The sequence below is a fragment of the Chiloscyllium plagiosum genome, unplaced genomic scaffold (genome assembly GCF_037043375.1).
Source record: "Chiloscyllium plagiosum isolate Xiang-an unplaced genomic scaffold, Cpla_swu_hap1 HiC_scaffold_32, whole genome shotgun sequence".
In the NCBI taxonomy this organism is placed as follows: domain Eukaryota; kingdom Metazoa; phylum Chordata; class Chondrichthyes; order Orectolobiformes; family Hemiscylliidae; genus Chiloscyllium; species Chiloscyllium plagiosum.
The window spans coordinates 17,352,000-17,496,178 of NW_028270170.1; the positions used below are offsets into that span (position 1 = coordinate 17,352,000).

At 40.5% G+C, this 144,179-nt stretch overlaps 1 protein-coding gene and 1 long non-coding RNA gene across 6 annotated transcripts; both read left to right on the plus strand.

Annotated features, from left to right (window-relative positions):
- The first annotated feature begins 23,801 nt into the window (after positions 1–23,801).
- Positions 23,802–90,793, plus strand: LOC122539857 (V-type proton ATPase 116 kDa subunit a 1). Of its 5 annotated transcripts, none has more exons than XM_043674980.2 (22): positions 23,802–23,925; positions 27,690–27,860; positions 28,975–29,053; positions 29,983–30,080; positions 31,003–31,131; positions 42,934–43,037; positions 44,819–44,945; positions 48,395–48,477; positions 48,849–48,942; positions 50,804–51,016; positions 51,716–51,866; positions 51,993–52,132; positions 53,954–54,114; positions 54,827–54,917; positions 55,478–55,596; positions 62,384–62,600; positions 62,894–63,001; positions 64,283–64,390; positions 65,433–65,450; positions 66,441–66,558; positions 67,914–68,085; positions 88,259–90,793. In XM_043674980.2, exons 2-22 carry the CDS (start codon positions 27,744–27,746, stop codon positions 88,350–88,352), a joined length of 2,541 nt encoding a protein of 846 aa, XP_043530915.1. In that variant the 5' UTR covers positions 23,802–23,925; positions 27,690–27,743; the 3' UTR covers positions 88,353–90,793. The 5 variants fall into 5 exon arrangements, with proteins under 5 accessions (XP_043530915.1, XP_043530916.1, XP_087833954.1 ...); XM_043674981.2 differs by lacking the exon at positions 23,802–23,925 and adding an exon at positions 23,952–24,315; XM_087977829.1 differs by lacking the exon at positions 23,802–23,925 and adding an exon at positions 23,953–24,315 and having other exon boundaries at positions 42,955–43,037.
- A 13,470-nt stretch (positions 90,794–104,263) lies between these two features.
- On the plus strand, positions 104,264–112,399 carry LOC148141772 (uncharacterized). The gene is made up of 3 exons (XR_015752438.1): positions 104,264–104,359; positions 104,950–105,284; positions 111,718–112,399. It is a non-coding gene; the product is annotated as an uncharacterized LOC148141772 (long non-coding RNA).
- The last annotated feature ends 31,780 nt before the right edge of the window (positions 112,400–144,179 follow it).

The following is a 144,179-nucleotide window of genomic DNA, read 5'->3' on the forward strand; positions in this document are numbered from 1 at the left end:
AACCCATTATTTGAAGAAAAATGCATGGGCTACTGTTTCACTTACTGGTCTGTTGAAAATATTAATTTAAAGTGAACTTGAATTGTTTGGAACTTTGATTGAATAATTAATTTTTAGAAAGTTACACACAGGTTGTTGACAACAAAAGTGAAGCTGTATTTATATCCTTCCTGGCTCCCATTAGGAATTAACAATGGCCCTCCTTGAATTTTTGGGTACTTTGTGCTCGTGATGCTCTAATAGTGGTATAAAGCAGAGAATTCCAGGATCTTCAGCCAGTCTCAACAGAAACTTATGTCCAAGTCAGGTTAGTTTATTGCTTGGAGCAGAATGTGGAAGTGATCCTGAAATGTTGCCTTTTTTTGGCTCCATTCATAGTTAGCATTGTGAGGCCAAGAGGTGGTATTAATATAAGCATGGTGAGTTGCAGCAATGAATTTCATAGTTGATACATATTTCAATCACACTATACTGGAGTGCTGGAGGATTGATGCTGACTCCAGTGGCAGAGGCACCTATCAAACAGACGGTTTTGTCCATAATATCGTTTAGTTCCTTCAATGTTGTATATCCAAGGTACTGATTTTCTTTTAAATAGATGTGAACACTGCAGGTTAGGCCAAAATTTATTGTCCATCTTTAATATCCTTCAAAATGTGGTAGGTGTGCCTGCTTAACCGCTGTGATGTAGGCATACCAACAGTGGTGTTAGACAGAAAATTCCAGGATTTTGATTCAGCAACAGAATGGCAGTTCAGGGTGATATGTAACTTCAAAGGGAACTTGCAGAGAGTGGTATTCCCATGTGTCTGCTGCTAGATAACAGAGGGCAAGGGTTCAAAAGGTGCCAAATGGAGTCATGAGATTAAATTTTGTATCATGAGCTCCACAGCAGCGATGTTTACATTTCTGCATCCTACCTCTCACCCAACTCTCATAGGTGTTCTAATCCCTATACTATCTCTCACTGACTGGTTGCATCAATTTTGGAGTCATGATAGGAGAAGGGTTGGGAAACATTATTTTGGGTAATACACATTGACACTATTGTGTGTCATTTGTGAGTAGATTTGAAATTTCAGGTGTTGGCTTTGTGCCAACTGCTTTATCCTAACATTTATGCTGATGAGTTTCTTGATGTTGTTGAAGCTACCCTCATTAGCAAGGTATAGAACATTCCACCACATTCCTGACTTGTGCTTTGCAGATATAGACAGGCTTTGGCAAGTCAGAGAGTTAGTTACTCACTGCAGAATTCCTACTCTCTAACCTGGGCTTATAGCTGTAGAATTTTCAGAACTCATTTAGATATATTTCTGGTCATTGCAAATCCTTGGATGCTCATTGTGAGTGAGTCAGCAATGGTAACGTTGTTGAATATCAAAAGGAGACCTTTTGGTAATGACCATGGCCTGGTATTTTTGGCGTTAATATTAATTCCCAGTTAGTAATCTGTTAGAAACGAAAATCGCTTCTCAATAATCGCTCTAGACAAATTCAGGAAAACAAAGTTTTATTAACAAGTCAAGTCTGCAGAGTCGGGCACCCTTAAAGAAAAGGCGCGCTGAGGCTTACAAAGTCTCCCATTATATACAGCACAAGTCCCTCCTCTCCTTGGCTCCAACAAGCCATGAGGTTCACATTCTTAAAAACATCATTATTTTTATCACAAAATCTGCAACAAATGTCTTCAGAGTCTCTAAAGTTGTTGTTTTTCTCACCCTGTAGTCTTATCAGTCAAAGACTTATTCTTCTCTGCCTGTGCTAGCAGTCTTATCAGTCAAGGACTTATCCTTCCCTGCTGTGTGAATGGCTTCATCAATCAAGAGCCTGCTTGTTTTTACTATCGCTCACAAATTGTCAGCATTCTGCACAATTTAAACTATTCTACTTTTGAGTATATAAAATGGTTGTTAGAAAAGAAACAAAAGTTTTGTCTTTTATTATAGATCAGTCTGTGGTCCAGGCACATCTTAAAGTTTAAACCGAAATTACCTCTCACAATTCCACCCTTTTCTTTCTTTAAGATGTGCCTGACCAAGATAAGCCCCCCCCTTCCCTCAAGGGCCCGGGAAATCCTTGGTCTATCGCAGCAACATCACTTTAAGTTCCTGTGTCCCATGTTGTGGAACCACCACTGCCTGGAGTCGGGAAATATTTTTCTGAATTAAAAACTGAATACAGGGAGTTAGGCAGGGTGTTACGAGAAGAAGAATCATGCCTCCCCCAACCACCAGCAACTGCTAACATTTAAAATAGTGGCTATTCTAGAGGTGAGATCAATAAACAGGTTTTGTGTAACATCAGGGAGTTCAATCTGTCCTTCTACCTCTTCATATACAGATGGCACTTTAGGGAGCACGACCGTTCCCTGACGGTCTTGCTCTTTCCCCAACCCCCGATCAGGGATCTGTATCTTGGTCTCCTTGACTCTGTCAACCTGCTCCCTGAGCAACACGGAGGATAGGTCCCACCTCCCAGTTTTGCTAATACACACCCAGCGGTCATTTATAGGGCAGCCATGGATTTTGCCACCGTATCCTTTATTATATATCTGATAATAGGGTCTCCCATCCTCCCAACATTCATGGTGTGCACTCACATCGTAACACCTATCGTCCACATAGGAATGGGACACAAATGATCCCGAATAGATTCGAATCCCAAGTCTTACTGTAGTTCGACATTTGTCACATCTCCCCTCACCCTCCCCCACATACAGGAGTAAACTGATCAATATCCCCACCAATACAGTCCAAGTAGAGTTCATTATTGCTGTCTTTTCAGTTTTACCGACAACGGCTTGTCCCCTTGCTCGCATGTCCAGGTGCTTTCTTCTTCAGGCGGAACAGGCCCCTTTATCCTTGATGCGTGGACCCACCCTTTTTCTTTCGTCCGAACAGCTGCTTCAGTTGTTAGCAGAACCAGGAACGGTCCTTCCCACCGCGGCTGGAGCTTTTCGGCCTTCCAGGTTTTAACAAGTATCCAATCTCCGGGCTCCACCTTATGCAGGAGGAAGTCGAGTGGCGGAGTCTGAGCCAGGAGACCTTTCCTCCGGAGTTCTGCAAAAGAACGGGATAAGGCCAGTAAATAGGTTCGGATAAATACATCCCCCCCTTGTAGAGTGGGACATCCATCAACCTTACTCCAATACGGTAGTCCGAAGAGCATTTCATAGGGGGAAACCCCGACATCTCGGCGAGGTGCCGTACGTATCCTCATTAGGGCAATGGGCAGGCACTTTGGCCAGGGTAACTTAGTTTCTAACATCAGCTTAGTCAATTGGGTCTTGAGCGTGCCATTCATTCTCTCAACTCGACCCGAACTCTGAGGATGCCAGGGTGTGTGGAATTTCCATTGGATACCCAGGGCATTACAGATCAAATGGTGTAGCTTAGAAATAAAATGCGTCCCGCAGTCGGAGTCAATAGATTCCATTATGCCATATCTCGGGATTATGTTCTCTAACAACAGTCGGGCCACGGTTGGTGCATCGTCTTTGGCAGTTGGGAAGGCCTCTACCCAGTGAGTGAAATGGTCTACTATTACTAGCAGATATTTCCATCTCTGTACTGGGGGTAATTCTGTAAAGTCGACTTGGATCCTCTGAAATGGCCTAATCGCTAGGGGCTGACCACCAGCTGGCATAGAACGCATGGCTTTCTGATTAATACGCCGGCAAGTGGGGCATCCGACTACCTCTTGTTGGGCTAATGTGTATATCCCCCTGCATACATAGTCTCTCAGGATTATGTCACACATGGCTTGCACCCCCCAGTGGGTCTGATGGTGTAATCGGTGCAGAATACCCTGGGTGATCTGTTTGTTCAGTACTTGTCTCCCATCAGGAACCGTCCACTTCCCGTTAGTATCTAGCCGGGCACCCAATTGATCCATTTTATCAATCTCCCCCTGGGTGAAGACGGGTTGTTTAGCGAGCCCTTCCCTCAACGGTATTAACGTTAACAATTGGACGGATTTTTCGACCGCTGCCCGCTTGGCTTCCTCGTCTGCCAGCCGGTTTCCCACCGCTTCCGGTGTCGACCCCTTCTGGTGACCGGGTACATGGACTACTGCAAGTTCCGTAGGTAACGCCAGGGCTTCCAACGTTAGGCTGATCATTTGTTCGTGAGCTAATTCTTTTCCCCGGGAAGTTATCAATCCTCGCTCTTTCCAGATTTTCCCGAAAGTATGAACGACTCCGTATGCATACTTTGAGTCAGTATATATGGTCCCCACTTTCCCTTCCAACAACTTCAGGGCCCTCTGGAGGGCGTACAACTCACAGGATTGGGCCGGCCACTTCCCGGGCAGTCGTCCGGACTCAATCGTCCGTTTCGTTGCACCATCTATAACAGCATAGCCACTGTATCGTACTCCACTGATGCACCGGGAGGACCCGTCGATATACAGTTCCTGTCCCTCACCCAGCGGGGCTTCCTGCAGGTCCTCTCGGCTTTTGGTCTGCAAGTCCACAAATTCCACACAATCATGCTCCTGTTCCCCGTCTGCAGGACGTCCGTATAGAAACTGGGCAGGGTTGCAACTGAGATCTTTTGCAAAATTGAGATAGTCTCCGGTCATCAAAATCGCCTCATACTTCAGGATGCGAGAGTCTGTTAACCAGCGGTGAGCCTTTTGAGCCAGTATGGTACTAACCGAATGTGGGGAGTATACTGTGATCCTTCCTCCAAAGGTAAGTTTCCGGGCCTCTTCTACTAACATTGCCATAGCTGCCACTGCCTGGATACAGGTCGGCCATCCACGTGACACAGGGTCTAACATTTTTGACAAAAATGCAACCGGCTGACGTTTCCCTGCCCGCAGCTGAGTAAGCACACCCTGGGCAATTCCACCGGCGCTATTGACATATAACTGGAACGGTTCCTTCAGGGTGGGTAAAGCCAATACCGGAGCTCGAATCAGTTTATTTTTAATAATATCAAATCGCTGCTCCTCCTCATCTGACCAGTCCACCTTTTGTCCTTCTTGTCCCAGTTTGTCGTACAAAAATTTTACTAAAGTGGTGTAACTTTCAATCCATATCCGGCAATACCCTACTAGTCCCAGGAATTGTCTGACTTCCTTCTTCGTCCTGGGTATTGGCATACCCGTAATCCCTGATATTCGTTCTGGCGTGATACGGCGGTGCCCCTTACTGACTTGATGGCCCAGATATCTTACTTCTCGCTCCACAAACTGGAGTTTTGTCCTGGAGACGCGCAGACCCTGTTTCCCCAGGAAGTTCAACAGGGCAACGGTGTCTGCTCGTACCTCCTCTTCTCTTGGTCCTGAGAGTAAGAGATCATCGACATATTGGAGCAATTGATTCTCCGCGTTACACTGAAATCCTAAGATCTGCTCCACTATTTGTCCAAATAAATTGGGTGACTCCGTGAATCCCTGCGGCAAGACCGTCCATCTTAACTGTCGCTTTCGTCCTGAGAAGGGATTCTCCCATTCAAAGGCAAAAAGGTTCCGACTTTCTTCGTTAAGGGGGCAACTCCAGAAAGCATCCTTCAGATCTATTACGCTGAACCATTCATGTTCGGGGGGAATTTTACTCATTAACGTGTAGGGATTAGGTACCACCGGGTATCTAGCCTGGACTACTTCATTCAACCCCCGCAAGTCTTGCACCAGCCTATATGTCCCGTCCGGCTTCCTCACAGGGAGTATTGGAGTATTGAAAGGGGACATGCATTCCTCCAGTAGTCCATCTGTGATTAATCTTTCTATCACAGGTTGTAACCCCTCCCGTCCTTCCATAGCAATCGGGTATTGTTTCCTTCTTACCGGGCCTCTTCCTGGTAACATGGTGATTTGGAGAGGTTTGATGTTTAGACCCCCTCTGTTCCCCTCTCGGTACCATACTTCTGGGTCTATTTGTTGATCATCTTCTTCTGTGAGGGCGAACAACCTTACCACCATTTCCCCGTTATTTGGTACCGTTCCGATCCCTAGTTTGATCTGCAAGTCTCTTCCTAACAAATTAAACCCCGCCGATGGCAGTAGAAGGAGGTCTCGTTTAGTAGTTCTGTTTTCATACCCAATTTCCACGTCCTCCACCACTGGGACTTATAATTTCTATCCTCCAATTCCAGATACCCCCATAACTTTTCCTCCTGCTCGGGTGCCGGGGGGTATTTGGATTATACTTGATCTTTCGGCTCCCGAGTCCACCATAAATGTGATCTCCGATCCTTGGGGCCCTACTTTCAAGTTTACCAGGGGTTCCTGTCGATAGTCCTTTTGCCCCAAGGGTAGGAACCCCCGACCTCCCTAATCTTCCTCCATCAGGGCGTACGACCTCACCTCCTGCTTGTAGCGGGAGCACTCCCGTTTAAAATGTCCCTCTTCATTACAATAGTAACATCTGAGTGTCCTCTTCGTTTCCCTGTCGCGGTCTCGCGTTCCTCCACTCTTCCTTTGTTCCGGCCATGGTTCTCTTTTCCTCTGCTCTTGCCACGACTCTCCCCTTTCCTGTTTCTGCCACGGCTCTCCCTTTTCCCTTCTTCCAGCTGTCATTTGTTGCACCGTTTGCATCATTATCTTTGTCGCCTTCTTTTGCTTCTCATCGTCCCTTCTCACAAACACCTTTTGCGCCTCCCGTAGTAATTCACTTAAAGATTTACTATCCCAATCATCCATTTTCTCTAACTTCTTTCGTATGTCCGGCCAGGCTTTTGATACAAACTCTACCCGTATGAGTTGTTGCCCCACGTCCGTCTCAGGGTCCACCCCAGCAAACTGCTGCAAATTCTTCCTAATCCTGTCTAGGAAGTCCATAGGGGTTTCCTCCGGGTTTTGATGATTACCAAAGGCCTTGGTAAAATTGTGCCCCTTCGGGGCTGCATGTCTTATTCCTTTTATCCAATATTCCCGCATGTCTCTCATGTTGCGCCGTCCTTCCTCCGTGTTCTTATCCCACTCGGGGTCGGTGAGGGGAAACTTCTGCTCCCCTCCTTCTCCCCCCTCTCTCTCCCAGACCAAGAGCGCAGCTTGTCGTATCATCTGACGCTCCTGGCTAGAGAACAATGTTTTCATGATGGAACACATCTCTTCCCACGTGTAAGTATTCGGACCCAGGAACTGATCCAATTGTTCAGCAAGTCCCATGGGGTCCTCTAGTAGACCCTTCATCTCCCTCCTGAAATTCCGTACTTCAGTACTCGTCAAGGGAACGTTCACATATCCCGTCCTTCCCTCCTCGCCCCCCATGGGCACTTCCCGGAGTGGATTCATTCTTGCAATCAAGACAGGGTTTTGTCTGTGACCCTTTCCAGCTTGAGATCTGGTCTGTACCCCTGAGGTAGTTTGTGGTTCCTCCCCATTTTCTTCCCCTTCCCTGAATCGTCGTCACCCGAAGGAACATTCTGTGGGGCAGACGGGGTCACGTAGGGCGGCGGTAAGTGATCTAAAGGGTCCCATTCTTTCTGCCCTTTCGAGTCTTTATTAGTTACCTGCATTTGGCAAGATATCGTAACCGGTAGCCAACAAAGGGCATAATCACTTTCTTCCAGATTAACATCAGGTTTTGAATTGACATATAAAATGAGGGCTTGCCGGACCCAGTCTTCGTCAGTTTACAGCAGCCAAATTACACAAATATCTGCCTCCTTGGTTTGAGTTTTAGAGTTGCCTGTTTCTTATATTCAGACTTAGTTTAGCCATTTGTTGGCTGTAGAATAAGGAAAACATATTGCTGCATCTTCTGTAAAAGATTTAAAAGAAACAAACATTGTGGTCCATCTTAAACATTGATTGGGCTGAAGGTGATTTCTATAAACTAGAATGAATAATTGGCATGTCAAATTATTGACACTTTTCAGCTTGTTACTGTGTATATAAACTAGAATGAAGTTGTCTGAAATTTCTAGTTTAAATCTAGTGTGCTGTCAAAAAAAGTGCATGTTTGCTTCCATGATAAGCGAGTTAGGATAAAATAGTGGGCATGCAATGGATAGGGACAGGCTAAAGTTTCAGTGGATTGTCTGAGGCAGTGAATGAGTGTGGACTGGTGTTTGGATCCAGAAAGAACTGGAGCCCAGGATCTGGACTGGAATATACTTTTCCCTGGGTTAGGTTGTTTTGCTGCATCCTGAACTGCGGTCTAGTATAATGTTCAGAAACTATTGCAACATTCATTGGTGAGAGGGCACATCATAGCTGTCAATTAAATGCATATTTGCAGCTCCCATTGTGTTTCAAATGCTTGTGGAATATTAAAAATTAAGGATCAATCCAATCATCCATTTCCTGATATAACTTGACCTGCAACCTGGTGAAATAGTTTGAAATTTGGTCTTGATCTTATTTGGAAAATTTTACTTGGCCTTTATAGGGGTGGAGCCTAAGGGCTAGGGACTTTCCTCAGCTGAGAGTTCCTGTTACATATATTAGAAGGGCTTATGCCCGAAACGTCGATTCTCCTGTTCCCTGGATGCTGCCTGACCTGCTGCGCCTTTCCAGCAACACATTTCCAGCATATATTAGTCATAAACAACCTAAAATCACATTAGAGGCTGGTAAGCCCAGAGAATAAGGCACATCACTTCATAAGGAGTGCACATAAACTCTACAGCAGTAGAATTCAGCCTGCAAAAGTAGCCGGAATCTTCAAAGATAGTGGGACACATTTTGGGCAGATGAGTGAGCTCTCTAATGGTAGGAATGCTTTCCCTTGCTTCGGATGGCAACCATTTTTTTGAAGTTTCCTGAAGTGTTGGGCAGGTTAAGTACCTGAAATGACTGCTGCACTCAATTGTCATCCAACTAATTGAGGTCAGGGAAAGGTCAGGATCAGGCTGCTGAAGGTTTGTGTGTGTGTGTGTGTGAAGTTTCAGCACAGTGACTATGCATTATGAGAGCAATTAATCAATCCACTGATATGATTGCACAAGAGTTGAAATAAATCCCAAATATGCAGATTGCTATAATATTCAATACAATTTCAATTGTTTTGAAAATCTATTTTCTTTCTGTTGTGAAATGCAGTAATGAGCCACAACAACAATTGTAGAGGTTGCAAACACACAGTACTATACAAAATTTAAGTATAAACAAACATGCTGGTCTATGTGATTTGTCCTTTTGGAGCTTGATTTGTAATTGCCTGGCATCAGTGCTTTTGGCAGTATATCCCCTGATCTGACCATGTACATATGGTCTTATTAAAAACTACACCCTGTGGTTACTGAGCGATAGGATAGGTTTTTTAAAAGCACTGCTTAGGATGTAGCAGCAGGCGGAAAGAGATAAAACTGCACAGCTAATGCATGTGTATCTTGTAAAGTTGAAAGGTTCAGAGAACGAGCTTCACAACCTCGCAGAATTTTCACTCCATCATCACTTAAGAGCTTTTTTTGTCCTCACTTTTCATAGAGAAGGTCAATTCCAGATTGACAAGTTTTGAATGAACATTTCAGATGCAACATGTTTAGGGTAAAGTGATGGTGTTTCAAATTGCAAAACGCATTAGGTTATCTTAGAGCGTGACACATCACAATGAAGCCATGCCAAACCACTAAGGAAACTTGCAAAAAAAATTTGCTGGCTCAGAAACAAAACCGAAAATTTTTCCATTGTAGGTTAAGACATCAAAGGGACAGCCTAAATATTAAGTTTCTACAAGACCAAAAATGTATCAAGGTATTGTTATTTACAATTAAATTTTTAAGCAATCTTGGTCAGTGTACTGATTTGAGCCCAAGTATCCTTTTTATCATCCAGCAATGGATCTTTTGATGAAATGGACAAAGACAGAAATGAAAATTTATTAGGAGATAGGAATATATCTTAGCCAATATTATGATGGTATAAAATACAGGTTATTAATTGTTAAATATTCATCAGTTGAAAACTTGGACTGTGAGGTTCAGAGAAAACAGTTAAGAATTAGCTGAGGAAACTCTAAAATGACCACCCAAGTCACCTAGATGTTTTTAATCAATGAGGTTGGACATGATATGAGGCATGTCTGGAGCAGGTAGGACTTGAACCTGAACTTGCTAGCCCAGAGGTAGGGACACTAAAGTAATCTAACATGAAAGTAGCTAAAGTAAAGAATGTCTAATGGTTAGGACTGATTACCACACAGGGAAAAGCTTGCCCACAGGGTAATTACCCGCACATGAAAATTCATCTGGAATAGACAGCTCACAATGAAACCTTATCAGACTTTTTGATTGCACGTAATGCAAGGAGAGACACTTAAACTGAAAATCATTTTACAAAAAGGAAGATTGAAACCTCTATCTATCTGTATCAAAACATAACAGGTAATCTCTCACAATGGACGACCAAAACTCTTTATAAGAAAATGAATTATTCCTGTTCTGAGCCAACAGCCAGGTTTTCATATATTGAAAACACTTTGAGTGTATATAAACTGTATTTTTTTTTGCTATAGAAAAGACAAATACCAAGAAAGAGGAAGTAACATAGGAACACTGATAACAAAGATACTTTTTTTGAAAGTGGTGTTCAGTTCTGCAAAAAGTAATCAGCCCTGACAGCATACTAATAATGACCCAAGATCTTTTAAGAACATGGAAATCTATCATACAGTGACTCCAGTTCAATATATAGTTCCTTCATCAAAGAATTGTAAATGCATTTTCAATTCCACCACCCCTCATTGTGTCCATTATTCTGTTCACTTGCGTGAGAGTGTGTGCTTGTCAGGATAGCAAGGGTTCAGCTGCTGACTGGGGTTAATTGATTTGTTAAGTGATTAAATACATATAAAAGGGCTCAGAAGCTTTTTTGACAATGATAATGTCGCTACCTCTAGGAAAGAGGTTCCAAGTTCAAATCCCACCAATCCCAGAAGTGTATCGTAACATGTCTGATTAAGTTCATTAAAAAAGGGGAGAACAGCTAGTATTGTGAATTGTGAGAGACTGAGTAGTCAATGAACTTTGTTTACACCGAAAAGGTGTCTTGAGCATTTCACCAATAGGCTTACATCTGAATTGACAGTGCTCAACTGATTGTATGAAGCCTCTATGCTTGACATGGCATTCCTTTAAATTATTTATAGCATGAAATTAAACACAGGTTGATCCAAGGACCATGAAGCAAGGATTCTTCATTCCGCAGCACCAGCTTTTACAAATTTGGGACTTTTAAGTGACTGCTGGACAAGCACATGGACGGCAGTAAATTGAGGGGTGTGTATGTTAGGTTGATCTTAGATTAAGATAAATGCTCGGCACAACTTTGTCGGCCGAAGGGGCTGTACTGTTCCATGTTCTATGAAATTAAGGATAAATGAGGAATTATTTACACAATGTACATGGAAAACCAGTGTGGAATATATTGTGCTGATGAAATCTTTTATCTCACTATTCCTTTCCATCAGGCCTTTCCCCACCAAAGTCACCTTTCTTTCCATTCCATTCCTCACAGTCACCGCTGGTCAGTGGAAGTCCTATAGAGAACTGCTCAGTTCCTTTACTGAGTACCTTCCATCACCATTGCCACCTTTTAGCACTTTCTTCCTTAAAAAGTGCCATTCCAGCAACTACACCGAGCACACAAAAACTCTGCGCTGAGCAGTTGCGTGATCTGGTTCAACTGCACCACATTTGAGTCCACATTAATGTCAGTGTTCTCTTCTCGCAACACCAATCAAGCAAATGATACCGGCGTGGAATCCAGCATTTGCTCAAGAACGTCTCAGCCTCCTATCTGTACGGATAACTTGCTCTGGATCCAACCAGGAATACTCATGTTGAGGTCTAAGTTACTCAGGGCTCCAGGAGTCATATGATCGGTGGCACTTGTTGCTTCATGTTCTTCCTCCTGGCAGATCCCCTTGCCAATTTTCAGGGTGAGAGTGTGGGCCTTGTTGCACAGAATGCAGCCTCTGGATTCTGCATCACTCTGTGACTAGATTTCACTTAAGCCATTATGCACTGATACCTCAGGTTCTGTTCAAAGAGCTGCACGTCTCCACATCATCCACCAGTCTCTTGGCTTCACGCAATATCCTGCTGTGATCCAGTTTCTGAGGTTACTACCCAGTTATTTGCTTAACAACAGAGCTGAGCCCCACTCACCCACATATTCAGCCGCTTCATGACTCTAGGGTTCAGGATCCAATACTTTCTGTATCTTATTCCAGCATCCCCATCTGAATTTGGAGGAATATCTGTGTACTGATTGGAAACTCAGTTCTCAAAATTAGAATCCCTACTCAGAATTAGAATCCCTACTGTGTGCAAACAGGCCCTTCGGCCCAACAAGTCCACACTGACCCTCTGAAGAGTATTTCACCCACACCCATTCCCCCGTGACTCATGCACCTAACCGATACATCTTTAAACATAGGGACAATTAAGTCCAATTCACTTAACCTGCACCTCTTGGGATTGTGGTTGGAAACAGGAGCACCCGGAGGAAACTCACGCCTGTCAGTCTTGTAACTGGTCAGTGTTTTTTTTCCTCAGCATTCTGTCTCAGTCCTCTTGCACACCCTTTTGGGATTGCCTGGTTTGGCCTCGTAGAATGCTCGGCTATCTGGTCATTGACCTGACCATCCACATCAAAAGGTGTAGTGAGCACAAGAAGATGGTCCACAGAAAAGACTGAGTCTTGCTCAAACAAGAGGTTGTGCAGATCAGCCTGTGGATGAGTATGCAGTGCCATTATAAGCTCTGTTACTGATTAAGTTGTAACTTAAGGAGGTAGATGCCACCCACTCCCTTCCCTGCCATTCTAACCATTCATACATACTCCCCACATGTCAGTCTGTTGTATGCAAGCCAGAACATTTCCAGTCATTGTCTGTATTTATAAAGCACATTTCATCCTTTCACAACGTGGATGGTACGGTGGTTAGCACTGCTGCCTCACAGCGCCAGAGATCCGGGTTCAATTCCCACCTCTGGCAACCATCTGTATCACATTTTCCCCGTGTCTGCGTGGGTTTCCTCCGGGTGCTCCAATTTTCTCCCACAATCCGAAAATGTGCAGGTTAGGTAAATTGGCCATGCTAAATTGCCCGTAGTGTTAGGTGCAGGGGTAAATGTAGGGGAATGGGTCAGGGTGGGTTGCTGTTCGGAGGGTCGGTGTGGACTTGTTGGGCCGAAGGGCCTGTTTCCACACTGTAAGTAATCTATAATCTATCTAATCTAAACATCCCAAAGTGTTTTAAAGCCCATGAATCACCTCTGAACTGTTATAATTAATGGGATCTCTGATGTGTAGAGATCCCAGCCAAGCAGCAGTGATGAAGCCACCGTGCAGATCACTCAAAACCGTATCCTTTCAGATACCAAAAAGAAAAATGGCAAGATATTTCATATTGAAATGCACATGTCTTTCAAAACAATGAAAACTTAGATGATTTGTTGCATCATCAAAGGAATAATAATGAGTTGACTTCTGGAAGGTCTTTCTCCCTTTTCCTCTAAATAATGACATGGGTCAGAAGGTTAAGCTCCCCCCCCCCCCCCCACCTTGGGAATAGGCTTGCAGACATTGTGGAGGGGTTTGTAGAGCTGGGTGGTATGGCTAGGATTGGGTCATGGTGCCTGTTGCCTACCTGCCTCCATTGTGGTCTTACATACTTTGAATCAACGTGTTAAGACATGTTATGGCACATCACTGGTTCAGGTGGGGCTTGAATATAGGCGTGCACTCAAAGATAGGGATACTACCTGAAGCCACAACAGCCTTACAACATAGAACATTATAGCGCAGTACAAGCCCTTTGGCCCTCGATGTTGTGCCAAGCTGTGAAACCAATCTGAAGTGGAAATGTGTTGCTGGAAAAGCACAGCAGGTCAGGCAGCATCCAGGGAACAGGAGAATCGACGTTTCGGGCATAAGCCCTTCTTCACATTTTCGGATTGTGGCAGAAAATTGGAGCACCCGGAGGAAACCCACGCTTATGCCCGAAACGTCGATTCTCTTGTTCCCTGGATGCTGCCTGACCTGCTGCGCTTTTCCAGCAACACATTTCCAGCTCTGATCTCCAGCATCTGCAGACCTCACTTTCTCCTCAAACCAATCTGAAGCCCATCTAACCTACACTACTCCATTTTCATCCATATGTATATCCAATGACCATTTAAACACCCTTAAAGATGGCGAGTCTACTACTGTTGTAGGCAGGCCATTCAACGCCTCTTCTACTCTCGGAGTAAAGTAACTACTTCTGACATCTGTCCTATATCTATCACCCTTCAGCTTAAAGCTATGTCCCCTCATTCTAGCCATCACCATCCAAGGAAAAAGGCTCTCACTGTCCACCCTATCTAACCTTCTGATTAACTTATATGTCTCATTTAAGTCATCTCACAACCTTCTTCTAACGAAAACAGCCTCAAGTCCCTCAGTCTTTCCTCGCAAGACCTTCCCTCCATACCAGGCAACATCCTAGTATATCTCCTCTGAACTCTTTCCGAAGTTTCCACATCCTTCCTATAATGCGGTCACCTGAACTGTACGCATTACTCCAAGTGTGGTTGCACCAGAGTTTTGTACAGCTGCTGCATGACCTCATGGCTCCGAAACTCAATCCCTCTACTAATAAAAGGTAACACACTGTGTGCCTTCTTAACAACCCCGTCAACCTGGGTGTCAACTTTCAAGGATTATGTACACCGACACTGAGATCTCTCTGTTCATCTACACTACCAAGAACCTTACCATTAGCCCAGTACTCTGCATTCCTGTTGCTCCTTCCAAAGTGAATCACCTCACACTTTTCCACATTAAACTCTATTTGCCACCTCTCAGCCCAGCTCTGCAGCTTATCTAAGTCCCTCCGTAACTCACAACATCCTTTGGTACTGTCCACAACTCTACTGACCTTAGTGTCATCCATAAATTTACTAACGCATCTTTCTGCGCCGTCATCCATGTCATTTATAAAAATGACAAACAGCAGTCAACCCAAAACAGATCCTTGCAGTACACCATTACAAACGGAACTCCAGGATGAACATTTCATATCAACCACCACCTTCTGTCTTCTTTCAGCTAGCCAATTTCTGATCCAAACTGCTAAATCACCATCAATCCCATGCCAGCATTTTTTGTACAATAGCCTACCATGGGTAACCTTTTCAAATGCCTTGCTGAAATCCATATGTACCACATCAACCGTCTTTACCCTCATCCACCTGTTTGGTCACCTTCTCAAAGAACTCAGTAAGGTTTGTAAGGCATGACCTACCCTTCACAAAACCGTGTTGACTATCCCTAATCAACTTATTCCTTTCTAGATGATTATAAATCTTATCTTTTATAACCTTTTCCAACACTTTACCCACAACCAAAGTGAGGCACACGGGTCTATAATTACCAGGGTAGTCTCTATTCCCATTCTTGAACAAGGGAGTGAACATTTGCTATCCTTCAGTCTTCTGGCACTATTCCTGTAGACAATGATGACATAAAGATCAAAGCCAAAGGCTCCGCAACCTCCTCCCTGGCTTCCCAGAGAATCCTAGGATAAATCCCATCCAGCCCAGGGGACTTATCTATTTTCACACTTTCCAGAATTGCTAAAATCTCCTCCTTGTGCACCTCAATCTCATCTATTCTAGTAGCCTGTATCTCAGTATCCTTGACTTCTTTTTCCAGTGTGAATACTGATGAAAAATATTCATTTAGCACTTCCCCTATTTCCTCTGACTCCATGCACAACTTCCCACTACTATCCTTGATTGGCCCTAATTTTACTTGGATGCTGCCTGACCTGCTGCGCTTTTCCAGCAACACATTTTCAGCTCTGATCTCCAGCATCTGCAGTCATCACTTTCTCCTCATCTTACTCTAGTCATTCTTTATTCCTGATATATTTCTAGAAAGCCTGAGGGTTTTCTTTGATCCTATCTGCCATTGACTTATCATGTCCCCTCCTGGTTCTTCTTAGCTCTCTCTGTTTAGGTCTCTCCTGGCTCACTTGTAACTCCCAAGCGCCCTTACTGATCCTTCACATCTCAGCCTAATATAAGCCTTCTGTTTCCTCTTGGCAAGAGCTTCAACTTCTTTACTAAACCATGGCTCCCTTGCTCACCAACTTCCTTCCTGCCTGACAGGTACATACTTATAAAGGACACATAGTAGCTGACATCACCTTCATCGGTGTCTCACCATATGTGGGACAATGTCAGGTGTCTTTCTGCCATGGGGTCAGTTCAGACCCTTAAATATCCAACAAATGTCCCCTTTAAGGGCTTTTTTCCCCACAGTCACTGGTATTTCATCAGCAGTAGAATGTGGCAAGGTAGCCAAGTCTACTGTGCCAGCCAGACTGAGGGCTCAGGAGATGGGTGACCCTCACGTCTACATACGAATAGGATCGCCTCCACTTGATCAACTTCACCATCACTGCCTCTTGCCAGAGTGTGTCTGACTGGACTTGGCAATTCTGCCTCTATGTGCTGAATTCCAAGACTCCATCACTGATCCTGTTCCAGGACTTGTTACAGCCCATTGCTGGTGGTGGTATTGGGAGTGAAGAGCTGTGAGCTTTCTTGTTAGCTGACAAATCTTTGAGAAAGATATTCAACCAATGACATGCAAAATAACATTGTGGCTTCCAAGACTAGCACTGCTTCCGTATGAACACCAACCAATCTTTTATATCCACCTGATGAGAATTGGGACCTCAGTTTAAATTCAAATGAAAGCAAATATTGTAGCTGCTGGACATATGAAACGAGTACAGAAAATGCTGGAGAAATGCTGGTCTGGCAACAGAAGTGGAGAGAGAATCAGAGTCAACTCTTTGAGTCCAAGAATCATGCTTGAAATGTTAATTCCGTTTCAAAACCCTTAATCTCAATTATAACTGGAACAAGGAATTCCTTTATACAGTATTTAATATAATAAGGCTTCCAAATGCAATTCAGAGAAATGTTATTGAAAAAGGTTTGGCACCGAACCACATTACATACGGTGGTTTTGGAACTGATGACCAAACCTTTGCTCGAAGGGGTGTGATTTTAGAAGGGTCGGGGGAAAAAATGGTACAGTTGAATGACAAAAGGAGTTATTTCATAACATTTCAGAATTGGCATCTGAGCCACAAATGATGGCGTAATTAAAATTAGAAGGATGAGTCCAGATTTTGTTTGAGCGTTTTTGACCTGGATGACAAAGAGCAAAGAGACAGCAGAGTAGAAACAGGCAGCGAAGTGAAACACTTCATGGTGGAACATGTGGGAAGAAGAATGCTGCCACTGTTTGTCTTTCCTTAACTGCATCAATTTAATTTATAGTGGTAGAAGAACGACCACTAGTGAATCTTAACAAGTTGTAATTAGACATCATTCTTCATTGCTGAAAATGTGTTGCTGGAAAAGCGCAGCAGGTCAGGTAGCATCCAAGGAACAGGAGAATCGACGTTTTGGGCATAAGCCCTTCTTCAGGAAGAAGGGCTTATGCCCGAAACGCGATCCTCCTGTTCCTTGGATGCTGCCTGACCTGCTGCGCTTTTCCAGCAACACATTTTTCAGCTCTGATCTCCAGCATCTGCAGCCCTCACTTTTTCTCAATCATTCTTCATTGGGAGACATATATGACACACATATCCCCTATGAAATCCAAAGCCAATCTCCTGTTTGACTGCAGGGCATCATCGTCAATTGACTGGAGCTCCAAACTTATTTCAAGAGTTTTGGTATTTAAGAACAGGGAGGTCTTACTGCCACTATACAAGGTGGTGCAGCCCTCTTTGAAGTACTGTGAGCAATTTTGGACCCCTTATTTAAGGAAATTTCAGTTGAGAAGATTCAAGAGCACTTGCCTGAAGAACAATGCTAAACAGGTTGGGATTGTAATCACTGGAATTTAGCTGAAGTAAAGGCGATCTCATTCAGACATATAGGATTCTTAAAGCACTTGATTGGGTAAATTCTGAGAGCTTGTTTGCCTTCATGGGAGAGTTCAGGGCCAAGGAGCATTGTCTCAGAAATAAGGGCATGACTTTAAGACTGAGTTGAGGAGAAGCATCGGTTCAGCCATGATCCAATTGAATAGCACAGTGGACTTGAGGGAATGGATGGCCTACTCCTGTTTCCATTTCTTCTGGTATTTCTATTATTTTAAGCAACATTTCATATTGCAAGAACATACATGAAAATGTTTTAAGCACAACAATTTCCTTGGGATGCATCCTTTCCTTTTTAGAAAGGAAGCTTTGCACAATTAGAACTGATTTCCCTGTCAAAATATATATAGTTGTAAACATTGTACTTTTTATTCCTTATCATACAATTGGGTGGCTCAGGTTTAACTATAGCTGAGGTCCATGCCCACTGCACTATAATTAATTCTTAGCAATGTAACATGTCAAGTCACTGGGTTCCAGTGCTGGAATCCTATAAAAGCTTTAACTTGTTCACTTGCCTTGGAGCAACAGCCTTATTGCTTTGATTATTGACTATCTTAAGGGCTGTATTACAACTGCTCATTGTTTGACATGTTGATTTTTTTTCCCATGAGGGTGCAAGCTTTCATTGTTTTTTCCCTCAATTCTTTACTGAGCATTGTGCTGGTCAGTCTGTGTGCTTGCTAAACTTTATGTGCTTCAACTATTTTAGAACTTTGTTTTACTTTACAGTTCTTCATGGAATGACCAGAAAAGATCAATAATAAGCACTTTACAAAATAATCTATATTGTGTCTGCAAAGATTACCTAATGTTTCTTGATTCCGACCAGTTCAACACAACACCATGTTCCCTGGCTAACATCTGTCTCAGGGTTGCTGCCATGCTTTAGCAAAGCACAGTGTAAGCTAGAGAACAGCACCACATTTTCCATGTGGGGTCTCTGCAATCTTGACACTTCAATATCAAGTTCAATAGTTTTAGGACCTCAGTACCTTCGCCCTTGTGCTTACCCAGAGCACCACACAACTGCAGACCTCACTTTCTCCACCACACAACTGGCCTTGTCATCACAAAGGAGCTGAAAATGTGTTGCTGGTAAAGCACAGCAGGTCAGGCAGCATCCAGGGAACAGGAGAATCGACGTTTCGGGCATAAGCCCTTCTTCAGGAATGAGGAAAGTGTGTTCAGCAGGCTAAGATAAAAGGTAGGGAGGAGGGACCTGGGGAGGGGCGTCGGAAATATGATAGGTGGAAAGAGGTCAAGGTGAGGGTGATAGGTCAGAGTGGGATGGGGCAGAGAGGTCAGGAAGAAGATTGTAGGTTAGGAGGGCAGTGCTGAGTTCGAGGGATTGAACTGAGACAAGGTGGGGGGAGGGGAAATCAGGAACTTCAAGGAAGGCATCCTTGTAAGAGGATTCGCAGTAGGTTGAAATCTTTGAGCTGTGCTTTACCAGCAACACATTTTCAGCTCTGATCTCCAGCATCTGCAGACCTCACTTTCTCCTCAAAGATTTCAACCTACTGTGAATCCTCTTACAAGGATGCCTTCCTTGAAGAAGCTCTCTTCCTCCCTCTACAAGGATTTCAGTGAGTCCCTCTCTCACTGCACCCCCCAGGTCATCTCCTCTGCACAGAAGCTCTTCAGCCACATTCTCAAACAAACTCGCTACCACAGCCACATCGCCTTCCTCAGCACCTGCCTACGGAACCAACTGATTCCACACGGACTCCGGACTACGTTCCAACCAACAAAATTTGGACCCACCAGGACACCCAGTACCTGCAACAAATCCGAAGCCTTCAGCAACGGACCTCCCTCTGGATCCTCCGCTCCACGCTTGCAGCCATGCGCCGCTACCTACATTCCCTGCAACTGGACCTACCCCAGCTCAGGACAACACTCTCACAGACCTGCAAAGGACCTCTACTGTTCTTCATTCACAGAAGAATCCATACACTAAACAAACAGTTCTTCCTAGCCATATCGGAAATTAAAGACAGTAAGTACCAAAAACTTTCATGTACTTACCCCCACACTCCGGATTCCTCAACTATTCCAGAATCTTCCATCGGCCTCCGAAATCAGTCCGGCGCCATTACACACGTGGCCACTCCATCGCCCGCGGCAATAGCCTCCGCCGCCGACGTTGACGTCACTTCCGCCCCCACCGACCCCGCAGCCTCCGCGATCGCCGCTCAGACAACCGCCTCCGCGGTCGCCGCTCAGACAACCGCCTCCGCGGTCGCCGCTCAGACAACCGCCTCCGCGATCGCCATGAAGACCATCGCCGACAGATTCGCGACCCCCGCGGCTATCAGGAATAACTCTACCTCTGTGGTCGCCGCAGCCACTTCTGCCCCCAGTGACGTAACTAACCTACATGACCACAACGCTGCATGTATCTCCGCCCCCACGCCTAACCCCGTCACCACGCCTAACCCCACCCCTCCAAGTACCGTCACCACGCCTAACCCCGCCCCCACGGCGATCTCCGTCACCATGCCTAACCCCGCCCTTTCACCGATCTCCGACTGCATGGCTAACCCCGCCCCCACGCCGATCTCCGTCACCACGTCTAACACCGCCCCTTCGCCGATCTCCATCACCACGCCCAACCCCAACCCCACGCCGATCTCCGTCCCCGCCCCCAGGCCTAACCCCACCCCCACACCCAGCTCCAGCCCCACACCAGGTCCTAGCTCCCAGCCCTGCCGTGTTTTCACCATCCCTCCAGACCTACCCCTCTCTGAGGATGAAAGATCAGTCCTCAGCAGAGGCCTCACCTTCATTCCCCTATGCTCTCGATTAATGGGTTCAACACACGGCATGACATCAAACAATTCTTCCGCCGCCTTCGCCTCCGCGCCTACTTCTTCAACCAAGACTCTCGCCCACCCTCTGACGACCCCTTCTCACGCCTCCAACACACCCCATCCACCTGGACACCCTGTGCTGGCCTCTTACCTGCCCTCGACCTCTTCATAGCCAACTGCCGCCGCGATATTAACCGTCACCTGAACTCCCCCACCCTTCTCACCCACTCCAACCTCTCACCCTCAGAACGCGCAGCCCTCCACTCCCTCCGTTCCAACCCCAACCTCACTATCAAACCAGCAGACAAGGGAGGTGCGGTAGTAGTTTGGCGCACCGACCTTTACACCGCTGAGGCCAAACGCCAACTTGCAGATACCTCCTCCTACTGCCCCCTTGACCATGACCCCACCTCCCACCACCAAACCATCATCTCCCAGACCATCCATGACCTCATCACCTCAGGGGATCTCCCATCCACCGCCTCTAACCTCATTGTCCCAGAACCCCGCACCGCCCGTTTCTACCTCCTGCCCAAAATCCACAAACCTGACTACCCCGGCCGACCCATTGTCTCCGCCTGCTCCTGCCCCACCGAACTCATCTCTGCATATCTCGACATGGTCCTGTCCCCCTTAGTCCAAGAACTCCCCACCTACGTCCGGGACACCACTCATGCCCTCCACCTCCTCCATGATTTTCGCTTCCCCGATCCCCAACGCCTTATCTTCACCATGGACATCCAGTCCTTTTACACCTCCATCCCCCATCACGAAGGACTCAAAGCCCTCCGCTTCTTCCTTTCCCGCCGTACCAACCAGTACCCTTCCACTGACACCCTCCTCCGACTGACGGAACTGGTCCTCACCCTGATCAACTTCTCTTTCCAATCCTCCCACTTCCTCCAAACGAAAGGAGTAGCCATGGGCACCCGCATGGGCCCCAGCTATGCCTGCCTCTTCGTAGGATATGTGGAACAATCCATCTTCCGCAACTACACTGGCCCCACCCCCCATCTTTTCCTCCGCTACATCGATGACTGTATCGGCGCCACCTCGTGCTCCCACGAGGAGGTTGAACAGTTCATCCACTTCACCAATACCTTCCACCCCGACTTCAAATTCACCTGGACAGTCTCAGATTCCTCCCGCTCCTTTCTAGACCTCTCTATCTCTATCTCGGGTGACCAAATCAACACCGACGAGGAGAAAGTGAGGTCTGCAGACGCTGGAGATCAAAGCTGAAACTTTATTGCTGGAACAGCACAGCAGGTCAGGCAGCATCTAGGGAACAGAAGATTCGACGTTTCGGGCACATGCCCTTCTTCAGGAATGAGCAGAGAGCAGAGAGAGAGAAATCAACACCGACATCTACTTAAACCGACCGACTCCCACAGCTACCTTGACTAGACCTCCTCCCACCCTGCCCCCTGTAAAAACGCCATCCCATTCTCCCAATTCCTTCAGCTCCGCCGCATCTGCTCCCAGGAGGACCAGTTCCAAAACCATACAACCCAGATGGCCTCCTTCTTCAAGGACCGCAATTTCCCCCCCAACGTGGTCGACGATGCCCTCCACCGTATCTCTTCCACTTCCCGCTCCTCCGCCCTTGAGCCCCGCCCCTCCAACCACCACCAGGACAGAACCCCATTGGTCCTCACCTACCACCCCACCAATCTCCACATACAGAGTATCATCCGCCGTCATTTCCGCCACCTCCAAACGGACCCCACCACCAGGGATATATTTCCCTCCCCTCCCCTATCAGAGTTCCGTAAAGACCATTCCCTCCGTGACTCCCTCGTCAGATCCACACCCCCCACCAACCCAACCTCCACTCCCGGCACCTTCCCCTGCAAATGCAGGAGCTGTAAGACTTGCGCCCACACCTCCCCCCTCACTTCCCTCCAAGGCCCCAAAGGAAACTTCCATATCCGCCAGAAATTCACCTGCACCTCCACACACATTATCTATTGCATCCACTGCACCCGATGTGGCCTCCTCTATATTGGGGAGACAGGCCACCTACCTGCAGAGCGCTTCAGAGAGCACCTCTGGGACACCCGGACCAACCAACCCAACCACCCTGTGGCCCAACACTTCAACTCCCCCTCCCACTCCACCAAGGATATGCAGGTCTTTGGACTCCTCCACCGCCAGACCACAACAACACGACGGTTGGAGGAAGAGCGCCTCATCTTCCGCCTAGGAACCCTCCAACCACAAGGAATGAACTCGGATTTCACCAGTTTCCTCATTTCCCCTCCCCCCACCTTGTCTCAGTTCAATCCCTCAAACTCAGCACCGCCCTCCTAACCTACAATCTTCTTCCTGACCTCTCTGCCCCATCCCACTCTGACCTATCACCCTCACCTTGACCTCTTTCCACCTATCACATTTCCGACACCCCTCCCCCAGGTCCCTCCTCCCTACCTTTTATCTTAGCCTGCTGAATACACTTTCCTCATTCCTGATGAAGGGCTTATGCCCGAAACGTCGATTCTCCTGTTCCCTGGATGCTGCCTGACCTGCTGTGCTTTACCAGCAACACATTTTCAGCGCTTGTCATCACATAGCCTGCTACCAGACCCACTGGCAGCCATCGATGACCCCTATTAGCAGATATTGGTTTTCCCAAGCTGACCTTCACTCATTCCTCTCTGTCCAATTGTTTTTCTTTCTCTCTCTGGGCTCCATCCCCACTTATTGTTTACTCTTTCCCCATTCCCCCACCTCATCTTCAGAATATATACTTAGTTACAATTAGTCCTGCAGAAAGGTCACATGATTCGAAATGCTAATTCTCCACAAGTGCTGCCAGACCTACTGAATTTTTCCAGAAATTTCTGTTTTTGTATCAATAGTGAGCACTTCAGAGAATCTTAACTCCCAAACATTAGTGCACGACATGCTACAACATCAGTTAGAGAAATAGGAACACGCACGCGCACTGCAGTGGGCGGGTGAGACGAAAACGCGCATGAGCACATTCCCCTCTGCGGGTTTGAGGGAAAGACGCAGACCGACACAAAGCGCATGCTCACATTCCCCTCTGCGGGTTGGAGAGAAAGATGCAGACCGACAGAAAGCGCATGCGCACATCCCACTCCTTGTTGTGGGCTGGAGCGGACGCGCACATCATCGCCAGCTGGTTAATCGAGCGCATGCGCAATCGCCTCGAGCAGGTGGGCTAGTGGTGTCACGTGATCGCGTTGCTGTCACGGAGCCGACTGATGTGGTGGGAGACAGAGGCCGGTGGTAAATGATCTCTCTCTTTGTTGGAAATGGCTGTCGAATTCATCGGGAACGATGATGAGGCACAGCCTTTGCTGGCTTTGGTTGTCTGATTGTGGCGCAGTGGAATACTTTCGATGGGTTGACATCCCCGGGGAGGGGGAGATGGACAGGGACATGGAGGGGAAGGGTCTTTGGCCTGTATAGGGTGGTGAGGGGTGACATCTACCTGGGCGCTGTCTCCCTCCTGGGCTTCATCTTGATGCCGTTTTGGTATTGTGCCTCTGCGTTCTTCCTGCTTCCATAGCGCCGAGTCACCTGCATTATTGGACGAGAGAGGAGGTTTTCAAAATGCTTTTTAAATTGAGGTGGTGAAATGGACGTGAAGGGAGGTGTTTAAAATTTGCTTAAATGGTAGGGTGGATTTTAATTATAAAATAAAGCCTTCCCTCTGTATAATTACCTGAATTATAGATGCGCTATTGATCTGGGTATTGTCAGCACGGTAATGTTAAACCAGAGCTATGTCCTTTTAATTTAGAAATCCAATTTGATGCTGATTTAAACCTGTAAACAGCCAACTCCTAATTTGTTGTATGTGCTGTAAAAATGTCAAATGTAGATAATTTTTTAAATTAATGAATTGAATGGGTGTTTTTATTAGATTGGAAAAATAGTGGTTGATACTATAATCTTTGGCATTGCAAGTGTATTTGATATTGTTTTTAACATACATTTTCACAGAATAAGTCAAAATATTTGTAGCTTGGTTTATAACTTCTGTTCTTTTAGACCAGAATCTGTTCTATCATTAAATCTGTCTCCTTTCAGCATTATAATGTTGTTAACTCCAGCTCAGCTGTAGAAATTATCCATGTATTTTTTTCTTACTGAGCTGAATGAATTCACTTGGTTTGCATTCCATTGTATATTCTTCAGCAACTTAACTAATTCAGGCCTCTATGCTAACTTGCACCAAATCCCCTTCATTCATCACTATGCTCTTGGGCTTATGTTGACCCTTGGCAGTGATACCTTGACCAAAATAAAAAAGTCATTTTTATTTTCGATCTCTCCTTGTTACTCCTTTTGTCTGTAATTTCCTACAACTCTGAAATCACATACAATTCTGTCATACTGGCCTTCTGCCTGTTTGCTTTTGATTGCACTACCATTGACAGTAGTATTTTCAGCTCCCACAGTTCTGTGCTCTGGAATTGCCACTGTACTTCTCTCTCTTCCTTCAAGACAGTCCATAAAACATCCCCCTTTGACCAAGATCTCCGTATATGGCTTGATACTTGTTTAAAAATGCATCTTTAAACTGCCTTGAGCTGCTTTATTATATCAAAGGTTCTAGATATATACAAGTTATTTGCTCCATTGCAGTGAATGATGTTTTGAATTGGAGGATGCTTTAATTTATGTTGAATAGTTTCAGATTCTTCTAATTGTATTCACATCTACAGGACGAATGTCAATTATATTAATGGTCCTATAGTTTGTGAAAGTATTACCAAATTATTAATACTGTTTCTTGGATGTGACCCAGAAAGTGTTATTTGGAGATGATCTACTGTTGTAGTTTTGAGAGAATAGTACTGTTAGATTGTTCCATAATTGAAGAAATATTCATGATTAGAGCAAAATAACACCGGAACATTTTAAAACATGTTTCTGTATGTGACTTCAGGATAAACCAGAAATATTGTTGAGAAGAAATGTTTTGAGATGTGGAGCAAAGGTATTGAATTTGTATTAAAAAGATCAAAACTGTCACGGCAAGAAAAATGCAGGATCTTTCAATGTTACAGCATAATTAACTCCTGTTTATACAGACATACCGCAGAGGAACAAACCTTTCAGTCCAACCAGTTCATGCTGACCATAATTGCAAACTAAACTAGTCCCACTTGCCTGCACTTGGCCTATATCTTTCCAAACATTTCTTGTTCATGTACTTATTCTAAGAATCAGATGACAAATGTACGTTACTTGCTAGTTATTAGACTGAGTCTGAAAATTGTGCATGACAGTGGTGGTATTTGAAATCTATGGATATTGTTTTCTGTTATAGTAATTGATTCTGAAAGTAAAACTACTATTATATATGCATCGTATGTCCAGCTTTCATTGACATATGAGAACTGTGCTGTCTCTTTACTGGGGACCTAGAAACATCCATAATAATCTTAAAAAGTGACTTTCCGATCAGTTAAGACTGATAGCAGGGGAAATAAGTATCTCAAATTGGTGAAGATCTATTTATTATATTTGTTTACAAATAGTCGATTATTTCCTGACACTATGCTGAGTGGTGGAATTTGAATTACTAAACATTTTTTCAAAAAGTCAGATGATTTAGGGCAGTCCTTCCCAAACATGTTTTGGTTGAAGGACCTCATTTTAACTGGACTGATAACACACGCTTTTTGTAAATTGTATTTAACTGTCCTGGTAATGGGAAGGTGTTGCTTGTTTAATGTGTTTTGGCTGAAATTCTCATTCATGCCTTTGTTACTTCCATACTTTTCCTATTTAAATACCCTATTGGCTGATCTCCCACAATCTACCCTGTGTAATCTTATCATCCAAACCTTAATGACGATCCATTCTGCGTTCACTTATCTCATCTGTGTTTGTCGATTTGTATTGATTGCTAGTTGAATAATGCTTGGATTATAAAATTTTTATTCTTCTTTTCAAATCCCTGCTTGCCTCGCCCTCCCTATTTTTGTAATCTCAGCTAGCCTTACAACTCTGATGTAATAATTCTCATTCAATTCTGGCCATGCACCATCCCCCAACTTTAATCAATTTCCCATTTAATAGTTGTACCTTCAATTGCCAAAGCCCAAAGCATGGAATATCCTCTGCATCTTCCTGCTGTTTTATTTCTTTTGTCTTTCAAGATTTTAAAATGTGACCGAAAGCATTATCAAGCAGTTATCTGGTTTAATATCTCCATAAACGGCTGTCATGTTTAGTGTTATACTTTGTGAAGTTTCTTGAGATACTTTCTTAAAGATCGTATATGAGTGTAACAAGACAGATGTTTCCTTGCAGTTATTAGTATGATGAGTCTGCTGCATTTTATGGCTAATTCTGTTGATCCTGAGCAGGATCTGAAGGGAGAAGGTGGCAAGCAGGAACTTTTGGAATGTTGAGCTGCTGCTCAATTGGTGACTGTTGACCACCACATTCATCCTTGGGACTGTGGTTCTGCATTTCCAACTCTTCGGAATGTCTCTGTAAACTTCAGGAAGACTACAGCTTTCATTTTAAGAGACTGAATTGTGCATTTTGTACTTGTGTGCATAGTATCTTATTTGTAATAAGTCTGTGTTATTTTAGGAATTTTGATGCTTTATTGAAACGTGCAAATAGATATAGACATCAAGTGCCAAGCTTTTCCTTTGCAAATAGCAATTCAGAAAAACTTTTTTTGTGCAATGTCACATTGATAACACTGCATGTTTCTCAGCACTGTGATGTTTGTGTGGTTGATCTTATTTGCATTGGTTTTCCTGTCCATCAACCTCCACCACAACTACTTCCACCTTCAGTGCGTATCAGTTTTTTTCCTTTGAGAAGGGGCTGTTTGTTTATAACTATATAAACTAGTATTTGGCAAATTTGAGTGTGCAATGGTTCCCTCTTTCATAATCAAATATTTTGAAATTAAACATTCTTGATCTTTTGAGTTTTGGTAGACTGTTCCTTTCATAACATTGAAACAGAAATTTTTCTTTTGTACATTGTAAATTTTTTTTCTTCATTGCTTATAGATCAAACGAAACGTTACTTATTGAAAACAGTTTATACCACTGCAGTGATCCATCATGGGGGAACTATTCAGGAGTGAGGAGATGACACTTGCACAGCTTTTCTTGCAGTCAGAAGCTGCATACTGTTGTGTCAGTGAACTAGGAGAGCTTGGGATGGTCCAATTTCGAGATGTAAGTTGATGTTTTTTGCTGACTTGCCTAGTTCTGTGAAATTAACATGAGAACTGCCTTTACTTTACTGCTAATTCATGATTCTGTCCTATTTACACTCAGTGATTTCACAAACAGCCAAGTTTTTAAGTTTCAAATTAGAGAATGGGTGACCATTTCCAAATCCTTAGCTGCCTTGCCTTCTGCTTCAATAACTGGATATTATAGTTGCCACTGGGAGACCATCACATTAAAGTTGCAGTGTAATCTGTTAACTTGCTAAATATAATGCTAAGGTCTTGGCATTATTGGCAAAAGTTATCCCTCGCTCTTGGTTCTCTCCAATGTTTAGCTTTGTCCTGTGTGGTGAGGATGATGTATCTGATGTTAGGATTGCTCAGTCTTTCCGGCTTGCCCGTCATCCTTGGCTCACTGCATTCTTTGCTGTTGTAAGGAAACAATGCCACCACTTGAGTTTGCTTCCCTGTTAGTTCATTCTGAAACAGTTTTCTACCAATCTATTTTGACATACTATATTTCCTGTCATTTGCCTTCAAGTATTCCTGGAATCTTGATCTTCGTCTACCTCGTAGGCAGTATTCAAAGTTGGAGTTGTTAATGTGTCACTGCCTTAGGGATTTTATCATTAGTCGTTCATTGAGTGTCCACTCTGATCAAGCAATAATAAATTCCTTAGTTTATTATTGTGTCCATTAGTTGGATGCTAGTTATTACTTTTAGGCTGGGTGTTATAACATAAATTTGCAATAACTAATGTCATTTTATCTTCACACGACTTTCTTCCTCAGAATGTTCAGAACTTTACTTCGTGTGTGCCTAATGGCTGAGTTGAGTACTGCTGCCATGGGGATTTGTGAATATTTTATTGAATTTAATACATGTTGATTTTTGTCCACATTTTGATATGCTATCACTATATCACTATACATGCACCAACAATTTTATTTCTGTAATATGTCAGAAATTCAAAATGCAAGATTCAATCTCCTGGGCATTATTGGTCAGAAGGGCCTGTAACTAACAGTTTATTGCAATTAGTATTATATTTTAATGAAACATCACAGAAATTCCTCTTTTTCTATGCAGTTACTCAATTTCATCCTTTTTTGTGCAGCTAAATCCAGATGTGAATGTATTTCAGCGCAAATTTGTAAATGAGGTTCGGCGTTGTGAAGAAATGGATCGTAAGCTACGTAAGTATCATGCAAGCCTAATGAGTATCTGTACCACGTTTGTGTAAGGTACTTGACACAAAGTTATGATTTGTCGAGCAGAATATTAGGGAAGCTGCATGCAGTTCTTTTTAAAGCAGTTTCACATGTTTTTTTCTTCTAAGTGAAATGATAGCTTTTGCAAATTATAAAACAAAACAAATTAAAACACTGTCCTGTTGAGTACTTTATACTGTTTCAGTTGCCTTGTATTTAAAGAATATTATCTAACAAGATATTTGGAAAACCAAGCAAAGGCACGGATGTGAGAAATAAATTCACAGCATTTCCTCTGATTACAAATACAATAATTTGTTTTAAATGTCACCTTATAAACCGGCAAAAATCATACAGCTCAAATACTGTGAAGTTCAATGTATTATTTTGTTCAGTTATTGCAGTTTTTAATTTATTTGCCTCGATGTAAATGTACTTATTCAATTGAATGGCCACACAAGCTATCAACAGTTGTTTCAATTTTGAGCCAATTTTTCCTGAAGTACCATGATCCACTGCATTGTACGAGTAGTCAGTTGAAGGTTGAGTTAGAAGACTGTCTGTTTTGTTTAAGGCAAAGTTGCATTTTTATTTAAGTGATTTGTGCTGTAAGTAAAGTATAACAATGATGTGTATAGCGCCTGCATTATGTTTCTATCTCTTCATTTGTTTTTTTACATAATGCGAACCTCTTGATTATCTGGAATATTTGATCAACCAAGCACACTCCTGGACCTATAGGTGCCAGTTAGGAAAAAGTTTGTTGAACTAAATTTTAACAGCCAGAAGTGAATATATTTTTTAAAAAAATAATATTTCTTTCGTGGTGAATAGTGCTGTTTTGGGTTGAATACAAATTTATTTTAAATTCATAATGGTTTAAAATTTTTTATTGCTTTTTTAACTGTTTTCAGGATTTGTTGAAAAGGAAATCAGAAAAGCAAATCTTGTCATTTTGGACACTGGAGAAAATCCTGAAGTTCCTTTTCCTCGAGACATGATTGACTTGGAGGTAAGCATTATAAGTTATAAATTTGGCTTTTGAAACTTTCTGCCAAAGGGCAGTCATTCTGTAAATGTGGTGGATTATTTATTTATGACTGTGTGTACCACAAGCATGAACTTCATTTCTATGATATGTGACCTTTGCTCAGTTAACCAATCTTAAATCAAGCATGGTTAGGGCTTCTGCAGGTTACATGCTTGCATGCTAGGCTTTGGGAAAAGTAGCAATGACTGTTCGAGTCTCATTTCTGCCTAGTGTGTGATCCATTGTCCAGTTAGACAAGCTGAATGATGTGAGTTACAGGAACATTAGTCTCTGTGTTTAACGTGAATTGGCAGCAAATTCTTTTTAATTTATGCACAAATTTAGTTGAGTAATGGTATTACCCTTGACACAAATTTCTTCTTCTTTCTCTGGAATACAGTACTTCAGATGTGTGCTTCACCAGGTGAATCCTGTCTTGCAGAACAGAACCTGACAAGTTATTGAGATTATTATTTCTAGCTCATTGATCACAATAAGAGAATTTTCATTTCTGTATTGCATGAGGCAAAATTTACATCCTTGCTTTACTAATGTCTTTCTTGTAACTTGGTGAATTGAAGTTCTTGTTAATGCAGCTGATGATTCTGGAGCAGTGATGTTATAGTTTTATACGTTGATGTAATGGATGACTTTGAAGAATCTAATCACTGTGTACAGTTTTTGCAGTTAGTCATCCTCTCTCTTTAATCTTGCGTTTAAGCGCAAGAATACTTCGGGTGACATTAACAGCAGCAATGGAGCTTGACTTGAACAGTTGATTATTTGAGTACCTTGGGTGACATACATCATAATCCAGTATAAACATACCATCTACAATTGAAATAGTGGAAGTGAAAATTCGCAGTTACACACTGAATTTTAACTAAAATGCTTTTTTTTTTAGGCAACTTTTGAGAAACTTGAAAATGAACTGAAAGAAATCAATACTAACCAGGAGGCATTAAAACGCAACTTCTTAGAGCTGACTGAACTGAAATATATTCTACGCAGAACTCAGCAGTTCTTTGATGAGGTCGGATTATTGTAAATTTCTCATTTTAAATTCATTTTAACATGTCTCATTGAGGATTAGTTGAAGCTTGCCATGCATGTGTGCAGCTCTACCCATATTTCTGGTATGCCAGCTTACTTCGTGATTGTACACTGCAAGAAGTAATAATTTATAGTTACATCAAATATTTTCTAAAGCTCATATGTCTGATAATTACATTGCACTTGTGATAAACTGCATGATTTTGAATTTTGCTTACTTTGCTATTCTACTTCAATCTTAATAATCGGGGTGCCTTGTAATTATATATTTGTAATCGGGTGTGATGTCTCTAGAAAATTAGATGAATTAAGAGTCTGTACTGTTTAAAAGCTCTTCAAATGTTAAATGTCGTTAAATTCGGCCACACTGTTATACTGATGCTGAATGGGCAAGTGTATCATTCTTGGCTTCCTAGAAAATCTGGTGCAAATTTACACTGAATATTCTTGTGTAGCTCTAAGAAACTTAAAAAAAAAAACACCTCTGAGATGTAGGGGGAAAAGAAACCTCACAGGAACTGAATGATGGTAATTGGTACTGTTCTTCTGTATTAACTTAAAAGTGAGGGACTAGATCTGCTCACCTGATTATTCTTTATGGTCAACGTAAATATTGTCCAAAAGCATAACAGGTTTTAAGCAACAATTGAAATTGTTGATTTTAACTAGAGGAACAAATTATAAATGGTGATTTATTTCAAATCATACAGTCATGCAGCATGGAAATAAATACTTCAGTCCAACCTGTCTTACTGACCAGGTTTCCCAAACTAAACTTGTCCCATTTGCCTGTATTTGGTCCATACACCTCTAAACCTTTTCCTATTTATGTACCTGTCCAAATATATTTGAAATGCTGGAACTGTTCCTGCACCTACCACTTTCTTTGGCAGTTCATTCAACATACAAACCACTCTCTGTGAAAAAGATGCCCTCCAGTCCCTTTTAAATCTTTCTCCTCTCACTTTGCCCTCTAATTTTGAACTTCCACACATTAGGGAAAAGATCTTTGCTATTCACCTTATCTATGCCCTTTATGATTTTATAAGCCTGTATAAGATCACCCCTCAACCTCCTACACTCCAGTGAAAGAAGTCCCTAGCCTATTCAGACTCTCCTTATAACTCAAACTCTGAGAAACTTCTGGATGAAGCCTAAAATGTTAAAGGAGGAGGATACAGCGGTGGGAAGTTGTTTCAAGGTGGTTAATATGCTGCTAATCAAGCAGGCTACTTTGTTCTGCATGGTATCAAGCTGTTTGTCTTGTTAGAACTGTGCTTATCCAGGGAAGTTGCATGTATTTTGTCACTTGCCTGACTTCTGCCTTGTAAGTGCTGAACAGGTTTTGAGTTAATTGCTACAGAATTCCTAATATCTAATCTGTTCTTGTAGCCAGAGTGTTTATGTGGCTAGACCATTTAGTTTCTGGCCAAATGAAATCCCCAGAATGTTGAGTGATGGTGGGTGGGGTAGGGAGGTTTCAGCAATACTAACGCAGTTGAATGTCAAGTGATGATGTTTGGGTTCTCTCTTATTGGAGATGGTCATTTCTTGGCACTGTGAAATGAACATTACTCACCACTTATCAGCCCATGCCTGGACATTGTTCAAGTCTTTCTGTATGTGGTAGCAAACTGATTCAATGTCTGAGTCATTGTGAATATATGCAAGCATTAGTGAACATGCTCATGTTGACCTTCATGATGGAGGGGGTATAATTGAAGCAGCTGAAGTTAGTTGGTTCCAGGACAATTATCCTGAAAAACACCTGCATTGATTCCTTATTACTGAGAATTTATCTCCAGCAACCAGTGGCAGCACCTTTGCTTAAATAAAATGCACTGCAACAACTCACCTAGCCTGTTTTGACATCATCTTTCCTTGTGCTAGCTATGACTTCAGTGGAGACTTTTCCCCTAATTTTCATTGACTCAAGTTTCGCTTGGACTCTGCCATTCTTTGAACATTAAGTTAGTATATACCAAAGTAATTTCTCTCCCCTCATCTCCTGTAGTTCAGCTCTTTTACTCATGCTTGTACCAAAGCTGCAATGTCAGTAGGACAGGGCATATCCGAGGCTGCTCATAGAATCAGAGTTTTTACAGAATGGGGGGGGGGGGGGGGGGGGGGGGAGGTGGGGGTGGAGAAAGTCTTTTGGCCCATTGTGACCATGGTCATCAAGCATCCATCTGTTCAAATCCAGCTTTGGCCCAAGGCCTTGTACACTGTGGTACATAAGAATCCATCTAAATATTGCTCAAGTATTTTGAGAGTTTTTACACCCTTTTTGTGCAAGTTCCAGATACCCACTGCCCTCATTCCCCTTTATACCTCCTGTTCTTTCCTTCTAAAACTTGGCCCCCAGTTATTGATCTATTTACTAAGAGGTTTCTTCCTATCTTTGCCCATTGGTGATGGTGCTGCCTGGGATCTCACCTGTATGGTCCAATTCCCTGAGTATAACTCTACCTGTTGCTTAACTGTGAAGACAACTCATGATGATCTGGATTGACAATCTGAGACCAGGTTAAGGTAGAGAGCATTCTCCACAGTTACTCCTAGTCACTGATTTGAATGCTGCAATGCAGGTCTGGAAAAGTAAGCAATAGAGGTTTTTGGTTTTGAGCTCAGTGGTAAATGTACTCCATATTGAACCCAATGTTCAACTTCTGCAACTAGTAACTGTCCTAAATACTGTGTGTGTAAATATTGGAAATCATTAGATAACCATTAACTGGTTTTCAATATTTAAAAGGTGACTGCAGATGTGAGGTAGAATTTGTGTCTGGGTATGGTAGATCTTGCAACCCACTCAACAGGAATATAAGCTGGATGAAGTCAGATATCTATAATGGAACATCTTTCATTTTGCATCTTTTTAAATTAATTGACAGGAAAATGTTACACTCCTTTGTTAACCCTCAATCCTCAATCGATTTTCTTTGTGATCAAGTGATTCATTATGCCTGGTGCAAATGGCAATACTTTGACTGTTCAAAAAATATAGAACTGTATTTCACAATTAAATTTTAAATTCTGCATTGCAAGCAGTAAATAATTTTGCAGCTGGTTTGCTTGATGTAGCATGCTAATGTGAGAAATTCAGATAAAGTATGAAAGGAACTAGCAGATGCATACTATTTGTAAATAGTCCAGGGTCAAATAAAAAGAACATCTACACTTTGTCTCCCACTCAGCTTTGGTATCTTGGACATTGCTTTTGGTCCTTCTTGTTTATATTTGATTTGATGGAATCACTGAGAATGTTGACATGCACATTTGAAGAGTTTAATATCTATCCTCTTATCAAAGGGAGTCTACCTCTAAGGCTAATGTAAATACTGACATAGATATGCACAGTAACTTGCAGCTGCTAACTTTAAAATGGTTAACATTTGTAATTAAGTCAGTAATGGTTTAATTCGGGCATCTAAAATTGGATTACAAAGCAGTAATATTTAAAAAAATTAAACATTTCAAGAAATTGCCCAAAAGAAAAACAGGTATTTTTCCTTGGTGCACGTGTTATCAGTTTGGTTTCAGTTTTTGGAGATTTATTACATTGCAAACAGCCATTTGAACTGCAGCTCCCCAGTGTTTATTTCTGGCTGTGGCTGCTGCTGGATTTGACTAAATTAGCTATTTCTGAGAGCAAAATTATCACTAGGAAATTAAGTTTCATTATGCAGTGCTCCATTTAATGTGCCTGATTCCAAACTGATTGGACAAGTCAGGACAGTTGAATAGGAGTCTTGATTAGGTTTGATTATTTCACACTGTATAGCATTGTGTCTAGAAGTAGATCATGTCAACTGTCTAAGTCGAAGGGAAATAAACAAACTCTTACTCTGTCAAAGTAATAGATTTTAGTATACGTCCAAGCCATTTTTGGGTACCATTTTTATGAGCTGCAATTGTTGCTGTAGATCTGTTAGCTTCTGGACACAGTTTAATTTTATTATAATATTAGGGGTGGCACAGTGGCTGAATGGTTAGCACTGCTGCCTCAGAGCACCGGGGACCTGGGTTTGATTCTAGCTTTGGGTGGCTGTGTGAGTTTGTAAATTCTGCCCCCATCTGCATGGATTTCCTCCCACAGTTCAAAGGTTAGGTGGATTGGCCATGCTAAATTGCCTACAATGTTCAGGGATGTGCAGGCTAGGTGGATTAGCCATGGGAAATGCAGGGTTACAGGGATAGGGTCAGAAGTTGGGATGCTCTTTGGAGAGTTGGTGTGGACTCGAAGGACCAAATGGCCTGCTGCCAGACCGGAAGGATCTATGATTCTATATAATATACACAGAACCAGAATTTTTATGGTGCAGAAGGATGCTCTTTGACCAATTGTCTGTCCTGGCACTGAGTATTTTAACTTAGTCCCATTTTCTAGTCCCAATTTCTTTCTCTTACATTCAGTGCTCTCTTGAATGCCTCAGTTGAACCTGTCTTCCCCCACACGTCCAGGCAATGCATTCGGTGGCCTCACTACTCGCTGTGTATCAAAGAATTTTCTTGCCTCGCATTTGATGCTTTTGCAAAATACTTTAAACCTGTGCTCTCTTGTTCTTAATCCTTTTGTTTGGGAATCATTCTCCCTATCCACTATGTTCCAGACCCCTCCTGATTTTGAAAACTTGTATCCAATCTCCTCTTCGCCTTCTCCTTTCCAAAGAACAGTTTTTCTTCATTTATAGGATGAGGGTGTTGCTGGCTAGGCAGGCATTTATTATCAATGCTTAATTGCACAGAGGATAGTTTAGAGGTAACCACATTGCTGTGGGTTGGGAGTCACATGTAGGCCAGCCAGGTAAGCATGGCAGCCTCCTTCCTTCAAAAGACATTACTGAACCAGATGGGTTTTCTGGCTATCAATTTGAGGTCATCATTGATTTTAGATTTTTACAGAATTCAAATTCCACCCTCTGCCATGGCGGGACTCCAACCAGTGTTTCCAGAACATTCCCTGGGTCTCTGGATTAACTGTCTAGCAATAATGCCACTCGGCCATCATCTCTCCTAACTTTTGCCTGGAACCATTCTCATATATGTTATAATCTTGCATTGTTTAAGCTACAGTAACCACGTGCTGTGTGCTTTTTTTTTTATTGTTTTCATATTGTATGAATAACTGAGGCCTTGAAAATATTGTGATTTTAACATTTAATGTAGAATTAGGAATGAAAAATACCAACAATTCTCAAACTTGTCAACATCCAAAATTGAATTTCTCCCTAAGAATATTTATGGTTCATTTGTATGTTTTGACTTTTACATCTATCGTAGCATACAGTCAATGTTTCTATATTCTGAAAGAAATGACCCACTGTATTTTAGTGTTACATTTAATTTGATCAGAACAAAAACCAAAAGATCAGCAGATGCTGTAAATCAGAAACAAAAAATGAAATTGCTTAAAAAGCTCAGCAGGTCTGGCAGCATCTATGGAGATAAATCAGAATTAGTGTTTTGGGTCGAGTGACCCGTCCTCATGATTTGATGTTCAGTTTCCAATCTTAATTTTGTAAAATAGGCAGTCCAGTAAAGTACTCTTCATCTGTTTAAAACTTTGTAGTAAATTTGAGCTGCCGAAGAGAGACATGAGGAAAAATACCTGTTAAAAATGTTGTCACTGGTCATGAAAGTCTAATGTATTTCTATCAGCTGTATTTATTTATTTTTATCTTAATACTTCCTTCAGCAAAACAATGAGATTGTAGCAAACTAAAGCCATTTTAGTTGGCAGCTGAAGGATCAAGGATGTTAATCATGTTTCTCCTTTTCCCAGTCTTCTGTTTTTTTTAAACATAGGCAGAACAATAACAAGAGAAATAAGTTTTGAATCTTGCAGCGTAAACAACCATAAGTGCAGGAATCTAACGAAGACTGGAAAAGTAACAGTTAATGGCATGCAGATCTCCATCCCCTCCCTTCCACCTCTTCTGGTTTCTTGTGAATGTTTTTTGGTTTTTTTTCCTCATTTGCTTATCATTTTGAGTAAAGTATTGCAAATCTGATTTTTTTTCTGCATTACCTTTGAAAAATTCAGGTGTAATTTTATGGTTTGGTTTCCAATAAAGAGCCACATGTTGAATATTTCTTATTTGTTATGCAAATTTGAGTCAAATTTTCCCTTTGTTCCACCATTTAAATCTAAAATTCTCCAGGGAAAAAAAAAGCAATTACTTGCTGTTTTGGTATCTATTGGAATTGGAGACTGTGGCTTCATAGTGGAGATCAATCTTTATTCAGGATGGGGCTTGTGATGTACTCTCTGCAAAGCACTTTTTTTTTTAGCCTTGCGCTTTGTGGAATAACTTACTGTGTCATTTAATTTGATTGTTTATAGGAGCTATGCCCTTTACCTGCCCAGGAAAATTTCTTAGGAATTACTTTGACTAAATTCTTTTTGCAAATGTACATGTTTAAATCTCTAATTGTAATTATTCACTAAACCTCTATCTTCCTCTTCTGTCAAAGTTATGTGGACCCCTGATCTTTTTCCATGCACCCTTGTGAAAGGGCCAAAATAATTTGCTAAAAATCTTGTTGCACAGGTCTAACAATCTCTGGTATTTTACCTATATAGTTCCAGTGTCAGGTATTTAATCTACTGTCGATTTTTGGTTATGCCATTGCAATTGATTCAAGATTCTCTGGGTAATCTCATAAAGAACAAAACTCAAGTTTAAATCTTCATGAAGTTCACAATGTTCAGATGCATTTCAGTTTCATATGTTAGAGATTTTATAGATGATTTCTTCACTTGTGTGGCAAATGTGCTTGCAAAGGTATGCATTGAATGCAAAGTCAAAATTTGCATGTGCAATTTGCAAATACTGCCCAACTTTGACAGTCTACTCCCAGTGTGTTTTGTTTCTTGTGTCCTGTATGTGAATTCTTCATTTATCTGCTTAGCCTGCTCAAACAGCAAGACTGTTCTGGGTACTGGCGATCTTCTGTAGTTGGTGTGGGGAAAAATGAGATGTGCTCCAGTTATCACTAGACATTTTTTAAATTAAGCTTTCCTCAGTGTTGGAGCAATTTACTATTATTTTGCTGCTGACTGCAAAATCTACACCTATGAAGCATTACAGCAAAAATTGACTTTCCTATTTATAAGAAGTTTATTCAGATAAATATCTTTATTCCAAACTTGTAACTGTTTGAAAAGACCTAGTTCTTTTTAAGTGATTTTACCCCCATAAAACCCCCATGTCAGTGCACAAATGTTAAAGCTCTGAACATTTACACCAATATGGAAGCACCTTTATATCACTGCAGTATTGCTTTTGGTAAGTAGGTGCTACTTATTGAGTAGATGTGGAAGTGCTGTGCATGCATGCTTGTACCACAAAAGCAAATGGTTCACCAGGGCAGCTCAGTACTTATTTTACATCCTGGATTTATTTTAAGTTGCATGCATTCATAAGAATATCCTATCCATTGCTTATGTCCTCCATTAGGCACATTGGAAAAGACCAAAGACCTGGCATTTTGCACATATAGTCAAAACTGCCTTGGCCTCTGGTACTGTGGGACAACATATAAACCTGGATGACTAAATACTGAAATTTGGTATTGCTCTTTCAAAACATGAAATAAATATAAATAGATTTATGAACGTTGTGTAGATTCAATGCAGGTAAGGTTTGATGTTTAATATAGACTCCAATCTAGATCACTTCACTTATGGAAATGATATATTTTCATTAGGAGCTTGCTCTAATGTAAAGTTTACTTTGTTTAATTTTGTAACATAATACAACTGATTTCAATGTGCAAGACAAGCCCTTTTCTTGGTCACAACAGATTTGCTTTGAAGATTTTTTAACTGTAAATTTAGAAGTTGCACTTCATGCCTTCATTTTTAACCATGTTACATGTTTCAGTGATATGATGGCACATCTGGCATTAAATACCTTTCTACATACCTGTGTTATTTGAATAGCTCGTACACAAAATTGATAGGCATTGAATTCCTAACACTACATTGTTTCCTAAGTTTTATTTATACCTCATTTCAGTTTTCCATAAAAACTATAATCTACCCTGTCGGCTTAAGGACTTGGGTTTTCATCCAGCTAGAAGTGGTCAACTTTCTTCAACTGCAAAGGATCAAAATAAGTACGTGAACAAAAGCATGATTGATTTGACTCCAGGAGGATTCTGGTTCCAGGCGCAACTTGACATAGAACTGGAAAATCTTGCACTTACCTGTTGTGGTAGTGTGTTCTATTTTCTGTCTCTGGACCTAGTTAGTACCCAACTTCAAGCTCAGTTCAAAATTTGGCTTGTGTATCGCCTACTTGTTAGAGAAATGGCTAATTTTGTTTAAATTGTTAACAAGCTTTGTTCCTAACATAGACCCCTCATTGTTTTTTTTTTAATGCAAAGTGATATTAATTTTATCAAGTGAGATCTAAGAGTATTCTTTTCCAATTAAATTGATTGAACAACTGAAATACACAGTTAAGTATATTCTATGTGAAAAGATACTTTCAGAAAGTTACAGGCAATGAAATGGTCAAATCTAAACATGGAAAAATTATCAACCTCCAAAATGAATCAATGAATTTCGATAACTACTTTCAGACTGTGAAACATTGCCATATTGCTCCATCGCAGGGTACATAAAGGCATAGGTCTTACCCTCTGTCAAAGGTTTGAGGCAAAAGTTATTTACGTACTGGTTAGATAGGACGTTTTGTTGAAATGGTTGGGTCTTACTCATCACACATATGTGGCAGTTGCTGTATCAGAATAGAATCCCTACAGTGGAAAAGCAGACAATTCAGCTCATCGAGTCTTCGCATCCCCTCTGAAGAGCATCCCACTCAGACCCATCCCCCTACCTTATCCCTGAATTTCCTATAGCTAATCCATGTAGTCTGCACAGCCTGGACACTACAGGCAATTTAGCATGGCCAATCTACCTAACCTGCATATTCTCGGATGCTTTTTGAGTTGTTTTTATTATAATATGATAGTAATGGATATAGGTTTGCTCGCTGAGTTGGAAGGTGCATTTTCAGACATTTCATCACCATAATAGGTAACATCTTCAGTGAGCCTCCAGAAGATGTTCCCTATTATGGTGACAAAACGACTAAAAATGAACCTTCCAGCTCAACGAGCAAACCTGTATCTAGAACCTCCACCCAAGCTACAAATCTTCTCAAAACTCGATAATATAATAGTAATGTTCCATTCCCATAGGTTAGTAAAGCTTGGCTGGGATTTCATTCCTCCCCATCTAAAATATCAGTGATAATGTCGTGACTTTGTTTTTAACGATTACAAATCAAAGGATTGTGCTAACTAATTATAGAAAATGCATCATAAATTATGTTTTCCACATGATAATTGACTTAAAATAGGTATAAATTGCAAAGCTACTGCCTCTAATTTGAATGGCTTGTGTGTTTCTTTTAATCCACAAGGGGAAATGGATATTTAGTCACACGTAGACCTTTGGGAGAACTGAGCAGAGGGTATTTTCTTGAGCTAATGCTCTGCTTATTCAGATGTTAAAAGTGACCACTATGGGATAACACTTTTGCTTGCTGTCCAGGAAAATAGCTTGTCTGAACTTAGACGTTCTTCATTTACACTAGCTGATTCAACTTGTTCTTATTATAAGTTTTTAGCAAAATAATTTGAACAGTAATCCAATTATATTTGGCAGGTAATAATTATCATATTTGATAAAGAACAACAGCCTTTAAAGATGTGCATTTAATAAATATGGTATGGCAGCCAACTTCTAAATTATGCACTCTTAAAATAATTTTTATCCCATGTGTGAATTTTTGTCATTTGTGATTTTTTTTTTGCAGTGGTGGAAATTTAGAGAAAGAAGAACTTAGTCAATCCTTTAACAAATTGTACCTGTCTAAAAGCAGAACTGTAGTACTGGTCTGCAAGTTCAGACCAGAAGATTTTGGTGGAAGAAGAAAATCCAAGCAAACAGCTTCATGCTGTTTCCATGCACACATTTTATGAAAGAAATCCAATTAGGAATGAGTTTCTTAATTTTCAGTATTCTACTCTGGCACCTTCTCATGCCTTACATCTGTGATTAGTTCATCAGGGAACCCTTGATATAATTTGTTAATATGACTGACTGCTACTACATTAAGGATGCACACTTTAGGATGATTTTTCAGGGCTGGAATAAAGATTGTCATAATTATTAAAATTGTATGCATTGCGTTCCCCACCCAAAAACAAAACATGCATACTCTCTCTGGATTCTTCAAATCTTATGTGAATTCATCATTAATTTTTTGGAAGTAGTTATGAAATATTGAGTAATCCTCATACTGTTTCAGGATTTGTAAGTTATGGTTTCCATTTGACAAGCTTTTCAAATGATTCAGTAGTGCTTTGATAGTGCTAACATCAAATTGTAGCAATGCTTCGGCAGAGGCCATTATCCTGATTCAAGGGAGATCTTGACCAACAGCAACCTTGAAATTGATCTTAATAGCAAATAAAATGTGCTCTAATTCCTGTAAAATCTAATGTATAAATTGTTTTTGACTTTCATCTGTATGTAGAATGTTGAAATTGGGTTAAAGATATATGCTAAATGTAGCCAGTGTTTGGACTATCCCAACATCAGATACAAGTTCATTGTATAAAACTGCTAATTCCACATTAGCTGTATATTGGTAATTTTTAAAAAGGTGTTTTAATATAGTAAATTAGAATATCTACCAGTGAGCGTCAAAGCGTGCTGTTAAACCGAGTAAGGAGAACTTTACATTGTATTTGTATACGGTAGATCTGAACTGGAATTCCTCTTTAGAAAACATTAATGTAAAACACATTAATCTTCCAGTACACTCATGATACAAAATGCATTTCTAATTTGAATATTGCTGGAAAGAGAGACGTTGTCCAAGCTTTTTGTTTTGCAATCATCAGAGCAAACATAATGCAACATTTCAAATGATCACAATTTATACTACAGGAGGAAGGGCTGCTGATTTTCAACAAATCACCTGTTGTGGAGTAGATTCTCTTTCTCTCTAGAAACGTGTGCAGAATTGGGACTAATTTTAAAATTTATTGAAGCACATGTATTTATCAATGACTTCCAACTGGATTTTTACATTTATTATGGTGATCCTTTTTGTGAACAAATATTACTTCAGCGTTGTGACTGACCTTCAGGTTTTCAGAGAAATAAGCTTGTAGAATGTACTGTTTGAACTATACTAGTTGTAGGTAAATGGAAATTGCTAGTAAAAAGGCGCAACTTTTGCAATAAATCTATCGCCCTGTTACCTTGGGTTCCAACTAATGGAACACTTTCTACACCAATTTGCAAAAGCAAGTATTTATCAAAATAGTTTCTATAAAATTCAGCACAAAATGCCAAAGAAATTGGTTTAGTAACTTGTTGATACCATGTCAGTATCCTACTGATTTACCTGAAAACAAATTTCCACTTCTGTGATTGTCGTGTCAATGGCACATACGTTTTGGAAACTTCATATCAGTTTTCTGATCTATTTCTCATTCAAGTCTTTCAGACATATCCAAGAACCCGCTTGAATGATGCTATTATTCACTTTTTAAATTTATTTTCCTGTGCATCTTTGCTTGCATCTCTCTATTTAAAGTCCATTATTTTCAATGTTCACTGTGGTTTGTCGTCCCATTTTTTTTGGCCACTTTACTTTGCAGTTTTAGTTTTATCTTTTCTCCTGGTTCCTGATTCCCCTGCATGCCACTAACTGGTTTAAATAGTGTGTTAATTGATTTGTGAATTCAGGCTGAATTGCATCATCAGCAGATGTCTGATCCGGACCTACTGGAGGAATCGTCTTCCCTGCTGGATCCAAGTGAGCTTGGACGCGGTGCACCCTTGAGACTTGGGTAACTTAATTTTTAAATTAGTTTTAATCTGAAACCTACTTCCTGTGGAAACAGAAATATAATTCCTTTACCAGAATTGCTCAATTTGTGACGATCTGATTGCATGCTTGAGTTTCAGGTGACTTTGGAAATCAGGGACAATCTTTGATTTTTAAAAGTAGACTCTTTATAAAACATTTTAGTACAATTTCTTTGTGAATAAGTATTTATGATTTTCTTTTCATACATTCTCTTTGATTGGCTGTGGAAGTTGCATTCCTTTCTCTCCCTATTTGCCTATGTTTCCTCAGCAAGTTAAGATTCAGTGGCTTGGGAGACTTTAAATTGGGAAAATTACCTGAATATTTCTGAGTGCATCTATCATAAGAGTTGCATTTTATGATAGTGGATAGTAAACTATCTGTAATAGTTTACTTGATGTTATGGCAGGTGAGCAGTGATAGTATAATTCTTCAGTTGACCTGCCTGACTGTAACTGGTGCTTTTATAAGTATTTATTTGCCAGTTCAGTGTGTATTCAACTGTCTTGCATGCTGAGACTGTTCATTTTGTTTTAAATCCACAGGTTTTCTTGTGAATGTAAAATATATATTTAATACCAGATATATTTTTTTAAAAATGCTCCAACACTCACTCGTGCATATTAAAGAGTTATATAGCCAAAACTGCAAAGATGGCAAGCAGTTTTCTCAAAAAAAAATTAGTTGCATATGGATCTTGTAGATTGACTTGGATAATTTCAGGCTGGGTTTGGTCATCTTTCTGGATGGTTTGAAATGTTGATTAAACAATCAGTGCCTTTTACTTTGATTCATCAACTGCTTGGCAGACATTGAGGAAGCTGTCTGTGGTGGTTGGCTGGTTAGAGGCAGGCAGGACATAGGTTTGCAGAGTGAATGGAGAAAGAGAGCCATTGCCAATCCTCCTCTTGCGATTTACCCGTTCAAGGGCTTTCTGGTTGCTGATTGGGCCTCTAAAAGCAACTCCTTGAAAAACAAGTGGTTAGCTTCCTGTTGCCTGACCTTCTTTCACAAACTAACTAGTTACCAAGCATGGTTGTCATAAACGCATTCCAGGGCCACTATTTAAAGTGATGAAATTAAAATTTGATAATTGTGGCCCTTCTCTCAGCTGGATGCTGCTGTTGAAAATGACTGAGTTTAACGGCTTAGTCTTTACTTGTCTGAGTCATCAGAAGGTAGAAATCCACACTCATTTACGCTTGTCCTGTGACCAGACACAGGCCCGATTCTAAGTTGATATTTTTAAAGTTGCAAGATGAAGCTATGTAAATGAGGTGCCATTTTGAAACCTGCTGTTTAGGTCACTTGAGTCTTTATGAAACTTTTTTCTGTGGTTTTTCCATGCTTTAAAATAATTCAGTTTTTGAGACTATTTATAATATTGTCCATTGGGTTTAATGTGTATATTTTGGGAATGCATAGTATGTACTTTTTAAGAATGTGATTTTAAGAAGAAAAACTGACCAATAAGCATGCATTTCTGAAAATCATAAGAACAGTATGTTTAAAAAAAATAAAATCCACAAGTTTGCTTTCGGTAGCTGAGTACTTTATGCATAAACCTTATCAGAATTCATTCAAAATAAAATCAAAGTGAACAACGCTAATTGTGTGCATTAGAGAAATTCAAATGTATATCTTAATAAAAACATTAGTCTATTTGATCTGTTTTAGTCTTTGCATCACCCTGGGATGCATTCTGTATTTTGCCTATATATTTATACAGCTTTATGACAGTGCATATACTTTTATATACAGCTTTGTAGCTGGAGTGATAAACCGAGAGAGGATTCCTACGTTTGAACGAATGTTGTGGCGAGTATGCAGAGGAAATGTCTTTCTACGCCAAGCTGAAATTGAAAATCCCTTGGAGGACCCTGTAGCTGTAAGTACCTGGCATGAAATCTTAATAAACAGTTAAATGAAGATTGAAACCATAACAGCAAAAAAAGTCCGCTACTGCTGTGGTTTAATTCTTTTGCAACACTGGTTATAGAATAACTTTGAAATCCAGTGATTTTACACCCACAGATGAACCAGTATTGCAGGCACTTTTTAGAAGTTGTAACCCCACCGCTGTTGAAGAGCTTATGCTCGAAACGTCAACTCTCTTGCTCCTCAGATGCCACCTGACTGACTATGCTTTTCCAGCATCTCACTTTTTGACTCTGAGGAGTAAAAATAGGCAGGTTTTCTAGGAGCTAAAAGCAGTTCCTTTTTGAGTACAGGACGAATTTGTGCAGGCTTTCAAGATTGTAGAATCTCCAACCTGTATGTAGACAGACCAACGAGGGGAGAGGCCATGTTGGATTTGGTTCTCTGCAACGAGCCAGGGCAGGTGTCAGATCTCGGGGTGGGAGAGCACTTTGGTGAAAGTGATCACAACTGCCTCACATTTAGCATAGCCTTGGAGAGTGAAAGGAGCAGTTACCGAGGGAAGGTATTTAATTGGGGAAAAGGAAATTATGACTCTATCAGACAGGAGTTGGGAAGTACAGACTGGGAGCAATTGTTCCATAGAAAGGGCACAGCAGACATGTGGAGAATATTTAAGGAGCAGTTGTTGTGAGTGATGCACAAATTTGTTCCTCTGAGATAGGTAAGAAGGGGGAAGATTAAGGAACCTTGGATAACGAGAACAGAGGAACGTCTTGTCAAAAGGAAGAAGGCAGCTTACGTAAGGTGGAGGAAGCAAGAACTAGCACAGCTTTAGAGGATTACAGGCTAGTTAGAAAGGAGCTCAGAATTGGACTGAGGAGAGCCAGGTGGTGGCACGAAAAAGGCTTGACAATAAAGATTAAGGAGAGCCCAGAGGCATTTTACTTATACGTGAGGAATAAGATAATGATCAGGGAGAAGGTTGGACTGATCAGGGATAGCATAGGGAACTTGTGCGTGGAGTCTGCGCTGATAGAGGAAGCCCCAAATGAGGTTTTTTCTTGGTGAAAACCGAAGCAAAGGGAACTTGTTGTAAATGAAAACTTAGAGGAGCTGGGATACAGTCTTGACGAGATGAAGATTGATGAAGTTGATGTGCTGGAAATTTTGGAAAATATTAAGATTGATAAGTCTCCAGGGCCAGACCAGATTTATCCTAGGCTGCTCTGGGAAGCGAGAAAGGAGGTTGCTAAGCTGCTGGCGAGGATATTTGCCTCCTCACTTTCCACAGGAGTCATACCGGAGGATTGGAAGGAGGCGAATGTTGTTCTTCTTTTCAAGAAGGGTAATGGGGAAGTCCCTGGCAATTACAGACCAGTCAGCAAAGTTTGGAAAGAATTCTGAGGGATAGGATTTATGACTTTGGCAAAGCATGGTATGATTAAAGGCAGTCAGCATGGCTTTGAGAGGGGCAGGTCATGCCTCACAAATCTTATTGAGTTCTTTGAGGCGGTGTCAAGACCGGTCGACAACGGTCGAGCAGTGGATGTGGTGTATATGGACTTCAGCAAGGCATTTGATAGGGTTCTCCATGGTAGGCTGATTCATAAAGTCAGGAAGTATGGGATACAGGAGATTTGGCTATCTGGATTCAGAATTGGCTGGCTGACAGAAGGCAGAGAGTGGTTGTAGATGGGAAGTATTCTGCCTGGACGTCACAGTTGAGTGGGGTCCTGCAGGGCTCTGTTCTTGGGCCTCTGCTCTTTGTAGTTTTCAAAAATGACTTGGATGAGGAGGTTGAGGGGTGGGTTTGTAAATTTGCAGATGACACAAAGGTTGGAGGTGCCGTTGATAGAGGGCTGCTGCAGCACGCTGCAGCACGACATAGACAGGATGTAGAGCTGGACTGAGAAATGGCAGATGGAGTTCAACCTGGATAAATGCAAAGTGATGCATTTTGGAAGGTCGAACTCGAATGCTGAATATAGGATTAAAGACAGGATTCTTGGCAGTTTGGAGGAACAGAGGGATCTGGGTGTGCAAGTACATAGATCCTTCAAAGTTGCCACCCAAGTGGATAGGGTTGTTAAGAAAGCATATGGTGTTTTGGGTTTCATTAACAGGGGATCGAGTTTAAGAGCCGTGAGGTTTTGCTGCAGCTCTACAAGACCCTGGTGAGACCACACTTGGAATATTGTGTCCAGTTCTGGTCGCCCTACTATAGGAAAGATACAGAGACTTTGGACAGGGTGCAAAGAATGTTTACCAGGATGCTGCCTGGACTGGAAGGCTTCCCTTATAAACTCGGACTTTTCTCTCTGGAGAGAAGGTGAAAGAGAGGAGACCTGATCGAGGTGTACAAAATAATGAAAGGAATAGATAGAGTCAATAGCCAGAGACTTTTCCCCCAGGGCAGGATTGACTCCTACGAGAAATCATAGTTGGAAGATATTAGGAGAAAGCTATAAAGGAGACATCAGAGGTAGGTTCTTTATGCAGAGAATTGTGAATGCATTGCCAGCTGTGGTGGTGGAAGCAGAGATGTTGGGGACATTTAAGTGACTGCTGGACATGCACATGGATAGCAATGAGTTGAGGGCTGCATAGGTTAAGTTACTATATTTGACATTAGGATTAAATCTCGGCACAACATCGCGGGCCAAAGGGCCTGTACTTTTCTATGTTCTATGTTCTGCCTGAATTTTAGGTTGAATCTACTGATCCTGTATTAAATACATGCAGTAGTTTGTTTTTTCCACTGACTTCACCAAGTAATGCAGATTTTTAAGATGCTGAATGTTAAACATATGTTTGTGTTATATAGTGGATATGCAAATATTTTTGAGGTGTAGACTGAGTTCAGTGTCCCCAGTGTATGGAAGGCACACAGTGATTTGGATACTGGTTGAATTACATTTGGCTGATTTTGTCTTTTAAGCAAGCAAGTGAATGCTAGGAGGTGAATTAGTCGAGGTGGAGCCATAGACAATGTAATAATAAATTATTGCTAATTGTGACATTTCTTCCTTTTTTTGTTTTGGATGCTGCAAATGAGAGTTTCTGGCAGCAATTAAATGGCTGCACACAAAGTAATGTAGCTACTTGAAAATGATGCCAACGCATGGCATAAGTTGAATTACTGTTTATCTCCAATGGAATTTGTGGTTTTAATGATATTGTAATTTTTAACAGCCAGGGATAAGCATACAAATTTTGCCTCAGCAGTCTTCTCCACCAGTAAAGTGGGGGCTGGGGGGAAAGAAATCTGTAGATACCATCTACTGATACAGATAGTGACTATCTTCAGATCGAGCGGAACAGGCATTATTCCCTTTGTTTGTCCTTTCACATTGGCGTCAATATGTTTGTTTCCACTCAAATTTCAGCATGGTCTAATTTTTAATTTTGCTATCCTGGTAAAACTGGGAATTCAGATTAATGTTTGTTTTCTTTCAGGGAGGTCAGGTAGACAAATCCGTCTTCATTATTTTCTTTCAAGGTGACCAGTTGAAAAATCGAGTGAAGAAAATTTGTGAAGGGTGAGATTGCATATTTGTTTCTTGTTGGTTATGCATTAATTCCCATTAACTGAACAGTTAAACCTTTATCCATCATGCCCATGTCATCAGAGTATTTGATGAGCTACTAGATTATTAGTCCCGTGACCTTACCACTCTGCTATTGCCTCTAGGGAGAACTGATCATTTTACTTGATGAATTTGATTATTTGTGAATATTATTTTTTTTATTTACTTCAGCTAGCTTTCAAAATAAAAATAACCTGGGATTGCAGTTCAAAGATAATCTGGTGTTTACTGGTAATCTGATAGCGCTACTAGTGTGCAGTAAGTAAAAACATTTACTTCAGAACACTGGCAATAACAATTTACTGAGAACTGCCTTCTTACAGGTTTCGAGCCTCCCTCTATCCCTGCCCAGAAACTCCTAATGAAAGAAAGGAAATGTTAGCTGGTGTCAACACACGAATTGATGATCTTCAAATGGTATGGTATTCATCAGTATTTTTGTACTTCATAATTGACTTGCGATTTTTCTGTAAAGTTTAGAGACATGTTTTTTAAGATATTAACGCAAACAGTATTTGTCTTTCCCTTTTAAGGTTAATTATTTTTATGAAATAGAAACAGAAGTAAATCATTCAGTCCCTCAAACCTACTCCGTCTCCGTCGTTCTATAAGAATGTGTCTGATCTTCTGTTTTTTTGAGTTTGACATTCCCATCTACCTCCTAATAATTTTTAATTCTCTTGCCTATTGTGAGTCTATCCACTTCTGTCTTTAAACTATTTAATGACCCTGCTTCCACAGCCTTCTGAGGAAGAGAGTTGCAAAATTGTTCAGCTCTCTGAGAGAAGTTTCTGCTTGAGAAGGTGACCCATAATTTTAAAGCTGTGCCTCCAAGTTCTCGACTGGTTGTCAAGTGGAAACAATCTTTTCACGTTCACCTTGTTCAGGACTTTAGACATTTAGTCGTTAGCCCTCACTAAACTCCATTTGAAGCAAATGCAGCCTGTCTAACTGATTCCTTATGAAACAATTTTCTATATCAATCTTGTAAACCTTCTCTGGACTGCCTCCAAAGCACTTACAACCTCCTTTTGAAATAAAGAGACCAAAGTTGCACTCCGTATTTGAGATGTGGTCTCAGCAACAATGTTATTAATTGTATTGTACTTATTTTCAATCGGTCCAACATGGTTGGACATTAATGGATTTCCCTTTACGTTGTAATCCTGTTTCTTCTAATATAACCTGGTTACAAACTATTTTAATTTAAATATTAGCATTATTTTACTGTTGTAGTGACTTACATTTTTGTTATTATACACATGGAATATTTGAAGAAGGTGCAGTGCTGACGTTAAAATCTAACTCTTTATGCCACTCCAATTCTCAGTCCATTAGTGAGACATTTGTGTGCTTTAATAGTCACTCCTCGAATTCACTCACCAATTATATGTATGGGAATTTTCAGCCAATATATTTCACAGATTACATTCAGCTCCCTAATTTAGTAGACACTGGGCTGTTTGCCCGTTGAAAGTTTGTTTGGGTACAATAGCTGCATATCTGCGCACATCATCATCATGCTACCTTAGAACTAAGCATTCAAACATTAAATGTAAGTGTAACATCTAAGGTTCCTGTCATCAGTTATGCAAGTTAACAATACCTTTTATTCTATCGGGCGGGGCAGTGTCAATCTTTTAATCATATTAGAAGAGCTTTGAGAGCATCAAGACGATTTCTGTGACTTTGGAGTATAAAAATTGTTAGTTTATGATCAGAAATAAAACAGGAAATGCTGTAGAAACTCAGCAGATGTAGCAGTGTCCCTGGAGAGAGAAACCGAGTTAACATTCCAAATACCAAGACATTTCTTTGGAACTGAAAAAGATTCATTGGACTTGAAATGTTAAGTGTTTGTCCCCCCATGGTTGTTGCCACACTTGCTGAGTTTCTCCAGGACTTCCTGGTTTTTTTTTTAGCAATCTCCTGCATCTGTGGAATTTTGCTTTTGTCTCAGGTTATGGCCAGTATGTATAAAGGTGTTTTTGTTTTATCCAGGAGAAAGTTTGCCTAGTTAATACTCTTTGCTGTTTTCAAAAGTCAGCTTAGACTGGATTGTTGGAGATGTGTGAAATAGAAATGCTCAGTTTTGTTCAATTTTTTTTTCCCTCTTCCAATACTTTTGGTTTCTTTGCTCGTTTACCCTCTTCCTGTGTGCTACTGATTTGGGCTGAGCTCTGCAACGTATTGGAGCAAACTCATGTCCATTATTGAGGTGTAATGCAGAAATCCAGTAGATGATGATATTTTCCATAAACTTATTTGTCCTCTCCAGGTCTTAAATCAGACTGAGGATCATCGTCAGAGGGTTCTGCAGGCAGCTGCAAAGACCATTCGTGTATGGTTTATTAAAGTACGAAAAATGAAGGCCATCTATCATACCCTTAACCTCTGTAATATTGATGTAACTCAAAAATGTCTAATTGCGGAAGTCTGGTGTCCAGTTACTGACTTGGATTCAATTCAGTTTGCCCTCCGCAGGGGTACGGTAAGTGCACTCAGAAATTCAGCAATTTTTTTTCCTTTCACAGGATGTAGTAGTTGCTGGCTAGGACAGCATTTTATATCTATACCTAATTGCTCTTGAGAATGTGATGGTAAGCTACCTCCTTGAATCACTACCATCCATGTGATGTAGGTACACAAACAGTGCCCCTAGGGACAGAGTTCCAGGAGTTTGACCTAGTGGCAGTAAAGGAACAGTGGTTAGAGTTCCAAATTAAGATGATATGTGAAGGACAATGTGCAGTTGATGATCCATATTTAGTTTGCATCTCCTTGACTCATGAACCTCAGGCAGCACTCCAAGTAAGTGACAAATCCAAGTGATGTAAGTTCCATGAAAAATCTCAGATTCTAAAAGGAATGAGAAGATGAAGGAACATCGGGTGTTTTTAAACCTGATTTTATTCACAAGCTTGAATCTGTTTGGTGTTACATTTTCATTCATGGAACTTAATAAACAGGAAGGGCCCATTTCCTATCCTGAAAATGGTAGGAAACTTTAGGTTTTCTATTGTAAATATGTAGAGTTAGATCTTTACATTTCAATACTTAAACATTGTAGTTATTTGAGACACTTGGAGAGCTCCCCTAACTTTTCTACTCACATTTCGCTTCATTTAGTGTAAAGGTATTTAGACAGTCTCTTCAAAATGATCTATACTGAAGAAGTTTCTATTTTTAGGAACGCAGTGGATCAACAGTTCCATCCATCTTGAACAGGATGCAAACCAGCCAGACTCCTCCAACTTATAACAAGACCAACAAATTTACTTACGGCTTTCAAAACATTGTGGATGCATATGGAATTGGTACCTACAGGGAAATTAATCCTGGTAAGAAGTCACATTGTACAGCCATAATGTTGCATATCAAATCATCTGTTTTTCTGTAAACTTGACTTTCTGATTATTTTAAAGCTAGACTGGTTCATGTTCTAATTGTGTTTTTGTTTTCTACAGCTCCATATACAATTATTACCTTCCCTTTTCTCTTCGCTGTTATGTTTGGGGATTTTGGCCATGGAGTCTTAATGACTGCTTTCGCCATGTGGATGGTGTTAAGAGAGAGCCGCATATTGTCTCAGAAAAGTGAAAATGAGGTATTTTTTAAATAGTGCACAATTTGCTTGGTGATTTTTGTGGATTAAAACATGATAACAATTTCTCATGTTAGATGTTACCCCCGCCGAGTACCCTGACCTACGTTTCAACTATTGGCCTAGACAATAAACAGAAACTTTTAAGCATTCATGTCTTATAGCAACTGAATAATTACTAGCATTTTTTTTGCATCTTTTTTTAAAAAGGCATTGAGAAGTTGGGATTGCTCAAAAACAAGAAACTCAATTTTTTAAAAATGTGCTTTTGTTTTACATCATACTTGACAGGCAGCTGTATGAACCATTGTTCATGTAGAAATAAATTTATTGCAGTGATGCAGGGAAGTTTGTTTCATTATATTCACGATCCATAACTAAGTTCTGAAATTCTTCCTCTAACTTTTTGCTTTATATAATATATGCCTTTAACACCCAACTTCTTTGACAAACTGCTCACTTATTCTAATATTTACTTGTATAATCAGTGTCCTCTTTTTGGGATAATGTTCCTGTGAACCATCTTGGTCTATTGAATACACAATAGACACTATATAAATGGAAGTTGCTATGCTATAATACTGCTTTGATTCTGTGATCTTTAAATGGGGATTCTGCCTGCTATCTTCAATCCTCATACCTTGTACTGCTTTCATGTTGCTTCATACGTAATCTTTTTGGACCATCTGTGGTTTCTAAATTAACAACAGATACTTATAATTTCTCTGGATTTAATTTCACAGAACCACAGAGGTAGTATGGTGCAGAAGAAAGCCATTTGGTCCATTGGCTCATTAAATGTGCATCATTACCAGTGACAATTTCCTTTTTCCCCATATCCTTACATATTATTTCAATCCAAGTTATAATCAAGTGCCCTCTTAAATGACTCAGTTGAATCTGCCTCCATCTGACTTCTAGGCAGTATATTCCACACCCTAACTATTTGTTGAATGTAACAGGTGTTTCCTCATTTCACCTTTTCTTCTTTTGCAGATCATTTGAAACGCATGTCCTGTTGTTCTTGCTCCTTTTATGAGTGCAAACAGTTTCTCCTTAACTACCCTTTCTAGTCCACTTTTGATTTTTAAAAATCTCAATCAGATTTCCTCTTCGCTGCCTTCTTTCCAAGGAGACAAAAAAAAACTGCAAATGCTGGAATTCAAAATAGATTTCAGGTATAACCCACCCCCAGCCCTGAATAAGGGTTACACCTGAAACATCGACTTCTCCACCTCCTAATGCTGCCTGGCTTGCTGTGTTCGTCCAGCCTCCTGACTGTCTATTTTCTTTCCAAGGACAGCAATCTCAGATTCTTTGATCTATCCTTGCTTATTCCGAGAACCATTCCTGTTGACCACTCTTGCACACTCTCTTTGCGTTCACACCCTTTCTATAATGTAGTGCTCAGAACTGTACACAATACTCCAGCTGAGGCCTAATAAGTGTCTCAGTTATAGTGTTAAAATTTGCCACTTAAAGGTCATAATACTGCAGGAATGAAGTGAGCAAAAGTGACAGTAATCCATAGCTGTGATATCAATGATAAGAGGAAAGCCTGAGTCTGGATTAGACTTAGAAAGGAATGTAGATTTCTAATCTCGGTGAGTACTTTGAGGTATGTTGAGCTACCTAGGGAGCCAGAAAAACCCCAATTATGTAATGAATGGGTAAGTTTTTAGTTTTAGCATCTTCAGTCTTGAAATAGCTTTGTTTAATCCACTGAGCACAATTGCTAATAAGTTAAAGTAATTTACTGCCTTGTATTGTTGCAACAATGTAGAAACTTTTAGAATTTTTGAAAATTAAACTTTGTTCTGATAGATTTTCAGCACTGTCTTCAGTGGTCGCTACATTATTTTACTCATGGGGATTTTCTCTGTGTATACTGGCCTAATATACAATGACTGCTTCGCAAAGACTCTCAACATGTTTGGATCATCTTGGAGTGTTAGACCGATGTTTCAGCCAACAGGAAACTGGACGTAAGTTTTGTAGAACTAAGATAACGTTGCTGTGTTGATTTTTAAATTATTTTAATATGAATTTTTTGTGAAGCATGTTTATGCTAGGAAACATAACAATACATTTCTAAAATCTGGTGCCAAAATCGAGTGAGGCTATGGGTTTCAGATGCAATATATCCAAACTTAAAGAAAAGACTAACCTAGGTGGGGGATTTGTATATTGAGGAGGATGTAAAGAGTGTTCAAGGTGATTTGGACAGGCACAGTGAATTGGCATGAATGTGGCACATAGAATATAATGTGAATAAGTGTAAAATTATACAGGATAAATACAAAATAAGATAATTACTGATGTAGAACCAGCAGAGAGAGTTTCAATAAGGGGCAAGCCACTTAGAAGTAAAATGGGGAGGAGTCACTTGGTGGAGTTAATTTTTGGAATGCTCTACCATAGAGAACTGTGAAAGTGCAGTGATTGAGTATATTCAAGGTAGAGTTGTCCTGAAGAAGGGTCACTGGATCTGAAATGTTAACTCTACTTCCTCTCTACAAATGCTGCCAGACATACTGAGTTCCTCCAATTTCTGTTTTTGTTTCAGATTTCCAGTATCCTCAGTTCTCTTTTTTTTGTTATTGCATGTGCCCATTTTGGGAGTTTCTATCTCTCTGGCTTCAGAATTTTCGTTAATGCTGGTTTAGTTTTAATAATATTCTCATGAACGCTTCACAGGGAGAAAACCCTTCAAGGTAATCAACATCTTCAGCTGGACCCTGCTCAGCCTAATGTCTTTAATGGGCCATATCCATTTGGAATAGATCCTGTAAGTTAATTCTGTGTTTGCTTTTGAATTTTCACTTTTCCATTATATAAAAAAACCAAAAAAAACACAAATTATCCTGCCTCTATTTTTAACTGTTTATACATGTAGAAACATAGGGCTAGAATGCATAAAATACCAAGTTAGGCGTCTGATTGAATTAGTCTTTAATTGTTTTTGTGATATTATCTTTGACTTCGAATGTATATTTTGCTTGTGGGCAGATGGAAAATGGATTATAATCCCATTGGTTCATTTTGACTCAATCATCCTTTGTGCTTAAATGGAGGTATTGGCTTGTTACAGAATTCAATTTGTGCACATCACTGTTTATTGCCTGAAGATCCTGAAATATCCCAGTAAACCATGCCTTGTTTTTTAAAGCTAAAAAATTACTTCATGATGTTTACTTCCAAACTTTAAACCTACAATTTTCAGAAGTTATTGAATTGTTTGATTGAGAAGTGATATTTTAAGGGATGAGTAGAGAAACCTACTTGCTAATTATTTCTGTTAATATTCCTGTATGTTATGATCTCAATCAAAATTCTCTTTTCCCTCAGATATGGAATATTGCTACAAATAAACTAACGTTTCTTAACTCGTTTAAAATGAAGATGTCTGTGATATTGGGTGTTGTCCATATGGTCTTTGGCGTTTCTCTCAGCCTCCTGAATCACATGTGAGTACATTTTAAGCCAAGTTTGAGTTTTTAAAAGTATGGAAAAGTAGCTGTTGTCTGTTGCTACATGAATGTTGACCTTCTTTGAGGTATATTTCTTGTATCTGAAACCTGGTCTCTGTGTAAACTGCAGCATGTACAATCTAAAGGTTACAGGAAACCATGGGCCAGTGAGCTGTTGTAAGCTGTTACTGACAGTTTTTTCAGTAGTTACAATGTTTATGCTTATGGAGAAGATTTTGGCGGTTGGGGGCTTTTCACAAAGTATCAGTTAGGGTTTTAAAAAAAAAAGCGCAAGTTTTTGAAACAAAATTTTCACTTGTGCTGTAATGTGTATGCTAAAAGTATCTTAGGGGATCCAAGATGGCGGCGACCCAGTAAGACTGAGTCTATAGTGCTCCTCCCAAGACTTGGGCACAGTGGGTCACCTACCCCCTACCAAGCTTACCAAATCATTTATAAATCATTTATAATAGTTGAGTAACTGAATTAGTGGTTTAATATTACATTTAAGCTACATTTAAGCAACTTTATCCTAAGTTAAAATGACTAAAGGGAAGGGAGCCCGCAGCTCTCAGCAAGCAGGAACCCCTCCCCCACACTCTCCAGCTGCAGCAGAGGCGTCCACAGCCGCCCCGGGGGACTTACCTACAGTAGCAAGCCTTGCAGAAATGCTTTCCAAGCTTGACTCGAAGATCGATGCCTTTATCGTCGAATCCAGGAACCGTTGGGAGTCGTTGTCGGCCGCGCTGAAGAAGCACGACCGTGAAATTGAAGAAATTCAACGCCGAGTCGGAGGGGCGGAACTAAAGGCCGCGACCTCGGAGACAACTGCTCAATCGGCCGTGGATCAGGTCCGGACTCTCGAGCAGCGAGTCCGGACCTTGGAAAATCATATTGACGACCTCGATAATCGAGGTCGTCGAAAAAATATTCGTTTGCTGGGCCTTCCCGAGCTGGAAGAGGAAGGCCAGCTTACAGCATTCCTGGAGCAGTGGCTGCCACAACTTTTAAATCTGCAAGCTGGATCAGGCCAGGTAAGGGTGGAATGGGCCTACCGGGTAGCAATACGCGGGCCTGGCTCGAACCAGCGCCCACGCCCGGTCCTGTTCCGGCTGCAGAGCTACAGGGAGAGGCAGATACTCCTAGAAGCCTCTAGAAATCTCGGAAAAGACCCCCAAGCTATGATCTACAAAGGATCCAAGATCATGCTATTTCAGGACTTTTCCCCGGCTCTGGTTCGAAAGAGGAAAGCATTCGACGAGGCGAAGAAGCGTTTAAGGGACTTAAATGTACAGTACTCCTTACGCTACCCAGCGATGTTACGCTTTAACCATGAAGGATCTGTATATAACTTTGGATCACCAGAAAAGGCTAAGGAATTCTTGGACTCTCTTAGATAAACTGTAGGACATAATGGATGTTGGTCTGCCTTCCCCCCCCCCCGTTTTGGTTTATATCCCCTCCCTTTTTTTTTCTTACCTTATTGCTTAATATTATTATGGGGGGTGGGGAGAGGGATTTGATTTTCTCCCCCCCCCCTTGGAGTTGTTTTCTGTTATTATTTTATGTATATATGAGGGGTGTATGTATATGTGTGTGTATGTATGTATGTATATATATATATATATGTATGTGTATGTATATATATGTATATATAAGTTGGGGGATTTGGTTAATGTTGGTGGGGGGAGGTGGTTACCTTATTCGATTTTACCTCTGTCTTTAGGAGCGGGGTTGTTTTTCCCTTCGTTATTTTGTATTATCATATTTAATTATTATTTGTTGAACTGGTAATTTTATAGTTATATGTTTATATATGGTATTAACATTACCAAATATACCCAGGTGTTGGTAGGGGTGGGGGTGGGGTGCTCACTGTTAACTCTAGCTTTGTATTATATTTGAATTTTCCTCACTTTATTGAGGAGTGCCTGGGTCAAGGGTGGGGCATTGGTTGGGAGAGGATATGAGGGATTTTTGGAGAGGAAGTGATGCCCCCTGGGAACAAGGGGGAAAGTCTCCACTTAGATACGTTTTATATTTTTTTTATTTAGAAATAGTTTTTTACTGTATTGTTGTGGGTGTATTAAAGAGGGTTTATTTTTGTAAATTTTACATGTTCCATGCTCGGGATGTTCTGGATAGGGTTCCCCCTCCCGAGGGGTCTCGGATTGGCCCAGAGGATTATGGTTGATCAATCGGTTAAGTGGTGCACCTGGAATGTCAAAGGGAGTAATTCGCCACTTAAAAGGAAGAAAATATTATCAAATCTTAAGAAGGAAAGAGTTGATATAGCTCTCCTACAGGAGACGCATCTGTCAGATAAAGAACACTTGAAATTACGACAGGGCGGATTTGATCAGGCCTTTTTTTCTTCTTTTAGCTCAAAAAGTAGGGGAGTTGTTATTCTTGTTCGGAAGAATTTCCCTTTCAAAATCCTAAAGCAGATAAAAGACGAATCTGGACGATATATCTTGATTAAAGCTCTCATAAATGGAGAGGAATATGGGATTTTAAATTTGTACTGCCCCCCGGCACACCCCTTTAAATTTATAACAGAAGCCTTCTCAAATTTGATGGCTTTTGATGCCCGTCATATAATTATAGGGGGAGACTTTAATTGTATTATGGATCCGGAAATAGACAGGATTCCCAAGAGTACTGCAGGAGTATCTCCCAGATCTAGACAATTGATGGATCTGAACAAAGAATTAGGATTAGTAGATGTATGGAGATGTCTTCATCCACAGGGTAGAGATTTTTCTTTCTACTCTAATCCACATAAATGTCATACCAGAATTGATATGTTTTTTGCCCCCTCAATTTTTTTTAAATTCCATATCATCCTGTAAAATAGGTAATATAGCAATTTCTGACCACGCTGCTGTATATATGGAAACTAAGGCGAGGAACAGTGGGACATCCCCTCGGCATTGGCGTATGGACCCCTTCTTAATGAAAGATAGTAAATTTGTAAAGTACTTCTCTCAAGAATTTAAAACTTTTTTAGAAATTAATTCAGGTACAGCTAGCAACCCGTCAATGATGTGGGAGACCATCAAAGCTTACACGCGAGGCTTGATCATCTCCTACTCAGCGACCCAGAAGAAATTAAAAGGAGAACAACAGCGTTTGCTTGAAGCCCGCTTAAAAGCGGCTGAAACAGCATACACTGATAGACCCTCTATTATTAAATTGCAAAGGATTACAGCTCTTAGGACAGCTCTAAATACTACACTTACTCAAACGGCTAAGAGGGAAATATTATTTGCAAAGCAAAGATTATATGAATATGGCGACAAACCGGGTAGATACTTAGCATTTCTTGCAAAGAAAAAAAAGGCCCCTCAGACGATTATGTCTATTAAGGAAAGTACGGGTATTTTGACTCATGATCATAAAAAGATTAATGCGACCTTTAGAAAATTCTATTCTGATTTATATAAATCACAGGATTGTGAAGATAGGGCGAAGAGGATGCAGTCATTTTTTAAAAATTTGACTTTTCCAGACCTAACTCCGGAACAAGTATCGGTCCTAAATGCTCCTCTTACACCCCAAGAAATAGTTGATGCAATTAGGCACCTTCAAAATGGTAAGACGCCGGGCCCAGATGGCTTTCAAGCTGAATTCTATAAAGAATTTACAGAAATACTGGTTGGTCCACTTATGGACATGTATAACTATGCATATAGTCAGGGCTGTCTCCCGCCTTCGCTGAAAGAGGCAAATATCTCTCTTATCCTCAAAAAAGGAAAGGACCCAGAAGATTGTACATCATACAGACCAATATCCTTGCTAAATGTAGATTTTAAAATCCTCTCTAAAACGTTAGCACTGAGATTAGAAAGGATACTGCCACATATTATAAAGGAGGATCAGACGGGGTTTATTAAGGGCCGTAGATCATCCAATAATGTTAGAAGGGCTCTGAATATGATTCAAGCTTGTCATCAGGGAAAGATACCAGGAGTAGTGGTTTCATTAGACGCGGAAAAGGCATTTGATAGGGTCGAATGGTCATATTTGTTTTACACATTGGAGAGGTTTGGTGTTGGACAGGTGTTTACCAAATGGATCTCAACATTGTATAGTGATCCCAAAGCAGTTGTGGTTACCAATGGATTAGGCTCGGATAGCTTCAGTGTGGGTAGGGGCTGCCGTCAGGGATGTCCCCTCTCGCCATTGTTATTCACGCTAATAATTGAACCACTAGCAGAAGCTATACGAGCTGATCCTAACATAGTGGCCCCAAGGATTGGTACAGGTAAACATAAAATTACCCTTTATGCAGATGATGTTCTTCTATTCCTCAGTAACCCTTTGATGTCCATACCTCGCTTAATCCAAGTTATTAATACATTTAGTGCATTCTCAGGCTATAAAATTAATTTTTCAAAATCGGAAGCTATGCCAATGGGTGGCCTTGCTGTGATACCCCGCTTAGCGGACGGTTCCCTTTTTCCCTTTCGCTGGTCCCTGGAGGGTTTCTTATATTTAGGCATTTTTATTACTCCAGTATTTGGTCAGTTGTATAAGGCTAATTTTGTGTATTTATTGGAAAGGATAAGGCAGGACCTCCAGCGATGGGGAGACCTGCCAATTTCCTGGCTGGGTAGAATAGCATTAATCAAAATGAATATCCTGCCCCGTCTCCTATATCCTATGAGAATGCTTCCGGTGATGCTGCCGAGGACAGCTTTATGTAAATTATACGGCTGGCTGAGTTCCTTTATCTGGAACCATAGGCGACCCCTCATTAAGCTGAAGAAGCTACAGCTTCCACAGGCAAGGGGTGGATTGGACTTCCCAGATTTTAGGAAATATCAATTAAGTTCCCTATTAAGTTATATAGCTGATTGGGTCTTGTCTGATCCACAATCAATCTGGTTGGACATCGAGGCTTCTCAAGTAAAATACCCACTTATTAACCTTTTATTCTCAGACAAGAGGAAAATCATTACAGATCACTGTAAAAACCCTATAATACTGAATACAATCAAGGCTTGGAATATAATGCGGCAAAATGAGGGTAATTCACATAAAACATCCCCCTATGCACCGATAGTGGGAGCATGGGGATTCCAACCGGGGTTAACAGATGCCACTTTTAAACTCTGGAGAGCCAGGGGTATCTCATGTCTTGGGGATTTATTTAAAGATGGGGTCCTGATGTCTTTCGGACAGCTGCGTCAGAAATTCGGATTACCCAATGGAGACCTCTTTCGATACTTCCAAATTCGAGATTTTATACAGAAGAAGACTACGTTATTAGATAGTCTTTATAAATCCGATAGAGAATGTAGTGTCCTACGACCAGTGGGGGTATCTTCCGTCAGTAATATTTATCATTTGCTACATGATGAAGTATCGGGAGATATGGATAATCTGCTTAAAACATGGGATCAGGATCTGGGACTAGAAATCTCCACAGAAACGTGGAATGATATCTGGGAAAATGCTAGAAGAATTACTATTTGTAACAGAACCCAGGCTATCCAGCTGAAGATACTTCATAGGGCCCATATAGCACCGGTTCGATTGGCAAAATTTAAGGCAGGAGCATCTCCAATGTGTCCTAAATGCAAAATAGAGGTGGGCACTCTTGTACATTGCTTATGGACCTGTCATAAGATCCGTGGATATTGGACTAAAGTAGCAAGTACCCTGACAGAAATTTTAGGAACGGAAATAAAAGTGGACCCCGTATCTCTCCTCTTGGGCTTTTCGAACTTTCCCTCCCTGGACACGTACGGGAAGAGACTATTTTCTATTCTTTCTTTCTGTGCAAGGAAAAATATTTTGATGAACTGGGTGGCGGAGGGCCCCCCTGGACTTTCAAATTGGCACAGACTAATTATGGAATGTATTCCCCTTGACTTCCTTACAAATATGGTGCACCGAAAGACCGAATTATTTTATAAAATATGGCAGCCCTTTTTGAATTACATAAATACAGATATTTCGGCTATCCTAACAAGGGCTTTTATTTAATTGAGACTACGAACCTGGCTGGTCCGCGGCCCCTCGGGGGAGGAATCCCGCACGAATACGGGTTTTATCATATCTGATGTTAACACATCCCGAGCATGTAAGAGACTTAAATATACACCCTGGTTAGTTGTAGGTTAGATTAGTAGATAGTTGAGTTTTGTCTGTTTGTTTTTTTTTGTTGTTGTTTTGTTTTGTTTTGTTTTTTTTTGTTTTTTTTGTTGTCAAATTTTGGCTATTGTATATTTGAGCTAATTGTATATCAATGTTTATATCTGAGAGTTTTGTTTATTTTTGTAAACTTGTAAAAATGTTAAATTTCTAATAAAAATATCTATTTAAAAAAAAAAAGTATCTTAGATCAGAAACATAAGCTAATTTTGTGAAGTTCAAATTCAGATTTGACTAACCAAGGCTATGACCTGGTATTATTATTGTAGTACCATAGGTGCTTTCTCTTGTCACATATATACTAAGTTTATTAAAGGCTAAGATGGATAGATTTTAATCAGTAAGCAAATTGACACTTGTAGAGAAAAGGCAAGAAAGTGGCAAAGCAGACTTGATAAGTTTCTGCTCCTGCATCTTATGGTCTTATAAGTTACTATCTCCTAGACCACCATAATCTATTAACTTGCTAGGGCTATTAATTAAATTAATTTTTAGGCACATTGGATGAGACAAACAGTTTATGGGGAACTTGTGTATTCTTGCATTTGAAATTAATGTACTGCTAAATTGTTAAGTTCAGATTCTGACATGAGTTTTTTTTCTCTCCTTTTTTTATTTGTAGATATTTTAAAAAGCCGCTGAACATCTATTTTAGCTTTATCCCCGAAATAATTTTTATGTTGTGTTTGTTTGGCTACCTTGTCATCCTCATCTTCTATAAGTGGACTGCTTATGATGCTAGCACTTCAAAAGATGCTCCCAGTCTTCTCATCCACTTCATCAATATGTTCCTATTCAGTTACAATGATAAAACCATGAAATATCTGTATAAAGGACAGGTACGTAACTGTCTTGGAGATTTAGATTATAGACAAGATTTAAGAATGTGTTCTAAATGAGTTTAGTTACTTGGCTGCTCCCTGCTATTAATTTAAAACTCATTTTAAAAAATCGGTATATGAGACTTTAAAGCAGCCTGGGGCTTGTCTTTTGTTGTGTACAACAGTAGATTGATAAGTTGTCCTGAATCATTGAAACAAAATCTCTTCTTCTCTTGATCAAGTATATGCTAGCAGCAACTATTAGCTTTTCACCAAAGTGTAGTAATACATCAGGTCTTCTGTTTTAACAGCGAGGTCTCCAGTCCTTCTTGGTGGTGGTAGCTCTGCTGTGTGTTCCATGCATGCTTGTGGTAAAACCACTCATACTGCGCCATCAACATTTGAGGAGAAAACATTTGGTAAGGTATTTAAGATATGTTTTGGAATTCAGATGTTCATTTCTATATTTATCTTCCACTACTGTGGAGGGCAAAAACTGCATGGTTCAGTGAAATACAAAACTACGAATTGCATTTAACTGAATTGCTGGAGTTGATGAAGAAAATGCTGTCGATGTGGTTTAAGTGGACTTCCAGAAAGCATTTGGTCGTGTTATATGCAACAAGTTTGAGCAGGATTAGGTCATGGTGTAGAAGGAGCATAGAGTGGTCTGGTGGTACAATGGTTAGCACTGCTGCCTCACAGTGCCAAGGACCTGGGTTGGTTTCCAACCTAATTTGCACATTCTCCTTGTATCTATGTGGGTTTCCTCTCAGTCCAAAAATCTGCAGATTAGGTGGATTTGCAACGCTATATTGCCCATTGTGTCCAAGGATGTGCAGGCTAGGTAGATTAGCCATGGGAAGTGCAGAGTTATAGGGTAGGATGGTGGATCTGAGTGGGATCCGAGGGTCAGCGTGGACTCAATGGGCCAAATGGCCTGCTTCCATACTGTAGGGATTTTATGATAACATTGATATGAAGTTGGCTGAGTTTGTAATGGAGTTTGCTGGGGATTGGAGTGAGCATCCTTGCATTTCCTTTACTCGACCTTGCTTTATAGGGTGCAATTCAAAACGTACAGGTGATATGAACCTTGGATGTATTATGAATTGTGAGGAGGGTAGTTCAAAACTTCAAAAAGATGCAGGTAATTGCTGGATTGTGTAGACAAATGGCAGATGGAGTTCAACACAGCAGTATGAAGTGATTTGATTTGATAGGGAAAGAGAAAACAAAATAAAGTATAGATAGTGCATGTTGCTACCACTGTGCATGAGTACTGGAGTGAGAGAATTTGTTAACATGCTGCCAGTCAAGTGGGCTGTTTTGGCCTGGGTGATGTCGACCTTCTTAATTGGTGTTGGAGCTGTACTTATCCAAGCAGGTAGAGAGTGTTCCATCATACTTCTGACTTGTGCTTTGTGAATGATGGACTTCAATGAGTCAGGAGGTGAGTTATTCATTACAGAACTGCAGTCTCTGATCTGCTTTTGTAGCCATAGGAAAACAGAAAGTTTAAAGAAGTGATAGGTAAAGATAACAAAGCAAATTAGTTATTAGAATTGACTATATCAAACAAAGCAAAAAAAATTATGTCAGTCTGCAGTTTAGTACATTGTAGAAAGGTTAGTTGATGATTAGAAATTTTATTGTGGTCTTTTGCCACATCTCTCCAAATTTGTGTTCCTGTTTCACAGGGGACACACAACTTTGGAGGAATAAGAGTTGGGAATGGACCAACTGAAGAGGATGCTGAGATAATCCAACATGATCAGCTTGATACCCATTCAGAAGATGGAGAGGAAGTAAGTAATGACATGATGCACTAACTAGAGCTTGTTTGTTTGTAGATTTGGGTTTCCTCTTGAAGGAGTTGATCTTTCGCCTTGTGTTGTTGCTGTAGCTTGTAATTCATTTAAATAAAATTTAAAAGGCATTAATTGTGAATTGTCAGCACAAATTGATGAATAGCAGGCACGTGAAGACGTGTGTTTTTATATATAGTTTGTTTGTGACTTGTAAAAAATTTTTGTGAGGTGATCTTTTTTTAAATCTGTTCTCTATTTTGCCTGATAAATTCGTTTTTTTGGTTTCATGGACATTTTTGTGGGGCAGGTAATGCCAGTCCTTAATCATTTTACTGTGCCAAATGTTTCTTCCTCCAAAAAGCTTGGATAAGCTTCATAAACCTGAGCATCATTGCCTGACATTAATATGATATTGCACCTGTTTACAGAATATTTTTGAATCCTAACAACTTTAAATTTAGATCCAGATTATTTAACTTGCTAAAATATGTTGTGGGCATCATGATTCTTTAATAACAATGTTTATTTATATGGAACCTGTGTATTTATAATTCAGTGCAGTTTTGTTTTATTATTTTGTTTGTTTAAATACTTCGATTCAAATTGAGATTTGCAATTACACTGAATGCTGTAAAGCCTTCCTTTAGGCTTTCTAACCCAAATGGAATGCTGACTTTTATTGTTCTTTTGGGTTTTTTTATTCTGCTTCTGTTGAAGGTTTAATGTCATTTCTAGGAATTAGTGTATCTGTAAATTTTGTGAAATCTTTATTTTAATTCCAGGGAATAAAACTCCTTTTAATTTCTGCTTCCACCTTTTGGTTTAAAACAAAACCCAAGAACCTTTGACCCTAATGTTACAGAAATTGCATAAATTGTCTTTTAATCACTGGATGATGTTTGAACAATTCCGTTTTGGTTATTTTCAATAAAAATGATGTGCCTTTTACTTGTATTATGCATGAATTGTATTAACTATTAATTATATGTTCATGTTCTCATTGCATTTAACTGCACTAAACATGTAATTTTTTTGCAAGCCCACTGTGGAAGAATTGGTAAGGCTGCACTTGATACCTGCTTTGAGTATTTATCTAGACTTATTTCATTGTCCATTATTAACATAGCTCAGTAAATTTTTAATTGTACAAAATACTTTGAAATTTAATGACATATTTGAATGTCAGTCAAGGAAATTCTGAACTTTAAGCAATAAAGTTTTATGCTGTAAAGTGATTTATGCATTTCACAACATTGCTCCTTATTAGATGCAAGGTGAGCTAAGGTTGTCAATTTTCATTCCCCTTCTCTCCACCTCCCCCCCCCCCCCCCCCCCAATGTCACTTTAGGAATATCACAGCTCTCTGGGCTTTGTCATGTTTATGCTTTTATTTTCCCTAACACAAGGCTGCATGGCTGTTGTGTGAAGTTGGTCATTGTGTTTTTGTGCACTGCAGGATCATGTTTGAACCCAAATGCTGGCAAACAGGATCACATTTATTTAGGATTTCTGGTCAGCATGGACGAGTTGGACCGAAAGGTCTGTTTCTGTGCTGTGTATCTCTATGACCCTACAACCTAAATTTTCTGTTGGTATAATCTTGATGGAAGTTAAGTTTGGGCCGTCTCAGTACATTATCAAATGTGCATGGGTCCAAGGTACACAATCCTGCATAAATTGTCATTTCGATACAGCTGATCCAAAGAGTGCTGTTGAGGAAAAAATGCGCAGTTGCAATGTTTTTCTGAGGTTGGATTGAAGCACATTGGAAGTTTCATAAGTAATTTCTGTGACCTCAATGCAAATTATCAAAAAACATCTATAATTTCATCACTGTTTCCAACACTTAACAACATGCATAAGTTCAGTACCATTTTTTTAAAAAATCAAGGTTATGTTGTAGATATAAGATTTTGGATATTTGAAACATTCAATGCTACAGTTTTGTGTAATATTTTGGAAAATCAGAACTAATACTGTTTTATACATAATAATAGAAATATTACTATTCCATACTGACACTTATCTTTTAATCTGTTGCTTGTAGTTTAACTTTGGTGACGTTGCCGTACACCAGGCGATCCATACCATTGAGTACTGCTTGGGATGTGTTTCTAACACTGCCTCCTACTTGCGGTTGTGGGCACTGAGTCTGGCTCATGCACGTAAGTACAACATAGGTGCACGTTCAGATGTGAGAACCATTTGTGCTTCAAGTAAACAGGATAGATTTCTGAGCGAGTGATGTTTATATATTACAGTTTTCTGGTGCATTGCCCCACCCTCGGGTATCAAACATAATTATGTTAATTCCAAGTTTTTAACAAATGCTTCAACCAGTTATTTGCCTCTTGTGATATACCTGACAAGACAGAACTCTTTCCTACTGCACTGGAATATTTAATTTATCTGCAGTCTAGTCCAGGAATGGCTTTGAGCCCACAACATTCTAACTGAAGTGAAAGTGTTAATTATGGTATCAAGGCTGACATTTTAAGAAACAGCTAGAGATCTTTTACCTCAAAATTAAGTAACTTTGAGGATCAAATGTATGAAGTGTCAAATGTGCTACCCAATGAACTTGGTTTTAGCTTGGTAGGAAGGAAATGATGAAAAAGCTGAGCTGTTTACACATGGTTGTGATTAAATATTGATATTGCTGTTACTGAATTTTGTTAATGAAATTAGCCAACGATCACCAAGTTGTATTTAAGATCCTTTTTTATTTATTTTTAAAGAGGATGAATTGGCAGATAATCGGTTTAAAAGGTGGTCAATAGTTGTCTTCAACAGAAAAGAAATTTCCATTTGCAGAGCAGTTCTTAGCAGTGATATCATCACCCTCTGCATTGTTACTAATGTGAAATGTTGACAGAATTGAGTTTTGTTGTAACTCAGTTGCCTGTTCAAACTGAGGTATTTTTCCAAGGAAGGAATAACTGCAAAACACACAGTGGACAATGTGACATCTGTTAGAACCCAGTGGGGATAATGTTTGGCTTCACGATTTTCTGCAGAAAGCTTTTTGTTCTGCCTGAATATTAGTGCCAGTGAATAGATTAAAGGGGATGGAAGTCAGCCATAATTTTAATCTGATGGCAGTTCATGCAAAGCAAGTATAAATATTGTCATGAGCTGAATCCATAGATAGTGAGTGTATGTTATCTGTTTTAGGTGTGAAAGGCAAATATAAAGAGAGATCCATGACTCTGTGCAAAAGTAGATGAGCTGACTTCTTAACTTTAGAAAAACAAAGAATAATCACTCCCACTAAATATTCTGTTTTAACTGGTGAAGTGGAACTTTTCTTCATGTCTGGTAAATTATTTAAGTTGCATTTTAAATTCAAATTGGAGATTTTAATTAGAAACAGAGAAAAATGACAAGATAGTTTTTTTTGTTTACATTGTTTTTAAAAATTAATAGTTTTGTAGCTATTGTCTGTAGCAAGCCTAATGAATGTCACTGAAGGCAAAGCTGCTAAATTGATGAATGTTAAACTGTTTGTTCCCTGTTTCAGAGCTCTCTGAAGTGTTGTGGACAATGGTTATGCACATTGGACTGTCAATAAACAACTTTGGTGGATCTTTTCTCCTTTTCTTCATATTTTCTGCTTTTGCTGTGCTGACAGTGGCAATTCTTCTCATCATGGAGGGTCTTTCTGCATTTCTGCATGCTCTTCGTTTGCACTGGTAAGAACCTACTTCCCAATGTTTGCTGCATCTGATGGAAGTTGTCATTTTCAGTCAAGCCTTTTTATAAAAACAAAAAAAATGTTTTTCACCTGTGAGCACAATTGATGAAATGTAATGCATGGTACGATCTCATAGTATGGACAACTTGTTGGTTCATCCCCCCCTTTTTTTGCAGAATTAATAGAAGTTGGGCAGGACAGCAGAAGTCATTACATTTGGTTTCCATTCATTGACTAGAGAAGGAAAAAAGAATAGCTAGGAATTACATTGCATTAAACAACAGCAGCTTTTATTCATATAGTGCACTTTATTTTAAAGCGAAAGGCTGTTTGTGGAAATGTAATTAACCCAAAATGGACAATATTAGAATTATTCTATGTGGAAAGTATGTTGAAGACTGAATCCTGCTTGGTTTTGTTGCCCCCCCCCCCCCCCCAAATATAAATAGCCAGATTTCTGCTGTTATTCTGGGATCACAGCTAAATGTACTGGCAAGTTGCTGGTATTTGTGGGTCTATGATCCTATTATCAAAAGATAAATCTAAAAATAAGTGGAGACATATATAAATGGCAAGTTTCAAATACAGGCTAACATTAGAAGATTGTGGATGTAGGCTTGCTCACTGAGCTGGAAGGTTCGTTTTCAGATGTTTTGTCATCATACTAGGTAACATTAGTGAGCCTCCAGATGAAGCACTGGTAGCATGGCCCATTTTCTATTTGTGTTTAGGTTTCCTTGGGTTGGTGACATTTCCTGTGTTGATGTTATTTCCTGTTCTTCTCAAGGGGTGGTAATTGGAATCCAAGTCAATGTCAGTGTCCAAACATTACGTTAGACAAACGAGCAGAAATCTAGCCACCAGGATACATGAACATCAACTAGCCACAAAAAGACATGACCCACTGTCACTACTTTCCATACATACAGATGAGGAAGGACACCACTTTGACTGGGATAACACATTCATTCTAGGACAAACCAAACAGACATGCACGAGAATTCCTAGAAGCATGACATTCCAAACTGAACTCCATCAACAAACACATTGACTTGGATCCCATTTACCACCCCTGAGAAAAACAACCAGAAATGATGTCACCACTGGAAATGCCGTCTCCCAGCCAAGGAAACCTAAACACATAAATAGAAAGAGGACCATACCACTAGTGCTTCATCCGGAGGCTCACTGATGATGTTAGAGTATGATGATGAAACATCTGAAAATACACCTTCCAGCTCAGTGAGCAAACCTACACCCAGAACCACCACCTGAGCTACAAATCTTCTGAAAACCCATTAGAACCTTGCCTTTGATTACAGTTGAAGTACCAAATCCAGGACTGGTCAGAGATTTTGATTTGTTTTTATAATATACTTGATTCTTCTAAAAATCTTGCAGAAAAGATTTTAGCAGAAAGAAAGCAGAGAGATGACTTAACAGAAGTCTTCAAAATTACAAAAGATTTCGGTAGAATAAATAAAAAGAGAATGTTTCTTCTTGTATGGAAAATTTAATCAAGTTTTACTTAAAAAGTCACACAAGTCAACTATAAATGTATGAATGCACTTTGACTCATTTCAAAAATCTAAAAAGAAAATCTCATACCACATATACAAACCCTATAATTTCTCTTTTTGAGTGGAGATAAATTTTGAGAGAGGGACTCACCACAATTATCATACATCAATACGCAGGTGCAAGGCAGTGAGCACTAATGACAAGAAGCATCATCATATGGAGGCCAGGGGACATTGAGAGAGATTTTCCTCTGAAGGATTTACATTTGTTAAGATGGCTAAGCCAGTCAATGGTGATGGAGCTCTGTTGATAGTATTACCAAAGACCAACTGTTTCAAGTTGGAAACAGTTACGATCTGGCACTTAGATGGTACGCACATTAACCCTTCTCGCGAGTCTAAATAGGAGGTTCTGTGGTTGGCTGCTAAGGAAACTGAATACTTATCAAAAAGTAGAAATTAACATCCTTAGCCAATGCACTCATTTTAGGTACAAGTAAAACTGAGCAATGTATTAGGTCCCTTTGTATAAAGAATGATTATAGGTGTACTAAATTGCTGTATTGGATGAACAAATTGCATCATTTTTTCCATTTGATTTTTGAGGTTAAATATAGCATATGAAGTCAGGCTGCTTGGTCAAACCTGCCAATACCAGTGTACAATACTGCACTTGGGCTTCTTCACAACTTCTCTCATTCAACGATATTTTCATATTTTCTCTTGCACATCCTAGTTGTGTGTTTTCCTTTAAGTGCATCTGCTGTAATCACTTAGATTTTCAATTCATCATTGTGACCTCTAAACAGTTGATAGGAATGCTGTACTTATACGAAGGTAACATGCTAAATGTTGTCCAACCTTGGCATGCTACAGATTTCTAGGAGGCATAGAAAATCCATGTTTTTAAATATTATAGGTTAAACCCTTCTCAACCCTCAATCAGCGTTGTTACAAAGGGATAGTGGTGACCTAGTGTATAAATTACAAAAGGGAAATCATGCAGGGTACAGTAACTGAATGGAAGGCAAATAAAATGTTAGCCTTTGGCCTTTATTGTAAGGGGAATGGAGTTTAAAAACAGGCATGAATTGCTATGACTTTACAGGTCCTTAATGAGATTGCATCTGGAGTACTGTGTAGACTGTTTAGACTCCTTAAGGAAGACGTATAAATTTTGAGACTCGGCTGATTCAAAGAATGAAAGGACCCTATTATGAGGATAGGCTCAGCAAATGGGTCTATACGCAGTATAGTTCATAAAATGCTAAGTGATCTTATAGAAACGTGCAGAATTCTGTAGATTGACAGGATAGGTGCTGAGAGTATGTTTCCCCCTCTGGGGAAATCTAGAACAATGGGGCAAAGTCTCCCATTTATGATGACGATGAGAAGGAATTTCTTCTGAGTTGTTTACTCACTGGAATTCTCTTTTCCAGAGAGCCATGGACACTTGGTCATCAAGTATATTCGGGGCTGAGTTAAATGAATTTTCAATTCTATTGACAAGTGAGTTGAGAATTATAAGACCAAAGGAGTGGAAATTAGGCCATTCAGCCCATTGAGTTTGCTCTGCCATTCAATCATGACTGATAGTATGAAAATGGTGCTGAAAAACCTTTCTTCCTGTAACCTTTGATCCTCTTGGCAATCAATAACCTATTTATCTCTGTCTTAAATATACTCATGGCCTGGCCTCCACAGCCCTTTGTGGCAATGAACTCCACAGATTCACCACTCTCTCTGGCTAAAGGTGTTTCTCCTAATCTCTGTTCTAAAGGGTCTTCCCTTTTACTCTAAGGCTACGCCCTTGGGTCATTATCTGTCCTGCCAATGGAAACATCTTCCCAATGTCCACTCTGTCCAGGCCATTCAGTATTCTGTAAGTTTCAATCAGATCCCCTCCTTCATCCTTCTAAATTCTATTGAGTATAGTCCCCGAGTTCTCAAATGTTCCTCATATGTTGAGGCTTTCATTCCTGGGATCATTCTTGTGGACCTGCTCCAGGACCAATGCATCCTTCCTGAAGTGTGGGGCCTAAATTGCTCAGTGCTCTAAATGTGGTCTATCCAGAGCCTTGTAGAGCCTCAGAAGTATATCCCTGCTTTTATATCCTAGTCCTTTTGCAATGAATGACAGCATTGTATTTGCTTTCCTAATTACTGACTCAACCTTCAGTTAACAATCCTGGACTAGGAGTCCCAAGTCGTTTTTTGCTCTAGATTTCTGAATTTTCTCCCCATTTAGAAAATAGTTCATGCCTCTATTCTTTCTACCTGACACTTTCCAGTGTTGTTTCATCTATCACTCCTTAGCCCACTCTCCTAACCTGTCTAAATCTTTCTGCAGCCTCCCTGCCTTCTCAGTACTACCTGCCCCTCCACCTATTTTTGTATCATCTGCAAACTTAGCCAGAATGACCTCCGTTCCTTCATCCAGATCATTGATCTATGAAGTGAAAAGTTGTGATGCCAACACTGAGCTTTGCAGAACACCACTCGTCACTGGCTTCCAGTGGGACCCTTTTATCCCCACTCTTTGCCTTCTACCAGACAGCCAATCTTCTATCCATGCTCGTACCTTGCCTCTAACACCATGGGGCCTTATCTTACTCAGTAGCCTCCTGTGCGGCACCTTATTAAAAAACCTTTTGGAAATCCAGATAATTAACACCCATTGGCTGTCCTTGGTCTAACCTTCTCATTACAGCGATAGGCATTAAAATGGTCATGTTGAATGGTGGAGCAGGCTTTTGAGTCGAATGACATCCTTTTACCATTAATAATTTTATCTTATTTTTGCTCCCAACCTCCTAGGTTTCTTCTCATATGAATCATGATGACATTCAGATCTGTGGAACTGCCCCTGTCAGGATACATCATGTATGTGGCTCTTTTCAGTGGGATCTTAGTATCAGCTGAAGGATGATTCCATGGGACTGTCAGGGTTGAGCCTTATACCACTAGATGTCCACAGATCAGGCATAAGAGGAGGCGACTATGTTGTACGAATCAGTCATTTTTATAGTGATGAATACAGAGTACACAATTATTTTTAAAATACAAACTTAGCATATATTTGAATAAGTAACTTTTAAATCAGTTATTGGATTAAGTTGTTAGCTCTTGTAAAGCAAATGCAAAGACTCAAATTATTACCTTCGTGCCATAAAATTCTGAACATCTCCAGCAGGAAAACTATTGGCTGTTAGAACAAGTGGAAGCTCTGACCATTTTCTTCTTCCTCTGCTTGGTTATATTGTAGCCAGATCCATCTGACCTGATACACAGATAGGAAACTGATGGTTTAGTACAGAACAGAATTTGAACATGGAGATTTCTTCTGGTTTTGTATTTCTTACAACTTTGCACTTAATGCCTTGATAGTCCTTATACTTGGGTCTGAGGCAAACAAATTTTTCAGAATTTAGGGACCTACAAAATAAAGTCAATTAAACAGCTTTCTTCACATGCAGCCTGCAGCTGATAATGAGCTCTGTCAGGCCAGCCCGCCTTGTTCCACTGTTACCAACTTCATTATTACAGCCAGATGGGGAAAATTTAAAGCAGCCTTTCACTTTACAGTTTTAATTATATACTGCAACGATAGAATTACAGTGGCAGAAACTTTCATAAACAAATAGTGCTATTTGCTGAAGATGCTTATTGACTAGCCTCCCTTACAAGAAATGGATGGTACAATTAATACTTTTGGATTATTTTTCCAAGATTAAATTATATTTCTTAAAATAAAAATGTTTTAAAAATTGCTCCAGTTCTTCCTGGGAACTGAACTGCAACTTGGAACTTCCTAGCACTTTTTAAAATTCAGTTCTGCAAGTACCTACTTGATATGTGGTGGGGAAAAGAATCTTGCAGTGTTTGCAGATTTTTTTCCTTTCCGAAACTTCTGTCATTTTGTGCTTCAAACCTTTAGGGTGTGGCTATTCGGTTTAATTTGAGGTGTTAAATTTCACATGAAATATAAATGGCAGACTATTAAAACATTGAATTAAATGCTATACCTATTAGGCAAGGTTGTAAAGACTGGAGGCTTTTCTCCCTTGCAAAAAGGCAACTGAGGAGTGACTCACTAGAAAAAGATTTCTTGTGGAGAAGAGCAGAGCTTAAGAGGACTGAAATAAGTTAGTTACTAGGAAGTCAAATAGAGAATTCAAAGGAAACTTCTTTAACCGGTGAGAACATTGAATTCTCTATCATACGGAATAGTCCGGATACATTTGAGGGAAGTGGGTAAGCAGATCAGAAAAGAGGAAATGGGAGGATTATGCTGATAATTAGTAGATAAGGAAGGATTGGGGGTGGATTGAATGCATTAGAGGAAGTATGAAATGGTTTGATTGTGGATTTAAGGAGAATTACTCGCCCAGGTTTACTGCCCTTTCTCCTCTTCAAAATAGTGTCAGGTCCTTTATATTCATGTGGAAGGGTAGACAAGGTTCCTGGTTAACGTTGCGTCTGAAAGAAGCTCCTCTGATAGAAGTACTGCACTGAGGTGTCCCTTTATTTTTGTGCTGAAGTCCTGAAACATGAAATAGATGTGATCAGGCAGGAATGCTACCATTTGTAATTTTATTTAGCGGATCTTTCCTGTAACATACTGCTGGCAATATTACAAATTGGTCTAGCTTTGAAAACACAGATTAATGTAATCCAAATTTGTGTTTAGTTTTCTTTTATTTATTCATGGCATGTGGGCATTGCTGTCCTGGGCAGCATTTATTGACCACCCTTAATTGCCCAGAGGACAGTTAAGAGTCAGCCACGTTGTTGTGGGTCTGGAGTCTCATGTAGGCCAGACCAGCTAAGGATAGCAATTTGCTTCCCAAAAGAGCATCAATGAACAGCATGATGTTTTACTGATAATGGTTTCATGGTCACCATTGAACTCTTAATTCCAAATATTAATTGAATTCGTATTCGCCATCTGCCATGGCCGGGTTCAAACCTCGGAAGAGAACATTACCAGACCTTTACCCCTGAGCTATCCCCCATCACCAACAAAAGCCATTGGGAGTGTTCTCCATTCTTCCTTCCATAATGAAGCAAAGGTGATTTTAGATTAGTAGCTGTTAATAGTTTCCAACTATGCCTTTACTTTCTCAGACAAAGCTAAACCTGGCAAATTGAGTGCTGTTTCAAGATATTTCTCATTCTTATGATATCCTGTTTTTAACTGACAGATTGAAGTGTGAATACTGAGATATACTATGTGTACAGTGGTGGTAATCCAGTATAGAGAAGCTTCTGTGAATTGTCTAAACAGGAACACCAATGTGGAAAGAGATCTTTTAGATGACCTTGAAACTTTTGAAGTTCCAATGTTTTATCTTGGAATAGTGACCCAGATATTATTCAGCAGTGAAACAACAGCATATGTTGTTGCTGAGCTCTGAGAAAGTTGTCCTCAAAGATCTAATGTTTAAACTAATGTATCAAGGGGATGGGAACCTGAATTGTAGTTCCAGTGTACAGGAGGTTAAGGGTAGTGAGGTCATGGATAGGTTTACAAAGTCACCAGAGGGCAGTAGCAACCAAGATATTGGTTTGCAATGTGTGTACTTCAATGCCAAGATCATGAGTAATAAGGTGATTGAACTTGCAGCATGGGTTGGTACTTAGGAATTCAATTCTGGATCAGTGGTGCTGGAAGAGCACAGCAATTCAGGCAGCATCCGAGGACAGGCAAAATCGACGTTTCGGGCAAAAGCCCTTCATCAGGAATAAAGGCAGAGAGCCTGAAGCGTGGAGAGATAAGCTAGAGGAGGGTGGGGGTGGGGAGAGAGTGGCATAGAGTACAATAGGTCAGTGGGGAAGGAGATGAAGGTGATAGGTCAGGGAGGAGAGGGTGGAGTGGATAGGTGGAAAAGGAGCTGGGCAGGTCGGACAAGTCCGGACAGGTCAGGGGATCGAGTTTCTGGAGGTTAGAAGCTAGGATGAGGTGGGGGAAGGGGAAATGAGGAAACTGTTGAAATCCACATTGATGCCCTGGGGTTGAAGTGTTCCGAGGCGGAAGATGAGGCGTTCTTCCTCCAGGCGTCTGGTGGTGAGGGAGCGGCGGTGGAGGAGGCCCAGCACCTCCATATCCTCGGCAGAGTGGGAGGGGGAGTTGAAATGTTGAGCCACTGGGCGATGTGGTTGATTGGTGCGGGTGTCTCGGAGATGTTCCCTAAAGCGCTCTGCTAGGAGGCGTCCAGTCTCCCCAATGTAGAGGAGACCGCATCGGGAGCAACGGATACAATAGATGATATTAGTGGATGTGCAGGTAAAACTTTGATGGATGTGGAAAGCTCCTTTGGGGCCTTGGATAGAGGTGAGGGAGGAGGTGTGGGCGCAGGTTTTACAGTTCTTGCGGTGGCAGGGGAAAGTGCCAGGATGGGAGGGTGGGTCGTAGGGGGGCGTGGACCTGACCAGGTAGTCACGGAGGGAACGGTCTTTGCGGAAGGCGGAGAGGGGTGGGGAGGGAAATATATCCCTGGTGATGGGGTCTGTTTGGAGGTGGCGGAAATGTCGGCGGATGATTTGGTTTATGCGAAGGTTGGTAGGGTGGAAGGTGAGCACCAGGGGCGTTCTGTCCTTGTTGCGGTTGGAGGGGTTGGGTCTGAGGGCGGAGGTGTGGGATGTGGATGAGATGCGTTGGAGGGCATCTTTAACCACGTGGGAAGGGAAATTGCGGTCTCTAAAGAAGGAGGCCATCTCCAATATTGACTGGGAATACTATAGTTCAAGTAATTTAAATGGATCTGTTTTTTGTTCAATGTGTGCAGGAGGATTTTCTGAGTTTGCAGGAGGGCTTTCTACAGTATGTAGACAGGCCAACAAGGGGCAATGCCATATTGGATTTGGTACTGGGGAATGAACCCAGCCAAGTGTTAGATTTGGAGGTAGGTGAGTACTTTCGTGATAGTGACCATAATTTGGGTTAAGTTTGCACTAGCAATGGGCAGGGATAGGTTATACTGCGGGGAAAGAGGTATAACTGGGGGTAAAGCAATTATGATGCAATTAGGCAAGATTTAAGATGGGGAAGGAAACTGCAGGGAGTGGACACACTTGAAATTTGGATCTCATTCAAGGAACACTACTGCGCGTTCTTGATAAGTATATACCTATCAGACAGGGAGGTAGTTGCCGAGAGAGGGAGCCATGCTTTACTAAAGAAGTTGAAGCTCTTGTCAAAAGGAAGAAGGGGGCTTATGTGAGGATGAGGTGTGAAGGCTCAGCTAGGGGGCTTAAGAGTTATAAGTTAGCCAGAAAAGATCTAAAGAGCCAGGAGGGGACATGAGAAGCTGTTGGCAGATAAGATCAAGGAAACCCTTAAGGCCTTCTAGAGGTATATCAGGAATAGAAGAATGACTAAAATAAGATTAGGGCCAATCGAAAATAGTAGTGGAAAGTTGTGTGTGGAATCTGAGGATATAAGTGAAGCGCTTAAGTGAATACTGGCAAAAAGTATTCATTTGGAAAAGGGCAATGTTAGTGAGAATACAGAGATACAGGTGACAAAATTAGCTGGGATTGAGGTTGACAAGGAGGTTTTAGCAAATTTGGAAGAACTGAAAATAGATATGACCCCGGAGCAGCATGGGATTTATCCTCTGATTCTCTGGGAAGCCAGGGAGGAGATTTCTGAGCATAAAAGCAAATTACTGCGGATGCTGGAATCTGAAACCAAAAGAAAAAATGCTGGAAAATCTCAGCAGGTCTGGCAGCATCTGTAAGGAGGGAAAAGAGTTGACCTTTCGAGTCTAACTGACCCTTTGTCAAAGCGTTTAGCTTAGATCTTTATGTCATCATTGTCGACAGAAATGAATCCAGAGACTGGGCCTCCACTGCCCTCTGGGGCAGAGCATTCCACACAGCCACCACTCTCTGGATGAAGAAGTTTCTCCTCATCTCTGTCCTAAATGGTCTACCCCGTATTTTTAAGCTGTGTCCTCTGGTTCGGCACCCTCCCATCAGCGGAAACATGTTTCCTGCCTCCAGAGAGTCCAATCCTTTAATAATCTTATGTCTCAATCAGATCCCCTCTCAGTCTTCTAAACTCAAGGGTATACAAGCCCAGTCGCTCCAGTCTTTCAGCGTAAGGTAGTCCCGCCATTCCAGGAATTGACCTCGTGAACCTACGCTGCACTCCCTCAATAGCCAGAATGTCTTTCCTCAAATTTGGAGACCAGAACTGCACACAATACTCCAGGTGTGATCTCACCAGGGCCCTGTACAGCTGCAGAAGAACCTCTTTGCTTCTATACTCAATCCCTCTTGTTATGAAGGCCAGCATGCTATTAGCCTTCTAGACTACCTGCTGTATCTGCATGCTTACCTTCATTGACTGGTGTACAAGAACACCCAGATCTCTTTGTATTGCCCCTTTACCTAAATTGATTCCATTTAGGTAGTAATCTGCCTTCCTGTTCTTGCCACCAAAGTGGATAACCATACATTTATCCACATTAAACTGCATCTGTCATGCATCTGACCACTCACCTAACCTGTCCAGGTCACCCTGTAATCTCCTCACATTTCATCCTGCGACCCAGCTTAGTATCATCAGCAAATTTGCTAATGTTATTACTAATACCATCGTCTATATCATTAATATATGTTGTAAAAAGCTGTGGTCCCAGCACTGATCCCTGTGGTACCCCATTGGTCACTGCCTGCCATTCCAAAATGGAGCCGTTTATCACTACTGTTTCCTGTCAGCCAACCAACTTTCAATCCAAGTTAGTACTTTGCCTCCAATACCATGCGCCCTAATTTTGCTCACTAACCTCCTACGTGGGACTTTATCAAAAGCTGTCTGAAAGTCCAGGTACACTACATCTACTGGATCTCCCTCGTCCATCTTCAGAATTACATCCTCAAAAAATTCCAGAAGATTAGTCAAGCATGATTTCCCCTTCATAAATCCATGCTGACTCTGACCTATCCTGTTAGTACAATCCAGATGTGTCGTAATTTCATCCTTTATAATAGACTCCAGCATCTTTCCCACCACTGCAGTCAGACTAACTAGTCTATAATTTCCTGTTTTCTCTCTCCCACCTTTCTTAGAAAGTAGTGCAACATTAGCCACCCTCCCATCTGCAGGAACTGATCCCGAATCTATCGAACTCTGGAGATTAATCACCAATGCATCCACGATTTCTCGAGCCACCTCCTTCAGTACCCTGGGATGTAGACCATCAGGCCCCGGGGACTTATCAACTTCAGACCTAACAGTCTCTCCAACACCAATTCCTAGCAAATATAAATTCCCTTCAGTTCAGGTCCTTCAGCCACTGATACCTCAGGGAGATTGCTTGTGTCTTCCCCAGTGAACACAGATCTGAAGTACCAATTCAATTCTTCTGCCATTTCTTTGTTCCCCGTAATATATCCCCCTGTTTCTGTCTTCAAGGGCCCAATTTTAGTCTTAACCATTTTTTTGCCTTTCACATACCTAAAAAAATTTTACTATCCTTCTTTATATTTTTGGCCAGTTTATCTTCGTATCTCATTTTTCCTCTGCGTATTTCCTTCTTAGTAATCCTCTGTTGTTCTTTAAAAGCTTCCCAGTCCTCCATTTTCCCACTTATCTTTGCTATGTTATACGTTTTCTCTTTTAACTTTGTTTCTTAACTTCCCTTGTCAGCCACGGCCACCCATGCCTCCTCCTAGGATCTTTCTTCCTTTTAGGAATGAACTGATCCTGCATCTTCTGCATTATACACAGAAATATCTGCCATTGTTCCTCCACTGTCATCCCTGCTAAGGTATTGCACCATTGAAGTTTGGCCAGCTCCTCCCTCATAGCTCCATAGTTCCCTTTATTCAACTGAAATATTGTCACTTCCGATTTGTTCCCTCTCAAGTTGCAGATTGAAGCTTATTGTATTATGGTCACTACTTCCCAATGGCTCCTTCACTTCGAGGTCCCTGATCAATTCTGGTTCGTTGCACAATACCAGATCCAGATTGCCTTCTCCCTGGTAGGCTCCAGCACCAGCTGTTCTAAGAATCAGTAAGGCGTTTGATAAGGTTCCACGCATGGTGTAGGCTATTGCATAGAATACGGAGATTCAGGATTGAAGGTGATTTAACGGTTTGGATTAGAAATTGACTAGCTGAAAGAAGACAGAGGGTGGTGGCGGATGGGAAATGTTCATCCTGGAGCTCAGTTACCAGTAGTGTGCCGCAAGGATCTGTTTTGGGGCCATTGCTTTTTGTCATTTTTATGAATGATCTGGATGTGGGCGTAGAAGGATGGGTTAGTAAATTTGCGGATGACGCTAAGGTAGAGTTGTAGATAGTGCCGAAGGATGTTGTGGGTTATAGAGGTAAGATGTAGAGCTGGGCTGAGAAGTGGCACATGGAGTTTAATGGGAAACGTGAGGTATTTCACTTCGGAAGAAGTAACAGAATGCAGTAAAATTCTTGGCAGTGTAGATGAACAGAGAGACATTGATGTCCTGGTGTATAAATCCCTGAAAGTTGCCACCCAGATTGATAGGGCTGTTAAGAAGGCATAAGGTGTGTTAGCTTTTATTAGTAGAGGGATTGAATTTCGGAGTCATGAGGTCATGCGGCAGCTGTACAAGACTCTGGTATGACTGCACTTGGAGTATTGCATACAGTTCTGGTGACCGCATTATAGGAAGGATGTAAAAGCTTTGGAAAGGGTCCAGAGGAGATATACTAGGATGTTGCCTGGCATGAAAGGAAGGTCTTATGAGGGAAGGCTGAGGGAATCGTTTTCGTTGGAGAGAAGAAGTTTGTGAGATGACTTAATTGAGATGTTTAAGGTAATCAGAGGATTAGATAGAGTGGACAGTGAAAGGCTTATTCCTCAGATGGTGAAGGCAAACGTGAGGGGACATAGCTTTAAATTGAGGTGTGATAGATTTAGGATTGATTAGGGGTAGTTTCTTCACTCCGTAGTAGGGGCGTGGAACAGCCTGCCTGCAACAGTTTTAGATTTGCTGACATTAAGGGCATTTAATGGGTATTGGACATACATATGGATAATAATGGAATGGTGTAGGTTAGATGGGCATCAGATTATTTTCACAGGTTGGCGCAACATCAAGGGCTGAAGGGCCTATACTGCGCTATTATGTTCTAATGATTGTGAGACATAGAGGTTTTGATGTACACTTAATCTGGTGCCAGTCTGAGGTACCCACACCCAACCAGCAGCAATCTTGTATTCAGGCAAGTTAAATAGCCAATCACATTGAAATATTCTCTCTGATGGAAAGCCATGATGCAAAATGAACTGAATTTTTTGCTTAATGAAATTTCAGAGCTGTAATTCTAAATTACAAGTGAAGATGAGGCTGAAGTTTTGTAAAACAATACTTATTAGTTTGGACTGAATATTTTTCAAAGTGCAGAATTTTAAATTTCTCCAATAGAAAACCTAATTTTACAAAGCTACTGAGGCTGTTCTTTCTGAGGAACTTGTGTGTTAATCCAGTCAAAACCAGGTCAAACAGTACAGTTATTTCAACAGTTTTCTGAACAAAGCTATCCACATATAATTTCAGTTAGTTCAGTGCTTTCTGTTTGTTTGCAGATTTGGGGAAACTTGACAATGCATCCTGGGGGAAGTGAGAAATCCCTCTCTCAGACAGCAACTTCTGGATCTCTTGAACTACCAATGCTTGGACTCCTGAAATTGGCTACACCTTCTCATAAAATTATACAGTACAGAAGAGGTGTTTCAGTCCATCATGTCTGCACTGCCAAAAATAAACTAAATCTACACTAGTCCCACTTCCCAGCACTAGGTCCATAGCTTTGAATATCATGACGCTTCAAATGCTCATCCTAGTACCTTTTTTGAAAGGTTGTGAGCTTACCAGCCTCAACTACCCTCTCAAGCAGTATATTTCAGAATCGTAACAGTCTCTGAGTGAAAATGGTTTTCCTCAAGTTCCCTCTCTATATGGACTGTTGATCATCATTGCTACTGCAAACTCCAGACCATTCTGAATGCTTTCCTAACTTAACTGGAACAAAATATTTTGTTACCCTTTCTGGAGTTGCATGCTGCAGAAAGTGTTGACAGCTAGCTATTTAAAATAAGCAGTGCCGATGCATTTTAAAGCAGTAAATAAACTAGTTTGAAATGGGAGCAATGTAAATGAAGCTGGATAATTAGATTTAATTAGTGTAATATGATGTCATAGTCTTGGTAAGAAGCACTTAAATCCCAGTAGTGCCACCGAGCATGGCCAAAAAGTATTCCGTTATCAGTATCTAATTGCAAGAAAAAGGTTACAAAATAGAGACTAGACTTCCAGTATGATTTGCCAAGCTTTAAAATAGTGTTTGTATTTTAAACCTCTCAACAACAAATGTACTGTTGGAAGCGATAGTTGAGCTCAGTTATTTTAGACTATAACCTGAGTTGAGTATATCGTAGGGCACATTTTCAAAGCCTAGATAGTCTTGTGGATAGAGCATTTTAGTTGCAATATTATTTTTGGAAGTATTCTGTAATTACAGTAATTGTCTTTGATGTCACTGGTGATTATTCAGGTAACTCATTCCATGAAGTGTGTTTAGCTGTTCTCATAGGTTTTGTTTGCTGCTTCAATGCCTCAGTTCAATCTAGTTGAAGCAGTTAAAATCTGTGCTAATTCTCTCTGAAACTAATGATTGACAGTATCCATTGGTAGCAAGCAATAAAAATGCTACAAGAATGTTAAGAATGATAGAGAATCGCCCTTTTAAACTGATCCGTGGCATGATCTACATTAGAATTAGAATCCCTACAGTATGGAAACAGGCCATTCGCTCCAACAAGTCCACACTGACTCTCCGAAGAACATCCCACCCAAACCCATTCACCACCCCACCTCCCCCACCCCCATGCGACAACAACGGCCAAGGCACCTATCCTACATATCCTTGAACACTATGAGGCAATTCAGCATGGCCAATCCACCTGCACGCCTTTGGACTGTGGGAGGAAACTGGCACACCCAGCGGAAACTCAAACAAACACAGGGAGAACGTGCAAACTCCACACAGACAGTTGCCCGAGGGTAAAATTGAACCCAGGTCCCCTGACGTTGTGAGGCAGCAGAATTAACCGCTGAGCCACTGTGCTGACCTTTTGAATTATGCCTGTCCTCATGGTCAAAGAAACATTCACTGACTAAATGTTTAAAAAAAGCTGAAATGTCAGATACCATTGTAGTGTTCCCATTGCATTTAAATTTTAACTTATTTTAGTCTGATATATTGTTTCATTAATTTTCTCAGTTCTGTCTTCTGGGCTATTTTACTATTGCCCCCTATTTGCTTCAGCATTTTGGAACAGACTATACTCCCAATTCTCTGGCTTCCAAATTGAACACTAACCTTGTGGATTAATGATACAACTGAGGCCACATCAGCTGACCCCATTGCATTTTCCATATGTAAAATAGAAGACTCCAGATTAATTTGTTTATTTTCTGCACTGTGATTTCTATAGTTAACTAAAGGTACAGCATAACTTAAAATTTCATTTTCTGTTAATTTTTTGCCTTATTACAGTGAGCTTTTAACTGGTGACCTTTTGCACTGAACAATGCTGAACAGTCATAAGATACGTTGATAGAGTTTTATTTGTTCATAAAATTTCAGTAAACATTTCAAAATGATTTAATTTTGCTGCACCCTTGCATTTTGGTGGTTGGAATAGCCATGATCCATCTAAAGTATATTCTCTCCTGTTTATTTCAGTCAGGTGGATAGAAACCATTATATCCTGGAGATTTGTCTATCTCCAGTAGCACTATTTTCTGAGACCATTTATTTTCTCTCCTGGAAGACTTAATATAAGTTTCTCCCTTTGACCTAGCTCCTGTTCTACCACTGATTTTGTTTTCATGCAACATTCTTAATAACTGAGGGTATTCATTTAGCAAGGCTATCAATTCCTTTTCTGTTATGATCTTGCTTCCTTTTTTAATAGGCTTACATACCTACAATATGTAGGGGGTATATTGGGTCAGTGTTAACTGGAAAACTCAGGACTTAGGTACAAAATCTTGACTGCCATTTCAGTACCAGTGTGCTGAATTGTTAAATGTAATAGAATGTCTCATGTTTTAAGCTAACGGGCTATATGCAAATTGATTATTTTTGGATGTAGGTGTGCTGGCTGAGCTGGAAAGTTCATTTTCAGATGTTTCGACCCCATACTAGTTAACATCATCAGTGAGTCTCAGGATGAAGTCGGAGGCTAACTGATGTTACCTAGTATGGTGACAAAACATCTAAAAATGAAGCTTCCAGCTCAATGAGCAAACCTACATCCAGAGCCTCAACCTGAGCTACAAATCTTCTCAAAACTCGCTAACTATTATTTTTGTCTACTTACTGTTGTGGTTCTGTTCGCCGAGCTGGAAGTTTTTGTTGCAAACGTTTCATCCCCTGGCTAGGCGACATCATCAGTGCGTGGGAGCCTCCTGCGAAGCGCTTCTTTGATGTTTCCTCCGGTGTTTATAGTGGTCTGTCCCTGCCGCTTCCGGTTGTCAGTTTCAGCTGTCCGCTGTAGTGGTTGGTATATTGGGTCCAGGTCGATGTGTTTGTTGATGGAGTTTGTGGATGAATGCCATGCCTCTAGGAATTCCCTGGCTGTTCTCTGTCTGGCTTGCCCTATGATAGTAGTGTTGTCCCAGTCGAATTCATGTTGTTTGTTGTCTGTGTGTGTGGCTACTAAGGATAGCTGGTCGTGTCGTTTCGTGGCTAGTTGATGTTCATGTATGCGGATTGTTAGCTGTCTTCCTGTTTGTCCTATATAGTGATTAGTGCAGTCCTACACTACATTCGTCTTGCTCATGTTGGGTATCGGGTCCTTCGTTCTGGTGAGTTGTTGTCTGAGCGTGACTGTTGGTTTGTGTGCCGTTATGAGTCCTAGGGGTCGCAGTAGTCTGGCTGTCAGTTCTGAGATGCTCCTGATGTATGGTAGTGTGGCTAGTCCTTTTGGTTGTAGTATGTCCTCGTTCCGTGGTCTTTCTCTTAGGCATCTGTTGATGAAGTTGCGCGGGTATCCGTTTTTGGCTGGGACAACACTACTATCATAGGGCAAGCCAGACAGAGAACAGCCAGGGAATTCCTAGAGGCATGGCATTCATCCACAAACTCCATCAACAAACACATCGACCTGGACCCAATATACCAACCACTACAGCGGACAGCTGAAACTGACAACCGGAAGCTGCAGGGACAGACCACTATAAACACCGGAGGAAACATCAAAGAAGCGCTTCGCAGGAGGCTCTCAAGCACTGATGATGTCGCCTAGCCAGGGGACGAAACGTTTGCAACAAAAACTTCCAGCTCGGCGAACAGAACCACAACAACGAGCACCCAAGCTACAAATCTTCGCACAAACTGTCTACTTACTATTTGCCCTATTTTAGAAAAAAACATTAATTCATTGGATGTACAAGATGTTTTATAAATTCACTTTTTGAGTAGGTAGCATTTCAGAATAATTTTAATGTACACTTACTTTCAAGTGAGAGCAAACATTCTAGAGCTAAGTGTACTAGTTAAAGTACTAAACGTGTTTTGCATCAAAACTATCCTTTTGAGAAAAGTATGATTGAACATTGTGGACAGTTAGTAGGAATTGACCTATCTTGGCAGCACACTTGATTCATGGCCTGTACAGTGCTGTGCATTCATACACGTTTTGGCTGGTGAGCAGATTTCATCATATGTAGCTTTTAGAAAAGATGGGTATGTTATTAGGCCAACTGGATATCCATAAAGCTTCCAATAATCCAGAGTGTGTTGGAATGCTTCATGTCTTTCCAGAGAAATGCAACATCTATAAACAGATTAGTTTTTTGCTAAAATAACGCAAAACCCCCCAATATGTATGAGATTTTCTCTTCCTTGTGTACAATATTGTATCATACTTTTTGAATAAGTATAAGCGTGAAATTCCTGAAGCCATTTGACGTCAATCCAAACTGTTTGCAGAAATTGAAAACTAGATGATAGCAAATTGGCTTGTGTATTAAATCAACACTATTTAGCCTTTCCCATGTGATTAAGGCAATTTTCTTGTAAACAAAATTGTTTGGCAAACTAATTCGTAGGATGATTTGCAGTAATTATTCAAATGTTCCCCAAGTTGATCTCATCCCTGAGATTAAAATACATGCATTCACCGACACTGTTCTCTTGGCAAGTGGTTGGTATACTTTTGTGTACGATAGTAGTCCATTGTGATATTTCGTTCCTGTTTCTCAGTGGTTACATATTTGGTTTCCACTGAAGTTACCAACATATGTTTGTGTTGATTACTTTCCCCCCTCGTCTTAAGGATAAAGTTGAGTTTATTTTTTAAATATTTGTGCGGAAACGTAATTCAAAAGATATTGCTCTAAATTTATAAACTCACTTTTATGAACTCTTGTTGCTGAGCAATTTGAAGAATCCTTGTGAAGGGGAAGTTTCTATTTTTGAAAATCCTAATGACTAGAAGTTTCAATTTAGGATACTATAGTGTATTTGCAAGCGTATTTAGGCTTTTTCTTCTCTGCCAAATGTTACTTTACCTTGAAGAAACTTCTCACAGTGTATGCAGTCAACTGGGAACTGATCTTGGAGTTCTAAATCCTTTCGGTTGTCAGAAAGTTTTTAATATATCAGTCATTGCAGTAGACTAACACAAGTGAAAAAACATCTTGCTGTCCTAATGTGCCACCATGTTTCTTGATTTTTTTCCTGTTGTACTATCAGTCAATTTGCAAATCTTGTGCATTTGTGCATATTGGAAAAGTTCTTTGTAATGAATGATAAAGCATTATTCGTAAGAACTGTCCAAAATATTTTTAAATTTAATCATGTTGATATTTTTACAGTAATTGGGATTTATTTTTAATTTTGGTGTTTATCTACTCCATTGTAAAATATCTGTGTATTCAGAATTGGCAATCTCAAAGAAGCATTATTTTACCTGCACTTCTGAAAGTTTAGTTACTGTGAAGCCTAAAGTGCGTCTTCTGTTTGATACTTCAAAACAGTGCTGTCAGTTCCTTTTTGGAATAACTGTTTGTTTAAAAAATGTAAACAAACTATTTGAGATCAAACCTTTTCCTAAAATCTGGGTTGATTTTATTGCATAATTGCAGGAATTTTGTAGAAATTACAGTGACTGGATATTGGAAAAATGCTTGAATCAAATGGACCGAAAGCATATCTTAGTGCAGCCATGTCTTGTCCAGATAAAGTCCAGGAAAGGTCTATGGGATGATCTTTGTCTTGTGGTGACATAATTAAAGTGATACTCATTCTTGCTGTGTTTGTGTCTGGGGGGATGAGAGAATGTGATCTATGTAGAAATTAATTTAGATAAAAATAATCTGAATTACATGGTAAGGGAGTGTGACCTAGGTTAATTTAGTTTGTGCCTTGATACTTGCAAAAGATTTGTTTTTGAAGGAAAACTGCTGTATTGTAATTTTCATTCATTTTGCTGAGGATTATCTTTCATTGGAAGAATATTTACAGGATTTGCATCCCTTCCTGCTGATTCATCAGTAAAATTGTTTTGTGGAACAGATTGTACTTTTATTAATGTTATCTTGCTTTTTTTAAATATCCTGTAAATGTGATATCAATGTTCTTTCAACAATGGTGTATGACACCATACTTTTGAGATCAAATATATTTTAGAGTTCTCTAGAGATGGTGTTTGAGAAGTGGTAGAACTCCAAAAACAAAATTGAACTTACCACAAGCCACCAATGTTGTTTGTTAGCACTTCAGCCTGTAGGTCAGGTTCAATTCTCAGTTTTTCACTAATGTTCTATTTTAGATAAACATTTACAAAAGGATATAGAAAAGCTGACAATTCTGGATGTGCCAAATATTCCCCCACAATAGCCTTTGTGTCCGTTATAGTGTGCATTTGGACATAGTCAATTTTCCAGAAAATATATAGTTTTCATTTTTATGCAGTAATTGAAATATTAACAAAAATAAAACCTGTTTTTCACCAGCTGGTCTCTAAACTGGTTATTGAAATCAGTTCAGGCCCCCAAATCTAAAGCAAACTATTCATAGTCGGAGAAATTGGACATAAATCCCTGGTTTGTCCTTGGCCACCTGTTAATTAAGGGTAGTGTGTGAGATCACTTTGCTGGGTAATTGTACAACAGCTCTGCTGTTCCGTTACCTCTAAATTACATTGTGTCTAATAGTTTACCTTACTCACCTGATACTCCACTGCTGTTTCAACTGAGGCATCAGCTGGAATTTGAGATTGTCCTTTTAAATTTGCATATTGGATCTCCCACAGAACAACTATAGTCACTGTTGTATTTGAAGTCATGGTCTATGTTGTGCTACATGGACAGCACAGCATATTGGGCAAAAGTGAGGACTGCAGATGCTGGAACCAGAGTCGAGGTTAGAGTAGTGCTGGAAAAGCACAGCAGGTCAGGCAGCATCCGAGGAGCAGGAAAATCGATGCTGCCTGACCTGCTGTGCTTTTCCAACACCACTCTAACCCAGCACAGTATATTGGTAAAGCAGTGTGTGCCTAATTGTGATTATAAATTGATTTTTTTTTTCAGCCATAATACTACCATCTATAGATAATTAACCAATATGTTTTTGATTTCACAGGGTTGAGTTCCAAAATAAATTCTACTCTGGTTCTGGTTACAAATTTGTTCCCTTCTCCTTTGAAAGCATACTTGAAGGAAAGTTTGAAGAGTAGAACCGAAGGTGTATTACGTTTCAAGATGTCTGCTTGTGGTTTGTAAATGTATGGTTTGTGATGTGCATTTAGATCATGTAATTTATGCCCTTTGTATCCTAATGCAATCTTGTAGCTGACGTTGTTGTTACTTTTCTGCATGCACTGAAACCAAATGTTTTCCTTGTGTGAATCAATGCAGTTATGAAGTGTGACTATTGCATTGAACTGAATTTGTCCCACTCAATGTTCACTTAATGATTTCTTGCAGTGTAATTGTACTTTGGTAAACACATTTATATAGATAAGCTGTTCACTTTTTGTGTCTTGGAAAGGCTGGGACTAATCTGACAGTATTGCAGTATTATACCTCCTAGTAATTCTATACAATGTGGGATAAGACTTGTAACTAGCTACAGATTTATTTATTTAACTTTGTGGGAAGTGAAGGGCAAGATGTACTTCAGGGAAAAGATAGGTGGGCATTAGAATACAGCATTTGGAATGTATTCTTGGCCACCAAATATTAAAAACACTATGATGTGTAACTTATGATTCATTGTAGGAGGCATTACCATCTGTGGCCACTATCAGGGTGAAGGTTTGGTGTGCAAAGCACAACAATGTATGGAAATGTATTAATTTGACGACAAAGTGACTTGTTGCTAAACTTCAGAGGAAGGCTTTTCTGGAACTGTGCTCATGATGCCCACCTTTAGCAACCAGAGTTAATCATCTTGCAATGTAAAGAAATTCTAAAATGACTCCTAAAACACTTCAGCAACATTGTATCAGGAGGAGAATTGTTCTGGTTGCTGTGCAGTTTCACTTATTTGTTTTGGTTTTTTTTCCTCCCCTCTGATTCAGTTGGAAATATTAATCAATTTGAACTTTGTATCTCCAGATTTCCAAGAAAATATCAAGTTGAAATCTTCATACTGATTTTATTTTTATTATTGCACGCATTGGATTCTTGAACATGTTGAACATAGCATATCCAATTCAAGGTTCTGTAAATGGTATGCCTTTGATTTCTAAAATGATTAACTCGGCTGCATCTAGAAAAAAAATGGAGCAGTTTTATGCATCAATTGAATAGATCTCTCATGATTATTGGCTTTCGTTGGTCCTTGGGTTATTTTTGTGAAATTGTAGCACCCAATGTTAAATTTCATATTTTTGGAATGACCAAATTAATGGACTACTTTGGTTAAGAGTCATACAGGTTTAAGACTCTTCAGATATAAATCTGACATGTCCAATACAGCAGCTGTTTTTAATTTATATTTGAATGTTATTTTTAGCAGATTAAAATAACATTATTTCCCTGCCAGTTCCTCTTACAGGTCTCTCGACACCGTTTTTGGTTTGAATTCTGTATTGTTGATGATCAATCTTCTTAATAGATAATTAGTTCAATTAAAATTTCAAGATTTTGTAAATGAAATAACCCTTCTTAAACCTTAATGGTCAGTGAATCCAGATTTGTCTTTCTATTTGGATCATAATTTGCATTGTTGTCGTGACTGTTAATTTAACTGAATGTTAATACAAGTTTCTCCCTGTACCTTTGTCTTTGGCATTTACTTTATGTATTGAAATTGGTATTGGGATGATATAGTTGTTGAATATGTTCCAGTAATTGTATTGCCATTGTAACTTGCATGGTATTTCTCTTTATGTTGTGTACAAAATTCCATGGCCAAATTAAAGCTATGTGTCCTCATTATTTTAATCAAATGATTTGCACTCAAAATATTTGCATATCTTGAAACATTTAGACGACTATAATCTCTTTCACTTTCTTGCTCTGCTGCAATATTTGCTTTTAGAATTAGATGCTACTCTAGTGTCTGATATACTCCTTCATACAATGGATCAAGAAGTCCATTGATTAAAACTAGTAGTGTATGCTTATGGGACTGCTTTGACCTGTTGCACAATGATCATGTTCCATGTCATTATGGTGTGGAGGAAGGGATAGAAACAGCATTAAATAATATTGTAGTTATGCTTGTGTATATAGTGCTTTTTGTCAGGAGAAGTCAACCTTTGTACTTTTCAATATATTCTGTTCTGGGTGAAAAGGAATGACTATCTTGTTGATTACCCTGTCCTTCAACCAACCTGGACCCCTGACACCAAACTATCAATGTTTCAAACATCGTGCAAGCATTAAATTCCAACTTTAAAATGTCACGTTAATTTTGTGTATGTACTTTCATAATGGCTGAGCCACAACTAATGAATCCTCCAGGTCTGTTGATATTTGTTTGCTGTTGTGATTTCTTGTTTACATGTTTTGACTGTTTACAGTTAGTGAATGTGTGCCCAACTGAAGCTGAAAGTTCTTTAGTCACCTTATTGTGATTATTTAGGAATTATTCCAATCTGTTGAAGCTTGTGCATAAAGTCAATGTATATTTGAACATAGAATAAAAACATAGTGGAATGTAAAAATGCTCATGACCATTGAATTAATTTCTGACTTTTTTTTAGTCGTTTAGTATTTACTTGCAACTTGTCCTTTTTGGTCGCCTGACTTTCTGCTATTCCATTGTTGAACAAGTGATTTTGTTTTTATGTCAATAGTATATGAACTTGCTTGATGGCAATGTAATAACTAAATAGGTGACTCTTGGTGATAAATGTAAGACATCTAATTATAGATGAGGCAAGTAAAGATGTTCATTGTTCTTTGTAATTTATCATCTTTTAGCTAATTGTACTAGGGCCACCTTAAAAGAGAACAGTCAGGAAGTAAAAAGTTGTGGAGAATTTAATAATTGACTAGAATCCATAGAAACAGATGTTTTTCCCTTGTTATTCAGTTGTCCTATTTTGGAATCATCATATATCTAGCATTAAAAAAAATCAAACTATGCAAATCGAACTTGTTAAAAATTACACTGATGTTGGGGGAAAGAAATAGACATGTGGCTATAAATGATATTAAAACAATCAGATCTGGAAGTGCTGAATGACGGGTCCCTTTTGTAAATTGTTTATTAGAGCACACCAAGTTCAACATTGCTACATGCAGTATGTCGTACACATTTGTGAAGACTGTGTTAAAGGTAGCCTTTATATATTTTGTGATATGAATGTTTGTTAAATCAAACATGCATTGTTAAATCAAAATGTATTAGAAGAACAAAACCAGATTTGATCAATTATTCTCTTATTAGAGACATAACAATGTTCTTTAACTGAATCCATCTTGACTCAGGATTTCCACTAGTTTCACCATGTAATTTTACAGCAGTTTTGTTAGAATCTAGTTGTTTTCCTCCACTGTAGCAATTTGTTTTATTTACAAGACTCGGCCTTTTTGTTTTGTAGAGTTACTTCAGATTGGAAAGAGATTTTAAAAATCGGTACCCTTCCTTTTCCTAAGATATATCAAGCTAGAGAATTCCATGATGATCAGTGTTTGAGCTTGTATGTTGTTGAGTCTCCTTTTAAAAGCTTTGTTGCAGACAGGTGAAATGGAAGCAAGGGGGTGACCAACACTTTCAGTGGTAAAGTGGCATGTGCAAAAGACCAGGTATTTAGTCATCTGTCCTAATACCTCCTTGTGTGCCTTGGTCTTGAATTTTTGCTACCTTTTGCATTCAGAAATGTCCTTCATAAAATTTGTAAATGTTACATACAAAACATATTTTCACTGAAAATTACACGGTGTTGAACTTATTTTTTCCATACAGCATGTTCCACTCTGAGGTAACTCAAATCAGTCTCTAGAATACTGAAATTGAATAATGTGCATTCCATATCAGTCTTTTCAGCTAAGGGGTTCCAGGAGTTTCCAGCTCCTTTGTACAGTGTGGCTGAAAGGAATTAAACATTGGCTTCCTCCAAATTTTGCTTCACATTCATATGAAACACCATGGGACATTTTTCCCAAGTTAAAGGCACTATATAAATTTACTGGTGTTCATAGGTTTTAGTGATGCCTCAAAAATTGCTGCAGTGTCCTTTAAAGCATCTCTGGTTAGGCAAACATTTATTGCTCAGAGGGAAGTTAGAGCCACCCGTATTGTTATGGGTCTGGAGTCACAAATAGGCTTGACCAGATTAGGACAGCAGTTTTCATTCTGTGAAGAACATTTGAATCCGATAGGTTTTAATGATAATCAAATGTTACATGGTCACTTTTATGTCAGTATTTTTAATTGAATTCAAATTTCACCTCTAGGATTTGAAGTCACATTTCCAGAGCACTAGCCTGGGGTTTTCGATTGTTAGTACAGTCATATTCCCACTACACCATAATTCTTTGGTGCTTAAGGAATGTTAACTCCCAGAATACAAACGAACTTCTGTTTATAAGATGAAAAGTTCCAATTTGATTGAGATTACATGAAGTAAACATGAATTTAGCTACCTACTTTTACCTAAGTACTTTTTCAAATTCATCCAGGGAATGGGGGCTTTGCTAGCTGGCCAGAATTCATTGTCTATCCATACTGTTCATGTCAAGATGTTGGTGAAGTGCTTTCTTGAACCACTGCGGTCCATTCGGTGTAGGTAGATCCATAATGCTGTTGTGGTGCACGATTCAGATTTTTGACTCCGTGACAGTGAAGGAATGGCACTGTAGGGAGGCAATGGCCTAGTGGTATTATTGCTGGACTGTTAACCCAGAGACCCAGATAATGTTCTGGGGACCTGGGTTCAAATTTTGCCACAATAGAAGGTGGAATTTGAATTCAATAAATATTCTAGAATTTAGAGTCTAATAATGACCATGAATCCATTGCCAATAGTTCACTAATGCCCTTTTGAGGGAAGGAAGTTTCCAACCTTATCTGGTCTGGCCTACATGTGACTCCAGACCCACAGCAATGTGGTTAATGCTTAACTGTCCTTGGGCAGTAAATGCTGCCGAGCCAGCAATGCCCTCATCCTGTGAATGACCTTTTTTTAAAAAAAAGTCTGGGTGGTGTATAACTTGACGGTGAACTTGCATGAGAACACCACCATATACACTTGCTGCCCTTGTACTTCCAGATGGGAGAGGCCATGGGTTTGAAAGATGTTGTCAAAGGAACTATGGTGGGTTACTGCAATATAACTTTTGATACTGATGTGTTAAAGGTGGTAGTTGGGGTGACAATTAATTGGGCTGTTTTGACCTAGATAGTGTCGAGCTTCTCAAGTGTGATTGAAGCTGCACTCATCCAGGCAAATGGGGAGTTATTCTATCACACTTCTTACGTTTACGCTCTAGATGGTGGGCAGATTTTAGAGAGCCAGCTAAACCACGCAGTGAAATCATCACTTGTCACTGTGAAATAACCTCAAGTCTTTCTGAAAATGGATATTATGGGTAACTCTACCTGGAAATCAAATTGATCTATGTTTCAATACATTCTGCATTCTGGACTAACCAACTGGGAGTGTTTCTTTTTAGGGAAGGTGTGTCATATTGTCCTGCCCTTTGCAATGGAAAGCAACTTTACTAAAATTCACCATTCAAAATAACTGGAAAATCTAGTTTATGATAATTAGGCAATAGCTGATTCTGGGATTTGAATACAAGCCCTATGAAATGGAGTCCATCCATAGTTTTGCTGAAAGTATTGCCCTGTCCCTTCCAATGTAACAAAATGAAAATATAGCAGTATTTTACATCAGGAGATGAAGGCATCCTGCAGTCTCATTAACTTGCTGTCACCATTGGCCTGTTATTTATATTTGAGATGCCCTGTATCCAAAGTGTAGCTTGGGGTGTGTAGCTAATGTGTGCTGGAGCTACCAAAACACTACCATTCACTAGAACGTTATGACACTTTGCATCCCAATTGAACAAAATAATTGTGAATACCAACAATTTTTATTGTACGAGAGGTACCAAGAGCACTGAAATGATACAGAATGGTAAAATAAACATTGTATTTAGCACTGAAATGCAAGGAAGGCAAATAAAATTAAAACATGCAAATTGTGATGGATGAGTGAAATGACAGGACCTCTTGTATTATCTAGAATTCCCACTAGATGGAGCAAATAGGTTAAATATAAAAAAAGCTAAATGAGAACAGTATTGAGTGCAGCAATACCTCAAAACTAAAATTCATGGAATGTGGGTGTTATTGTCTCAAGTGACAAGAATATACAAATACAGTATAAATAGTCATCAATTTCGCATTGTAAGAGTTCTCCCCTTTTTGAGTTCAGAAGAAGTCACCCATTAGCTCTTTTTGTCCACTTTACTGATATGAGCTTCACCTGACGTATGGCCATTTTATACGTAATTCAAAACCTAACTATTGCTTTTGAAATTGGAGTGCGTTCTTCCTTTTGTATCTCCCCAATTATAATGCATTTCTAAAAATATATAGCAGAAGCGAAAGCAACCATGTCATGAAATCATTTTTATTTTGCATTCTGTTATACATATATAAACGTTTTGAACTTTTAAAACATGTTATCTTGTATTTCAAAGGTATTTTAAACAAAGAATGCCATTAGGCAGAAAGACTCCTCACAGAGCAGGAGGCCATTTGGCCCCTTACTCTGTGCTGACTCACCAGTGGAGCAGTGTACCTAATGCCACTCCCCAGGCTTTCTCCCAATACTCCTGCAAAAAATGCCACAATAAGGTTAAGAAAAATATCCCAGAAGTTGAGATTTCTTTCTGTAAAAATGTTGAGAAAAGTTGGGAGAGAAAAATAGGTGAATTGAATGTAAATATGTAAACATATGGAACATTGTAGCTTTAAATCATAAGCCAAAAAAAATCAAATACCACAATCGGTTATTTGCTCTGGTTTTGAATGGAGAGTGTCTTGAAGAAAAAGTGTGCGCGCTCCAGGAATTGAGAAGCAATATTAAATATACAAAGGCCAATAATACATTCTATTTCCCATTGCTGTCTGTTGAAATACATGACTTTTTTGGTCATATTAAAATCAGAATGATTCCACATGAATATCAGCATTTCTCTTAGGTTTCCTAAGAGATGTTCTACACTCTAGTGAATTTTGAAGCTGGGAAATGAGCCCAATCAACTTGAAGAAACCAGTGTTGATTTTAAGACACTGTTTCATCTCTGGCATTGGGATATAGGGCTTTCATTTACAGGTTTGTGTTTGATGCACTTAAATTATGTAGTTGCAGAAGTGAACTAATTATCTCCTTAAGTGTTTAGTTTTTAAGTAATGTCCATTATCAGCATATTAGGATGAGATTACCATGAAGGAATCTCCTCAGCCTCTCCACTTGTCTGAGCTGTGGTGATCCTCAGTTCAAAACAGCACCAGTCCCCTCCCTCTAATGAGAGAGCAGCCCCATGGTCTGATAAGGTGGCGGCAACTTCACATTGGGATGCAGGACTGTGACTACAAGAGCATGTCAGAGACGATTGGGTAACTCTCCTCCTGTTTCCTCAAAGCCTGAGGAGGCACAAGTCAGGGTTGGGATGGGATAATCTCCACTTTCCGGGATGAGTGCAGCTCCAACAACACTCTAGAGTCTTAACAACATTTAGGACCAAAGCAACCCATTTGCTCTTCACCCCATTTGCTACCTTTTGTTTTTAGTCCCTCTATTGGTGGTGCACAGAAGGAGCAATATACTGTATACAAGATGCACCATAGCAACTCACCAAGACATAATTTCAACCTGCAACCTCTGCCACCTAGCAACCCAAAGGCAGCAGAATATGGGGACATCCTGCAAGTTTCCCTTCAAACACATAATCTTGACTTGAATCTATTGCTGTCACTTCACTGTCTCTGGTCAAAATCCTGTAACTCCCTTCCCAGCAGCAATATATGTTGCCTACACCAGATGGATTGCAGCAGTTCACGAGGCTGTCCTGTTATTGTTGCCTTCACCCCCTTCCCAATGGTCATTCGTTGCCTTCACCTGTTGTACTGCATGCTGACTTTCTGCTTCCTTGTCTTCTAATTGAGGAAAACTCAACAATAAAATGGTTTTGGATAAGTTTTCCTACTTAGAGTCATAGAGATGTACAGCTTACTTACAATAAGCACATCATTTAATTGAAATCCTTCAAAATATTCTCTGGAATAAAGCATATTAGAATGAATTGTTTTGGAATGTGCTGGTTGTGGTATGGGTCATTTTGCACATAGCAACTTCTTACAGGAAGACATTAACTTTCAAGGAGCTATGAACCTACATTCCAAGGTCTCTTTGTTCAGGAACACTCCTGAGGACCTTATACACTTAATGGTAAGTCCTGCTAAGACTTGCTTTCCCAAAATGCAGCACCTCAAATTTATCTGAATTAAACTCCATCTTCCACTCATTGGCCCATCTGATCAAGATCCCGTTGTAATCTGAGGTAACCTTCTTCACTGGCATCTGCAAACTTACTAACTGTGCCCCTTATGTTAACATCCAAATCATTTATATAAACAATGAAAAGCAGTGGACCCAGCACCGAGCCTTGTGGCACTCCACTGGTCAGAGGCCTCCAATCTGAAAAACAACCCTCCACTATCACCCTCTGTCTTCTACCTTTGAGCCAGTTGGCTAGTTCTCCCTGTATTCCATGAGATCTAACCTTGTTAACCAGTCTCCCATGGGGGAACCTTGTCGAACGAATACTGAAGTCCACGTAGATCATGTCTACCACTCTGCCCTCATCAATCCTCTTTGTTGCTTCTTCAAAAAAACTCCAAGTTTGAGAAATATGATTGCCCACGCACAAAGCCATGTTGAGTTTCCCTGATCAGTTCTTGCCTTTCCAAATACATGTACATCCTATCCCTCAGGATTCCTTCCAACAACTCACCCATCACCGACATCAGGCTCACCAGCCTATAGTTCCTTGGCTTGTCCTTATCACCTTTCTTAAACAGTGGCACCATGTTAGCCAACCTCCAGTCATCTAGCACCTCACCTGTGACTATCGATGATATAAATATCTCGGCAAGAGGCCCAGCAATTACTTTCCACAGAGTTCTAGGGTACACTTGATCAGGTCCTGGGGATTTATTCACTCTTGTGTGTCTCAAGAAATCCAGACTTCCTCCTCTGTAATATGGATATTTTTCAAGATGTTACCATCTATTTCCCTACATTTTATGTCTTCCATGCCCTTTTCTACAGTAAACACCAATGCAAAATACCTATTTAGTATTTCCCCCATCTCCTGTGGCTCCCTATTCTCTCCCTAGTTACCCTTTTGTTCTTAATGTATTTGTATTCTCCTTAACTCTATTTGCCAAAGTTATCTCATGTCCCCTTTTTGCCCTCCTGATTTCCCTCTTAAGTATACTCATACTGCCTTTATATTCTTCTAACGATTCACTTGATCTTAGGTGTCTATACATGACACATACTTTCTTCCTTTTTCTCAACCAAATCCTCAATTTCTTAAGTCATCCAGCATTCTCTATACCTACCAGCCTTTCCTTTCACCCTAATAGGAATATACTTTGCAAGAACTGTAACAAGCACTACATTGGACAAACAGGCAGAAAACTAGCCACCAGGATACATGAACATGAACTAGCCACAAAAAAAAACATGATTCACTCTCACTGGTGTCCTTATATATAGATGAGGAAGGACACTACTTCGAATGGGACAACACATCCATCCTAGGACAAAACAAACTTAGACATGCACAAGAATTCCTTGAAGCATAGCATTCTAACCCAAACTTTATCAACAAAAGCATTGTCTTGGATCCCATTTACAACCCCCTGAGAAAAAGGACAGGAAATGACCTCACCAACCCAAGGAAACCTAAACACACAAATAAAAAGTGAGCCAGGAAACCAGTGCTTCATCCGGAGGCTCGCAGATGATGTTACCTAGTAGGGTGATGAAATGTCTGAAAATGAACCTTCCAACTCAGTGAGCAAACCTGCAGCCAGGAATGTACTGTCTCTGGACTATCATTATCTCATTTCTGAAGGCTTCCCATTTTCCAGCAGTCCCTTTACCTGCGGGCATCTGCCTTTTAAAGGTTTTTGCCTAATACCGTCAAAATTGGCATTCTTTCAATTTAGAACTTCAACTTTTAGATCTGCAAGGTAAAAACAATGATTGCAGATGCTGGAAACCAGACTCTTTGGATGCTGCCTGTGCTTTTCCAGCACCACTAATCCAGAACTTTTAGATCTGGTCTATCCTTTTCCATCACTATTTTAAAATTAATAGAATTATGGTCACTGGCCCTAAAGTGCTCCCCCACTGCCACCTCAGTCATCTGCCCTGCCTTATTTCCCAAGAGTAGGTCAAGCTTTGCATCTTCTCTAATAGGTACACCCACATACTAAATCAGAAAATTTTCTTTTACATGCTTAACAAATTCCTTTCCATCTAAACCCTTAATACTATGGCAGTCCCAATCTATGTTTGGAAAGTTAAAATCCCCTACCATAACCATCCTATTATTTTTACAGATAATTGAGATTTCCTTACAAATTTGTTTCTCGATTTCCCACTGACTATTAGGGAGTCTATAATACAATCCCAATAAGGTGATCGTCCCTTTCTTATTTCTCAGTTCAACCCAAATAACTTCCCTAGATGTATTTCTGAGACTATCCTACCTCAGCACAACTGTAATGCTATCCCATATCAAAAACACCACTCCCACTCCTCTCTTGCCTCCCTTTCTGTCCTTCCTATAGTATTTGTATCCTGGAACATTATTATTTTCATTATTAAGTTGAGTTTGATGAGAGGTGGACACTATCCTGAAGTTTGAGCTTGAAACTATATTGCCTTTAGATATCACACATCCATTCCAATTAAAATTACATTAATCTAAAAAGAACAACGTTGACCAAAATAGGTTCAAAAATAGATTTTATTCCTAATCATGCAATGCACATGGTGAACAACTGGTGGCAGGAGTGTCTGTATCTCATGTAACATCTATTTGTCTGATATTCGATGTATTATAAACATTTGTTTCATTCAAGTAGTAAAAGTTTCAAAGTAATTTATGGTTATTTATTTTATTAAGATCCAATTGCCAAATAGGTTCCTTCAATAACAGGATGTAAATGGACAATAGATGGGGAGCTGTTGAGGTCGATAATTTTGCAAATAAACTAATATTAACTACAGTTGGAAAGGAGCTTTTCAGCTCTTTATAAAGATATCCATGGTTTCTCCTACACCTCTCCTATGCCCAAATCTCAGCTTCTTTTGTTTTAAAAGGGGGAAACAGAATGATATGCAAAATTACAGGAAGAAAGCAGGAAAATGGCACAAAGCAAATTGCACATTCAGAGAGCTATTGCGGACATGATGGGCCAACAATTCTGAGATTCATTGATGGTATCTTTCGCAAACATAGCACATCTCAATTAATGTTTTTTTGCAACAGATGACATATTTGTGAAGTGTAGCTATTGTAAAGTAAGAAATGCAGCAGTCAGTTTTCTTTAGACTGCAAGTCCACATGTAGAAGTGTGACAACGATTAGATTACTTACAATGTGGAAACAGGCCCTTTGGCCCAATAAGTCCACACCGACCCTTCGAAGAGCAACCCATCCAGACCCATTCCCCTACATTTACCCCTTCACTTAACACTACGGACAAGTTAGCATAGCCAATTCACCTAACCTGCACATCTTTGGACTGTGGGAATAAACTGGAACACCTGGAGGAAACCCACGCAGACACAGGGGGAATGTGCAAACTCCATACAGACAGTTATCCGAGGTGGGAATTGAACCTGGGTCTCTGGCGCTGTGAGGCAGCAGTGCTAACCACTGTGCCACCGTGCTGCCCTGTTCATTTGTGATAGTGAGAGATAACTATTGGCCGTGATTCAAGGAAACCCACCTGCTCTTCAAAGTAGGATCATTTCCATCCACCCAATAGCAGACTCGGTCTCAGTTTCCAACCTTATTTAGTGACAACACTTTCGACAGTTTGGCATTCCCTCAGCCAAGTGCTGAAGAATTTGTTTTGATTGTTGGCACAAGTCATATTGAGAAGTGGAATTCCCTGTGTTCATTGTCTCCACATTGGTTGGGAAAGGAAAAGCAGGGAATGATTTGCATATTTTGGACATAAATTCTACTATAGGAACAGGAGTAGGCCATTCAGCCCTTTGAGCCTGCTCTGGCCAGGTTGGATGTCTTGTTCAAGTGTCAGGTTTTTTTTTGATTAGATTCCCTACCGAATAGAAACAGGCCCTTCAGCCCAACAAGTCCACATCAACCCTCCAGAATGTAACTCACCCAGACCCATTTCCCCTACCCTATATCTACCCCTCACTAATGCACCTAACATGATGGGCAATTAAGCCTGGCCAATTCACCCGACCTGCATATCTTTGGATTGTGGAAGGAAACCAGAGCACCTGGAGACAACACACACAGACACGGGGAGAATGTGCAAACCCCACATAGATAGTCGCCTGAGGCGGGAATCGAACCCAGGTCCCTGGCTCTGTAAGGCTGCAGTGCTAATCACTGAGCCACCGTACTACCATTTTGTGGTTGGTCCACTTCTGACTGTCACAGGCTAGCTGCCAGATTCTTGGCAGGCAACTCAGCAATTCAGATGATGGAAAATCCAGCGATCACTTAACACAGAGTGTGGCCATCTAAGGCAGGCACTGGAAAGCATAACAGCAGAACACATGGTAATACAATGTTGTACTAATCCTTTCCTCTGCACAAATCTCTGATACATTGATGGAGTTGTTTGAAGGAGGTCTAATTTCTCTTCGACAGGTGGCAGGTGTCCTCTTGAAGTAACCAATAGCCAAGTAGGTCAATTTCAGCAGCACTTTCCCAAGGACTTGACTGCAGCGTTGAAAGAAATTTCACGTCCTCTCCAAAACTAGCAAGGAATTGCACGCTTCATATTTCTCTCACTCTCCCCACACCAGCCAGCTTTGGCCTCAATATCTTCGATCCTCCTGTCACCCAGTGGAAACCCATGCAGACGTGGGGAGTATGTGCAGACGCCACACAGACAGTCACCCAAGGCTGGAAGTTGACCCAATCCCTGGCACTGTGAGGCAGTAGTGCTAACCACTGAGCCACCTTTGACACCCCTGGCGGATGTAGTCATCAGCCCAAGTGGCAGTGTTGATGATGGGGAGGCTGTAGGCCACCAACAGCAAGATGTTTGAGTATCTCTTGTTTTTTTCTTTCTACTTTGCTTACTTTTCATGCAATGACACAAGGATGCAGCAAGTGAGGTTGGTAATTAATTGTACAGCCACTGATCTGCCTGTATTACTGTTTGTGAAACTTTTCTGTTTGTATTATCACATGTGAATCTTTCTTGAGATGGATCTGTGCGGCTGAGGTACTTGACTGCAGCTGATGACACCATTTTCTTGGAAATGTGTAGCCTTCTTGTTCATTAGCGCTTAGGCAGGCTGTCTTGGACCTCTGGATGAAGGAAAGATTTGTATTTTCGTTGGGCTATATCTTCCCAATCACCTATTAGGTGTCACGAGAGGATTTCTCTCTGCAAGGCCTAATGGGATTTCTAATGCTGTTGGCGCCAACATTAATGAGGTACCATACACCTAGGCTTATCTGATACTAACCCAATTCTGCCACTCACTGTAGGCAGGCATATTCACCACTACAAGGAAATCCAGGGATGTCTGCCATCTTTAAAAGGCCATTGTGCGCCTGGTCAATACCAGCAGTCTGCAACAGCCCTGCAACGTTCATGCTATATGCCCTGGGCATGGTAGATAAAAGTGATTTTCACCTGCTTTGTGGATGGGGATCTCGAGGTCCTGGTAGGTGAAGTGGTACAGGTAGGGCAATTCCTCTTTCCCCAGGATGGAAAGAGGAGGCCACAAGCCACATCTTGTCAGCCAAATCTGAAGTTGCCAGTGTGGTCTCAACCATTTGGACAAACACCCACAGCCAGCAGCGCTGCAAGAAGATCAATGACCACCTCCGCTGTGCCAAGGAAGGGTCAGCTGTCCTCTATCTGCTGCCTCACATTCATTCTATCTCTTCCACTGCACCCACCTCCCCAACAACACTGATGCACCAACACCAATACTGTAGCGTCATCCCTCATTTGCTCTCATGCAGTTGATCCCGACTCCTGCATGGTTTTTGTGTCTCCTCTTCACACGGGCCACCTCACCAGCTTTGCTCCCCTTGAACCAGCATTAATGGCTATACATCCTACTCAATTATTCCCTTCGTCTCATTTCAGGAGAAAACAGCCTTGGGAAGTGCAGAAAGACACACAGGAAGATGGGTTGCCTGACGTTCAGCTCCTGGCCATATATGAGGTGACTGTGACTGCCCCAAATGACTGACTGACTAACCCATTGACTTGCTGTACTAGCACCCCCTCCGTAAAGGGTGGCTTCAATGTCTTAGACTGATAGAGTTCTCCAGCACAGAAACAGACCCTTCAATCCAACTTGTCCAATCCGACCAGGTGTCCTAAATTAATCCAGTCGCTTTTGCCAGCATTTGGCCCATATCTCTCGAGACCCGTCCTATTCCTGTTCATATCCAGATGCCTTTTAAGTGTTGTAGTTGCACCAGCTTTCCCACTTCCTCTGGCAGCTCATTCTATACGCACACCACTTTCTGTGTTAAAAAATTGCCTCTTAGGTCCCTTTTATATCTTTCCCCTCTCACCTTAAACCTATGCCCTCTAGTGTTGGACTCACTTACCCTGGGAAAAAAATACCTTAGCTATTCACCCTATCCATGACCCTCATGATTTTATAAGGTCACCCTTCAGCCTCCAACACTCCAGGGAAAGTAGCCCCGGCCTATTCAGCCTCTCCCCATTGCTTAAACCCTCCAACCCTGCCAACATCCTTGTAAATCTTTTCCTTTCAAGTTTAACACCTTTCCTATTGCAAGGAGACCAGATTTGAAAGCAGTATTCTAAAAATGTCCTAACCAATGTCCTGTGCATCTTAAACTTTGAGACATGGTCATTCAGTAGTAGCACATTCTGGATATAGCTAGCACTTGCTATAAATGTGACATTAATGTAGCACGGTGCCGTACAGCAGCATGACTGCTGACCAGTGGGAGCTGTGCAGCTGGGAAGAACATTAGAGGGAAAGCTGGTGCTGACAGCTTGACAAGCTGCGTGGCTTTGTGTCTACACCAAAAGGCAAGAGAGAAGGACATGAACCTGTTCACTCTGGCTGAGATTGCAAAGCACAATAAATAAGGGAGGGATTCTGAGAACATCAAAGTCAGCACAGAGCAAGTGAGCATTGAGGGAGCAAGCAAGGAGCCCTGAACTGCAGTCAGGAGCTGAACGCCTCTTTTTTTTATCATCCATTCATGGGACGTGGGCATTGCTGGCAGGACCAGCATTTATTACCTGTCCCTAGTTGCCCTTGAGAAAGTGGTGGTGAGGTGCCTTTTTGACCCACTGCAGTCCATATGCTGTAGATAGATCACCTTCTGGAGGGAAGCACAGGAGTTTGACCCAGTGATAGTGTATGAATGATGATATATTTCTGAGTCAGGATGGTGAGTGGCTTGGAAGGGAACTTGAAGTTGGTGGTGCTCCCATATATCTGCTGCCCTTTTCCTTCTGGATGGAAGTGGTCATGGGTTTGGAAGGTGCTGTCTGAAGAACTTTGGTAAATTTCTGCAGTGCATCTTGTAGATAGTACACACTGCTGCTACTGAGTGGCAATGGTGGAGGAACAGATACTTATGGATCAATTAAGCAGCTTGTTTTGGCCTGGATGGTGTCAAGCTTCTCGAGTATTGTCGGAGTTGCACCCATCCAGGTAAGTGGGGAATATTCCATCACACTCCTGTCCCTGTGTAAAGTGTCCTTACAGCCACAGTCCACTGAGAGGTGCCGGTGCTCTCCAAAGTGCAATATTGTCCATGTCAAACCCTGTTGTAAATGGATGTTCCCTGAGGCTGTACACGTCTGTGGATGCAGGGTCTGTGCGGTCACTGTCCTTAGAATGTGTCTGGAGATTTGGGCGCCTGGTGTTCGAGATTGAAGTCCAAAAAAGCAAGCGGTGAGCTGGAGTTGCCAGTTCCCTGTTCTGACTTTCATGTTGGGAATTATCAGCTTTCAATTTTGATCCAGTGGGTAGGAGAATGATTTTTTTCTTCATTTGATTTATTTATTATCAGGTGTATTTTGATACAAATGTATTGGAAAGTATTGTGTAGTATTACCACTCTCTAGCGCCATCTTAAAACACAGAAAAATAAACCAAAGTATAGAATCTAAAGGCAGAAAAATAAAGCAAAAGTGTTCAACATTACAGTCCACTAATGAAGTGAGATTGGGTCGTGATGAGGATGATAATGAGTAAATAGATGAGTCGCTGCTCATTAATGATGATCTCATCTCGCCATCCAACACTTGGTTGGAAAATCGGGCCTTTTGGTCTCTGTACTGAGAAGGTCCTCATTGGACAGCTCCCCTGTTCTCCCCAACTTTCTCACCATGACCCATATTTTGTTTTATTGGAAAAATATACTTTATTCATAGAAAGAAATCTTTGGTACCTATACAGTTAATGGAGTTGTTCATATCGATGCTCTCTTAACTTATGAGAACAAATTAAGTCTTTGATGTTCACCATTCTCTATATTTACAGTCAACCTCTTGGCATTTAACTGAACTATCAGCGGGGCCCAATTACTGATTGGACCCCTGTTATTCTTCCACAGAAGGACCTTATATGGTGGTCTTTCCTCACTGCGACTTGGCAGAGCTGCCCCAAGCTTCAGTGCATCCCTCAGCACCGAGTCCTGGGCCTTAGAATGTGCCAGTCTGCAACACTCAGTCGAGGTCAGCTCCTTCAACTGGAAGATCAACAGGTTTCAGGCAGACCAAAGAGCATCTTTCACTGCATTGAGGTCCTCCAGGCACAGTTGATGTTCGTCTCAGTGTGTCCTGGGAAACAGGCCGTAGAGCAAAGTGTCCCGTGTCACGGAGCTGCTCGGGACGAACCTCGACAAAAACCTCTCTAGACTTCCTTTGGATAGACACATTCCAGAAGAAGGTATGTGAGAGTTTCATCCCATCCACAGCCGCTTCGAGGTCAGTAGCGTTGGTGCAGAGGGTGCAGGCATGCATAAAGGGTCTCCCAGGCAGAGCCTTTCTCATTACCAGCCAAGCCATGTTTTGGTGCTTGTTCGAAAGTTCTAGCGATGAGGCATTCTGCTAAAAGGCTTTGACAGTCTGCCCAGGGAACTGCTCAGCAGGATCCACCCTCCTCTTCCCGAAGGGCCTCAGGGGCACTACATGCTGATCACTTCCTGATGGACTTGTGGCCAAAGGTGTTTGCCTTCACAAATTCCTCCACGAAGGACAGGTGTAACAGAATGGTCAAACTAATTGGAGCGTTCTGTGGTAGTAAGGCCAGGCCCATCCTTTGCAACACCAGGGACAAGTAGAACCTCAGTACGTAGTGACACTTGGTGTTTGCATACCAGGGATCCACGTACAGCTTGATGCAGCAACACACAAAGGTAGCCAACAGAGTGAGGGTAGCGTTGGGTGTGCTTTTCCCCCTTTGTCCAGATCTTTATATATGGTGTCCTTTTGGACACGATCCATCTTCAATCTCCACATGAAATGGAAGGTGGCCTGAGTGACTGCAGCGTCACAGCTTCGAGGAATAGGCCAGACCTGCACCTTGTATGACAACACTGAGAGTACCCCACACCTGATGACCAAGTTTTTAACCACAATGGAGAGTGACTGGTGCTCCAATCTGCTCAATTTCTGCCTCACCTTAGTGACAGGCTCCTCCCAAGGCAAGGCACACTCCCAGCCCCTCTGAACCAAATACCCAGCACCTTCAGATGGTCTATCCTGATGGTGAAAGGGATAGAGGATTGGTCACCCCAGTTTCTGAAGAGCATGGTTTCACGCTTGACTCGTTTTACTTTGGCCCCCTAGGCCTGTTCAAACTTTTCACATGAGTCTGTGCACTGACAGTGGATCCAAGCAGAAAACGGCAACATCATCAATGTACAGGGAGGCCTTAACCTGTAGGCCCTCACTGTCAGGAATAGTCACCCCTCTCGTGCGCCATATCCTTCCTGATGGACTCAGCGAATGGCTCTGTACAGCACACAAACAAGGCAGGAGAGAGTGGGCAACCCTGCCTGACTCCAGATCTGATTGGAAAGCTTCTCACCCATTGATTAAAACTGCACTGACCATGTTGATGTAGAGCAGACCGATCCAATTGCAAATTCTCTCCTCGAAGCCCATTTTAGACAGAACCTCACTCACGTACATGTGCGTTATCCTGTCAAAGGCTTTCTCCTGGTCCAGGTTGATGAGGCAGGTGTCCACCCCTCTGTCCTGTACATAGGAGATCGTATCCCTGAAGAGCACAAGACTCTCAGTGATCTTCCTGCCCGATACAGCACAGGTTTAGTCGGGGTAAATCACTTATCCCAGAGCAGGCCTGTCCCGATTGGCAGTGACCTTTGACAAGATTTTGTAGTCCACATTTAACAGTGAGATTGGTCACCAGTCTCCCTCTCCCCCTTCTGCTTGTAGATGAGGGTGGTGATACCTTTCCTCATGGGTTTGCACATAGTATCTGCTAGAAGCATACTGTCACACACCTCCAGCAGGTCATGGCCAATCAAGTACCATAGAGTAGAATAGAACTTGACCGATAAGCTTCCCGGAGGTTTATTCTTTTCAAAGGACTCGAGGGCCTTGGTCAGCTCATCCACAGATAGCGGCTGATCCAGCCTCTCCCACATGCTGTCATTTAAAATCTCAGTGATAGAGGACAGGAAAGACCGGGAGGCTGCGCTGTCAGTCTGCTTCATGTCATACAGACTGGAATAGAGGGATTTGCTGGGAGATTCAAGATGGAAGCAGTCGGAACTCTGTTTTCAAAAAAGGATTCAATTCTTGCTTCTCCATCCCCAGAGCCCTCTGACTGGTATAACTCTGCATAGAACTCCCGGAATCTGGCATTGACCTTCCTCAGTTCACGAGTGACATTGCCAGTTCTCTCCCTGATAGATACAATGGACAGTGGAGCACTAGCCAGGTATCAGCGTATTCAATCAGCCTTTACTTTGAAAAGGAGACCCTTTTACTTACAGTGTGGAAACAGGCCCTTCGGCCCAACAAGTCCACACTGACCCGCCGAAGCGCAACCCACCCATTCCCCTACATTTACCCCTTTTACCTAACACTACGGGCAATTTAGCATGGCCAATTCACCTGAATTCACCTGACCTGCACATCTTTGGACTGTGGGAGGAAACCGGAGCACCCGGAGGAAACCCACGCAGACACGGGGAGAATGTGCAAACTCCACACAGTCAGTCGCCTGATTCGGGAATTGAACCTGGGTCGCTGGCGCTGTGAGGCAGCAGTGCTAACCACTGTGCCACCGTGCCGCACTGTTCATTTGTGATAGTGAGAGATCCACAGATATTGGGGGAGGGGGGATATAGTGAATGAGCTGGAGAGGATCCTGGGAATGGAAGTTAGGGAGGATCCGGTGTCCTTCCTTTTGGGACTACTGAATCTTCCCTGTTTGGGTGAGCATGGGAAGAAGTTATTCAATATTCTTACACAATGTGCAAGGAAAAACATCCTAATGATTTGGATATCAGAAAAGCATTCAGGTCTTACAGGGTGGCACAGACTTGTGATGGAGCACATCCATCAAGATTACCTGACAAGTATGGTGTGCCACCAAATGGAGCAATTTTATAAGACTTGGCGACCCTTCCTAAATTATATAGACATGGATCTGTCAGCAGTACTGATTAGGGCCTTTATATAGCCACGAGGGCCATATATGGTGGTCCGGATACCCCAGTGTGGGCAGACCTAATAAATACGGGTATAATAAGTGTTGCTCCCATGGACTGGAGCCCTGATGGAGGTGCGGTGAGTGTTGTAATGTAATATACTGCAATGTAGTGTAATTTAATTTTAGTGGATTGTAATTTAATTTAATGTTATTTTATCCTTTTGGGGTAGCACCGTGGCTCAGTGGTTAGCACTGCTGCCTCACAACAACTGTCTGTATGGAGTTTGCACATTCTCCCCGTGTCTGTGTGGCTGTCCTCCAGGTGCTCTGGTTTTCTTCCACAGTACAAAGATGTGCAGGTCAGGTGAACTGGCCATGCTAAACTGCCCATAGTGTTAGGTGCATTAGTCAGAGGGAAATGGGTCTGGGTGGGTTACTCTTCGGAGGGTCGGTGTGGACTTGTTGGGCCGAATGGCCTGTTTCCATACGGTAGGGATTCTGATCTTCTAATCTATCTTTATTTAATTTGAGTTTATGCTAATTTGGTTTAAGTTAAGTAAATATGAGATCACTGTATCTTGAAGAATACTAGGCAGTTTATTGTCAATGTTACTGTAATATAATACTACAATATTATTTCTACTTTCCTGTACTTTTGTACTTTAATAACATTTTTGGTTTTTATGTGAAAGAGTGAAAAATGTTTTCAATAAATATATACATTAAAAAAAAAGAATTTACTGGTCCTCAGGACGTCAGACTGAGATGACGTTACCGAACCATCTTCCTTCAGGCAACGAGCCCCGAGTTCTTCTTGTGCATCTTCTAGAAAAGGAAACATGAGCGCGTCTCATCCTGCTCCATGGAGTGGACCCTGGACCAGAAGATTACCTTGGAGGCCTCTGAGACAAACAACAAGGCTTGCTGGCCCTTCATCTCCTGGAGGTCCTCCGTTATATCAGCCCCCATTGCCTGCAGCAGGAGTGGGTTCTGCACATTTTTCTGGAGTTTGGATTCTCTCTCTCCTCTCTCTCTCCTCTCTCTCACCTTCTGCACACTTTTGAGGATAAAGAACCTCTTGATGTTCCCTTTGACCATTTCCCACCAGTCCACTAGAGACTCAAAGAGGGGCTTCACAATTCTCAAGCTGCATAAATCCCTTTTGAGCTCCTCAATGTTTTCTGGGGTCAACAATTTCGCGACCATGGCATATATCCTTTAGCAGCTGGGAAAATTGCTCCCAAAGGACTTGATATCACTTGATATCTCAAACTACTTTACAGCTGGTGAATTCCTTTTGGAGTGTAATTACGGTGCACATGTGGGAAACACAGTAGCTTATTTGTGTTTTGGTGCACCAGGTGTAACAGGTTTCATTCATAGTGCTTTAAAATGATTGATCCATGCTTATAGCTCTTTGCTTTCAGCAACATTTACCATTTGCTCAGTCTTCCCTGAGTCCCTATCTAGCCTCAACTAATCAAACATAGTGGGCAGCAATAATAAACAGACTCACATAATCAGCGAACCAAGTGAACAAAACAAAGAACAATTGAACACTGCAGCATACAGCAAACTTCCTAAAATAGCAATAATGACCAGGCAATCTGTCTTTTTTTTGTGTGATCAAGGGATATATTTTACTAGGGTACCAGGGATTATTCCCCTGTTCGCATTGTTCCCTGGTCAATTATGCAAGTCTGGTAACTGATCCATGCTCACTCTGCTTGACTGGTTGAACCTTGGTGTGGACTCAATTCTAAAGTAAACAGAAAGAGCTAGAGGCTGCCAGCAAAGGTGCAAAGACTTTGTGATTGAAGAGATATTTTGAAAGCAATGTCAATGAAATTTGTTCACGCTTAAAATCTAGTGTCATCTTGGCATTGTTCTGACAAATATAAAATATCCAACAAATCGACAAATACACAATCATGTTGTGACCATTTTTTTGAATACAAGTCTTGCGAATCTAGCACAAGCCAAATCCAACTGCTACATGCTAAGTGCCCACTTTTAGGTATTTTGGAGCAAATCTAAACCAGGTGTTGGGATTGTGACTGTGTAACTATGAGACTGAGTGCCCGTTAAATGATTCTTTAAAAATGATTCAGTTTTTGTGCCCATTTGCACCAGTTGAGATTTCTTTACAACAGAGTGAATGGGAACTCTGTCCTGGAATATAACTTAAGATTAAATTTAGATTGGCATGTCTTTCAATTGAAGTGAATCTAAATCTCAGTCAGAACTTGATCCTGATGCAATTTCAGGGTAATACAGTAAGACTTTGGACTGCCTCTGCTCACACTCAGTTTTGTCAAGTCCTCTAGCAAATCTAACAGCAGAAGTATGTAAGAACACATATTCTCTAAAATGTTATATTTGCCAAGAACTGAATTGCATCAAAGCTTAGCCTTTGCTTGTTTATTTAACAGATGCCAAGTGATCCAGGAAGAGGTCAGAACATAAAAAATTTGAATGTGCAGCATGACCAGGAACATAGCAATAGTTAACACCCAGACTGTTACATAGTATATCCAAGACAGGAAGCTGCAGTGCCTACCCAGTACAATTTATAATAAGTCTATGTTTTAGGAGACTTTAACATTTTTCTATGTTTGAACTGTGTACATGTTAATTTAAATAAATGTCTTGTAGACAATACAGTTCTGCTGTACTGGGGCCAAACCTGCTGCTAATAATGGAATGAATTAAGTACAATGAGATCACTTTTAATAATTATATTAAACTGAATTGCTTTTAATGTAAAGGAATCATAAATATTACCAAAATTCAAAGTAATTTATGATATGCAAAGAACTTTGATGTGTTCCTCAAAGACATGATGATGTAAGAAGACAGCATTTCTTTTTCTTTTAAGATAAGAGACTCCGGTTCACTTGTTTCCTATATTACTACAACAACATTTCAAATATGTTTAATTACCTGTCAACACTTTGAGAACTCTGGTCATGAAAATTGCTATATAAATGTAAGTCTTTCTCTTTCTTCTGTCAGTGGATACCTTTTGTTGTGTTGTATCAACCATGTTTATCTAAGACCTTTGCTTCAATCGTTTTATTTTGAGCAATTTTCTTGGGTTCAAGAGAAATATAGCAAAGACCAATCTACAAGTACACACGCAGCGTTAATGCTTGGGCATTCCAAGTGGTTGTTTGATGAACATCCTGATTTTGACACAGCCAAACTATATCTCTGCTGCAGCTGAGCACAATGCACTCAACACAGGAAAAGTCAATTCAGCTCAGCAGGTTTCTATTGGCATTTGCTCTTCTTTCATGAAGTACTTATAATCACATTTACCCACTCTGTTTGCACATCCCTTCAACCCTTCTACCTTCCCTTTGCATCTCCAGTGCTGGAGAGCTGAGTTAATAAGTCTGATGTGTGAAGCAATTACTTGTGATGCTTAGTTCACAAATGAGATTCTTCATAGTTCAGGCTTTCCAAACCTATCCAAGCACTCAGATGTGACACATAAAATAGGTTAGCGCACTTCAGATTATAGTCGTGTGATAGGGTCACCAGAATTGTAGGAATGGACAATGGTTACACATTGAGGTATAAGAAATGATTATATTGTTACTAGCCATGATGATAAAACTGTCAATGTTCACTGCCATTACTGTTCTGGAACTGACAGCAACAACTGGGGTCATTTACTGTATTTCCCTAGGGAATTTCTAGAGGCATGGCACTCATCCACAGATTCAATCAATAAACACGTCGACCTGGACCCAATATACCGACCATTGCAGCGGACAGCTGGAACTGACAGCGGCAGATTCAAACCACTACAAATGCCGGAGGAAAGATCACAGAAGCGCTTCACAGGAGGCTCCCAAACACTGAGGATGTCACCTAGACAGGGGACGAAATGTCTGCAACACAAATTCCCAGCTCGCCGAACAGAACTACAACAATGATTATAGATTCTACATATTTTAAACAGCTTTTTAAACATATTATTGATATTTCAAATTCTATCTTAATTCCATCTTAATTCCATGTATATGTTCCAATAATTTATGTTGTTCTTTTATCATTTTAATTAAATGTGAAGGAGACTCAGTGGAGTTTACTTCCCAGTTTCCTATTTGTGAGAATGCTTCAATGTTTACCATGACATCACATTTATTGGATGCCCTTGGTTTGCTAACAATTTCAAACTTACATCAGGACAGGGGACATCTAAGACACAGAGGTCTCTAGATTTTTGTGCACAGTTTTTTTTGAGGTCAGGAGCAAGTGATTCTTGCATTTACCATGAAATCTCAGTTCCTTGTCAAAATGCACATGATTGTCAGCTATGGTGTTTGTACAATACACAATAAGATGAGCTGATAATGATTTATGTAATTGACAGAATGATCTGCACAATGTGCCCTTGCAACAGCCTAACTATGCTGAGAATGTAACTTTGTCCAGCTAATAAGATTCATTTCCATTTCTTAAGCTAGATATTAAGTTCTAGTTCCAAAGCTTAAGATAGGATTTGGACACAAATGCCATGACTGACTGGGAAGGTCATGTTTGGATATGGAAATGACATTGATATTGTCACTTGGTAAAGAAAAAAATGTTTAGCTTAAATTTTATTGGTTTAATTAATTAAATCAATTGGATTAATCAAATTAATTTACTATAGATACAGGAGGAAATATATGCTTTGAACAATTTCATCTGTAAATTAATATCTAGCCTAACTATGTAGCAATGGGGTATTAAACAGATGGGTTGTGGTTAAGTAAGATGTTAAAGTTTTCAGAAGCTGAAATTTGACTCCTAACCTGTGCACTTCTGAGATCAGGGGATTCAGAACAAGTGTGTGAAGTGGACTCATTCCCAGGAGCTGGATTCACAATTTAGATATTTTATTAGTGTTGACAGGCTAGGATTTAAACTGCTCTGTAGGTTTAGCACATGAATTCTCCAAGCCTTCAGAAATGAGTGGCTAAAGGGCAGTGGGGACAACTCTATTGAGAAGGTATTTGTCATGACAACACTGTTTTTGGACCAGGCAGAACAGGAGTACTTCCCCTACCCACAACTCCACTGGTCTCATTGGACCCCATCACCCTCAGTATACAAGGACAGCTGAGGTCAGGATCAGTACCCATGTTCCCCTCATATCCACCTCCCAATCCATGTCAGTGATTGGACCACTCCACCCCCAGGGTTACTTCCCTGTGACTCACACTGCTTTATAAGACACCAAGCCTGTCAATTAGGGGGACTGCGAGGTAGGAAGCCTATATAGAGAAAAGACAGAAACTCTACAACATGCAGTGAAACATGGACTGTTAGTTTTTCCATTTGAGAATTCACTGTTCCACACTTGTAACTCACTCTGTTCATATCCAGGCCAATATCTCTAGTTTCACCATTTGAATGTTGATCATTTATGATGGGCTTAAGATGGTGGTTTTGTTATCATGTAGTTTTAAGCAAATTCCCAAAACTTCCATCAGTTCATCCAAAGCATCACCATTGTGGTTTACAGTCTGAGGAAAGCCTAAGTCGCTGTGTGACAACATTATCACTTTGGGCATGGGGTGTATTAGCTGTAGAAGAAAATTATCTCCTTTCCTACACAGAGATTAAATTGCAAGATGCATCAAAATGTCTTCTCATCTGGATCTGATGGGTTCCAGTCTATTCACAATTTATTTTTGATGTGGAGATGAATGGCAGAAGGTGTCACTGGTGGGGGAATGAAGATTCTATGTAAATAATTTACCCTACAATTTAAACAAGTGTAATCTCAGTACTGAGATGTTGGCAAAACAAGTAGACACAATTAGAATTCAGATACCTAATAGTTCAGATATCATAATTTGGGTTGCTTTTTGTTCTCCTTTTTCATTATCTGATCATTTGTTACTTTCCATGCTTCCAATTAACAGAATGTTGATCTTACAGACTTGATAACAACCATAATCTAAGATGATCAATTAACACTTCTACTTACATAGGTGTGTACTGATCAAAGTGTGTTTCAGATATTTCTAAACCATTGGAAAGCATCGTTCTGACCATGTAACTCAGGCAACAAGCTACTAACCCACTTTTATTTGAACAGGAAATTATTCAGAAGTGAGGGTGACTTAGCAAATAAGCATTACAAATAATTAAAATTACATTACCTGTTTCAAAATAATAAAAGACACAAAGATTGGAGTTGTTTAGTTAATATTTGAGTGTCATTCCTTGATATGAAACTTTGCATAGGACATGAACTTTAGAGAACTCTTCATTCTTCTAACTTGTATTGCAAGAGAGTGGAAGTGCAAACTCACCAACAGAGTACAAGAAGAGTCATATTGGACTTGAAATGTTAACCGTGCATGTCTCCATAGATACTGGCAGACCTGCAGAGTTTCTTCAGCACTTTCTGTTTTTATTAATAGAATACCATCTGATGTCATGTCAATCTTTTCTGAATTGTATAAAAAGCAAAATAAAAAATAAGTTTAACCTATCAATCAGAATAAATTTCTAAGTAGCAGTTTATGAAATTGGGAAACTTGATAGTCCAATAACTGTGTGGTTTTGTGTTATCCAACTCTCGCAAGGAAATACATGTAAGTCAGTCATAAGTATCCGTGTTTCAGGAACTGCCAAAACAAATCATCTGGGGATGGGGGCAGATCGACAACCTGAGTGGGTTCAAAGGACGTAGCTTGGACTCTGCATTCCAAGCTATCCACTATGGAATTACTAAAAACTGTCCATTTTTAATCTCCCAAGGCATGAAGTTAATACATCATTTAGAAGTTTATAACATGATCTGGAACTGGGTAAATTCCGATGCTGTGACCTGTTCAGAAATGTTGTAAATCCAGTCATCCCAAATTGAAACATTTTAAAAAGACATATTCCATAACAAGGTCTGAGCATCACTGGCTCGGCCAGCATTTGTTACCAATTCTGAATTGCTCTTGAGAAGGTAGTGTTGGGCACCTTATGCAGCTGTCCATATGGGGTAGGTATACCCACATTGATTATGTAGATGATAATAATCAGCAGGAATTAATATAAAATGGTTTGGACAACTACTAACATCATATAGTTTGATGAGAAAATTAAATTCAGACATTTGAAAAAATCAACTTTAAAATGGTCTTACAATTTAAGTTTTTCCATTGGTAATTTGAAAATGAAACTGTGAAGTATCAAGTTTTATGAAACACAAACACAGCTTTCTTCCACAAAACTTTTCTGCCACTGTAAAATTGCAGCTGAAGATTAACCAAGAAAAATATGTCTTTAATCAGAAATTGTGATAGAATGTAACAAAAGCTTCCAGTGATTTCAAATCACTGAAGCAATTACATTTGCCATGAAATAAAAATAGTAGCTGTTGAGTTTTAAATACTCAAATTATACTTGGCTTTTGCACAAACATTTTATGGGCAAGAAGCCCATCTCATGTATACTGTATAAATGACCATTCAATGCTATGATTTGCATAGCCAAGTCTGACTATAGTCCGTGCCTTTTTGTGTTTTATTGAAGGTTTTCCTGTTCCACTGTTGGAAGGTGGCTTTTCTTTTTAAACTTTTTCCCCACTATCTTACTTAATTTAGATTTATTTCTTCCTCTTTCAGTATTTCAGTAATCTATGCTCTTAGAGTCATAGAGTGATGGAGTCATACAACATGGAAACAGACCCTTCGGTCCAACTCATCCACATTGACCAGCCATCCCGTCTGACCTAGTCCCATTTTCCAGCATTTGACCATATCCCTGTAACCCTTCCTATTCATATTCCTGTCCAGATGCCTTCTGAATATTGTAATTCTACCAATCCTCAACACCTCCCCTGGCAGTTAATTCCATACACATTCACACACTCTGCATGAAAAAGTTGCCCCTTAGGTCCCTTTTAAATCTCACCCTCTCACCTGAAACCTATGCCCTCTAGTTTTGGACTCCACCACCCTAGAAAAAAAAACCTTGGCTATTCATGCCCCTCATGATTTTATAAATTTATAAGGTCACCCCTCAGTTTCTGGCACTCCAGGAGAATAGCCCCAATCCTTTCAGCCTCTCCCTGTAGCTCAAGCCCTCCAACCTTGGCAACATCCTTGTAAATCTTCTCAGAGACAAATAACATATGTAGCCACCCTTCTCTGATTAATCTCTGTTTTGTATTTCTGGGTTGGATGGTCGATGGTTCAAGGTAGTTTCATCTCTTGATTTTCTCCTTGAAAAATAATTCACTGGTCTGGCCTTTCATTCTGTCCTCCCTCCTGACAGCTGGACAAGATTAGAAGTTTGCTATGTGTCTTGAACTAACACAGGTTACCTTTCGGAGGCATTCAATGACTGAACCCGTACTGTTTAGAGAAGATTTGAACCATTATTCTTTTTTTTAATGAGGAAAACCAAATCAATTAGTAATGCACATTTTTGGAAACAGGTTCTCCACAAAGCTGCAACTTTCACAGAACCTTACCTATTAATTGGATATTTGAACCCTTTCTTAGCAATCTTCATTCTAAACATTAATTTGCCTCTTCTAAGGGTGTGGCATGGTATCAGTTTCAGCAGCTCTTATTTTCATCTCATCTCTGCCAACTGGCTTGACTCTATGTTGAACTATTTGGTTCCTTCTCGGAATATACATTTACAACCAATAATGTGTGTGGTGTTTACAGGAATCAAAGAAATATCAGTAAACCTGGATTAAATTAAAAATACCACTGCTATGTACTCTAACATTTTATTTTTCATAATAAGCAAATTTATCCAAAAAGGTCAGCCAAATGTTTATTGAACTGAGAAAAAACTTATTTTTTTGTTATATAGAACAGTTAAGAAGATAAAGTCACCATAGTCTGAGCTTTTTGTTAGAAAAGAAAGTTTAACCTAGGGGTTACCACACCCCATGTGAGAGGAGAAATTGAGAAGGAGAGTCAGTCCTTCATGTTAGCCTCAGCCAGTGCTGGAACTGAGCTGACACTGTTGGTGTTATTCTGCAACACAAAGACAGCTGTCCAGCCAACTGCGCTAACCAACATCCCCATACAGAGCAAATACAGGGGTCCGAAATTTACAAACATCTGAGTTACCAATACTTGTACATTTGGCGTGATCCTGTACAGGGGTATTATTTTAAAGGTCTGACATGTGAACATTCCTGTACTTAGGAATGACTGTTTAGATCATCCTGCATTGTGCTGCGACTTGCATATAAATCAAATTGTGAGCGGACTGCAGAATGCAACCCATTCACCAACCCGGGGACTACCTGTAAAACCAAAATGAAAAAGACAGGTTGATTTAGCAAAAGTATAACTGACAATAGGGACAGGCTTGAGAAATTGTAAAGTGTCATAAGTTCAGTTAATGTTGTTAATGCAAAATATAAAACTGGAGACTATCTGTTTAATAGATAAATTCTCTTGCATCAAGTGGCACCATAAATATCTTTGTCATTTATTTTAAGGCTCACACTTTCGGACACACACATCGCAAAGCACAGAAAATTTTATATACAACTGCTGGAAACCATTCAAAGAAACCAAAGTCACCAAAGCTGTCGTCCAATAAGATTATGGAATTGAGTTGAAGCAGAATTACATTACATATTAAGAAGGCTACTTAATAATTAATAGCAACAACATATATTTGTAAAGTGTTTTTAAAGTAAGAACAATTTCCAGTAGGCTTCACAGGAATATGATAAAGCAAAAAAAAATGTTAAGAAATCAGATCAGGTGACCAAGAGCTTTGTGAAATGGATAAAGTTTAAGGATAGTCTTAAAGGAGGGAGGTGAGCTTGAGAGAAGTAGGGAGGGAAGTCTCGAGTTTAGGACTTGCAACTGGTGACATGACCAGCATTGATGGAGCAATGAAAATCAGGGATGGTGACTCAACAGGCCTGAATTAATGAACACAGTGTCTGGAATACAACATAGCACTCCTGGAAAAATAGGAAAGGCCAACTAGGATACTGGAAAATTTTAATCTGTTTGCAAGTTCGAGTTTAAAAAAGAAATCATAATGTATTTATAAAAATGTTTTGGTTTCTTCTAAAAACTACCTTTTCAGTCAGTTCTACCATAACCCATGATTCTTCAAGGCGAATTGGCTTTAATACGATTGAAGATTTTAGACCATCATTTGTAGAAAGCGAACTTTCCTTATCTGTAATAGTTAAACACATTTCCGGCCCCATTAGTTTAAATGTCATAGTTATTGCACGATTTTCTGATAACGAGAGATCGCTCGAGTATGGAACTATTTCATTATATCAGAATCAACAATATGTAAAATACACAAACATGATAAGTAATTGTGCACAGCATGCCAAGTGTGCACAGGAACACAGAAAATGGGAGCAGCATTAGGCCATTTGGCCCTTTGAGCCTGCTCTGCTTTTCAATGCGATCATCACTGATCCCTATATCATCACTCCCTATACCCTTTGATGTCTTTAGCCCTAAAAACTATATTTAACACTTTGAAACTTTCTGTGGTAGAGAATTACACAGACTCACCACTCACCACGTGAAGAATATTCTTCTTGCCCCAATCTTAAATTATTTTTAATCAATCCTTATTAAATGGACCAAAGGCAGGCATATGAATTTAGCTTGCAGACCACCCAAGATCTCCTTAAATAGTGGAACAGGCTCGAGGGGCTGAATGGACTACTCCTTTTCCTATGTTTCCATGTTCCTATGTAAGTGGTCCACTTAAATATCCTTAATCTCAGGTTAAGGAACGTGGTTCTGACCTCCCCAGTCATCAGGAACATCCTTCTTGTGTTTACAATGTTTAATCTTGTTTGAATTTTATAGCAATCCTATCTCATCCTTCAAAACTCCAGTGATTGTAGTCTTAACCAATATGTCCATCCTGCCATCCTAGGAATCAGTCTGGTAAACCTTTCTTACACTCCTTCCATAGCCTTCCTCGGATAAGGAAACCCTGACCTTTTTATTGGATCTTAGCAAATCTATGATTTCCTTGCCATTTTTATTGAACCAGTCTCTGTTGTTTTTGGTGCTGTGTTGCACTCATTGGAAGTATCCAACATTGCAGAATTGATGTGTTCCCAGTATTCTTCCTGAGTGGAATCAGCAGTGAGATTGGGATGAACCAATCTGGTCTGTAAGATTGCTTGACACCTCTCTCTGCGAGATAAGATTTGCTGCTAGCTGACTCAAAGTTCCTTCGTCTTCATGTCTGTTGGGCTGAGATGTGAAATGGAAGTTCAACTTTGAGTGAACAAAGTAATTGTTTGTGTGACAGTCAGCACTTGGACATGACTCTAGTTTGCAGGATATCCCTTAGCTCATATGGATCCACCAAGATGTAATCTATCAGGTGTCAGTGTTTACAGTGGTGCAACATCCATGTTGTCATGAAATGATTTTTTCTTGAAAAAAAGTGTTGCTTACAGACAGCTGGTTTTCTGCACGGAGTTTTAAGACTAGACATCTGTTTTCAGTTGAATTTCCAGCTCCACGGTTTCCAAATACTCCCTTCCATGCTAGGCTGTCGCAGGCAAGTCTGGTTTTGTCATTGCCAAGCATAACAATTAAGACCTTGCGTGGGCCATTCTGGATGGGTTCCCAGAGATCCGTGAAGGACCCATCCTTGTCAGCTGGGTTAGCCTTCAGGGTTGGCAAATAAGCTCTGGTGAGAGCTGGATGCTGCTGGTCTTGAAGGAGAAGCACAGGGACATAATGTACTTGGGATGGCCAATTGGCAGATTTGAACATTTAGTGGGGATAGTCTTCTTCATAACAAAGCTGTCACCGAGGAGACATTGTTCACCTGGCGGTCCACCTGGTCAATAGAAGGTGTAGCCAGGATTGTGTTCCATCAGGCTGCTTCACTCGAGGAGCGGACTCATTCAGGGCTGCCAAACTGATGTCCCGTCTAGCGAACTCAGTGACTGCCAGAACCAAGTGTCATAATGGGCAACTGTTGGCACCAGGTTCCATCATTGTTCTCACCTTCCAGTGGGTGAGTTTCAGAAGTTTTCTTATTTTCCCTCTCTTTAAAGCCAATACTTGCTTTAAGTTCAAGTTCATCTTAACTTCTTTTAGTGGCATTTGCATTTCTGCCATTGTGTCACATGAAGAGATGCCCTTTGACTGCAGCATACCAACCAAGTGGTGGGGAGATGGTCATATTTGTTCAGGCTACCTTTTTGAGACCCCTCACCAAGTTGGGAGCAAAAACTGTTATCCTTGGCTGCTCAGGCCATTCCTAGTCTGAAGCACCATTGAACTGAATGATGCCCTGAGGAACCTGAATACTGGATTGGAACAGTGGCTAGCTTTTATAGCTGACCTTGTATCTCTTTTCCAATGCTACGGGGCCTGTTTGTATTGAGTTTCAGTTGTGTTGCACTTTTTTTTTAGTAGATCTTTAAGATAAGGTACCATTGGCACTGACTGACCCCCTCTTTTGAGCCTGGTGCTCATCCATCAATGCCCAGTAAACTCAGAGAGTGGCATCAGGGTTTACAAGCTGTTGGTTTGGATTGAGTTTCCTTCTCCTTAGTGAGTTGCCAACCCATGCTTGATGGGACCCTCCTTCCCCTGCTCTGTTATGCCAATAACTGTGATACTTGCTTTAACATCAAGTTCATCTTAACTTCTTTTGGTGGCTTTGAGAAAAGACAGAGGCTCTGAGAGGCTGTTGCAGCAATGTGGGTTCCAGACCATGGTGGCTCTGTCCTGGTGGGTCCTTTTACAAGTCTGCTTTGACAGTGGCTTTGAAGCTGAGCTGGGTCCATACCCAGGATTCCAATGGCCGGCGTCGGACTTCTTTCAACGATAGCCTGAGACGGCTTTCAGGGGCTTTGGGGGCAGCTTTCTTTGGGGTCGGTCTGTGACTCCATATGTCTTTTCTTCAGCATCATGGGGGGATCCGGTCCAGGATTCCAATGAGGGGTTTGGGTCCTTGAACCCAGAGCCGTGAAATGGGCTAATTTCTTTTTTATTTAAATTTCTTTCTTTTTTAGTTATACTATCGTAGAAGGGCTGTTATTTCTTATCTTTTTATTTCTTTATTTTTCTCATATATGGCTATGATCTTGTATTTTTGAAAGTCTGTATTGCTCGACTTTTTATGTCTTTATTTTTCTATTTTTTACCTAAGTCTTAGTACTCAAGAATCAGTACTTCGTTACCTTTGTAACTAAGATGGCACCATATGTGGCGACTTGCAAACTTTTCACTGCACTCATGTGAGATAATGAAGCTCATACAATTCATTTCCTCTGAGCATGTACATACAAAGCTATGTCAGAGTAAAGTCCCATCACATGTAAGTGAGTCTTGAATCTGTTGATTTCCAGAATTATCCTGTTACCATCTCTCACATATAATTATGTTCAGTAAAGCCTGATAATGTTCACTTGACTGAATTTACCTTACTCCAGCACTGTTTATCACAAGATGTTACACTGCCATAAAGGTATGCAATATAAAAAAAATCCTGGCATTAGAAACTGTCACTGGCTGAAGAGAGTGAACTTAATTGTCACATAGGGCTGCCAACCTCAGCAATTCCGTGTTCACAGAAAGGCTCACTTCCCTTATCTGCCAATGTTCTAACACTTCACAGATACAGTGCTTCCACGTAGCATGCTGGGAGGACGCACCTTGAGTTTTATGCCCTTCAGCCACAACCTTCTTCTCTGTACCGCCTTCTGCGGTGCCATGCAGCTCAGACACTGTCAATCGCTTGTTTATTGCTCTTACAAGTCCATGCTCTTCAGTCAGAAGTAATGCTTTGTCATGTGTGTTGGAAACCCGTGGTATACCAAGTCTTTCTGGATTGACCTAGTAAACTTGCTGAATGGTTCTCTGTCTCCCATCAGTGCCCACTGAAAATGGGGTATATAAGCTTTACATTTTGGATGAAAGCTCTTCCCCTTGACAGAATGAAGGATGTCAGTGTAGGGAAATGGACCTCCGTTTCACCTTTTGACGTCGGTATTGTCTTCAAACACTATAAATAATTTGAGTGTGATAAAGAAGCCAACAGCAACACCATCAAATTGGAGCAAGTTGAAAAGATTTGCTAAGAATAAAATATAACTTTGGAGAAAGTGAGGACTGCAGATGATGGAGATCAGAGTCAAAAAGTGTGGCGCTGGAAAAGCACAGCAGGTCAGCCAGCATCCGAGGAGCAGGAAAATTTATGTTTCGAGCATAAGCTCTTCATCAGAATTCTTCAGAATATCCAATGAAGAGCTTATGCTCAAAACATTGAGTCTCCTCGAATGCTGCCTGACTGGCTGTGTTTTTCCAGCACGACACTTTATGACTAAAATATAACTTTGTAAATGATATAGTAATTAACACAGCTTAACCTTTCCTGTTTCAGACCAGGACAATGGCACAAATGCCCAAACTGGGTCTCTCTTGTAAACTTCTCAAATTCTAATGCTTCAAATTATTGACCTTCTTAAAGTTCTCAGACTCTGAGTAGAAGTAATCCCTCTGTTGGATGTGGTTTCTTTTTCCTGCAAAGACCATGGTTTCAACCTCCTTTTGATAGTAACCTGTTGATAGTAACCTGTTCAAGTCCACTTGCTCCAAAGATATGCTTTTGCATATCTTTGAAGCAAGTGGGTCTCGAACCAAAGCCTTCCAGTCCAGAGGCAGGGACATTACTACTGAACTGAGCCCTCCCTCTTAACTGATATTTTTCTAAACAACTTGTTCAGGAGGTGTAATTGCACAACTTTGGAGCAAGTGGACTTGAACTCAAACCTCCTAGCTGCAAGGTAGGGACATTACAAATGCACCACAACAGCCTCTCCTTTTCTTTCCATTTTATTCATACACAACTCTTAAATACAGATGAACAGCTTTTTTTTCTAACATTATATCACCCATGGAATTTATTAACCCTCACCAGTAAATCACTGTGTTTTCCAATTAATCCAGTTACATGCAAAGCCCGTTAAGGGTAATGCAGACCACCAGAGGTGACAGAGAGCTCCCCTTCTTTTTTAATTTTTCTTTTTTTTCTTTAGCACCCAGAGGGGTTCCAGCAGGAAGTGCTTACGTTTTCCCCAAATCAGCCATAGCCATGTGTGAATGTGGAGCAACACAGTAAAAAGATGCTATTGTGCTAAAACTTTATTCTATATTTTCCACATGGCTAGTGAACAAGCAAAACCTGATAAGAGTGATCCCCTCTTTTTTTTCCCTTTTCCATACACTCCACAGCAGCAGTTCTTATTTTTCCCCCATAGCACTCATGTCGTCCGTGTATGTGTGCAGTGACTTAGTAAAGATGCCAAGTGCAAAAACTTTATTCAATATTTCCATCATCAGGAAAACACCCGTGTGGCCAGTGAACTGATAACAAGCAGTCCCCTTCTTTTCAATACACTAGACACATAATTAGTCCTCCCCTTTACAATTCATTTAAGCCAATTGATCAGTTACTAGGGCCGGCAACTAACTTTTAATCAGCCTTAAGCAACTGATGTTAGCTCCTAATCTGTTCCAAGTCTAATCAGTTATTGTGTTGCATTTTTAGTGTCCATACCTCTGAGCCAGAAGGTCTGTGTTCCTGTCCAGATGTGCGTCATTACACATGTGGACAGGTTAATTAAACATACCTTATGTACCAAATTAAGGTTCTCATGCATCCAAGCACTTTATCTATTTGAACTAGTTCTAACCAAACTACATGGCTTCATGAGTTAGGGGTAAGTATGCAAGCCAAGGTACAGAGATTTATTTTGGTTCTATATGACAATATTTAAACCTTTACAGACGTGTTAGAGAGTCTGACTCTTTAATTACTTTACAAAGTGTGATTCTAAGGCATGATTTTCCCACAGCTCTTCAGTTGATCCATAGAGTAGGTTGGATATAGAATTACATTCTCTCCATTCTGCTCCAGTAATCAGTCTGTGCTGAAGTAATGTGGGCACTTGCATTTCCTTCAACATCAGTGTTCTCTAATTTGTGCTACATTGTGGATTTGCTAAACTCAATTCAAATTCTTCAGAATCTGGGATAGTCATGGATTAAATTGAATTGAATTTAATTGAATTTATTGTCATGTGTACCGAGGCACAGTGAAAAGCTTTGTCTTGCGAACAATATAGGCAGATCACAGAGTTAAGTAGCCTAGATAGTAAATAATAGGTAAACAGCAGCAAAAACAAAAACACAGGTACAGGCAAATGTTAAGAGTTTGTGAGTCCATTCAGTATTCTAACAGCAGTAGGGTAGAAACTGTTTCAAAACCGGCTGGTGCGTGTGTTCAGGCCTCTGTACCTTCTCCCTGATGGTAGAGATTGTAGAAAAACATTTCCAGGATGACATGGATCTTTGAGAATGCTGGCGGCCTTTCCTTAACAGTGGGCCTGGTAGATGGATTCTATAGATGGGAGGTTGGTCTTTGTGGCTGTCCGGGCCGAGCTTACCACTCTCTGTAACCGTCTCCTATCCTGAATGGTACAGTTGCCATACCAAGTAGTGATACATCCAGACAGAATCCTCTCAATGGCGCACCTATAAAAATTGGCAAGGGTATTGGCCGTCATGCCAAATTTCCTCAGCTGCCTGAGGAAGAAGAGATTTTGTTGGGCCTTTGTAACCAGTGCGTCCACATGAAGAATCCAAGAAAGCTTGTTGTGGATGACCACTCCCAGGAGCTTGCCACTCTCCACTTGTTCCACCTTTGTGCTGTTAATGTGTAGGGGGCACATGAGTAACATCCCGCCGAAAGTGAACAATGAGTTCCTTGGTTTTGCTGGCATTGAGAGCTCGGTTGTTCTCAGTGCACCATTTTTCCAGGTCTTCCACCTCCCGTCTGTAGTCTTGTTTCGTCGCCATCTGAGATTGGACTGACTATGGTGGTGTCATCAGCGAACTTGTAAATGGCATTAGTCTGATCACTTCACAACAGAGAATCATATCCTTAATAAAGAAAACAGAGAGCAGACTAAACCAGATCTACGCTGCAATATCAACAAAGAATCAATTTGTATAATGTTCTTCTATTCTCCTGTTAAAATAAACTATTAATGCCTTTGGTAAAATGGCAGAGAATTACTTACTATCGCATGAGCATATTTGTTACTTACATCACGCAATGCAGGTTGAAATAACAGGGAGCATGCAGAAAATGATAGATTTTCATGGATTGAAATGCCATTGAATAGGTAACAGAAGCAGGTGGAAATCCAAAAATACTAAAATGTACTGAAAGGTTAAAACAAGAGGATGCAGTGTGTTCTTTTTCATAGGCATGGTTAAATTATGTATAATTTCAAAAACCTGCCTTGAACTTGACAGCAAACTGTGTTGAAAGAGAAGATGGATCCTCCAACCACAAAGAATCAATGTTGATTTCACCAGTTTCCTCATCTCCCCTCCCCCCACCTTATCCCAGTACCAACCCTCCAACTTGGCACAGCCCTCTTGAACTGTCCTATCTGTCCATCTTCCTTCCAACCTATCTGCTCCACCCTCCATTCCGACATATCACCATCACCCACACCTTCATCCATCTATCACATTGCTAACTACCTTCCCCACACAGCCCCACCCCCCTCCCCATTTATCTCTCAGCCTCCGTGCTCCCCCCCCCCCCCCCCCCCTCCCAACATTCCTGATGAAGAGCTGATGCTCGAAATATTCACCCTCCTGCTCCTCGGATGCTGCCTGACTGGCTGTGCTTTTCCAGCGCCACACTCTTTGACAGTAAACTGTGATGATGCATTGGACCTTCTGTATTTCTATAGGACCACATCCATATTTGCAGATCCCCACATGGTAAATACCCATCATAGCTATTGCTGGGTAAAACAAAATCAGGAGCTTCTCAATTGCAAAAAAACCAAAGGACTGGTCTATAAAGTTTGTACCAAATGTGCCTTCAAGCGATCGATCTGTGAAATGTGTGAAATAGAAGAGGTCTTCGAAGTTGTTACTAATGGACAAAGTTGATCCAATGCACTGGGCTCTAAGTGTAGGTTGAATGTAGATTCAATTATCTCAGAGGAACCATAAAAAGGGGAGTTTAATATAGGGATCATAGCCATTTTCCATTCTTGCATACCTTTGCACTCTCTGAGAAAAGTCATCAAATGGGTACCAGTTTACAATGAAAGTCACCATTGTCCCAATGGACCACAGGCTTCTCTCTCATTAGAACATGACAACAGATGGTGCGATTAACCTGAGAGTCACCATTCCTCAGGTGAGGAATGAGATTGAGAAGGCAGAGCCTTTCTGGCTCCATCAGCTGGTACAGAAATTGGTATTACTGTTACATTGCTGTAACAGTAGCTAATGACCCCAGTTATCATCGGTGAGTTCTAATGTGGGTGCATAAACATCTCTGCAAGTAACAATTGGGAAATCCATGCCACTTCTTATATTTACACAATACAACAAAAAAAAATCCTGATTATCCAGTCTGTGCTGTACTTACTTTAACCCAAGTGATAAAGGGTTAGTTTTTAAAGCATTATGCCCATCATAGAAAATTGTAATGGGACATAATAAAATGCTTCATTTTATGTTAATCGCCTACTGTTTGAACGTAGGCTTAGCTAAGCAAAGTACAATCATTTATTTATACTGTAATGTCTCCAGTCTAAGCTTACCTGGATCAGATGCAATTAAATTCAAAGCTTTCTTAAAATATTGAGACTTCTTTAAGTTTCACAAAGACACAAGGCAAAGCCAATAGAAACAGACCTATAATTATGCCAAATGAAAGCAAAATGAGACTTACAGTTCTAGGCAAATTGTTTCTGGTTCAAACAATTTGGTTTCACAGTGCATACAGAATGTATATCATTCATAAAGACTACTAAAGTACATGGAAAAGAAATGTCATTCTGCAGGGATTTATCAATGTATAACCCTCTTGCTGAATTGAACATATATAAACTGCAAGCTTTTTAAAAGCAAGGGCTTGTAAACTCCAGATGCCTTACAATGGATTTATTCCTCCCTACTCAACAATCGTCTATCTGATATACGCCGTGCAGTTATATGGCTTTGAAATAAATATCAATTTATGGGTCTACAACTTGCGTGATCCCATGTGAGCTGGATTCTGTGGCTGTGGAGATCACTCCCAGATAAAAACAAAACAATAGTCTGCTACGGACACTCCCCATTTTTGATGCTTGAATAAGACACATACGGCCTACAACAAATAAATATGGGGAGTGTGCAATCTGAAAAATATCCTGAGTACAAGGCTGCGAAATTGATCTGGCCAGTTTGCAGGCCATGGGTGCGGGAGATTGTAGTCTGTTGATCTAAAGATCTGTTTGTGTTTCTGGTTTAATTTTGTGGGTTGCATGAATAAAGAAATCATTTCATACACTGCTGATTGGAAGGCGTAACACTGAAAGGGAATTGACTATTGTATTTTGTCCCATATTGTGTGTGAATTATATCTTTTTACCAGGAAAATCTCAATCACATCATTATTCACTACTTCCTAAGACACAAAATGCATTCAAACAACATTCTTAATGCTCATTGCAGTGTCTGGTGTGATGCTCAATAACATAGACTGGCTAAGGCCTGCTCTGAACTCTCTCTGCAATAGCTCCTTGAGAAGAAACAACAATTGTTCCCACTTCCCAGAAATGGGGCAGAGCAAACGCAACCAGAATTCATCTTTCTGGGCTCTTCTCATTAATATTGACAACCTTCTTTTTAATTAAACTAGTAGTATTGGAATTTACTGATGTATTGTCAGAGCTGCAAATTATAGTTTGTGCTTGTGAAGAGTTGTGGTGCTCTTTCAATTCCTGATCTTTCATAATAATATGGTATTGGTTAGGCTAACTGCTACTCACAGTAATCTCACACTATACTGCTGTCGGACAATAACATCATAATGTTGGAAGCAGAAAACTGTGGTTAGTCCAATCACATAGCCTAGTCATGTAGCTCTTAGTCCAGTACCCATTCAGAAGTCACACAACACTAGATTATAGTCCAACAGGTTTATTTAAAATCACAAGCTTTTGGAGAACTGATCTTTTGTCAGATGAAGTGATTTTGCCTGAAGAAGGAGCAGCACTCTGAAAGCTCATGACTTTAAATAAACCTATTGGACTATAACCCAGTCTTGTGTGACTTCTGACTTTGTCTATCCCAGTCCAACACTGGCACCTCTACGTCATGGCATCCAGTATCCATGCCAAGCATTCTGCCTTGACAATGCTCACGTCTTACTCCTGGATTTTGAAAGTAGCTTCCAGGAGCATTAGAGAAGCCACAATGCAATTCCACAGGCTCTTCGAGACATCAAGATTTGGGTCATCTGTCTTCTGATTTCTGTAGTTTCTCTGTTGGCTGATATATGTAAGTGCACTTTTTTTGTACCTTTGCATTTAAAGGAATGTCCTTTATGGTGTGAACACAATAAATATTTGGTAGTACAGAACTTGAACATTTCTGAGGAAAGGATACATTTAATCTTCTATATACATTGGTATTCTTGCAAATGGTCCTGATGAGTGCAAGATAAAAGGCTTTGACAACATGTTTTTTTCAGCAACGTTAATATGGTTTATGCCTGAACAGCTGATTTTGTCTTTTTAGAACTAACATCAGGTAACTCCAGTAAAAGATCAAAAATCATGCATGTTTCACAGTAATAACTGGGCCCTGGTAATATGTCATGATTTGCAGGTGAGTTCTGGGTGTGGGTAACTATCCCCAGACATGGGTCACTATTTTGCAAGAATCCCCCACATACAAAATCATGACCATTGTGTGAGTCAGGAATTTGTCCATTTTTTATTTGACAGTGCTGTTGCCTTGTTTAAACAATCCTCAAAATTGCATTTAAATTGTAAAGCAGATTGGTTCAGCAGATATCACTGTTCAAATTATTCATTTGGCCTAAACAATTACCAGTTATGTTTATCATTCATGTGCATGCCTTGACAATAAGGTGGATACAGGTAAAAACAATGACTGCAGATGCTGGAAACCAGATTCTGGATTAGTGGTGCTGGAAAAGCACAGCAGTTTAGGCAGCATCCGAGGAGTAGTAAAATCGATGTTTCGGGCAAAAGCCCTTCATCTGTATTCCTGATGAAGAGCTTTTGCCCGAAACGTCAATTTCACTGCTCCTCGGATGCTGCCTAAACTGCTGTGCTTTTCCAGCACCACTAATCCAGAAATAGGTGGAAACAGAATGTTTTAACCCTTTAGCAGAATCACAGTTCAACTCAATTCAATCTCCCAAAGACCATAACAAGAATCTTATAGCACAGGAGACTAATTGACCCATTGTTCTTGTGTTACATTGAAAACTCATTCACTTAATCCTATTTCCCAGGCATTTTCAAGAGTGCTGATCGAAAACAGGTATCCTTGCTCTGGAGAAATTCAACTCAATTGTAGCACTCCTCCTGCCACCTCAGTTAACCCTTTTTAAAAATTGGTTTTATGCCATCCTGTGACCAAAGATGTGCAGGTTAGGTGAATAGGCCATGCTAAATTGTCCACAGTGTTCGGTGTAGGGGAATGGGTCTGGGTGGGTTGCTCTTCGGAGGGTCGGTGTAGATTTGTTGGGCCGAAGGGCCTATTTCCACACTGAAGGGAATCTAATCTAATCTAATCAATGGATGATACATGTTTGTGGATTATCAGATGAGAACTAGCCTCAGCCATCTTCAGACTGAGAACATTAATTCTGTTTCTCTCTCCACTGACTCTGCCACACCTGTTGAGTTTCTTCTGCATTCTCTGTGTTTGTTTCAGTTATTGCTGTGTCTGTTACCATCATGGTGTAAGGTACAGCGAAGGTCTGCTGACAGTCAAGGATGATATAAGTCACTGTAAGGGACAATGTATAAACTTTTCACTATATCCATTGAGTATATGTGACAATAAAGGCTAATTCCATTCTATTCCAGGATAAATCAGTGCTTTTGGAAGTCAAAGAAGGAATTTCAAAAGAACATATTAACCAAGAAGTTAAGTTTATAGTTTAGGATTTGATAATAACTGTTTGGTGTGTTAGCTTCTAGATGGATCATCAGCTAATATCCAATACTGAAAAAAAAATTCTTAATGACAATGTAATTATAATAATATAAGTTTCAATGAATCGACCAAAGATCTGGGACTCTGTTTGTTGAATAGGTTGGCAACACAGGTTAGGTACAATCAGTTAGAAGTAGTTTGAGTAAGCTCCATAATTAATTTCTTAGATATTTTTAAACAGCCCATTCAGATTGGTTATATCAAACCTTTGAAGCAGGTGGGACTTGAAACCAGGGCCTTTTCATCTAAAAGTAGGGATACTACTGCTGTGCCATAAAACACCTCATGATTAATGTTTTAAGTTGTGTGATTTGGCAGCTTCATGATATGGAACAGTAAGAACCTCACTGAACATGTCCTGAATCTGAGATTGTGCTATGGAGGAAGTGAGGACTGCAGATGCTGGAGATCAGAGCTGAAAAATGTGTTGCTAGAAAAGCGCAACAGGTCAGGCAGCATCCAAGGAGCAGGAGAATCGACGTTTCGGGCATAAGCCCTTCTTCAGGAAGGCTTATGCCCGAAACGTCGATTCTCCTGCTCCTTGGATGCTGCCTGACCTGCTGCGCTTTTCCAGCAACACATTTTTCAGCATTGTGCTATGGAGACAGACTTCAGTAAAGATGGTGTTTGTTACAATTTCCCATGTGGTGTGAACTGAAGTGAAATGTATGTGAAGTAAGTGTCCTAGCTTGGACTCAACTCATGCTGCATTATGCTATTTTGCTTAACTAATGGCCACATAGTCTGTTATAAACAGTGAAAATAAAAGATTCCCATCAGTTTGTAGCTACTAATACCTTCATTGAACAGAATGAAACCTGTGAATGGAAGTCTCAGTGGCAGCCTAAAGATTACAGATGTATGAGGATTACAGATGATTCCTGTTTCACCATGACAACGTAATCCTGACTTGAGGAAGCTAAAGCATCTTGAACAGATTATCCTGTCAGGTTCTCAATATTCCACAATTCCCTCTCAGTGGGCTATGATAGATTAGAAGTGATCTGACAAAGTGGGATTAAATGTGAAAGAATTCTTAACCTCTTCCAACCTGAGCACATTCATGGCTTTCAGGCCCACTGGGGTTTTCTGGATACAGGAACGTGGCACAATTTACGCTGAAAGGTTTCTAAGGAGAGTTACTCTTGGCCCATAGTTTGTTAATCAGTGGCAATGAAATGTATAACTCTGTATATCACCCCAGAGCTGCAGGTGTGATTGTATCCTCCCGGGCAAAGTCTCAAGCAAATTAAATCCAGAGACCATCAGGTAACAATATTTGTTTCTGACATCTACCTATACCAATGCAACCAAAACCACTTTCTCTTCCTTTCTAAAGTCAAGATTAAATGTAAAAGAGGCCAAACAGTCAATGATGTCAGGTCGTGTCACTCAAATTATAGAAAAATATAAAAGTCCTTAAATTAATTTAATGCCCATCTCAAAATCATGAAGTAAATGTCCAATTTGCCTCATAAAATGTGTGGATTGCATTTGTACAAAATTATCTAGATGAAAAAGATCAATTTGAATCCTAGTCTCTTCAACCAGCTAATTTTCCAGCTGATTTCTATTTTATATTCATTCAGAGGACATAGACGTTGCGAGCTGGGCCAACATTTATTGCCTGTCCTGAGTTCCCCTTGAGGTGGTGTACTGCCTTCTTGAACCTCTGCAGTCCACATGCTGACCCTTTGGGAGGGAATTCCAGGATTTTGACCCAGCAAAAGTGAAGGAACGGCAATACATTTCCAAGTTAGGATGGTGGGTACCTTGGTGGGGAACTTGCAGATGGTGGTGTTCTCACATATGTGCTGCCCTCTCCTTCTAGATGGTAGGATCATGGGTTTGAAGGTACTTTATATGGAGTCTTGGTAAATGTCTGCAGTGCATCTTGCAGATAGTACACACTGTTACTGCTAAGTGTCAGTGGTACAGGGAGGAAATAGTTTGCGGGTGTGATGGCAATCAAGTGGGCTGCTTTGTCCTGGATGGCGTTAAGTTTAGGGAGATCCTAAATAGCTCTTATATAAAGCATATTCTTCAGAGGAAGATGTAGTGATTGTAACAAGGTCAGCCAGCTGGACCGCATAGAATATGAGTTCCCTGATTGTGGCTGTTAACCTGAGCCAATCAGGGAGCTCTGGCTGACATAAAAAACAGGAGCACACACCCTTGGAGCACTTTCCACACATAAGTAAAAGGTGACTTGGGGCTGGGATACTGGCCTCTGTGGATTTATTTCAAAGAGGAATGGTAAAAAGGTGAAAAATCATCCTTGGCTTAGCAAGGAAGACAAGGATAACATCAAGGCAAAAACTAGAGCATATCATACTGCAAACTTTAGTTGCACTCTGGAGGGCTGGGAGAAGTTTATACATCATCAAAAGGTTACTAAAAATAAAATTGAAAGAACAAAGATGAACTAGGAAAGGAAAGTTGTCCAGTTAGGCCGGAAAAATAAAAATTATCTAAACAGGAAGCAGATCCAAAGTGTGTCAGTGCAGAGGGATCTGGGTGTCTTTGTGCATGAAGTTCAGAAAGTGTGTTTGCAGTTGCAATGCAACACATTACAGGAAAGGCAAATGGAATCCTGGCATTTATTGCAAAATGGCTTCACTATAAACATAGAGAACTGTTGTTACAATTAGATAAGGCATTGCTGAGACCACACCTGGAGTATTGTGTTCATTTTTGTCTCCTTACTTGAGGAAGGGTGTAGTGGCACTGGAGGCAGTTCAGAGGAGGTTCACTGGATTGATGAAAGGGCAGGTGTAAGAGGAGCAGTTAAATAGCTTGGAATTGATGGATTTCAGAAGAATGAGGGGGGATCTGATTGAGGAACATAGAATGTTAAAGGGCATTGATCATGTGGACATTGAATAGATCTTCCCCTTGTGGGACTGTCTTAGACAGGAGATCATAGATATAAAGTGAGAGGAGTTAGACTCAAAACTGAGATGAGGAGAAGGTCTCGGAGGGTTACGAATCTGTGGAACTCCCTGGCAGAGTGCAGTGGTGGAGAATCAATCAACAGATTCAAGAAAGAATTGATATGTTTCTGATGGAAAGCAGGATAAAGATCGGGAGGGAGCTGGCAGGAAAGTGGAGTTGAGACCAGGATAAGATTAGTAATGATCATGTCAAATGACAGACTGGGCTCAAGGCCTGAATTGTCTCTTCCCTATGTTCCAATGTAAGCTTCTTGAGCATTTTTGGAGCTACACCCATTCAGGCAAGTGAAGAGTATTCTATCACACTCCTCACTTGTGCCTTGCAGATAGTAAACAGGTTTTGGAGAGGCAAATGATGAGTTGCTTACTGCAGGATTCATAACCTTAGACTTATTTTCTATTTGTATGGCAAATCCAGTTCAGTTTCTGGTCAATGGTTATCCCCAGGATACTAAAAATGGTGGATAGTAGTGCAATAGAATCTCAGGGTGAAATGGTTTGATTCACTATTGTTAAAAATAGTCATAGCTGAAAAATGTGTTGCTGGAAAAGCACAGTAGGTCAGGCAGCATCCAAGGAGCAGGCGAATCAACGTTTCGGGCATAAGCCCTCCTTCATTCCTGAAAGGCTTATGCCCGAAACACATTTTTCAGCTCTGATCTCCAGCATCTGCAGTCCTCACTTTCTCCTCCTTAAAAATAGCCATCGCCTGTTAGTTGAGTGATATGCATGTTATATTCCACTTGTCAGTCCCATCCTGGATGTTGTTCCAATCTTGCTAATTTGGGCATTTTCTGCTTCAGTGTCTGAAGAGTAACGAATGGTGCTGAGGGTGTTGCTACAGTGCAATGCTTCAAGAAGATAACCAGCACTAACCTTTTGGGGTGGGTAACAAATGGTGGCCTAGCCAGTGATGCCCATGTACAAATAACCTAGAAAAGGCCTCTGTTTGTTCTGAACAACCACATTCTCAGTCGATATTGCATATTGGTAGGTTTTTGTAAGTAGTGGTGGGATGAATTTTAGCCTATACTCAAGGTTATTTTTATTTTCCTTTATGGTGTCATTTGCCGGCATAAATGTTATTATCTAGTGTGGCTCTATTATTTCAACTAGAATCTTTTGCCTTTTTCCCCATATCCCTGCATATCACTATCGTTCAAAAATAATCCAATGTTCTCTTGAATGCCTGAATTTACCCCACCTCCTCCACATTTCCAGGCAGTACACTCCATATCTTAACTACTTGCAATGGGAAAAGGATTTTTTCTCACATCACCCTTGCTGCATTTGCACATTACTGTAAAACTTCACTTCATTCCCTGTCAGTTATTCCAATGGTTTGAAAACTGGAATCTGCCAACTTCTGTGTGTTCTCAGACATTCAAGAGGTCTAGGTGGGTTCTGTGGATGATCATTCAGGGCATCATGGTCAATGGTCAAAATGTAAGAAAATGAGTGGTGCCCAGTGTATTCTGTTCTCCCCGGCCACCTCATTTCCCTGTAGCTTTCTGTTCTTGTCTATGTGCGCTTGCCAAGGGGCGGTACGGTGGCTCAGTGGTTAGCACTGCTGCCTCATAGTGCCAGGGATCCAGGTTCGATTCCTGCCCCGGACGACTGTCTGTGTGGAATTTGCACATTCTCCCCGTGTCTGTGTGGGTTTCCTTCGGGGGCTCCAGTTTCCTCCCACAGTCCAAAGATATGCAGGTTAGGTGAATTGGCCATTCTAAGTTGCCAATAGTGTTAGATGCATTAGTCAGAGGGAAATGGGTCTGGGTGGGTTACTCTTCAGAGGACCAAATGGCCTGTTAAGTGGTGGAGGCCATACAATTGCAACATTTAAAAGGCATCTGAATGGGTATGTGAATAGCAAGGGTTTAGAGGGATATGGGACGGGTGCTGGCAGGTGGGACTAGATTGGGTTGGGACATCTGGTCGGCATGGACAAGTTGGACCGAAGAGTATGTTTCCATGCTGTACATCTGTATGACTCTATGACTTCATTATATTGTACAATCATCAGTGAAGACCACCACTTCTGATTTTATGATAAGGGAAGGTCATTGATGAAGCAACTGAGGATGATTGTCCCTAGGACTATATCCTTAGGAGATTGACTTCCAACATCTGCAACCATCTTCCTTTGTGCGAAGTGTAACTCCCCCAGTGGAGAATTTTCCCCCAATTTCCATTGACTCCAGTTTGCAAAGGCTGCTTGATGTCAAACTCATTCAAATGTGGTTTTGAAGTCAAGCGCAGTCAGTTTCACCTCACCTCATCTCACCTCAGCTTTTTTGTCCATGTTTGTCCAAGGCTGTAATGAGGTCAGGAGCTGAGTGGCCCTGGCGGAACCCAAACTGAGCATCCATGACCAAGGTATTGCTGAGCAGATACTGCTTGATAGCACTGTTGACTGATGATTGAGAGTAGGCTGATGTGACAGCAATTGGAAGCTGGATTTGATCTTTTTCCACATAAGACAGCCAGACAATTTTCCACATTGTTGGCCTGTGTTGTAGCTGTTCCAGAGCTTGGTTAAGAACACAGATGGTTCTGGAGCACAATCCTTCAGTATTATTACTACTGGAATGCTGTAATAGTGCACAGCCTTTGCAGCCATCTAGTATCTCCAGCTGGTTCTTGATATCACATGGAGTGAATCAAATTTGGTGAAGTCTGATATCTGTGAAGCCGGATCTTCTGGAGAAGGCCAAGATAGATCACCCACTCAAAACCCCTGGTTCAAGATTGTGGCAAATGCTTCAACTTTATCTTTTGCACTAATGTGCTGGGATCCCCCAGTACTGAAGATGGGGATACATGGAGAGACTTCTCCTCCTGAGTATGCCTGTGTCAGGTTGTTGCTTGATTAGTCTATGAGACAGCTCTCTGAATATTGGCACTAGACCCCAGATGTTGCTTGCGAGGACTTTACAGGCTCAAGAGGTGCCTGGGTCGATGCCAGGTGGTCTTCCTCATTTCATTCCTTTGGATTTGATTTGATTTATTATTGTCACATGTACCGAGAAACAGTGAAAAGTATTGTTTTGCATGCTATCCAGACAAATCATACCTTACATAAGTACGTCAGGGTAATAGAACAGAATGCAGAATACAGTGTTACAACTACAGAGAAGGTGCAGAGAAACCTTTTTAAAAAACTTTTTAATGGCTGATACAACTAAACACCTTGCCAAGCCATTTCCAAGGGCAATTAAGAGTCAACCACATTGCTGTGAGTCTGGAATCACACATAGGCCAGACCAGGTAAGGACAGCAGATTTTGTCCTCTAAAAGACATTAGTGAACCAGATCAGTTTTTAAGATCATTAATGACTTTTAATTTCTTTTGAATTCATTCCAGCATTTGCTGTGGTGGGATTCAAGACAGGATTATTTGTTGAGCAACAATACTACTAGGCTATTCTTTAACCAGAAATTATTTATTACTTTTGTTTCCACCAAATATTGACCTAACTTTGGTTCATCTGTTGCTCTTGTTACCTCTGCACCTAACTATTCCAATGCACAGACGAAAGTGAGCACTGCAGATGCTGGAGATTAGAATCAAGAGTGTGGTGCTGGAAAAGCACAGCAGGTCAGGCAACATCCGTGAAGCAGGAAAATTGATATTTCAGGCAAAAACCCTTCATTAGAAACTCTTCCTGATGAAGGGCTTTTGCCCGAAACACCGCTTTTCCTGCTCCTCAGATGCTGCCTGACCTGCTGTGCTTTTCCAGCACCGCACTCTATTCCAATCCACACCTGAGCAGGCTCCCACCTTCATAAATTGGAGACCATCCAAACTTTTTGCTGCTTATGGCCTAACTTACATCAAGTCCAGCTGTCCTGTCTCCCCTGTGCTCACTGATCTACATTGACTCTTAGTTAAACCATCTTTCAATTTTAAAATTCTGATCTTAATTTTTGAATTCCTCAATGGCCTTTTTCCTCCTTGGCCCTGTGAGCCCATCTAGATCTGTGTTGCCATTATTCTGGCCTCTTGACCACTCTCATCACCCAAGTGTCACCATTTCACCTGAGGTGTCTGTGCCTTCAGCTGCCTCGGCCCTAAACTCTGCAGTGCCTTATTTCTATCTCTTTGCCTTTTTCTCCCTCCATTATGATGCTCCGTAAAATCGAACCTGGCCAAGCTTTTGGTATCGTAGCCAAACTTTAGCTGTAAGGCACCTGGGGATATTTTATTTCATTAAAGGCAACCTGTTTTAGTGATTAACAGTTCAAGAAGGACTGGTGTCTATGTCAGCTTTTCACAAAGTCAGTGTCAGGCCAGTCTCACTGCCCATAGTTGACTAAGATTCTTCAAATATTTGTTATACAATTATCCCTTAAAATATATAATAATTTCTGTCTCGACTATTCTTTGTGGCAAAACATTCCATTCTCCAACACACTTGAGTGTGTGAAAATTAGTCCTCACCAACTGAGTGATAGATTAGAATGGCCTTTGCCATTTGCTCCCCAATGTTATTTCAACAAAAGTTTAAAGCTTTCATTTCTTTTAACATCATAATTGGTTCCCTCTTCCTCCTCTCGAATTATTTCCTTCAGCTGGGAGAAAAGATGGAGCACTCTATTATTGCAACGTTTTAGACAACAATCCAAAATATATTTTTATTTCCCTTCTCAGCCTGTGATTTTGTCTGGAATTTAAAAGTGTGCACAATAAATAAGGGGGCACTACCTCTCTTTCCCTTCCACTGGCTCTCAGTGATCTGAGAAAAGAAAAAGTACTAATTTGCACCCGCAAATATTGGTGTCATCAGGGTTTCGGAATTTAACGGTGTCAAGGGGTATTAGGAAAGAGCGTGAGTATGGCATTGAGATAGAGGATCCACCATGAAGGACAAAATGGGTTCGATAGGCCAAATGGCTTACTCATGCTTCTAATTCTTATGTTTCTACATTTTCATTATAAAATTGCACATTCCCTCAAACAAACTTTTATTACTTCTGGACTTGGTCTTTCTAATGTGCTCTTGTCCCGTTTCCCGGTGCCCACTTAATTCTGGAAAACTGCATAATTTGAGTTTTATAACTTGATTCTCCTGCTCAGGTCACAACACAGTCTGTGTGGAGCCTCTTACACAAGCTCAGATTTTAATGTGAGCTCTGAGTAGTAAAACCATGAATAGTTCAAGAAATCTTATGCCTGTTGAGGGATTCATTGAGAAGTAATTCGATGCATTTTAGACAGAATATAGAGCATTTATTGTGGTGATAGTAAGTTTTGGCAGGACTTTTATAACTTTGAACAATGTACAACTCGCGAACATTGAAAGCATGTATTGGATTATGAAGCACTTGATGGTGAAACACGCTGTGAGTTCTTTGGGGCACCTTATACAACTTTATGGAATGAATGCAGCCAGTCCACATTGTCAAATTTAGGTTAATTAGATTAACTTTAAAAGCAACAAAGGGGAGAATTATAAAGAGAAAGAGAGAGAAAGTACTGAAAAGAAAAACGAGACCAGGAAAACCGAGCAGATAAGTTATCTTTCAGATACAGAGAGTGGCTCTGAGATTCTGTGGAGTCCAATCCAAATGGTTGCTTTGAGGTTTACCAATGTAACAAAGACAGCGGCAAGTTAAAAATCAACCTCACTGCATCCTACATGCATGATCCAGGCATTTCACCCAAATGAGCTAAATGCCTGAGGGAGCTCAAAGAATTGCAAGCAATAAGTAGGCAAATTGTTGAAGAGAGGAGGTGATGATGGTCATGGTAATGAGTTGTAATGTTGTTGGATTAATAATCCAGAAATCGAGGTAATGTTCTGGGGGAATATGATTTAAAATCCCACCATGGCAGATGGTGAAATTGGAATTAAATAAAAAACTGGAACTTTGAGTTTAATGATGATCATGAATCTTTGTTGTAAAAGCATCACTAGATTCGCTACTGTGGTTTAGTGGAAAACTGCTGTCTCCTACCCAGTCTATCTACATGTGATTCCAGACCCACAGCGATGTGGCTGACTCTGACTGCCATCTGAAATGGCCAAGCTGCTCCAAGCTGTATCCACTAGAAGAATGAATGAAACTGAATTGATCACCTAGCACCAGCGGAAAGCTTTATCCCGTTGACTCTGTAAAGTCCTCTTTAACAGCATATGCAGGGTTGGAGAGAGCTGTCTTACAGACTAATCAAGAAACAAGCAGATGCCCTCAGACTCATGGAATTGTACCTTACACACAATATCCTCAACAGCACCATCACCTGTCCCACCATTGGGACAGGAGGAGCAGCACACTGGTATACACTCGGCAGGAAGCTCCCGTTGAAGCTAATCTACATTATCCATGTCTTCTAGTGTTTTAAAGCTTTGGATTGTGTGTCCCTGAGTTTTAGTCTCAGTCGTGAAGTCATTTAAACTGTTTTTTTTCTGGAGAACATTTGATAATGTGTTGATTGTGTCTTTCAGGGAGAGGATAAAGTTAATTCAGTATATAGCAAATACAAAATTGAAAGCAAGCTTACTCAGAGTATTTAGAAACTGGATAATAACCTATTCAACAGCATAACGGGTAATTAGGAGTGTTTACCTTTTAAGGTACTGCAGTGACAGTATTACAATAATGTTCAAAAATAATATTGATTTTCATCACTTTTTGTAGTGTTGCATTCAGAACTATTGCATGAAGAGGCAACGCATGAATGAGATTTATAATGGTAAGTGATGTGTTAGGAAAACAGTCTTTCAAATAGTAGATAACTCAATGTTATAATTGTCCGTGAAAGCCCTCAGGCAAAGAACTGTGAAGCACTCTCTTCTTGCTAATCATGTCAGAAAGGGAGTGTGGGGGTGGGGAGGGGGTGTGGTTGGTGAAGAAACTAAATCATGTCCAGTATCAGGAATCTGATACTTTGTTGGAACATGATCAAAATACCTTATTCAAATACAGTCATTTTATTAAAAACAAGTCATGTTTGGAAATCAATTTAACAAATTGTAGGTTTTATGTACACATTTATAAAAATGGAAAAATATACAGTAGCAGATCATTTTTAAAAGCTCCATGAGATTTGTGCTGTAAGATACAGAGAAGAAGTGCTTGGAATTGCTTGGCTTGAGTTAGTCTAGACCAATGTGACTTGACATTTAGAAAAGCACAGAGAATGTTTGTACTCCATTTCCATTAAAAGCGAACCTGGTTTGGAGACTTGCAAGCAGAGTGATGGGTTTCTGCTGATCAGACTCCCCAAAGACAGACAAACAAAGCAACAGTTCAATTTTAATCTAGAATAAAAGATACCTTCCCATTTTGCCCGAAGATACAATTAACAAAGATGTCTTCAATGAGTTCTTCTATTGGCTGTGTGTTTAGGCTTTAATCTGAGCCTGCAAAGCAGGAAACCACAAGAGGAGCCAAAACTGGCAATGCAAAGTTACTCTCTATTGACGTGTGCCATAACTTTGCTGTTATTAACTTCAATGTTTGGAAGACTCCCTTATAATTCAGTGGAGATAGTAGATCTAACTTTCAACTTTGCTCTTTTTGTGTGCACTAATGGTATACATATATCTCTTAAAAAATGCATGATGGTCACACCCAATGGGTTCAATGAAAATGGAGCAAGTTCTCCAAGCGCTGATGATCACTTCTTCCACATTATGGCTGGAAAAGGGTTCCTGAAGAAGGGCTCATGCCCGAAATGTCGATTCTCCTGCTCCTTGGATGCTGCCTGACCTGCTGTGCTTTTCCAGCAACACATTTTTAGCTCTGATCTCCAGCATCTGCAGTCCTCACTTTCTCCTATGGCACAGGGAACCTGGCTCACACTCCTTCCTCACAAGGAGACAGGGCAATGCCAAGAGAGACACCCAGTCAGAGGGTGTCTTTTTTCCTCTACATTAGGCTATGCTGTTTTCTGAAACTGAATGGGAAGATTGAAAAAGTGGTCTTGGCTTCTAGATCTTCCTCAAAAGTGGCAGCATTCATTATGTCTGATGGACTTGCTCTCTATCGGGAAGGGCCTGATCCTCATTCATTTGTTTGTGCTGGTGATCAACACTACTCCTTTTATTAAACTTCCTGTTGTTGACCAGCATCATTAAAGTTACCTTGTTAAATACAAAGTTAAAAATCACACAACACCAGGTTATAGTCCTACAGGTTTAATTGGAAGCACACTAGCTTTCGGAGCGACGCTCCTTCATCAGGTGATTGTGGAGGGCTCGATCGTAACACAGAATATATAGCAAAAATTTGCAGTGTGATGTAACTGAAATTATACATTGAAGAATCAATTCAGTTACATCACACTGCAAATTTTCGGAGCGTCGCTCCGAAAGCTAGTGTGCTTCCAATTAAACCTGTTGGACTATAACCTGGTGTTGTGAGATTTTTAACTTTGTACACCCCAGTCCAACACCGGCATCTCCGAATCATTGTTAAATACACTTAGTGCAACATCACAATCAAACCAGTCAGGCATATATGTGCCAGAGTTGGTTGTTGCTTTGGAATAATACCAGATTAAAACAGAGCAACTCGAGCAATTATATCCTTGTAGTTAAATTTGTTTTACTTATGAAGATAACAATCAACAGAAGTACTCATCCGGCAGGATCACAGATTAGTTTGGCTAACTGCATCAATGAGCCAGAACAGGCAAAATATTAATTTTGTTCCTCTTAAATACACACGAATGATTAGTTGACCTCTATGCTAATCCATCTTTCAGCACTTACAAAGGAAATTAGAATTGATAATTTCAGAGCAAGAACGTTTCATTTTCAGGGCACAGTGTTGCAATTCTATAAAGTGTCAACTTTAAAAAGTAATGATGAGTTTGAAAAATATTAGGGCTTGGAAGAAATTTGTGAATCCAATGACCTGTACAAATCAAAGGTAGAAAATTAGTCATTTGCCACTACAGAACTTGATTTTTTTTTCAAAGCAAATAGAACATCTGACACTCCTGTTTTTAAAAATTTTTAAATTCTTTTTTGTTTTCTCTCCCCAACACTACGACCTAATAGCGGGAGTGATTATTTTTCCCAGCGCTCATGTCATGTGTGTAGGACACAGTGAAGAACAACAAATGTGTAAATCTTTATTTATATTCCACTACTAGGAAGAAAGGAAACACCCAAGTGGCCAGTGACAAGCAGTGTCTTTGCTACAGAACTTGAATTGATTGGAAAGTGAAATCTGATTGGTAGAGATCTTGCCATGTTTAACGCACCTATTAATGTTGATTGAAAGTTAACAGCCCATCCTTGTTAAATCTTAGAGCTGGCAGGTTGATTCTTACTGTGCAGGGAATTGCTGTGAGAAACGAGCCAGGGAATGGCTGTCACCTATTTTGTTAATCTGAAACAGGTGCAGTGTGGTTACATGTTCTTTCTGTTTGCAAAGAACAAGACCCTGTGTACTAACGTAAGTAGCTTCAGTAGACACAAGCGCACCACATTGTGAGCCTAACTGACAATCCTAAATCAGTTGTCAGCATAATTCATGTTACATTCAGGATTATCCAACAAATATTATCTTGCTGCAGAATCACATTGAATGTTGATGTTGTATTGTGAGTTATTAAATAAGACATCAGAAAAGGGGAGCTCATTAGACTGCTCCTTTTCCACTAAGACGTTAGGATTTTTACATTCAGCTACAGATTCAATGTATCAAACATATCATCAATATATCGGAAATATGCAAAGTATACAAGGTAAGTTGTCATTCCATCAAAGACATGTTTCTCATGGAACCCAACAGAGAAATTAATGAGCAGTGGCCTAGTGGGAATCACATAACAACATCATCTCTTTGGACATATATAGTATCATTGAAACTGAACAGGGCTGAGTTTGAACTAGTACTGATTTAGACATTGGTGGTAGGTCTAGATAGCCATGAATTAGTGCAGATATCTATGACATCTATTAACGTATATTGCTGACACACTAGCAATGTCAAACAAACATGTTGGACACTGTATTGCGACTGATACACAACTCATGTAAGGTCTTCTCCTTGTAAATGGACAACTTGCCCTAAACTAGTTGTAGCAGTTCACCCAGCTATTTGGTCAAAGCAGAATTGGTCATAAAAATGTTAGGACATTTCAGTGTGTCTTGGTAACCTGTATGTGTGCCAGTGCATCGAGAGTTGAGAACACAAATATCATTCAGCAACTCATCGCTCTTAAACACATCCATGAAATGCTTTTTTAGTTTGGCTATTGAGTAAGGCTGTCTGGTCATACTGAGCAGCAGGTCAGTGCTATGGGAAATGACCAGCAAAAACAGAGCTATCAGCTCAAGGCACCTCTGTATGCCTCATGTTATACCGCAGTAAGTCATCTTTTACTCCTCTAACAAAAGAGGCTTTATTTGGTGGGACGTTTTGAGTCCCTTCCTGGAAAACAGAAAAGAATGTATGTATTTCCCCTCATTTTTGAATGCATGGGACTGTGTAGTATTTCGTAGCACGGAGTTACAGAAGACTAATTGCAGCACCAATTAGAAATGCTTTGTATGAAATCTGAATTGCTCCTGTAAAATTGCAATTTTTTCCTTTGGTGAAATAGATTGATCCCTCAGCTAACATTTCCATTGAAATGAACAATCCCATTAACAGGATGACTGGCATAGATTGTAGAAGAAACAATGAGACCACCAGTAGCTGTCTGCAGCCACATTTGGGGATTGTATGATGGATTATTTTGCTTGACCTAAATAAGACACAGGTAGTCCTGTGGGGCTCTCACACTGATAGTTAAAGTAGCAAGTTATTGTTAAAAATTCTGCATAGTCAAGCCCATTGATGCTGTTCTAGCACACAGCACATTTTCTTGTATGTTAGATAACTGCCACAATCTCTAGACATTCATGAGGGTTGTTGGCCTTAAACAGTTTATGTAATAGGTAGATAATCAACTTATCGAAAATTCATCATTGAGGTAGGTATCAAATTGTAATGGCAATACTAATGAAACAAATAATTATAACTAAAAGCATATTGATAACCAATAAAAATAAAAATAATTTGCAATATTATAAATGGATTGGATAACTACAATCATTTCAACATGCAAATGAGCACAATCTGTTGCAATTTGCAGTTCTCCTTAATTTACAGAATATAAATGAATCATCATACACATTGTTTTG

Bases quoted from the DNA above. Each gene is read 5' to 3' on its own strand.
- LOC122539857 (XM_043674980.2), top strand. From the start codon at position 27,744: ATGGGGGAACTATTCAGGAGTGAGGAGATGACACTTGCACAGCTTTTC. The intron at 30,081-31,002 runs GTAAGCATTATA...TTTTTTTTTTAG, and splicing joins GAGACATGATTGACTTGGAG to GCAACTTTTGAGAAACTTGA. The intron at 52,133-53,953 runs GTATTTTTTAAA...TTGTTCTGATAG, and splicing joins CTCAGAAAAGTGAAAATGAG to ATTTTCAGCACTGTCTTCAG.